The sequence below is a fragment of the Ciconia boyciana genome, chromosome 9 (genome assembly GCF_034638445.1).
Source record: "Ciconia boyciana chromosome 9, ASM3463844v1, whole genome shotgun sequence".
NCBI lineage: Eukaryota > Metazoa > Chordata > Aves > Ciconiiformes > Ciconiidae > Ciconia > Ciconia boyciana.
Genome location: NC_132942.1, coordinates 35,810,827 through 35,953,497, shown reverse-complemented (window position 1 = coordinate 35,953,497; position 142,671 = coordinate 35,810,827). Strand labels below are relative to the sequence as shown.

Genomic DNA, 142,671 nt, shown 5'->3' with positions numbered 1-142,671 from the left:
TCTCTGCATTGTCTGTCCTCAGTACACAAGCAAATAGTCACTGAGACCAAGAAGAGACCAAAGCACCACTTCCTCCAAAGGAGAGGGGAGCCTGTCATGGATAGATACACTAAATAGGAAGAGCACAACATCAAATTGCCTCATTTGGAAGCACCTTCTTGTCTGGAAAAACTGGAGATTAAATTCCAGTTCTGCAATGAGACCCAGGCCAACAGTCTGTTACGTAGAGCTGTAGCTCTTAACAGAAGCAGGTCCCACTTGAGGAAGTCTTAATATTAATAATTATTAATATTGACCAAAACTTTCTAGCTCTTTTTGGTCATTATTAACATGCAGCAAGATAGTTGTTTATACCTCCTTTGCCAATTTTGGGAATAGAGTGGAAGAAAATGTGTGGAAGTGTTTCTGAATATTCACAGAGTAGGAAATCCTGAGCTGGCAGCTAAATTCAGCTTTGCTTTCTTTGCATTTTGGAAATCCATGAGAAGGATAACCAAGCACAAGTGAAGATTTGTGTATTAACAGCTGGAGTTGGATCAAACTCTAAAGGACAAGTAAGGCTAGATCAAGTTGCACCCTAGTGGAGGAGGCTGCTGCCATATGACGGCTGCCGTATGACTACCGCCATATGACTGAGTGTCACATCAGGTGATGTGGGTGCATCCCCCTCTTTTGGGGACACATACAGTCTTCTCAGTGCTCTAATAAACATTTATTAGCAAGTTAAGAGTTTGTTTTATCTTCAGTTTAGTCTTAATGGATTATTTTTGCCCATGTTTCTTCACCCAACCTTGTTCCTAGCCAAATATGTGGATGGACATACAGAATGTCAGCTGTGAAAACCCCTAACCATTTCACTGCTCTCACCTACTGCTCTGGGGAGAAAGGAAAAAATATTCCATGTATTTTTAGCTATGACTAGCAATGTGACAGTGAGAGATACAGCAAAGAAATAGCTGGTAAAGTTGCTTTAAAATAGTAAGGAACTTCTTCAGCAATAACAACTTTCCATCCCCGCTTAGCAGAGTCAGCTGTATAAACTAACATTTTTGAAGCAAGAGCTTGGATTAAGCTCAAGTTTATATTTAGCAGCCAAGTTTCAGCTCTGAGAATGAAAGTTTAACCCTAATATGGGATACTACTAGTCACAGTTAGAAGTAGGTGAATGACTTGAAACAATTAAATGGTGTATTTTGGTTCATATATTGTCTGCAAATGTCTGCACTTATAAAATCTTATTGTGAATCAAAGAAGTTTGGCAAATGTTTTGTAGGAGGAAAAAATAGCTCCGTTACACTCCTCAAAACCTATAGGGAAATGATTAATATATCTGTTAACTTCAACTCTAAGCATACAAATAGTCTTTCAGAATTCAGAGACCCAAGTTATGCCAGAAGTTGAACAGTTATTGTAAATTTTACAGACTCATTGATCAGTGTATCTGACCCTGATCCAAAATACTATTAACAAAGAATCCCTTTGACCATCTAGCACAGTGGATCCTCATCCTTGAAATTTAAGGATGGAGAACTTAAATTCAAAAAGGGACTAGATCTGTATATGGGCAAGAAGACTAAAGTTATACTGGTTGACACTAAGAAAATTTTAACTGGTGTGTTCAGTCTCATAGTTCAAGGCTTGAAGAAGTATCTACCAGAGATAATGGCATCTAACATGAAGCTGTGATAATCACTCTGGGTTGCTGTTGTAGGCTCCTTATGCCACTGTGCATGCACCCCATGAACAGCAGTACCGGTCAGTTCCTGAGCTGCTACTGGATGAAGTACAACTCTGATTTAGTGAAATATGCATATTCATATCCGTAGTTTTATTGCTCATGGAATTGAGATCAATATCTTTCCTGCAGTCTTGGGAGGCTGTATTTTGACAACAGTCCGATTTCAGCAGCAAAGCCCATTCGAGGTTTTGTGCTGTATTTCACTGTCCCTTCATGCTAGCACAAGGATCAATTATTAGGTTTGTACTGTGAACCCACAAGCAGTTGTGTAGGCATAATACTGGGGGAAGCAAGGCAGGAGAACTCTGTAAACTAGTGTCACTACCAGAACACATGAACTACATCCTCAGGATGCACTGGAAGCAGGAGCAAGAGGTTAATGCAACCCAAAAACACTTCAGATGCAGCTATGGCTGAAGCAAGCACACCGTAAAATAGTTGCCTGAAGGTAGAAGAGTCTTTTCTTTCATATTCCTCTCTTTCAGCGTTGTCTCAGCAGACTTTCAGCATTGTAAGTGTGCTAGAATTGTGCCTCTGAATTGTTCATCTTTAAATTGTCACCTGTGTTAAGTCTATTGCTACATTTTGTTACTTTTAGTGCTGTCTTTTTAAAATGAGCTGTAGGATAGTGATCTGATTTTACGTGACTGAAACACAGTAAAATACCACAGCATAAATATTAAACGTTTCCATTTATCTTTTCAGAGTGTTCACACTTAGAATATTCCACTTAACAACCCTTAAAATAGCCACTCCCTTTCAAACAAAGGAGAAATACATGCAAATGAATCACTGTAGCAATTTTTATAACAAACATCAGAACATTACAGGGAGCATTGAACCCAAGCATATACTGAATCGTGGGCTCTTAAAAATAAGTGCCTACTGACCTTATAAGATATAATTGGGCTTTTGAAACACCTTAGGGACTCAGCCAAAACACACTGCAGTGCATTAGCTATTAAAAAAACCCAACTCATTAAACTGGCAAATTGTGTACTAGACCATCAGGTAACTTCATCTGTTTCCAGTTCATGTAGAATCTGGGAACAGGCTCAGGACCCTAATGTGGAAGAAATCTCATGAAATAATGAAATTTCATGAGAAATACTGTCACTAAAGCTAGTGCATCCTTACTGTAGATCAGGCCCTGAGTAATTACTGTGCTTTCTGCCAGTGTTTTGCATTGACTTTAATGTCCTTATCCATTGATATCCACAACTAATACTGCCAGATAGCTCCACAGCTGTGCCAGACAAGGCCCAGTATATAACTTTCTTGTGTTCAGGTTTGTCAACAGTTGACATCTGATGCAGTGGCCCACTTGATAGAGACATACCCCTGAAGGCACATCTCACAGGCATGTAACTGTTGTAGCTGGGAGCTGCAAACCAAAGAAGGAAGCTTAAATTTTTCTTCAAGTTCAATCTATGTATGCTGCCCTGGGTTGAATAATTACTGCTTGGTCATGCTTATTTACTTCCTGTCATACTTGCTGTTTAGTGTTACTGGGCTGATTTTCAAGGAGGCATTGAAAGCTCAGGCACTTTCTAGAAACCACTATTCATATTATGTACAATTCAGTCTGGTGCAAGCATGGGAGGAGGAATTGAAGAGAAGCTTTGTTTTTGGCATGTTACATACTCACTGAGTAAAGGTACCAGACTGCACCTAGTCCGAAGTGGGAGTTTAAAATGAGCTTAAAGATACCAATTCTGGTTTACTGCAGTTGAAAACAGTGGCCATAACAGCTTATCTGAAGAGGAAAACCATGCCTTATTACAACAGGAATTCTCCATCTCATGATTAGGTAGATGGCATCAGTCTCACAGGTGTCACAGCAGAGCTTTCTTTTGATTTGAGCCCTTCATGATGTTGAGGGCCATCAGGGAGTAGACTCTGTGGCTGGCACATTTCTGTGGACTGTTTCAGACGTGGAGAAACCAAGCACTAATACGCAATATTCTGGCAATAAGGAAAGGTGAACATGGAAATAATGTAGGAAATAACATTTTAGATGGACAATATTCAATCTGCCCTGAACAGTTGTTGTGGCTAGGTAGTATCCTATTCTCCAGCTTCAAAGTAAAATTAACTTATCTGGCAGCCCTTCTTAATTTTACACTTTAATCTTACCTTTAATAGAAGCAGATCTGAGGTCTTAATCAAGGAAGCTGTGCACAGGTGACAGCTGGCTAGTATAAGAGCAAAGCAGGTCACTGCCCTCTTCTCTGGGTGGAAATAATTTTCTTCAGCTGTGCTGCAGCAGTAGCAGTCCTTGGCCTTTCCACACTGGTGAGTAAGGGCCTGGAGAAACTTGTGAGCAATATTTATTAATGGATCTTGTAGGTCACTGACAACAGCAGGAAAAAAAACATGTTGGTGATCTATTCTCAATTCTATTTTAAGATGCCACGACTTCTTCAATAGCAGGTACAACAACTTAGCCCTTCAAGGCCAGAGGCAAAGGTCAGTATACAGTATAAACTGAAGGCTGTTTTCCTCAGACTTATATGATACAAATGCTGAACACCACTGTGGAGCAGGTCTAGATGATGACCCATTACATACTCCTTTCACATTTTAATGTGAAAGGAGTATGTCACTGTTGTCACTGTTGCTACCTTCACTTAATAGCCTACTAGGCTGCAAGGCAGCAGGTGTCTTTTCATGAATGTGGATTACGTTATTTCCTGCCTTGTTCAGCCTACCATGTCCTCTGCATTAGCCCTTAAATAAATTTCACTAAGTCTGTCAAACAAGATTTACTATTTATGTAGACTTGTTTTTAACAGCTCATATTTCTTCTTAGTTTTGTGATTTCATCTCTTATTCATGTGTCAAGGATCTAGCCAGCAACAGAAAGCAGTGTCTTGATTTCTCCTTCTCTGCTTATTTAGTAACTCACTTTTCTTCTACAGTCCCTCTATCAAAGTGAATACCACTATTGGAAACCCTTGCCATTATGCCAGCAATTTCTTCCAAATATACTTGAGCTGCTTTTCCACCCAGTTATCACCATATGTACTTGAGTCTATAGCATGGAAAAAAGTTTTAGGAAACTGCTTGCTAACAGAGTGATTGAGCAGATAAATGCCATAAACAGTTTTCATTATTAAAATGTGTTTTTTCAATTAAAATGCACTATCTGAACAGATAGTTAGAATGGTGTACTGTTGGGACATTGAGCGCACTTAATCCAGGTGCAAGGGAAAATAGGTGGTCTTGGACAAGCTTTATTCTCTTCAGTTATTTCCTGCATTACAGGTAGTAAGACAGAAACAAGGACAAGAAAATAATTTACTGTCTATATCCTGCTGAAGTTGCAGATAACTTACCAAATGCAGAGCCAACTGCTCAGCAGCAAAACAGAAACTTAAGAGTTTTTGTTCTTGGCACAAGGCAAAAGATAGCTTTCATGTACGTGTTGTCAGATCAACAAAACTGCTTTTCCTAAAAATGTATTTTGGCATGGAGAACAGCTTAGAATAAGGTAGCAAAAATGGCATGAGTGAGAATACATGGAGCAACCTTAACATAAGTCTGCTAGGAAGTCAGTGCTATAATATGCAATTCTCTGAAAAATGTGGTGATTTTTTTTTTTGCTAAATATATAAGCATATACCTAAATATTCCGCAGCTTTTTGGGAATTAACCAGGAAACCATTTTCTTTTAATCTGCTTTTAGAAAGTGGACATTGGGAAGCTTAGGATGAGTTGGCATGTCAGACAATTAGTGAAATGCTCACTATGAATACCCCTCTTATTTTATAGATGCATAGACTAGGAAGCCAAAAGGTACCGTTCTGACCATCAGTCTGATGGTGCCCTAAATCCTTATGACCAGCAGATGCAGATTAATTGGGGAGGATAAGGGAACATAGTTTGCCAAATTAGCAAAGTCTCCTGTGAATATCCTGGTCCACCTCTGGACATGTATTATATATGGTATAGACAAATATTTAACTTACCCATTGTTCTCTAAAAGGTGTACAAAGAACAAAGCTGCACAATGTGGAGGTTTGTGTGGAGGTGTTCCAAGAACTTCTACCTGTAACTGCAGTTATGGTGAGATCCTTATATGATCACTCACTAGGGAAGGGAACAACGTGATTTTTTTCCCACCCTTGCTACACACTGTGGAAAAGAGAGTCCTAGGAACTCTGCTGGTCTAGTTGGTCCACACTGTCTGACTCCATCAGTGCATTTCCTAGAGACTTTTCTTGAATCCTCTTCCCTTCCTCAGGATGGGTGAATGGACCAGCTGTACTATTTGCAATTAAACATGATCTGGAAAACCTCTCTGGGTTTTCCTTGCTCTTTTTATAATCTTACCTCTTCACAGTATTTTCTGTTTCCCAAAGATGTTGTCTAGTTGAGGTAACAGGAAAACAGTGTTGCCTAAAATTTTGCTAATGGTATTGATCTTCAAGAAACAAAATTCCTCCCTATGTTCTCACTGAGCTTCCAAAATGCTGGAAGGCAAATTTTACTCATAAGTGCTTGTCTTTGAAGATGTCCTTAAAAATTAAGATCTAAAGTCTGTGGGGTGCTCTACAGTGATACATAACAAAAATGACCTTAAAATATAAGCCCATTAGTGTGTCTTAACCATTATTGTTGTAGTGGAGACAACTGGAAAGCAAATGCTTTTTTATTGTGTACTATGTGCATGTGTTAGATCTGAGATGGCGTTCTATTCTCTTTCAGGATAACGGGAACAATGTGTGCTTTGGGTTCCAGCCAGGTGTTTTCCATGGTTAGATCCCCACGTGCATCTGTAAGAGAACATGTAGGAAGGACCAATATCCACAAAAAAAGTGAATGTTTGTGCAAGAATTTGGAATGCTCAGACAACTTCAAAACACATCCTCTTTCTTCTAGCTTTAGTAGAAAATAATGTGCTTTTGAGTGGTTGGCCACCTAGAACATATTCATCTGTTGTGTAATCGAAGATCTCAAAATGAAAAGTACTGTTTCTAAGTTCTCATATCTGTAAGGTGCTGTATATTCTAAGGGAGTAAGTCCCAAATGCACTTTTACTGTGTTTTACTTGCATAGTTACCTAAGGGGAGGGGAGCAAATCTTCTGCCCCATTTTGATCTGCAACCAATTATAAACTCTAACATGGTAAAGTGTCATAGTTTATAGTAATGGGCAGACATGTGGAGATGTGAAAGAAATTAGGTTCATAGGGAACGTGTCTACTATAATGTTTCAGATTAGAAGCCAATAGGTGTTATATGAACTGTTTAGATCACATAGAACAGCCATAATGTTGCAAGACTATTCAAGTAATTCTGTCTTAGAGGCCCCTAGTAATGGTAGGAAGCAGTGTATCTTTATTATACAGAATATGTGGAACTTTGTGGCATCTCCATTCCTGAAGATACTCAGAACTCAACCAGATAAGGCCCTGAGAAACTAGATTCAACTTTGAAATTAGCCCTGCTTTGAGCAGGGGATTGGACCTGGCCAGGAGATGACCTCCTGAGAACCCTTCCAACCTAAATTATTCTATGAATTTAAAGTTTTGTATTCAAAAAGTCTTAATCTCTTTCCCTATAGGGAATCAGTGTAGACTTTCCAGAGTGAGTTTTTCAACTCTTCACTAATTATTTAAAACTGTAGATCATATGCATGAAAGGAAAATACTGCAATAGTCTTTTGCAGAATACCGAGTTTGCAAGAACGCATCCTTACTTGTGTGCACAAATGTCTGATATTTTGTAAGCATAGATTTAGAAGCAGCAGCTGAAAATGCAGTCTCCTGTCCTATTACAACATTGCTAAAAAGAAATCTTACAATGTCTATATGATTCATATCTCAGGTGATATAATGTGATGTCTAGAAAATAGAGATTTTGAACCAGAAGCAATATAATGCCTTTTTGCGTTGCACTGATTCAGCTTCGTTTAAAGAAATACGCATAATTTTAGCCTGCCACAAAAAAAAACTTCATTAAATCAGAAAGTAGAAATAAGGATAGAGAAAGGATGATCAGAGGATTACAAAAGAAGTATCAGCCCTGTGAGTCCATGAATTCCAAGTGATTCAATCAGTATGTGCAATTCATGTTAGTATTTCTCAAATTACAAATATAAATTACATGGCTAGGAAATCTCTTCCAAAGCTAATGGACAAAAAATTGATGCAAAACAAGACGTGAATTATTCTTACTTGACCACACGAACAAATGATGGAAGGAGTATTATGCTGCTTATCTTTGAATCTCAAACTGATTAATCTTTCAAACAAACAGTTGAATTAGTAAAATTCAACAGTGAATTAGTTCAACAGTGAAACAGTGAAATTCAACAGTGAAACAGTGAATTCAACAATTCAACAATTCATTCAGTGAATTCAACAATTCAACAGTGAAACAGTGAATTAGTAAAAGTTACAAGCCGATACCTGTTAGGCCCATGTGGATAATCCTGCTCCCAGCACCCAAAATTGTGAGTGCACTCTTGGAAACAGGCCGGGAACGCAGCCCCTCCAACACCAGTGAACCTGAAGCTAAGATATTAAAGCCTAATAGTAGAAGCTATTGAGTTTCTCATATGGGATGCCAAGCTCCTTCCAGTCCTGATTTTGAAGCTGTTCAGGATTGGGCTTTTGGAGTGCTTGATAATATTTATATTTAGGAATGAATCATCCCATTTGTTTCTCACTGTAATTGTCTATAAAGAAATGTGACCACAGTCATCTTTTTGACCTTACCCTCTTTTATACATTCAGTGATTTACCATTCAGCAGTTGTCACTGGCTCAAGGTGATTTGAGTGCCAACCTTTATCCACTGCAGCCAGCTCACTACAGCCTCGTGTGACACAGATGAATGTTTAAATTACAGCACTTGCTTTCACATATAGTTCTTTCATTCACAATGGCAAGAGTAGATTCCCTATCTGCTGTCACAGCTAGGTGTGATTCAGACAGGCTGAAAAAGAAACATTCCTGTCCAACTTACTTGGAAGGTTTTTTTAGGTAAATTGGTTGGTGACGTCACCCGAGTGTGAATCACTGCAGAGAAGTAACTTCTAGAGCAATAAATGGCTGGTGCCTCTGTGCTGCTGTGCTTGAGTTAACAGCTCTGGTCATTAGAAATAGCTTGCTATTTTTTACAATTAGATTGCTCCCCAGTATCTGCTGATTTCAAAGTAGTTTTTGAGGAAGAAAAGTCACAACGAAGTTTTGATGTTTGTGACACTCAGTGTAAACTGGATTATTTGGTTGCCAGTCCCCTTGACACATACAAAACAGACAATTTTTAAGTCTAGCTGTTTCAACAAGGCTGCCATGTATGCATTTTGGAAGCAGGGTGTATTGCTATTAAGGCCTTAAGCCCAGTAAGAGCCGTTTAGCTTTTCTTTAGGAGAGTTCATGTTGTTTTTATTGATATGATGTTGTGACATTAAGAGATACTTTCTGAATTTGGATATGAAACAGCTAACTTTATTTTTAAAACAATGGAAAAGACTGCAGGAAAAGACTTGTTTTGTGTGAACAAAAAGGACTTTCATCACGCTGCTGTAATAGGTTACAGTAAATTTTCTCTGTTGTAATCAGCAATAGAATTTTGCAGGAATAAACCACCATGTCAAAGGTTTCTAATAATCCTTGCGGTATCCACTCTGTGCCACAGAATCTGCTCTGCAGGTCCAAGTGTGCAGGCAATCTGCCTTTCCAGTAATAAATGACGCACAAAGGAAGAGTTTTATTGAAAGAGTATTTCATATTAGGCAAGAGGGAACTATCAATTTTGACAATTCAGTCTAAGGACAGGAATTTGAAGCCAGAAATCTCTATCTTCATGTTGCCTTCAAAACTAACAGAATCATACGAGTTTCGCAGGTGCACTCTCTTGTAATATAAACAGTTTCCATGGACAAGTGTGGAGTCAGAGATTGCCTAATACACAGCACTATGTTTTCTACCAGTCATTTATCCTACATGCTCATTTACCAATGTGCAAATTAGATCCATGTGTGCCATCTCAGAATTTGGTGTGCTGTGTGCTCTGCTGGTCCTAAAGAGAGATAGATGGGAAGATGCTGTTTTCTGTTGCAAACCCAAAATCCATTCTTACTGTGATCCTGAGCAATGACCTGCATTGTGTAACTGCCCTGTCCAGGTCCTCCATGACTCTAACTGTCCATAGTGTCCATCAATGGCAAACCACTTCGGCAACTTGCATCTCGGGGAGCAGCTGCAAAGTGAAATGTAGTGGTGAATTATACTGAAGTTCATTTAATATTTTCAGAAGTGAAAAATAAAAGGACCTGGCATTCAGCTTTGCATCTGTCCTGTAATTTACAGGTACATGATAGGCAAAGCCAACTTTAATTCCCCTTTAAGAGAATTGAGCAGGTGAATGAAAGACCGACTCAAATTAGGCTACTTTCAAGTCATTGGTTGTCATCCAGCACTAATAGTCACTGTATATGCTTTTATTCCACAATAGCTGCAAAGTGATTCAAGACTGCTTACTCCTCAGTGAAATGTAATGATTTTATTGACAGGAAGGAAGGGATGTGACCCAGCTAGGGCTGACGTGCCAAAGAGAGGTAGTGAAAAAGACATAAAGGGATGTGCCTGTTAAGACTTCCTGATGTTTTCCACTCATAAGATATGATTTTCAGCTGCTAATAATTTTGCCTTAATTTTAAGAAAAATTCCATCTTCACTGTCTACATGAAAGCGGTTAATTTCTTGTTTTGTTTTAATCTTTATAGTCATGTCCAGGTATAAATGTAGGCAATGACAATGTTTGGGCTTTGTGTAAGAAATTCCAGCTGCCTTTTGCTTGAACTACTTTCGTGCTTTTGTGCTTTGGAGCCATGATGACTGAAATGGAGCAGGAGCTTGGGAACAGGGAACATTGGGAGAAGACATGGGTAGTATACTGTCAGGGCAGAATAACATTCTTGGCCATTGGTTTTTAGTTTGATTTTTAAAAGCGTCCTAGCTTTTGAAATACTTTTGTACTCCGTATACTGTGATGTTGAAAGCTGGATGGTTGTGTGTAATACATGCTTTAAAACAATCTTATAATTTGATTGTTTGCAGATAAAATAACTTTTATAATTCTTGGAATTTTTTGCACTGGGGAATGACTGTAAAGGGCTACAACAGCTCCATCATAGCAGACAGCTGTGCTGTGTTGGAGGGATGCCCACCTCTTTTACCTGAAACTTAGATGTCCAGGATATCTGAAATGGTAGAGAAGAGTAAATCAGTGCCTTAAGTAGAGGAAGTTGAATTAGGAGGCTTGAAAAGGAAAGAACTGTACTAACCAGTCTAGGAAAAGAAATATCGATGCTAACAAACTTTGAGTCTGAGATAGGATACAGACGTGGTAAAACTGACATGAAAAGATGTACTGTGACCACTGGTAGAAAATAAAAATCTAGACTTTTTTTTTTTTTTTAAGTTCCTTTGTATGGTATTCCCTTGTATTCAGTCCTGTTAACCAGTGGTTTATCTACTTTCAAAAGAATCTATGCTCTTGTGTTAATGCTGTTTGGGTACACATTACCAAGGCAAATAAAAAATAATTTGTAGACTGTGCTTTGGAAGAAATTGTGCATTAGCTCATTTGTGCTTGCTGGTAGGGTGCCAAAACATCTATAACTTATTTACTGCCTCAGTTTTAATCAGAATTCTAGACTCGTGCATTTACAACATGGGCAACATTTTCACTCTTACCCTGGATGTTCCTTAAACAATTGCAATGTCCATTTTAGGTTCTGAATAAAAAATGAAATACCAATCTGCTATGCTATCAAAAAACCTATAGGTTTTAAGGTTGACCACAAATAACTGAAGCATTTTCAAAGCATCCACATCTTTTTCATGTTCTTTCCTCAAATGGTAATATTCAAATGCTATTATATACAGTTCATTCTCTTGTGTTAATTTGACAACCTCTCCAGCATCATTAGGGAAACAAAGTCCACATGTCCTTTTGAACAAAATTATCTCTCAATTACCATTCCTTATAGATTTTAGCTGTTATATTTGTTTGACAGTGAAGCATGTAAGTATGGGTATAATTAAGAAAGAGTAAATAATACATCAGTGATACCAGCTACAACTTACAAATAAAATTCTCATATTACAGTTCTTGTCAGGACAACCTTTATGAAGAATGTTTTGGATTTGGCTGTAATTTTTTTATTTCTCTACCTCTTGATACAGTGCTGAAACTTTCCAAGAGTTTATGGAATAGATATATAGTTTTGACTAGAAATATTAATGAAAAAGTAACATAAAGATGACAAATTTCAGCCATCACCCACTTCAGTTATAAGTTGTGGTTGCCCATAAACTTGCACAAAAAGTAACAACAGCTGTCAGTTTTATTTGATTTTCTAAGGGAGCAGTTTGAGGTTTCACATCCAAAACTCTTGGGTTTTTTTGTTTAGGCTTTATCTACCATTTACAAATATTTTTCTTTGACTAAATTTTATGGTATTTAATTAAATTTCTCAGAAATAGAGCTTATAACTAAGATCTAGTGAGAACCCTGCTTTCTTATCCAAATCCTGCCTTAAATCCACCTGCACATCAGCCCGTTTCTTGGTGCCTTCTTTTCTTTTGCCTCTTGATGTTTGCTGTTCTTGGTATTGATAAATCTTTCGATAGCCCATACTGTTACGCATGTAACAAGAATCACTGGTATTCTTCTACTTCAGCTGTCTGAAGTACTAGACTATTTTGCAAGGATCTCCTGTTACATTATTAGCAGCGCTGTTTTTAAGATACCTGTTGTGGGCCAGCGAGCGCAGCAGGCACAGCTCAGATTTACATGCAAGATTTCACTAGGGGTGGGAATCTCCTTTTCCCCCTGTTTGGCCAGGGCACAGTTCCCAGTGCATTCTGCGAAGTGTGCGCATTGCTTTCTCCTGCTAAGAACCTAATTTGTTCTGTAAATAGTAAACAGAGCCTGTGGAGGTTTTGGCATGTAGCCTCTCTAATAATGAAAATATGACAAAATAGCTAAAAGGAAGATGCATTTTCACCACAATATCTCCAAGAAGTCAAAAGACTGACATTTAATGATGTTTCACTCATTCCGGAGAAAAAGAACCTGGGACTCACCGGGTGAGTTTAGTAGATAGAGCTCTATCCTCAATTCCCAAAGGGGAAAACTGAAGCAGGATACAGTTACAGAGAAGAACCAAGGTTATAGTCCTATTTTTTGCTTAGGCGATTTTCTTCATTTCTGGATGTAGATTATGCTTTTAATAATTCAATGTTTTTAGTATTTTTTCAGATAATATATCACAATTAAGGATTAAAACCTTCAAATTAAGTTAAACAGCTTCATTCCTTCCATCTAGCCTCTATCCTCCCTAGATAAATATTCCTCTGAGGGAGAAGAAAAAATAGTAAAGCAATTGGATTAGTTATCTCCCACCTAAGCAAAACTTTGGCTACAAATGAAGGATCCAGATCAGAAATAGTAAGGACAATTTCTCTGAATACCACAATAATTTGATAGAGACTTAAATTTCCAACTGTCTTGGATGTGGTGATTTACTTCCAGACACGCCTGGCTTGTGTCAAGACAGTACGCAAACCACTGTAAATTGTAGAGGCAGAGTAGAATTATTAGTAACTTTGATGGCTTACCAAACACTAAAACAAAGTCAGCATTTATCTCAAAGATTTTAAATGAGATTATAATAATGTAATAATCATCACCCTTTAAGGGCTACTCTACAAACACAGATCAAATAAATACATCCATGTTCTGAAGCAGTACCCTGTGCTGCACTTAGTATCCGTGGTCTCTCCAGAGTGATTATATCTGTGATTACCTGTAATCATCTCTGGTTTTGTGTCTCTCTGGAAAATAGAGTTATGAAAAAGTAGAAAACAATTACTTGTTTACTTCCCTGGTTAGTTTAGCCGTAGTTTTAATAGCAATTTCATGAGCACTTGTGTTTTCTGTGTGCCTCTTTCTTTTAAACTAATCTCCGCAATCTTGCAAGATAACAGTAATGGGTACAGAGACTTCAGAAGAACATGCAGCATGGTGCTGGGGATCCCTGTTACAGAAAGTGTGAGGACTTGAGTAACCTTTGTTTGCCTGCTTTCAGCTCTCCGCCTCTTGTCCAGAGACACAGGAATTCATTTTTGTAGCTTTCAGTGGCAGCATGAGCTGAATGCTTTTCCCCTATGGAACTTTTTTCCAGAAATGTGACTGATATGTTGATCAGAGGGAGGAAACTGATTGTCTCTTTCTTAGTAAGTTAAGAATTTACCCTTCAAATTCTACACTTCAGAAATCTGAGCCGAGCTCATTGAAATCAGAGGAATTAAGCACTCTCAAGAGTAAGACCAAATTAGTTTAGTTTGGGAGAGAGCTATGCGTTTGTTCCTCAGACTTTGGGATCTAACTATCTAAATTCCATTCAGGAATTTGCCTAATTCAAAACCAGCATTTTCTGGATCACTGTTACATTATTTATAAGTGTTTTGTTGTTTTTTAAAACAGCTTAGTCTTTTCCTGTTGTTTCCAAGTTTTCATGCTGGCCACACATCTCCCACGGACAGTATGTTAAGGCCCTTCAGACTCAATGTGTCTAGACTTGCAATGCATGAAAATACAATCCACTAACGTGTGTCCCCACCATTGTTTTCTCTAGATGCTTTTGTGTGGAGTGGAGTGGAACTGAGTGGTGCTACTTACTGCTCCCCAGACATGCTCATCATGTGAAAGGGAGAGGGAAGATGGCAGCCAGGAGTGGCATCTGTACCCAAGCTGAAGAGATATTAAAGCCTGGAGAGCCTCACGAAGTACAGGTAACCCCCATTTCTAAGGACTTTGAGGAGTACTGGCTCCTGAGGAAGCAGAACCACTGGATAAAAACAGGTTTGCATTTTTTCCCCTCAAGGTTCAACATGTGTCCCTCAAATATAATGTTGCCATATTCCTCTTGTTTCACTTCAGAGTATTTTCTGGAGTCTCTGCTGGGATGCAATAGGTTGTATTATGTGTCAAGGACAAAATGTCTTTTTAGATGGCAATACCAAACTCCTTACTTCCATAATCTGAAAATTGGATAAAACGCTATTTGAACTTTTCACATTTAAACAAATTATTTTGAAGTCCAATTCTGAATTAACATTTTCCACTTCTGTTTTGGACAGAGTTTGTACTAAAATTGATGTTTGCTAATAACGGCCAGCCTTGTCCAAGTCTGTACCTATTAATTTATTGACTGAGAACTCGCTGGGTACCTAGTTTTGAATATTCTGTTTTACCTTATGCCACTTTTGTCAGAAGCTAAAATATCTTTAAGTGACATGCAGTGACTAAAAACCTACTGTTCTATCTGACCTCACTGAAAGGATATTATCACTTACATGGCTGTCTGCTTAAGAGTATTAGCACTTTCACTGATGACACGAAAAAGCCCAGGTTTTACCCTTTCATTGACGTCAGTAGAAAGGTAAGGCTGGTTTACACAGAAGTAAACCAATAAGGATGTACTGCATTATACAATTACTAAAAGATAATCTCTTTTTTTCATTGGCTTTATTTCTAAGTGACTCATATGGTCCCAGGACAAAATCCACACTGTATTTTAATGACCTCTATTGTTGCCTTTTAAACTTGGAGGAAAATGGATCCCTATAGCTAGCTCATTTCATAACCCTTACCAAGCAGGATTCCCACTAAAGTGGGGAAGAGGTTGGCGTAAGGAGTGTAAAACCAGGTCTTGACAGCCCCATCTTCTACTAATGGAGATGACTGTAGAAATAATTTGTGTTATTTTTACAAGTGCAATGACTTAATTGTTTACTTATTCTGTAGTGTCACTTGCCACTTCAATTACAGCCAAATTGCTTGGTTAAAGTCAAGGAAAATGAAACACTAATTTCCAGGAGCTTAAGGCTATATTTTAGGAAGGAGATAATTTAATTCTAATTTAAAATAAAAAGTTTGTATCTCCTTTTTTCTTCTGTAGCTTTATATTGCATTGTGCTGAGCTTTTCCAGACAGGAAAAGAGGGAAATGTCTGCTTTTATAGAAAAGTGGAGTTAGCTGGAAACTAGATTACAACAAACTGAGGGGTTGTTTTTTCTTCTATTTTAATACCATTTCAGCTCCATGGAAAGTGATAATGGTTGCCTGTGATTCCAGCAGACACTTAGTGACAAGTAGGCACGTTGTAAGTACTGTTAGTAAATGCAGGGTTCCAACCTGGAGCTTCATCCAGTTCTTATCTCTATATTGTAAGAATCTATTCAATCACAGTATCTGATTTACCCTACTAAAGTAGAATTACTGGTACAGTAAATCATATGGAATAGGGAGCTTTTGTCCCATTCTGTCTTTGCAGAGTATTAGTATAGTAATGTCCTGTCTGAGGAGTAGACTCCTAGGTGCTACTATGTTACAAATAATTAGTGAAACTGGTACTTGCACTGTAATAGTAAAAGGAGGGAAATGCTTCAGTAAATAATTAATTGCAGAAGAATTGTTAGGGAAAGCTTGAGTAAAGTTCTAACTGCTTTTTTGGCAATAGTCTACTGTCCACTTGCTTTGGTTTTTTGTAGATCCTCATCTTGGGTAGAAAACTATAGGAAAAGGAACACGAAGTGATAAAACTTTTTTAGAATTTGTTTCTCGGATATTCCTCATGAGACACTAGACATGGCAAATATGCTTTTTAAAACACAGGACAGGTGAAAAAAATCTCTAGGACTTTGATTTCGCACCTATAAATTTGTGGTCTTTACTGTAAGGTAATTATATGTGAGCTAAATAGGAGACAGAAAATATTAAAGGTTAGTTCTACAAAGAGGTAAACTTAATACAGTACACCCTGGGTAAGGGCATAGTGTTAACCCTGGTTAATGTATTTTGCAGTAAGACTGAAGTGCCTTTTCTCCATTGTTTTTGTTTGTTTTGTTTTCTTCTTTTACCTCTGAACGGCTTGTGTACTTTGCCCTACAGTCAGCGGAAAAAAACATTTATAGCAGTGAAAGCAAGGCTCGGAATAGTCATTAAGGTATTTTCACAAGCCCTGGTTACCTTAAATGTTCAGAAGAAAAGACCTTCAGATTTATGGGTCAGACAGGATTGTTTCTAAATAATCCTTATTAGATCTTGTATTACAAAGAGGCAAGAGTACTATACAAGATTAGTCCATATACTGGTAAATATCTGGGAATATAATTTAGTTTGTCAGATACCATCATATTCAGGCAATTCAGTACCAATAACACTTACCTTGTCATATGATACCACAGCAAGAGCAAACTATGGACAGAGCTGACTGAATAAAAATGTAATTTAAACAAAAATCATGCAGATGTTCCTATTAGTTTTCCATGTGTCTGCTATTAGAATATTTCTAGCTCTACAGTTTGTATTAGGAGCTACCAGTATCCTAGTATTTATTAACCATATTAGTCTAATGTCTGAGGTGAAAACATAAATAGTGAGATTCTGTTTTGAGAGAAATCCAGAATTACTCTACAAAATTCATAGTTACTCTGAATTGGTTTTTTAATGGAACTTTCTATTATTTTTTTTAATGGAACTTTCTATTATTTTTTTTAATGGAACTTTCTATTATTTTTTATGGAACTTACTGTCTAGCCCAGAGGTTTAAATGTAGAAGTTAGTCTAAACTGGTAAAACTTTTCTGCTAGATATTTTGACCTGTGAATTATCCTAGCTAAAAATACTGACTTTGCAATGTTAGCATAACTTCGAACCTTTATGTATCACAACACATGTTTTTTTTAAGGGACTCTACCCAAATATGTAAACAGCTACTAGCTGAATTAAAGTTGTGATTTTAGTGTGTCATAGCCTCTTAATTTGAGCCAATTTTAACCCATTGGTTCACAAGCTTCAAATTATTTCTTCCCCAGCTGAAATCCTGTGTTACCTTTGCAGACCAGGCGCTCGCAGTGCTGGTCTGTGGGTCGTTTGGACTTTTGAAGGTTCCATCTTCAGAAAAGTGAATGAACTTGAATATTATAGCTTTATCTGTTGTGGTCATAGTTGTTATCAGTATACCTACTTCTGTATCTTCATGAAAAATGACTCATCTGCTTCACATTGAAAAAGATTATAAAAATTGTAGCTTTTACTGTGCTTCTGGTTTGTATCTTGAAATATGTTACTTTTAGCTATAGTAGCAGGAAAGAGATTGGTACAATCTATGGTAATTGCTATAGTGTTTATATACAGTGCCTGATAGACATTTTTCCCCCCACTTTTAAATTTAGAATTAATTTAGTATTATATTCTTTTGGCAGCATTATCGTAACATCTAGGAGCTCAAGTAGTCAAAGACCAGCTGTGCTGTAAGCTTTATCAATGTGTACAGTTATTATCCATGTCTTAGTAATCCTAGAATCACAATTTAGCGTAAATTGACCATGTGAATTAAGGGGGCAAAAAAAAAAAGTAGAGTAGGGAGAAGAGGGGACAAAAAGTATTTTTGCATAGAAAAACTAATGTTCCATATCTGAGATTAATAAATATACCATGCAATACATCCATTTTTCCCTTCCAGCACTATTTATGCAAGTGTAATTAGATTTCAAAACAACGAAGTAATCTTTGTGACAGAGTATCAGACTACAATTAGCCTGATTCTTCTCCTAGTGAAATTAATGAAAATTTTATCACTGACTTCAGTGGGAACAAAGTTAGGTCTACCCTTAACCTTTGTCACAGCTGTCTACATATGGAAGTGATTAAGCTGCTGAGTAACTGAACATTATTCAATACTCCAGAGTGCAATTCTCTAAGATGTCAGCACTCCTTCGACAGCTAGCTGTTAGAGTAAAGTTTCCAAGTCTAGTGTGTTAATCTGTCTCCTCTGAGATCAAACATTGCACCTTCTATAATAAGAATTACAACATCTTAATGGGCCAGATAGTTATCAAGGATGCTTGGAGTCACTTCTATGGTTTGTGCTGTGTTTATCTCTGTCTTAAGCCCTCACATGCTATTCTAAAAACAACAGAGAAATATTGAGACTGCAAGAAAAAGATGTCAATCTTATAGAAGTTGGTCCCGGTTCATCAGAGCATTTTTCTAACCTAAGCAAGCCATGTCTTCAAAAAACAATGTTGCACCAATGAAAGGAGACGTTAAACCTGGAAGAGTAGGTCAAAACTCTGACTTACTGTAAAAGCTTCAAGAGGCACTCAGTATTTTGAAGGGTTCTTACAGGTGTGTAGACATCCAAGTTAGTATGCCCAATGATCATGATGTTATTGCAAGTCTTCTGAAAACTGGTGCTTTGCCTATAGTTTTAGCTCCTGGAGACAGTATAGAAGTGTGACTTGATTGAAATGCAGAGGTTTTAAAAACAAAAGGCAACTCTTCTCCCCTGTACAATTTGTGTGTGAATGTGTCTTTGTGTATGCATGTGGTATTTAGAATAATTCCATGATCTGGGAGCCTTCGTTCTGATTTTTTTAACATCTTGAGATGGTTAGCCATTCTGTAACTCAGTGACTGGGTGAACAACCTATACCAATAAATTCTTGACTGTTCATCAAATATAGGTGCATGCAAGACTAGGTAAACCTTCATGCAGACCTACATAGATGGTTCACACACACACCCCCCAAAGTAGCAAATATATGTACTGCTAGCCAAAAAAAAAGGTATTTACTCCAATACATGCTTAAAAGTGCAAAAGTAGACAGATGTGTTCAGTCACACATGTACAAATCATGCCTTGGTACTACCATGTACAGATAAGACAACTACCCATGCGTTGGCCAAAAGAGGTATGTACCAATCAACTCATTAAAATATTGGCTTGTTATTCCTTGCTGATAAATACATTATTAATTTGTGTCCCTATGTTTTTCCTAGTTTATTAGAGTGTTCAGCTATGTGTCTGGGCTTCCTTCATGTATAGAACAGATAGGAGAAGAGAGTATGGCTGCAATGATAATCACTTAGTGGGTGATGCTTCTGAGAAAGTTTTTGCAGCTAGAGAATGCTTCCCAGTCACTGATATACTGCTATAGTAAGCAATATGCTGTTGTCAGGGGCAGGAATTTAGTAACAATAGAATAGAGTATACCTTTGAGAAGGTGGGGGAGTTGTTTACATCCACCATATTAGTGAAAAGGTTACAAGAGCTGCTGAGATCTGGCAAGGAAACACAAGTGAACTTTCAAGGCTTCTTGACCCAAAGTAAATATTTGATGCAGAAGCAGACATTCTTTAACAGGACACTCCTGACTGTCTGCCGCAGGGTCTGTGATATTGTAGGTTTGACAAGAGATAATCCCCTCTTAGTATGCAAGATCTGTTCTAAATCTGATTACAAAAGAAGTCAGGATAACAAAGTTTGAGTGATCTGCCCAGTAAGTGATGTTCTATAGCAGTCTTAATTGTAAAATTATCTGTATTGTGAGTGTATATATGTGGATACTCTATGTAAAATGGATCTATATGCCAGACTGGTCACTTCAGACTGGGAGTGCCATTGGTATTTATAAAGTTCCTATAGAAATACCCACGTCATTGGAGCTGCGATAGTGCTGTGTCACTGGGGGAATCACTGCATCATCCTCGTGAATCATGGTAATGGCCAGTGTAATGAACATGAAGTTAGCAGTTGCTCTTTCCTATGGACTACAGAAAACATGCTATACTCAAAGCCACTCAAAAGGGCTGCTGCTTGAGCAAGGAGGCTGGTAAAGCTTCACAGCACTGGTGTTCAAATGGTAATCCTGCAAGGTTATCACTGCGATTTCTTTGCTTATCATTCAAATTTCTTTGCCAATATGAAATGAAAATCCATTTGATACCTGAGGCTCCTGCCTCAGTATCTCATAAGCAATTTTAGAATTATTAGTCTTTGGGTCATTAATATTCTCTGCATTTACTGTGATGATCTCACTTCCTGCAAACAGTAAAAATACTGAGTCGAGAGTTAATTTTAAAAAACCCCATAAATACAGCAGTTAAAAAGGTTGTTTTAATGATGTATATGCTTTGATCACTACTCAGGGAAAAAGAAGTTGTTTAGAATTAAATTCAATTGTTTTTAATTTCAGTGGTTTGAGACAATTTTTATGTAATATACATTATATAAAGAATGTGATAAAGAGTTTATCTTTGCAGAAATACAAATAAAACAAGATGTTAAAGCAGAAGGACATGAGAAATTAATAGTGAATGTTCAGGTATTATAGATTCACCTCCAGTTAGATTTATGAGGGCTTTCATACCTTTTAGTGTTTTTTTTCCCCCACTGCTAATCCCGAAGCTTTTCATCAAAGGTTTTTTGTTACTTCATGAATGACCATGCCTCTTCTAGATCAAAATCTATGAATCTTGCAAGTCCTGTGCAAAAAAATGAATGAATTGGTTTCTCTCATTTAGCAGCTACTAAGGTAAGATTGTCACTGACGTAAAGATTGTGCAGCTGAGTCCTAAGTAAATTATTATTCTTTCTCAGAGCTGTGGTGGACTCATCATAATTTTACAGCCTGTGTTACTGCATAACTGTCCCCAGGGTGCCGAAAGACAAGCCGGCGGGGAAGAAGACCAGCCTGGCTGAAGAGAGGGCTTTGGCTAGAACTCAGGAAAAAGAGGAGAGTCTATGACCTCTGGAAGAAGGGGCAGGCAAGTCAAGAGGACTACAAAGGTGTAGCAAGGCTGTGCAGGGAGAAAATGAGAAGGGCCAAAGCTGAGCTAGAGCTCAATCTAGCTACTGCTGTAAAAGACAACAAAAAATATTTCTTCAAATACATTAGCAGCAAAAGGAGAGCTAAGGAGAATCTCCAGCCCCTAGTAGATGGGGGAGGGAACACAGTGACCAAGGATGAGGAAAAGGCTGAGGTACTTAATGCCTTCTTTGCCTCAGTCTTTAATAGCAGGGCCAATTGTTCTCTGGGTACCCAGCCCCCCGAGTTGGAAGATAGGGACGGGGACCAGAATGGAGCCCCCATAATCCAGGGGGAAATGGCTAGTGACCTGCTGCACCACTTAGACACTCACAAGTCTATGGGGCCTGATGAGATCCACCCGAGAGTACTGAAGGAACTGGCGGAAGTGCTCACCAAGCCACTTTCAATCCTTTATCAGCAGTCCTGGATAACTGAGCAGGTCCCAGTTGACTGGAGATTAGCAAATATGACACCCAGCTTCAAGAAGGGCTGGAAGGAGGACCTGGGGAACTACAGGCCTGTCAGCCTGACCTTGGTGCCGGGAAAGCTGATGGAGGAGATCATCCTGAGTGCCATCATGTGGCATGTAGAGGATGACCAAGGGATCAAGCCCAGCCAGCATGGGTTCTGGAAAGACAGGTCCTGCTTGACCAACCTGATCTCCTTCTACGACAAGGTGACCTGCCTAGTAGATGAGGGAAAGGCTGTGGCTGTTGTCTATCTAGACTTCAGTAAAGCCTTTGACACAGTTTCCCACAGCATTCTCCTGGAGAAACTGGCTGCTCATGGCTTGGACGGGTGTACTCTTTGCTGGGTAAAGAACTGGCTGGTTGGCCGGGCCCAAAGAGTGGTGGTGAATGGAGTTTACTCCAGTTGTCGGCCGGTCACAAGTGGTGTCCCCCAGGGCTCTGTGTTGGGGCCAGTCCTGCTTAATATCTTTATCAATGATCTGGATGAAGGGATCGAGTGCACCCTCAGTAAGTTTGCAGACGACACCAAGCTGGGCAGGACTGTTGATCTGCTTGAGGGTAGGAAGGCTCTACAGAGGGATCTGGACAGGCTGGATCGGTGGGCTGGGGCCAATTGTGTGAGGTTCAACAAGGCTAAGTGCTGGGTCTTGCACTTGGGTCACAACAACCCTGTGCAATGCTACAGGGTTGGGGAAGAGTGGCTGGAGAGCTGCCAGGCAGAGAAGGACCTGGGGGTGTTGGTGGACAGCTGCTTGAATATGAGCCAGCAGTGTGCCCAGGTGGCCAAGAAAGCCAATGGCATCCTGGCTTGTATCAAAAATAGTGTGGCCAGCAGGACTAGGGAAGTGATCGTTCCCCTGTACTTGGCAGTAGTGAGGCCGCACCTCGAATACTGTGTTTGGTTTTGGGCCCCTCACTACAAGAGAGACATTGAGGTGCTGGAGCATGTCCAGAGAAGGGCAATGAAGCTGGTGAAGGGTCTGGAGAACAATTCTTATGAGGAGCAGCTGAGGGAACTGGGGTTGTTTAGTCTGGAGAAAAGGAGGCTCAAGGGGAGACCTTATAATGCTCTACAACTGCCTGAAAGGAGGTTGTAGCGAGGTGGGGGTCCATCTCTTCTCCCAGGTAACAAGTGATAGGACGTTTAGACTGGATATTAGGAAATTTTCTTCACTGAAAGGGTTGTCAAGCACTGGAACAGGCTGCCCAGGGAAGTGGTTGAGTCGCCATCCCTGGAGGTATTTAAAAGACATGTAGATGTGGTGCTTAGGGACATGGTATAGTGGTGGCCTTGATAGTGTTAGGTTTACGGTTGGACTTGATGATCTTAAAGGTCTTTTCCAACCTACACGATTCTGTGATAAGAACCATTCTCATGTTTGGCTGTATTCTCCTTGAGTGCTATCTGATAAGACTCCTGGGTGAATACTGGCAAGTTGTCATTCTCATCCATCACTGTTATCAGCAGCGTAAGTGGATCACTGTACAGCAGCCTGTCATTGTTCCCAGCAAGAACCTAAATCTCATGCTGATACAGTTCAAATTGATGAAAAAAACATTTAAGTAATATGATTAAAGTGTTCGTTATTAATCTTAGTAGAATTTTGCATGAATATTTCCATTCATATTAAAAACTCTGCTATGATCTGCAGTATAGATGTAACATTCAACTCCCTTTTAAAACTAAAAAAAAAATTTGGAAAAATTATAAGGATGTGTAGGACTGAAAGGGTCTAAGATTGTTAAAGTTCTGTGTTGAGCTGCACAGGCTACTTGTAACTTGTGTTATATAAAACTTTTCAGTAAGGTTTTTTATAGATTGCACAAAGCCTAGTGTTACATTAGCAGAACTAATGGAAACAAGAAGAGGAGAGGGGAGTACAATAGTGGACAGCTGGTGCGTTTAAAACAAAAAATTTCTTCCTTTCCCCCTCTGCCAGTTGTGTCTTCAGCTAAAGTGAGGCATAAAAATTAACTCTTATACTACTCCATGCAGTATGTGGACTGTGCTGGTAGATATTCTAAACTTTTGAACTGCTAGCCTATCTAGTTTGGAAGTGGTGCATGACCAAATCAAGCTAAGTAGTCAGTCTTGTCCAGAAGCTGAGAATTTCTGCCATGAACTGGACTACAAAGACAGAGCTAAAATTACTTTCTGTTTATAAATTTCTCTGACAAGTATTGATCACATTTCAATTGACAGTATTTAAAATTAGAGTTTGTCTATAGAGATCTTCAAAGGGGACTTCATTGCATGCACTATTCTCAGCTTTATATATTCCAGAGAAAAATCTAAAGCCGAAAGGTAAAATGTATTATCACTGACAGAAAATAGACTTCAGAATCCCAGATGGCATCTTGCAGGCTTTACTAATACATGGAAGTCCCAGGGCTCTTTCTATAAATATCTAGGACCATATGTTCCTACATCACTGAAACATCAGTAAACTCTTTTTTTCTGTTATATCCCTTTGGAAAAGTGGGACAGTAGCATCATAGTAAGGACATCCAAAAAATCCAAGACACGATAGTGTAGACAATAAGATCTGTACTGTATGTGTACCCAGCTCAACATTTGGCTCAGTATTCTTTCTTAATAGTGCTTGTTATGGACTGATGGATTCTGGGAACAAGTTTAGGAGGACATGAAACAGTGTTTAAAGCACAGATTTGCTTACTGACAGTGCTGCTGCCAGACCCACGTTGCTGCAGGAGTGCCCAAACTGCTTTCTGTGCTCACCATTCCTTCAGAGGGCCCTGTGCAGCACCTTTAGCCCATAATCTGTTTCTGTCCTCATTGGGCCAGAGGCTGGGATTTTCATTCTGACTGTTTTCAGGTAAATTACAGTTGGTTTCCCTGGTATTTTGGGAGAATTATGACTAATTACGTGGTGAAAGATCATGAGATTTAGTCCCATGAAAATAACTATGGAGGAAGTATGAAGGAATGCAGTACTGATGTAAAAAATCTAAATAGAATTATGCTTCAAAGTTAATGCATCAAATCAGAATTAAAGTCTGAGGTAGTTATATTTGAGAAATCACTGTTTTTATAGTCAAGGGTCAAATCCTTCTCCTAATCCAGGACAGTCTTTCTGTACTGAAAAATAGAACTGCATTCTGCAATTGATATCAGAACCTTATTCCTCAAGGGAGGAGTTTAATTGATAAGGCACTGAACAGAATATAATTCCTAGGTTAGTCACAGGCTGCCTGTATGAATTTCAGCAAATGACTCTACCTAGTGTCTTTTCTTCTGTAGGAGGAGATAATAGCATTTTCCCACTGCCCGGAAATGCTGAAGAGCTACCCATTAAGAGTGGCAAGGTGGCATGCAGGGACATAAATCCTAGTGTTGTAAGACAATAATTTATTAGCAGGAAAAAGATTGTTTCCCTGGCCTTATCTTTAAGAATCCTATTGTTTCATATATGTGAAGTTTCCTTAATCCATATTAACAAAATGCCCTGTGTACTCGAATCTTCTGAGCTCTAGTTGAAGAAGTCATACTACAACTTCTGATTGATTGTTCCTTATATTTATACTTACCTCTGCCTGACTTTCTCTGTCAAGCTCTAGTGTTGCATAAATGTTTCTGGCTGGATCAATGAAAAAAAAAAAAAAAAAGCCCTAAGGGTAGCTCCCATTCAAATAGTAACGGACCTCTCTACCCATGATTCCAGGTTCAGTGGCAAAAACATTAATGTAAATGGAAATATTCCAAGTTTCAAAAAAACCCCACAAATAACATTGGAATAGGTCAGTGTCAAGGGCAAAGTGTCCCTCAAAAACACCATTAAATTTTTGCTGGCAGCTACAGAAGACTGCTATTAAGAATAAGTAGGCATAGAAATGAAACGGCCCTGTAGAAATAATCTACTCAGAGCCCTGTTCAGGCACTTTGGGTGGACATTAGGAAGTTCTTGTGCTATTATTCTGCCTCCTTACCTATCCTGAGTAGGAACCAAGAAGCTCATCTCTGGTGTTAGCAGCCCAGAACTTGTTCTTATCAATAGAACTTAATCCTTTTTATCAGTTATTATTTTCAGAGAGGCAACAGGCCTCAGAATGAAACTGGAGACAACATTGCTCTTGCATCTAGCGGTAGTACAGTGTCTGCTCTTAAAGCAGCTGTGGTTGAAGACCGTGTTTTGCCATAATAGGCTTCCTAATTTATATTATCAAAAAATATTGAGATATGGTCTACTAGCTATGGAAGGTTTCTGGGAATCAAGAAATGCTGGGCTTGGAGCTTTGTTTCTGCCAGACTCATTCTACGTATCAGTAGGCAGGCTATTTATGACTCTGAAGTTAACCGGTTTCTATTGACTTTAACTGGATTTATGAATGAACATCTAAATACCCAGCCATCACTACTCTCTGCCTCAGTTATTGTAAAATATAATAATTTATGCCTTCCTCCTGCAATATTGCAGGACTTGTATACATAATTTTCTCAATCTGCTTTGAGATCCTTCGAATACATAATTATATTATTATTCAGACTTCTGACGAGATTGTGGAATTGTGGAGGCTTGCACTAATAGCCGCATTTTATATCAAATAAATTCAAAAGGGTAATATTGAAATTGAAATGAAATAATGAAATTTTTCTAGAACTTTGGGACACATTTCCTTGTTGTTACGTGGTGTAATCTTTCCATCATCACAAGCCAAAGCAAAATCAAATCAGTGAAAGCTTTGTCTGACATCCTTTGGCAGGCTGAAAGTTAACTCATTTTCAGATTGATTTAAATAAGAAATTGAATTAGTGGAGCTAAAAATATTTCTGCAGAACTGCACTGGTGAAAAGCAATAAACACTTTTATGCCAGATAGTCTAAGGGAAGAATGGACAGCAAACTCTGAGAAAATTATAACCAATCTTTTTGCTGTTACCATGGAAATGTAGCTACAAACACTTGTGTTTAGACTGTACAGTCCTCATGAAATACAGCTTGTCAGTTGTTTTTGTAAGACACAAACCCTTTCGACTCCATGGATGCAAAACAGTTCCTAACAAGGAGAAAGGAGAAGGTAAATGTTATAAATGGGATGTGTGCAGTGCCTCATCAGTCCTCAAAATAACATGGCAAACCCATTATGGAGGCCTCATGCTAATTTAAACATCCATTTGTTTATGCTAGCATTAATGTGTTTCTTGGGTGATTTTGTTTAGATTTTGTGCCTCTTAACCCATGTGACTGTATTCCCAAAGTATGTGGATACAGTCATGCGACTCAGTTACCTCGCTGCATTGCTTGGTTTGGTATGAGGAAAGACAGTGCAATCTCTAATCCATGTTTAAAGTAAGATTGTTATTTTAACTGACCTTTTCCTACCCCTTTTGCATCTTCACATGCCTGAGGGATTCCCTTTGGAGTTCCAATAAATAGAACAACAGCAGGCTGTACTCTGTGCATTAGGCAGCCCTGTGTTTCTGTTACTGCTTGAACAATGTGAGCTGAATAGGCAGTTAGGGTTGGAGTAAGAAGCTGGGAAAATGCAGCACTGATTTTAGGTATTTCCAAGAATGTAGGGGTAAGAATGTAAAAGTGTGGAGTTTAGCCTTTCAGGGAGAAAAACAAGACGGTCAGTCCAAAACACAGGCATATAAATTATTTTAAACACCTTCATGTAAATGAAACACACTTTCATCAGTTGTCATTTGAAGATCATGTACCTGAGATCCATTTCCTGATCTCCTAATTAAAATTGGCCTATTGCCATACACATTTCCCTTTTGCTTTCCAATGTGCAACACACAGCAAATCTGCTTTTCATAATGTACCTGTGCACATGGCAGCATTTCTTCAAATGCACAAGAGAAGGCTGAATTTAATGGGATTATTCATAAGCCTAAATTAATCACAGCTTTGCAGTATGAAAGCCAATGTTCCTAATCCAAAGGAATTACCCAGAGTAGATTTAAGATTGCAGGAGAATCGTCTCATCTGGGTTGAATGATCTGAGTTGAATGATTTTGAAAATCAGGATCTCCTGACTTACCTTGGAAATGATCTGAGGATAACTCACATTCAGGAGTTTTGGAAGGAAAATGGCACCTGGAGCTACCTGGGTGTTTTCCACAATTGCAGTTTCCACTGTTGCTAAGGCACAATATCCTAGAGACTGATTCCCCAAATCTTTGACTTGCACAATTAGATGATAATTGCTGACCTGGGATGTGTCTAGCACAGAGCTGTCTACAAATAAGAGGAACTTATCAAAGACATTTATAATTCTTTTACAAAAGCATGACAGCTAGTCTAGGAGCATGAAATTAAGCTCCCTTTCTTGTTAATTGCTGCTAAATAATTAGAGCAGCTACTTTGCTATGGTGATATTTCTGTATTCTTGAATTTGTGTATTTTTCTGTATTTACTCACTGATGGTTCAGTTCAGTTTTGTTACTGCCAATGGTAGTAAGGTGGTAGACATGACACCTCTGCTGAGCCTGCTAGAAGGGAAGAATTTGGGGTGCTTCTGGGACAGTTCTGTACCATATTTTCCATCATACCTATGTGTCTTTCAGAGGCTTGTAATGATTGTACTGATCCCTTGCTGCTGATAACCCTGGGTTACTGGCTGCTAAATCTTCACTTTAAGGTGACTGCAGCATCTGCTGCTGGAAAGGAAATGAAGCGTTGCCAGGAAAAGGTCTTCAAGCAGCCCTGAATGAGAGGTGCCAGGAGAGAAAAGCACAGCTTCTGGGCTCTGAGGAGAGAGCTGCTCTGCTGAGGGACAGATGAAGGAGTATGTAGGCAAATGAGACAGCCACCTCTAGATATCATACTGATCTTGTTCTAGGCAATGCTGTGACCAGTGTTCACTATCACTTATCTGAAGTGACGTTTGTTTTCACGACAGTATGACTGCACAGCATATAGCATGGGACACTCCCTTGTTATTGCAGGCAGTGAGGAGGAAGAGCTTTCAGAAGTTGGGTTTGGGAAAGTCCCCCTTCCCATTTCCAATGGAGGGGCCCATTCAAACAAGCTAACATAGCTACACTAGCTCCTAAATTCTTAGGCACCAGGCATCCTGATCTGCCTGGCATGCCAATGTGATGGGCGTTACTGTTTAAGGCTGAACAGAGATGATGTCAAGCTGACTCATGATGACCAGTGTGTCCTTGTTGAGGGACAGTCTCAGACCCCTGAGAACTCCAGCAATTTGTCACTGAATTGCAGGCCGCTCTGCCTGGCTTCTCTGTGAGCAGAAGGTAGCCCTTCCCAAACTGCTCCGTTTGGACCTTTCTTCTAGTTCTGGAACTTTGCTGGATTACCTTCCTGCTTCCTCTGTACAAGTAATCTCATTGACTGGAGTTGGGAATGTCAGTAGTGGGAGGGGATGTAGCACTTAAGCTTGTATTAAAGGAGCCTGGCAGGGGGATGTAGATTTATCTTAGAATATTCTTCCCTCCTACATTTCTGTTAGGCTGGTGATGCAGCTTTCTGTAATGATTCTGTAGTGACTAATACCTGAAAGCCATAGAAATTTCTCTGAACTCTTGAATGAGGGAAGATGTGCTCCCCTGTTATCATGAGGGAGGCAGAGGATGTTTTTGCTTTTGCATCAGAAGGTGAGATTTATATCAGTTGCTGTGGCAGTACAAAAGTAATAGCAGCCAGGAGAGAGAAGTTAGGAAAGCCTGGTATTTTTCAATCCGTTTACCCAAAACAGAGTTATATGGATGATGTGTTTCACTGTTAAACTGTTCCTGGAACAAAGGAAATCAACCGAATGACAGCTGTATTTTTGACAGATATTAGAGGAGCAGTAGTAGACTAGAAGGCTAGAAAAAATCTGATTTCATCTGAACCTTTCTTTTTGGAGTTTTTTGCTTAATTTGACACACATTTTCAGTGATAGTTTAGTTAAAACAGCCGTCATATAATCTGAGAAACTACCTGTCCAGATTGGTCATTGTTCCTGACTGTTATTCTGACCTTACCCTTTATCTAAAACATAAACAAGGACCTTCTTAAGTGATGGCCACCAGCTGTTTTTCAGGGGAAAAAACTCTTTTCCCAGTTCCATGAAAACACTTAAAATTACTGTCTCAGCCTTGGGTTTGTTTTTAAGTGCCCTTCCCATTATGGTGGTCAGCCTTACATAGCATTTGGAAATGTAAAAATAAGTGAAACATACATTAAGGAGCAGTTTACAGACTTGAATTTTTAATTTCATAATTAAATAATAGGTGTTTTCCATGCTGTTGCATAAAGCATATGGAGAGGTGACCAGGAATGCACCTCTGTGTGCTGTTGTAACACAATGTAGTGACATACATTTAAACAGAGCATTGTAACCTATGTTAGCTTCTTAAAAGGTGAGATTGCTCTGCCTTCCCAATTCATTCCATTATTGCTTTTGAGTTGTCTTGTTCTACTGTTATATTTCCAGGAGTTTTTTCTATATATAAAATGTCATTTGCAAAATGTCTAAGGCAGGAGAATCTACTGCAGAGCCAGACCATTGAAGCCCAAGCCAAGACATTAATTGTTCAGTTCATATAGAATGTGATTAAAAACTTCACAGGCTGGATATTCTGTTTTGGGGGAGCAGACATTTAGCCTTTGTAGTTACTTTTTGGAACATTTGACATTGTTAAATTTTTTTGTATTTTTTTAAAGGAAAGTAATTTTTCCCTAAGTCTTTTTGCTCCCTTTCCCTTCCTCTTTTCTTTCCTACTGATGCAAAATAATATGCACAGTTTGTTGACACAATTCCAAGTTATGGGTTTTAAAAAATTGTTATAGATTTATTTAATCCCTTACCCATATGTATTGACTTTTTAGCTGCACTTTCCAAAATTTTCTATGGCTAGTAGGGACTTAGCCTTTCGAGAATCTTTCATACAGTACCCAATGACTGCAGGTGCACAAAATAAACTTCAAAAAGACCTTTCACTGCACTACAAAAAAACCTAATCCAACCTGTCATTATTGGTGATGCATCGTGTGGGTGTTTCAAAGCATCAGACTGTTTTTCAAGGATAACAATTTGCACATTCTCAGCTGTACTTTATAATCTGCAGATTCAGAAAAAAACTGCTATAAAATAAAACTCTGCATATTGGATTTTGTTCACAAAAGAAGTGAAGATAGGAGTCATCAGGGGCAGCATCGTCTGGTGGTAGGTGCATTGGGATGCAATCTGGTAGAAAGCTTTCTGCCTGGAGTCACAGAAAATCTCAGCATTGCTGAGCTCATTATAAAGTGCCACTCAGAGTGAGTAATGCCAAGGTATTACATTTTTACTGCTTAGGTAACTTAAAATCAGAACTGAAAACCCAATGGAAAATTTTACATCAGATATTACTAAAGGGCATTTTTTTCATATAAAAACAAGAAGGTCCATGATATGACAGCTGCTGTGTTGTGTGCTGTGTTGTGTTCTCCACTACGTATTACTTTGGTTATTCAGAGTTTTATCACTGGAGTGGTGTAGGGAGCTCCAGACTTTCTTTTTGTTGTAACAGCACCTAAACAGCTGTCCAAACCTAGAGCTTATTCCTAGCTCTAAAAGAGACAGTACATCCTTGAGCCTCTAAAAACATTCCTTTGTTTAGTTCACATGCTTGTCTGCATTCTACATGGTCTCAAAATAGATAACTGACTTCTGTTTCCTAAGGCTTAAGGTCTATAATTGTTCAAACACTTCAGTACAAAACAATGGAGAAATACCCAGCTGTATCTTACCTTCTACAGATGAAGAAATAGTCCATGTCCTTGAATCTATCTGGAACAAATGCTCTGAAGATTGGCTTGGAGTCTGTGTGAGGATTTTATACTGTAACTCAGCATTTGGTGTGGAAGGGTCGTTCAAGACAGTGGCACAGCCAGGGACAAAGGATACTCCAAGTTTAAAGACTGCAAATTGGTTTTGATGGCACAGTAATTTATCTAAAACACAGTGGGGTTCAACATGACAAATACTTCTTATAGACACATTTGTTTTCCTGGTGAGCATCTGCCTATCCTGAAAACATTAAATGCATTGTACTTATAGGCATTTTGTATGAGAGTTTGGTGTTTTTTCAGGTGGAAAAGACAGAGCAGCATGTACCTTCCCATCCTTACTGTGTTCAAGCCAATTCTGCATTCACTGCCTGCTTAATAGTTTCTTTTCTTAAACTTACGTCCTGTAAGTTTTTAAATCTTAGGGCTGCCTCAGATACCTACTGTAAATGAGATGCATTAGCAAGAGCAAATTTATAGCACCTGTTCTCTGAGGCATTCAAGGGCCTTACAGTATTTCTTATCAGCCCCGTTTTTTAGGCTCAGAGTTGCCAGCTCTCATGATATTAGTTGTCTTTCCTGATAACCCATCTGCTGGCAGTTTTGATTAGGCTAGTAGTGGAACAACATGTTTTTTTAATTGCACAGAAAACCTTTAAAGTGTGGCCTGAGGCTTTAGGCACAGGTGGTTCTTTCCACTTCTTGGTATTTAAATCCTTCAGCTCAGCAGCTGGAGATGTTTTTTTACAGACTGTATGTATCTTGCATTAGGTCTCTGTCTTGGAAAAGTGTGGAGAAGGCACAGACAGCTCCTTGTTGGTTTTGTTCTTAAACTGTCAGAAAGAGAGCGTAACCTGAGAATTTGTGGTTGAAGAACTTACTAGGGTGTATGTTATGTTTATATGTGCGATGTGTGGAAGGAAGTCAACAGCAAGAACATACGCTGAGTGAGAGAGTCTTCAGGTATCTGTGTGTGTTTCCATGTGTCAGCTAAATCTCCTTGTAACAGGCTTGCCAAAGTTACAGAACTGAAACAAAATACAATGTTTTGTACAAGTAATGGAAATGCAGGGCCCAGATATTGGCGCGCCTCATCTTCTGTAGTCATCTGTACTACTCCAAATGGGGTGGCATACTTCCTCCTGGATTAATCATGTTTCCTTTTGCTTTGCGCTGAGATCAGTTATGGCCCAAGAAACGCAGCAATAGATCAAACATGAGTTGAGGCCTAGGCCTCTCACTGGGGGTTTACTCAGGGGTGGCAAAATATCTAAAACATTCTTTTAACATCTGGTGTGAGTGAAACCCAATTCTCTTGTCTCTCTAGAAAAACTGTGAAGCAGATAACAAATGGATATATTGCTTAGAGGGACTGTGGCCTTGTCGGTCTAACTCAGTGAGTTTCCCTGATGTGAACAATGTCCATTCTCTTCTTTCTATATTTTAATATAGTGTTGCTTAATTTTCCAAAATTTTTCAGAACATGTCTGCTGGAAATACAATACAGCTACAATACAGCAGAGAGGAAACAGTATAGGAGGTTCCTGGAGTGTGTGGCAGATAACTTCGACACAGCTGGTGAGTGAGCCAACTAGGGAACGTGCCCCGCTGGACCTGTTTGTGAACAGAGGAGGACTTGTGGGTGATGTGACAGTTGGAGGCTGTCTTGGGAATAGCAACTACAAAATCATGGAGTTTTCCATTCTTGGAGAAGTAAGGAAGGGGGCTCAGCAGAACTGCTACCTTGGACTTCTGGAGGGCAGACTTTGGTCTATTTATGAGACTGGTTGACAGAGTCCCTTGGGAAGCAGTCCTGAAGGGAAGGGAGTCCAGGAAGGCTGGACATTCTTCAAGAGGGAAATCTTAAAGGTGCAGGAGCAGGCCGTCCCCATGTGCTGAAAGATGACCCGCTGGGGAAGAAGACCAGCCTGGCTGAAAAGAGGGCTTTGGCTTGAACTCAGGATAAAAAGGAGAGTTTATGATCATTGGAAGAAGGGGCAGGTAACTCAAGAGGACTACAAACATGTTGTGAGGTTATGCAGGGAGAAAATTAGAAGGGCCAAAGCCCAACTAGAACTTAATCTGCCTACTGCTGTAAAAGATCATAAAAAATGTTTCTATAAATACATTAGCAACAAAAGGAGGGCTAAAGGAGAATTTCCATCCTTTATTGGACATGGGAGGAAACATAGTGACAAAGGATGAGAAAAAGTCTGAGGTACTTAATGCCTTCTTTGCCTCAGTCTTTAATAGTAAGACCAGTTGTTCTCCAGGTACCCAGCCTCCTGAGATGGAAGACAGGGATGGGCACCAGAATGAAGCCCCCATAATCCAAGGGGAAATGGTTAGCAACCTGCAACACCACTTAGACATTCACAAGTCTATGGGGCCAGATGGGATCCACCTGTAAGAGTACTGAAGGAACTGGCAGAAGTGCTCACCAAGCCACTTTCAATCCTATATCAGCAGTCCTGGCTAACTGAGCAGGTCCCAGTTGACTGGAGATTAGCAAATGTGACAACCATCTACAAGAAGGGCCAGAAGGAGGATCCAGGGAACTACGGGCCTGTTAGTCTGACCTTGGTGCTGGGGAAGGTTATGGAGCAGATTATCCTGAGTGCCATCACGTTGCATGTAGAGGACAACCAGGTGATCAGGCCCAGTCAGCATGGGTTTATGAAAGGCAGGTCCTGCTTGACCAACCTGATCTCCTTCTACGACAAGGTGACCTGCCTAGTGGATGAGGGAAAGGCTGTGGATGTTTCTACCTAGACTTCAGTAAAGCCTTTGACACTGTTTCCCACAGCATTCTCCTGGAGAAACTGGCTGCTCAAGGCTTGGATGGGTATACTCTTCGCTGAGTAAAAAAACTGGCTGGATGGCCAGCCCAGAAAGTTGTGGTGAATGGAGTTTACTCCAGTTGTCGGCCGGTCACAAGTGGTGTCCCCCAGGGCTCTGTGTTGGGGCCAGTCCTGCTTAATATCTTTATCAATGATCTGGATGAAGGGATCGAGTGCACCCTCAGTAAGTTTGCAGACGACACCAAGCTGGGCAGGGGTGTTGATCTGCTGGATGGTAGGAAGGCTCTACAGAGGGATCTGGACAGGCTGGATTGATGGGCCGAGGACAATTGTATGAGGTTCAACAAGGCTAAGTGCTGGGTCCTGCACTTGGGTCGTAACAACCCCATGCAATGCTACAGGGTTGGGGAAGAGTAGCTGGAAAGCTGCCAGGCAGAGAAGGACCTGGGGGTGTTGGTTGACAGCTGCCTAAATATGAGCCAGCAGTGTGCCCAGGTGGCCAAGAAGGCCAATAGTATCCTGGCTTGTATCAGAAATAGACTGAGGCCAGCAGGACTAGGGAAGTGATCGTGCCCCTGTACTTGGCAGTGGTGAGGCCACACCTCAAATACTGTGTTTGGTTTTGGGCCCCTCACTACAAGAAAGACATTGAGGTGCTGGAGCGTGTCCAGAGAAGGGCAACGAAGCTGGTGAAGGGTCTGGAGCACAAGTCTTATGAGGAGGGGCTGAGGGAACTGGGGTTGTTTAGCCTGGAGAAAAGGAGGCTGAGGGGAGACCTTATTGCTCTCTACAACTGCCTGAAAGGAGGTTGTAGCGAGGTGGGGGTCAGTCTCTTCTCCCAGGTAACAAGTGATAGGACAAGAGGAAATGGCCTCAGGTTGCACCAGGGGAGGTTTAGACTGGATATTAGGAAAAATTTCTTCACTGAAAGGGTTATCAAGCATTGGAACAGGCTGCCCAGGGAAGTGGTTGAGTCGCCATCCCTGGAGGTATTTAAAAGACGTGTAGATGTGGTGCTTAGGGACATGGTATAGTGGTGGTCTTGATAGTGTTAGGTTTACGGTTGGGCTTGATGATCTTAAAGGTCTTTTCCAACCTAAACGATTCTATACTTTGAAGTAAATAGTCCGGTTTTTACACTTGTATGTGCATTAAACAGCTGCTAAATAGCTTTTGTATTTGACATTAGAGATAGCTGTCTTTATGCTCAAAACATAACCAGACTCTGCCTTTATGTATATGCCAGTGTAAGTGGGATTTTCTAGACATAGTGGAGAATTTCCATGTGTTTGTAGCTTATGCAATCAGGTAGCATTTGCTAAATGCAAATTGAATGGTGTTGTCAGGATCATATGGTTTCATGCAGGGATCATGCATTCAGGATCACATGCATGGGGAATCCCAAAGGACCTGCTAATTGCCTAGTCAAAAATGTTTGTGTCTCTTCTCATAATGGATAGTAGAGGTCCAGCAATGTTCTGCAGGATTGTTCTGAGGAGTAGCATTAATAAAGCATCTAACTCAATACAACATATTCCCATTAATATGAAAGTGGAGACAGGCCACGTAAGGGTTAATATTTGGAACAGTAGTAATATTTAGAAAATAGCATTAGGAAAGCACTTACATTAAATGTCAGTAATGTAGCACTATGAATTGTAGCACTATGTTTCTCCACCTATTTTTGATTTGTTCTCCCGAGTTTTTGTTACAGATTGGAGCAAATGACAAGTACCCATTAAAACTCATTTAGCCTTCACACTATGAATTCTGCTGCTGCTGTGGTGTGAAGTAACTTTTGCCTCACTTACAAACATATGGAAATGCACAGCAAACCTTTTATAACGTCTACAATACAACGAATATTTCAGTTAAAAGCCACCTTCTGAGACATGACGCAAAACAGCATGACCAATGCAAGCCAAATCAATACATTGAGAAACCATCACGCTGAAGACAACTAAGTATTTCAGACAGAAAAAACTTCTTGTGATTAATCAAGGATCTTATTCTCTGGCTTACACCTCATTTTCATCAGTATAATAAGCCAGAGTTCAGTAGAGTTACTCCTGATTTTATAACAACGTGAGAGGAATATAGTACCAAATAGGTCATATTCTCTGCTGATTTTTGCCCCGCATCATGACTGCTTGACATCTGTGCTGGCTTTAAAATACTTCCTGTTTCAAGCAGGAGCTTTTTGTACCATTTGTACTTGCTGTGTAGGGGAGAGGAAAATTAATTGCAGTCTAAATTAAATCCCTTTGGGATGCATTTAGATGTGACTAAGAGGACTCCTAAAATATGTTAACTAACATACTTTAAAAGTACATTGTGGAAAAAAAGAACATTTTAATATATGTTTGGAGGTAAAGGTGACTTATAGATTGAGTGTCCCTTTATAGGATCACCTCAAGAAAATAGCGTATTATCTTGTCTGTCACCACTCTGGTCTTTGATTCCCATAATGTATTACCTAAGATGGTCTAAAACCACTTATTTTCCTTTGTGGTCCACACACATTCTTCTGCATTGTAAACAGTGTTGACAAGTAAAATATGATGCATCTCATTTTGCTCCTTTTTGACATTCGTAGACCACAAGAAGATACAGAGCTAACTTAATAGACCCTTTTGCTGGGAAGCTGGGCAAATCCATTCAGTTTAACTTTCCAGAATGTTTCCAAAAGATGAGTGACATGCCCTTTGCTTACTGTTTGAAGCATTAGAGCTCGTGTACTGAAAAAGTGATCACAAAGTGCCTCATCAGATACCGCAAGTCCCAGTTATGAGCTATTTCAGAACAATGGACAAGCTCAAGAAGTAGGCCCATGTGAACCAAGTGCAAGGTCCTTCACCTGGGCTGGGGTAACCCCTGGTGTCAGTACAGGCTGGGGGATGAAAGGATTGAGAGGAGCCCTGTGGAGAAGGACTTGGGGGTACTGATGGATGAAAAGCTGGACATGAGCCGACAATGTGCACTCGCAGCCCAGAAGGCCAACCGTACCCTGGGCTGCATCAAAAGAAGCAGGGCCAGCAGGTTGAGGGAGGTGATTCTGCCCCTCTACTCTGCTGTGGTGAGACCCCACCTGGAGTTCTGCATCCAGCTCTGGAGCCCTCTGCACAGGAAAGACATGGACCTGTTGGAGTGGGTCCAGAGGAGGGCCACGAAAATGATCAGAGGGATGGAACACCTCTCCTGTGAGGAAAGGCTGAGGGAGTTGGGGTTGTTCAGCCTGGAGAAGAGAAGGCTCCAGGGAGACCTTATTGCAGCCTTTCAGTACTTAAAGGGGGCTTATAAGAAAGATGGGGACAGACTTTTTAGTAGGGACTCTTGCGATATGACAAGGGGTAATGGTTTTAAACTAAAAGAGGGTAGATTCAGACTAGATAGAAGGAAGACATTTTTTACGATGAGGGTGGTGAAACACTGGAACAGGTTGCCCAGAGAGGTGGTAGATGCCCCATCCCTGGAAACACTCAAGGTCAGGCTGGACGGGGCTTTGAGCAACCTGATCTAGTTGAAGATGTCCCTGCTCATTGCAGGGGGCTTGGACTAGATGACTTTTAAAGGTCCCTTCTAACTCAAACCATTCTATGATTCTATGAATTCCTTCTATTGCAAAACTGAGAATTATCAAGAATTTGGCCCTTATTTACCATTCCATGACACCTTAATGCTCATCTCAAGATAGGTAATTTTCTTTCTATTTTTGACTTATGTCCTGAAGATTTACACTTATTTCCCCATTTTTCTAACAAGCAAAGTCATTTTAACATAAAGACTTAAGTACACTAGCAGCTTAAAACAACAACTTAACAAGGTTAAACTATCTCACCCTATATGAAGGTCCTGAAATCACCTCTACTTCCATATTAAAATACTGTCTCCTTCTGACTTTATGTTTGGCTAAGTAATAACATTTGCTGTTCAAAAATATGTTGGGAAGTTTATCTATAGAACTAATGATAGAACAGTCCATGTTTCTAAAATAGTCTCCTTTTAGCCTGCTTATCTCTTCCCTGACATTTCTTACTGAGCATCAGTGAGCAAGCAGCTTTGTACTGACATCTGAAAGCAAGTCTACAGCAGCAGTGTGCAAAAGGCTATGGAACAAGCAGTCACATGGTTTCTATATTTTCTCTCTTTGTTTACTGTGTTCATAATGCCAAATGGCAAATTAAAAGAATGCCCTAATCCCAAAGAGTAAGGCATGGTATTTCTCCTTCCCACATGGATGGTTGTGATTATCTTTGGGGAGGGAAGGCATTTTATATTTGTTCTTTTGATATTCAGTTCTAGTCTTCTCTCTGGGAGAGCAAACAACGTCTGAATTTTTTTAGTATAAACACTATATAATTTATATAAATTGGATTATTTTAATTAAATGTTTGACTAAATTTACAAAGATTAACACATGTGATCTGTAAAACCTTTGGCTTTGAATGTAGGAGGAGACAAAGGAACGTCCCTTTTTAGAAAGGAGCTGGGGAGGTTGATGTTACCTAGCTATGTTTGCTAAGAACTGCAGAGAAGACATCTTTAGCCAACACTGGCATATTGCCTTTTTTAATCTTTTACTGCTGCGGTTATGGTCGTGGAATTCAATTCTGGATGCTCACCTTCAGCTTTCCCAAATGCCAATTTTTTAAAACATGTTTTATAATATACATGATGTTATTAGAGCTGTAGGAAAACCTCTGTTAGTTGCTACTAATAAAGGGCATGTTTGGATTAAAAATCTATTAAAAAATTAAAATACAGGGGAAAGAAATAAACTGAGGTGTGGACATAAGCTTTCTCTGTCTCTCCTATCTGAATTTCTGTCCCTCATATCCCCCACAGAAAAACGTAATGGCGAGACAAAAGACAGGCTCCTATTGAGATCTCCAGGTCCTACCATTGCTGCTAGTAATTTCTTAGGGACAGAAGTACAGAGTTACAGCTTTCTTTGCCTACAGGTAACAAGGGGTGATGATTTTTTTTTGCATCCTTTTACTTATCTTGGCATGGCCACAGTGCAATTTGCTCACATGTTGTCCAGAGAGAAACAATATGAAGAGATCCAGTGCTTGGGTATTGCTTTATTAGCATTTTCACTGGAGCAGTATTGGGCTTTTTGGTATTTGGATTGGATGTTTGAGTGTTGGATGTTTGAGTCTATCACTTCATCTCAGCTTGTCATCAGTATACATTAATGTAACCAGATCCATGCACGTTTTCTGTCTTCAGAGAAACACCTCCTAATTTGGAAGTTGCAGTGCATACTTCTGATTATAGCCAAATACTTCAGCTATAGATATTTTTTTTTATTGGCCTCACCTCATATTGAAACTCCCTGGGGATGAAACCGACTTTGTTGCTAAGTGTGGCCTGAATTAGTGTCAGGGAAGACAGGTGACTCAGGATAAGTATCCACAGAAGTGTAGCCTACTTGTGGAATAGGCTGTAAGATGTGATTCTGTCATGAACAGGGTTCAGGAAATAAGAGGTATCTATGAAGTTGTCGCCATGAGATAGGTAAGCCCCCACGGTTTTCTTTCAAAGTTTGTAGCTCTTATTAGTCAGCATGTGGGGGCATTTACTGTATTTGGGAGGAGAGAAGGTGTAAAATAAGAAGGTGTAAGAGTAATCCATGTTCTTTAATTTGTAAATTCTTATTTGGTAGGGTGATATTAGGTGATAATGTGGGCTTAGTTTTCAATTAATAATTATTTTATCTTCATTTATTTAATTAGTATTATTTGCTAATTAATTTCTATTTGGACATTCGCATAACAGCTGGTCAAGTACTCCCTATAAGATCAAGGCTACTTAGTTTTTCCATTCAGTGATCTCCAAGCGCAGTGCTTAAGATCTGACACTGATAACAAGCAAGCATATTACAAATACAAAAGAAAAGGCATGTGTAAATACCCATTTTTTATGGACTTGGGCAAAGCGTACATTGGTTGTAATAAGAACTGCAATATGACTTTAAGGACTTAGTATTCAATAGCTAGAATATTTACAGAAATAGATGCATCTGGAAGTAATTTTAAGGAGAAGGTAAATTGGCATCAAAATGCGATTTAATTTATTACTTAAAGAGGTTCCAGTAATATTTTCTGAGTAGCTTTTCAAACAATATAAAAAATGTGTCTATAAATACTTTTTCACATTCATTTAATATCTATTTCAGTGCACAAAACTCGACTCTGCACACACAGTTGGGCAGTTGTACACTCCAAACACACTTTTAGCACATGCAAAACATTTTTAAATCCCCTTTGAAAATATGTGCTGTAATTTTACTCTATGAAAAATAGTACAGTTGTATATGGACCATGTAGTGTGCTCAGAAAATGCTAGGTGAAGAAAACAATACTAAGACTGAAAATAAAGTTCCAGCCCCGGTTACAGAAGCCTGGAAACTGTTTTCAAATATATTGACATTATCAGTATTGACTTTAAGGGTCCTAGCTGGTGGTGCGAAGCACAGCAGCAATAAAATGGCAGTGTTCTGTTCAAAGTCAACTTAAGTACAGACTAATGAGTCACTGAAGCACCTATTAAATGGCAGATGGTGCTTATGACTGGGAAGGAGAATGACCATTTGTTATTCTAGCAGAGGGCAGTTACTGAAGTCAAACCGGTTGTTAGGAATTAAAAGGCAGACTTAGTGGTATTTGTTTTGCTTCGGTTGCAGGCTCCATGATAAGATTGAGCAGGAGCATAATATTTACGTTAAAAGGACTTTGATTTTGTTTTCTTGAATAATTATGATGCCTTCTCCAAAATCTCTCTGTGCCTTATGAGATCCCAAGATAGAGAAGTACACAGTATAAATTGTTTTCAATATGTATTTTAACTGAGTGGCTTCAGTCAACAGTGTTTATACTTACAAATTTAGGATATTGTGTTTGCTTTTCATCATTTACTGTGCAAAGATTATATAGTATAGTAATTGTAGAACTAAAGGTAGGCTAGGTGTGCGTAATTCTTCATTTAAAATGAAGACGCTGACTAAAAACTGGAAAATTATGGCTTTAAGTAGTAAAAAATATATTTAGAGACCCTCAGAGCCTTCTAGGAAGTATTCTCTGGGTCTCTGATAACTCCTCTGTGAACTAACCTCCGTATTATCCTCCTTTTTTGATGGACAACGATCAGGAACTCTTAAGACATGTAAGAAGCAGGAACACTTTGGTGTTTTATGGATTTTATGGATGCATATTGCCCTGTTAGGGACCCCAGCTCATGCAGTAGAATAGAGCATGAACTGTGACTCCTCAGAGTTACCACAGCAACATTTTCAAGTCCAAATTTTCAGGAGTTTTTTTGAAATTATTCTATGAAATGGGTTTTTTTTTAATGCTTATGTGTTTCTGTTGACATTTTTCTTGGAGGAAAAACACTTTCCAAATACTTCTTTTAAGCATTGAAATAATTCTTTTAAGTAAATAAAGACCAGACAAAGCTTTTCTAGTCCATTTTTCACACTGAACTCCTAGTGTTGGTCTGCTTCAAAAATGCTATCAGTATAAAAGTTTATCTGAAAATAAGGCAAAAAAGGAGGCTGCTGAAGACAGATATATTAAAATCAATATATTTTTATCTGATACTAGTGGCTTTCTCTTGTATTTCCTGGATGCCAGCAATAGGGGCCTGGAAGAGCGAAAGCAATTAAAAAGCACATAGCAAGCTAAGATTGAAAGTTTTTTTTTTTTTTTTTATATCCTGCAAAGGTTTCTTGTAAGCAGCACCAGACTACAGTAGTGCAGGTGAGCCAGGTTAGTCTGTTTGGCTCATACCTGGTTTACTGTGGTGTCATTTCATTGACTTTGGTGGGGCTATTATAAAGTGAAAATTAGGGGAGAATAATACCTGTGAAGTCCTGAGTGGGTTTTTATGGTAGCGTAAGGAATACAGTGGGAATGAGCCACCATACTTTTCAGGTACCTGTACATACTCTTTTCTGCTAATGAGATATATGTTTGATAACAACACAAAACCCTGAAAGATAAATTAACTTCTTAATCCAGACAAAACCAAATACAATTTTTTTTTTTTTTCTGGCAATACTAGGATGATATCTTCCCTTTACACCAATGAAACCAATACCAGCCTCATTCAGTGCCATGACTCCCTGAAAGTTAGTCCTGTTATTCTGAAGTTGATCAGTATGCATTAGAGCAGACTTTAGTCCTCCTTTCTCTTCTTTCTAATAAGAATAATTGCTTGTTTATTTGTACAGTGTCCCTAAGTACATTCCTCTAAGATATCTACTTCAGTGAAATACATAGCAAAAATGTTTGCATAGGTTAACAATTTAAACGTACCATTCTATATTTAATCTTCCCTTTATACGTGACATCAATGGCTGGAAACCTGGCTATACTTCAAGGAAATACTTAGACTGTTTCTAGCAGCAGATAGGATAAGCTCTAACTAACGTAGAGGATTAAATCTTGAATAGTGCTGAACATTGACAACTTCACTGAATCCTCTGGAATTCAGAATGTCTTTGTGTCAGGTTTCTAATCACGATTATCTGAACTCATCTCCCTAATCTGGAGCTGCTTTTAATGCTAAGGAATGAGTTCTGAACCAATCTCTAATTCTGCATACGGTTTATGGACTGAGCTACTCAGCTGACCTCAGTACTCGGTACAAGAACCACATACAGTGAAGTTTCTTGTTCTGTAAGAAACTCAAGCTAGAGAGTTATTATAGTTTAAAGATGGTCAGAATAAAACTTGAACAATAGATACCCCTGCACTTTTGAAAAATTTTGCCTCAGGATAAGTTATGGTTCATGCTCATCTGAATAGCCACCATCAACCTTGAATCAGGTCTAGATAAAATCTCAGGGTAATTAAACAGACAGGCATATTACACAGGCGGCTGCTCAGGTGACAGGATTACTGCACTTATAAAGGTCATGTGGAAGAAATTAATCTTATCCCCATCCCTGCAGAAAACATTTGTTTGTAACATCACTGACCATCAGACGACATGGTGAGGCAGAAAACACTTGGACTGATAGGCGTCATATTTCCATGATTTGATTATTGATGTTTTCCACAGATTACATTTTAGGCAAAAAGCATAGAGGAAAACTCTGAATCATGTCACAAATATATCTTAGCCCATTTAATAATATAATGTGATCAGTACTCTTTGGTATGCCTAACTACTTTTTGGTTCTGGTATAGTTGTGTACCAATATAAAATATATTTTTCAAAGATGTGGTCCCTATATATGCTTTATATTAAGAGGACCCACAAAGAAGATAGGACATCCCACATAAATCGTAATTGAAAGTTACCTTCTTTTATTTACTCAATAGCTAGAGTTAACAATTCTGTGCACAGTAACCAGTGAAAGAAAAACATAGGTCATTACTGTTCCTCCTAATGCAGAGAAACATGGGTTTAACCAGATCCTGAATGAGACTCTACATTGTACCTTTTTGTATGATGCCAGTCCAATGAAAAATTAGTCTGTTCAAAACTGTACAGATGACTCATTGTTCAAAAGGAAAAATTTTATGTATGTATATAGTATGTATATTTGCTGTATTGTGAATCACCATGGAGAGGGAAAAAAGAACATGAATAATTATGGGCTGCTCCTATAACTCTTCGTAAGGGTGAAAAGACCTCACAAGAATCTTGTAAGTCTTTCTGTAGTATCCAGAAGATCTGAAGAGCAAAGAAATGGAGACTCTGCTTCTTTGCTACTGATGTCACTACCTAGACGTCAGTATTACAAGAAATGTCAGTGACATTTTTTGTAACAAATATACCTCTATTGGAAAGTGTGGTATCTGAATGAAACAAAGTGACAAAGCACTAACTCACTCCTACAAAATGGGGAGAATGTGTATGGTTCAATATTCTGTCAGCGTGCAGCTGTATGTGCAACAGATTTATCTGAACATTTGTAAGTCTTCATCATTAACCTCCTATGGTGTTATCACCTTGTTTTCATACTTTTCTACGTTAGCGAGTCATTGTCTTTGTCAGTGTACACCCTTTTATATCTAATTACTGAACAAATGCAATAGTAAGTTGACTGTGGATAGATGTATTACAAGGTTACTGGGCTCGGCTCTTCCAGAATCGTAGTCAGATTTCTGTTTATAGTGCAAATTTCTGGAGCAGGTTCATAGTGTGCTTTAGCGTCAAAATCAAATCAAACTTTTTATGATCCAGAAAGAGTATCTATGTGTGCTGGTTTTGGCTGGGATAGAGTTAATTTTCTTTATAGTAGCTAGTATGGGGCGATGTTTTGGATTTGTGCTGGAAACAGTGTTGGTAATACAGGGATGTTTTAGTTTTAGTTGTTGCTAAGTAGTACTTATACTAAATCGAGGACTTTTCAGCCTCCCATGCTCTGCCAGGTGCACAAGAAGCTGGAGGGGGCACAGCCAGGACAGCTGACCCCAAACGACCAAAGGGATATTCCATACCGTATGATGTCATGCTCAGCATATAAAGTGTGGAATGATGGCGTTTTTCTTCCCAAGTAACCGTTAAACATGACGGAGCCCTGATTTCCTGGAGATGGCTGAACACCTGCCTGCCCATGGGAAGTAGTGAATGAATTCCTTGTTTTGCTTTACCTATTAAACTGTCGTTATCTCAACTCACGTATTTTCTCACTTTTACCCCTCCAGTTCTCTCCCCCGTCCCAGTGCGGGGGGAGTGAGCAAGCAGCTGTGTGGGATTTAGTTGCTGGCTGGGGTTAAACCATGACACTATGGTACAAAAGACTCGTTTGGTCCACTGTTATTCTTAGTTATATCACAACATTACGATCCAAATATCCCATTATGATACATTGCTGTGAATCTGTGTCTGTCTGTTCACCTGAAATTTCTGAATGTTTGTATTCATCTGGCCTTTGCTGAGACCTTAGCTTGTTCAGAGAAGCTGGAATTAAAGCTTGCCCCTGCTATTTACCCAGTCCTACCCAGTGTCATTGGCGTGGATCAGTCAGCATTGTATGGCAGTACTGAGAAGCTGCAGCTTTGCCATTTGCTAGTATGGCTGGAAATGGGGTGAGAAGAGAGCTAGGTAACCTGCACAAATAGGATTTTCTACAGAGGTTGCCTCAAGATGCTGTACAATACAGGCAGGCCTCTTTTGCACTGCACCTCGTTTATCTACATGCAGCAGACACCTCATTCGAGTCCTCTGGACTCCACAGTGTTTGAAACTCACTTTGCATAAAAAATTTAAAAGGAAGTAAAGAATGAGGCCCTCTACATTTCATTCTGATCTCTCAGCAGTGTAAGTTCAATTAAATAGAATAACTTTTGATTTAGGCCATGATTCACCCACTTTCTTAAGTAGACATCCAGTTTTAAGCACATGAATAAGGCAATAACTCATAGGAGGATGATGGCTCATATACTCAAAGTCAAGCATGCCTTTAAAAACTTAGCCTAACTGGATGTTTCAACATTGTGAACTGAGATCTTATCCAAGAAATTATGTTAACTTAAATATTTCTATGCCCAGTAACAGAATAATTTATTTTTTTTATTGTTGGAAGGGACATTCCGTATTTAGAATGCAGAGTAGCTGGGATCACAAATTTGTACTTAAAACTAGAAGCTTATTTCCTTATTTTAATGTTAATGGTATAAATATTTGGAAATTTAATGCTGTTTTAGTCTTTGTCAGTGACCGGAGTCCATATCTATTACAATATTCTACTGTTTCTCTTAACAGGGGCTTTTATTGTTTTAATTTATGCTGCATATGGAGTCCTACAATATACAGTCTATGGACTCCTACCATATGTGCCAAAGAAAAGCTCCTAATAGAAGCAATCTGCTTCTATTTTCAGGCATGGAAAAGGAAATGATCAGTAGCTGGACAGTAAATGTTATTTTAGACATCCTGAAAGGCAATGAAAGAAATAACATATCTTAGCTAGAAAATTTTCTTACCCGATTTTAATCTTCTGATTTGCTTAGAAATTTAAAAAAAATTCTTCAAAATATATTAACAGAGTAAGATACAATTAATATGTTAAAATGTTATTAAAATACATATAATTACCCATATGAAATAATAAATTAACTAGGAATATATAACACCTAAACAAGAAATAGGGAGGATTCATTCTTATTCCCCTAGTACCAGTAAATACTTCTTTCAGCCTTATCAGAAGTCATGTAGCAGAAGAATTTAAAGGAAGCCTGATCATTCCCAATACTGCTGAAAAAAAGAAGATATTATTTTCAAATCTTCTGTATATAATAGGATTAAAAAGGGACAACTTTTGCAGGTGACCTATTGTGTAGGTTAGAGATATACCTATAGATTGCATTACACAATACCACTTAGAGTATATAAAACTGCACGTTTGTAATACTACCATACACTATTTTTTCTCAGCTGGTAATAAGTATCCTACTGTGCTAGGCTAATTTATTTCAGGAGAATATTGCCTCGTACAAGCTTGACACATCTCAAGTGGTAAGTATGCTTACATAAATTTACTCTTGGACCCTTAAGTCAAAAGAAAGAGTAAAGGAAAAAACCACTGATTTCTTTCTAAAAGGCCTAATTCTAACCTACCATGGTTTCTGATTTTTTTTTTATTTACAGTTTCAAAGAAAATGTTGTTTCTTTTTAAGACTCGGAGTTTTAACTAAAAAAGCCACATTCATGTTTTAAATGTCAAGCCTTCAGTAGTCTTAAAAGAGATATCTGAAAGGGATAGACTTTTATAAGGAATCTCAGCCAACACATATTCATTAAATAGGAGAGTGAGCTCGCTCTCCTATTATTGGTTGTTGGTGCTGCAGTGAATGGTCATTGTAACGTTGCAGCCACAAACTAGACTGATGATAGTTCTATAGGCACAAGCTAGATAACTGATGTCTGATATTTAAATTTTCAGGGTGAAATAGAAGTTCATTTATATTAGAAAACTGGAAGTATCAATTCTATTAAAACAGAACATTAAAGAAGAAAAATGATTGTAAATATTATTTTTTGAAAATATAAAGATAATTATTAGAGCTGTATGGAAATGCTTATGTTTACTGAAAGGTGAATGGTGAAAGAATGATATATGGAAAAACAATTTTTAATGCCAGCTATGCCTGCTGTCTGGCTCAGCGTCAGAAAATTGGCTTAATTGCATCTCTGGTATAAACTAAATTAAAACCATTGACTAAATTTAATTGACCATTCCCATTATATAAAGCAACAAAATCCAACAGTGGATGAATGTTTTTGATTTCTCCTGTTTTCATGTAAGTACTGGACACTATTTTAATCTATTAGTATTATCCTGATGTCTTCTAAATAAATTATTCTGAGGAAAAAATATTAGTTTACACAAAAAGAAGAGTAATACCACAATGGATTCTGGTACCACAGTTAGTCATTAGAGCAGTAGTTCTGCAAATACAAATGCACATGTTACTTTGAATCTTATTCAAGTAGCATCAAGCACATGTCTAAGTGTCAGCATATCAGGGAAGGAGCAATATTAAAGTTGCTGTTATTAAAGCAGTCTATCAGTTTTAGTTCTAACTGATTCATTCTTTAATACACATCAGCTTGTACAGGAGGGCTCTAATTGTTGAAAGCTGTGATAGAAGAGCTTTGATAAATTCTGCTGTGGGTCTTTAAAATGTGGTTCTCAAATATGGATGGCACCTCTCAGGTGAGGAGTATCCAGGTCTTGTCTTAGCCCTACCTTCCCTTGTGGCTTGAGCTAGGTCAGCCAGGTGGCTGGGGTGCAGGACATGCACTCATTGACAAAAAGGTGGTGTGGAGAGTACGCTGGGGAAGGTCAGCTCTCCAAATCCCCCAGCATATGTTTAATTTCTTAAATTAAAGTTGTTCCTTTGAACTCAATAAAGCTCTTCTGCAGCATAAAGTGTGGCAGGAGCGTATGCCTTTGTAGGACTCTGACCTCCACTCTGGTTTTAATAAAATAAAATGAAAGACTTTTCCGCAGTTTTGTTGTTGTTAATTGCCTCCCAGACATAGAAACATAGTTTTGCATTTACTCATTCAAATATTTGAGATGTTGGAAACAAAAATAATCAGGAAACCTTTACTGGGTTCATTTTCTTAATTTCTCTGTCTGAATGCATCCATCTGTCAAAACATTCTTGAGCAAAACACGTAACATGAGGTACAGGTTTTGAATTCTTTCTGTGCATAGTTTGCTAATTTGTACAAAATCCACTTTAAAATAGAACTAATTTTCCGTTTTGTGCTTTTTCAAGTTACTACATCTTTAATGACAGAGGAAATACAGCTCCTGGCTACAGTTGGGCCTAAGGGAAAACTTAGTGGCTTCATCAGGGTTAGCGTTTAACCCGTTGTATTTGCCAGCAGGGCTGGGCAGGAAACCATTTTCCTACCACATGATTCTTGGAGGCATTCAATTTTTTCTTATTCCCAGCCTCAGGACAAACCCCCAAAGTACTCTCTGTTTTCATTAGGGAAGTGGAGGGGGAGTGAAAAGGAATGTCATCAAGCAATGATTCTGGAAGCTAGAGCAACTGGATCCAGGTCCATCCATATTCCAAGATACACTTGTTCAATTAAATTGGAAAGGGTCTGAACTATGAAAGACAAGTGAAAAAACGTAACATTCACCTTTAAGCTCAGTCCTCCAACCATCCAAGTACCGGGCATTTTAGGATGACTTGCTTTGGAGGCTCAAAAATTCCTGAGATGTACTTGGGTCTCTTCTCCTGTATTGCACAGGTATAGGAATGGTACCTGATGTTTCAGCACAAAAAGAAAAAGCATACGTGGACATAGAGAAGACAAAAAAGCTTCAGATAAGGTGGGATTACATTACACCATAAATTAATCTATTCAGCTTTTTAAGAATTCAACATCTATGATGGCAAACAAAGTTTAAAAAAAAAAAGGAAAAAAAATAAAGCTAATTACTGTAGGCAAAGTCTGACATAGCAAAAGTGTGCTGTGCTGCAAATTTATAGAATCTTTTATTTTTTAAAATAAAATAATCATACTTCTAATAAGAATATAAAAAATGTTACACAGTTAAACTTAGGTCTAAAACAAGTTGTTGTTTCTCCAGGTAAGAGCCAGTAGATGGATATGAAATTAATGGTTCATTTCATAAAGTATTCTTGTCAAAGAGGAAATAAAGAGAGAATTGCTTAAAAAAAAAACCCAAAACCAAAAAACAAACACCTAAATCCAGTTTTCTTCCAAAATCAGTGCAATTATTTTTTTTATTTGTTCTGCTGTAACTCAGAAGAGGATAAGGCTCAGAAGCAAGTTCATATTGGTTCTCTAACTTGCAAATGGACGCTTTCCACAGATGAGAGAGATCCATGATACTGCCAGTCTTAAACTTTATCACACATTCACAAGCCAGGATTCAAAATTATATGAAATTTAAGAAATAACTTTTATTTGAGCCTTTGGGTTCCATCTAGTTTACATTGTCAACTTTTCCCTGATCCCTCCATAGCTAGATCCTTAATTTCTAACAGAAGTGAGATTCCAACATAATCATTCCTCTCCAAAAGGTAGAATGGGTAGAATGTTAAGCAAAATTTCAGCTATCCCTCTGATAAATTTGCAGAATTTACAATTAGAATGATGTGTTATAATTATATCCCTTTCTTTGGAAAATGAATTCTTAGCTCCATTCTGCTCTGTTGAAAGTTCTATGTCCATGTGACATTAAGTTTATTATCTTAATGATTTCTTAACTGATGAACTGTAAGTGCTGAGAACGTTCCAAAATAGGGTTGAATTTATTAGTGATTAATGTAATCTCTCTTTCTTGTTCTAGTACTGGATACCTGATCTGTCTTATTTTTACGGCTCCTGAAATAAAGTAAAATAAATCATCAGTGGAGGAATTGTTTGGCTTTGGTTTTGGTTAGTTTGGAGAACTATCCTGTGCTTGTTCATGTTTTTGCCACAGTGTGATTGTATCTCACAGAAATTGCCCTGCAATTATTTTGTTTTCAAAACGTAGTCCTGATCCTGCAAACATACCATACATTTTCATGAGATGATGTAGACACTCTAACAATGTTAAATTCTATTTTTGTGTTCCCCATAGTATAGCAAGAACACAGTTCCAAACCAACCGCCTTTTAAATATTCATTCAATTTTACACATTCAGTGTACCCTGCTGATGTTAAGCACGTGTTAGAGTTTCCAAAAACAGGGCCTAAATCTGCTGACTCTCCAGAAAAGAGCAGGATTTGTCCTGTGATCTTAATAACATTATTTGCATAAATAGTGCTCAGTTGAATAAGGAATTATAAAGCTGGGTGTACGTTTAGTAATGAAGGTGCTGTGCCTTCTCTGCTGTACAGATAGGGATGGAAGTAAGGAGTATTAGGAATTTCAGCTGGGATTTTTTTTTCTGTTTATCCTTGTGGAAATTACAAAGGATAAGCAAAACACAGGTATTAAAATGCAGTTAGTGTTCTTCATCCATTATTCACCAAGTGACCTTAATAAGCCATTTTCAATGTCATGTAAAATGTTTTAGAGATTTGAATGTTTTGGCAGCTTTTCTCGCAGAAATACAGTTAAATTCAAGGAAGAGCACAGAAAACTGCCTAAACTGTATCACTTTGGTTAACCAAGCTTGGCAAGGATTTATTCCCTAAAATGGATGGGATTTTGCTGGATTATGTTAGTACCAGGTGGAGTTTTAATTAAACCTCTATCCTGCTGTTGGGAAAGAAAGCTTTACAATCAGTGAATTAAAAATAGCCCTTCCTTTGGGGGGGAGAGAGAGGAAGGATGGAGGCGATGCTTTGAGATGCAGGAAGTTTCCCACCAAGCCCGACATGGAAGAACCAACTGCTTGAGCAGCTTAGAGACTTTTCACTCAGTCTTCCTCAGGCACAGCTCCTTGCTGAAGTCAGCAATCCCTGTGCTGCAGTTTCTTCTTGAAGCAGCTCAGAGACAAGAAGTTAGTACAAGTGAATGATTTTTATTCCTCCTCTGATTGCCCTCCCTTTCTCTGCTTCAGCCCGAGAACCCCTGCATTTGGCTGTAGAGTTTGGGAAGGGAACAGTTGGCAGCAGGGGGTGATCAAAAAGTGGACGCTGCATCTGGACCTACAGATCTTCTCTGGCTTGTTTATCCACTCCATCCCCCATCTGCAATTTCAGCATTGAAGTCAGAGGTGGTTTGCTTCATAAACACTCCAGCTCTTCCCTTGAATGAAAATATCACGTTGCTTATAGATTTCATTTCAATGCTTTCCTTTTTGCTCAGTCTTTTATATGACTTCTGCGGGTGCCAACACAGAGTCAGTCTTCCTATGATACCCAAAGTAAAAAATCCTAGAAAACTCAATGTAAAACAAATGTGATTTTATAGACATAATTTTATCTTTGATACTTGCCACCAAACATACCCCATTCAGCATAAAACTGAAAGTTCAGAGTGCCTGAATGTTTCAAAAACTCTTAAAAACAAGCCTACAAAATACTGACATTTATTAATGAGGAGAATATTAAAAATCTTTGTTCAGCCAAGAAAGACCTGAAGTTACCACCCAGAATACTAATTTGCCTTTACAATATTCACAACATCCAAACTCCTGTCAAAATTTGTCTGTGGCTTGTTCTTTTGGGCTTGACATCTGCTCTACATCATACTCCTCAAATGAATACTGTATTAGCAGATATTTAAGCATAGTCATTCAAAAAGAAATGGAAAAGCAGAAAAGCAGGCAAAGTGCTCATGACGGTGGGGCACACTTCAAAGGCTGGAGACCTCCTTACTCATGTTGGCGGGAGGGACAGGTAAGAGCAGTGTAAGCTTAAAGGGCTCACACTCCAAGCCAGCAGAAAAGAGAGAGAAAGTCAACCAGCTCCCAATTTCTCTGCTTAAAATGAAAATGCTGCTTAATCCATCTTACTCTTGAAGGGCAGAATGTTATTTTGGGAGTGAAATAATAAAGATATGTTAGTTAATTATTTACCTTGTAATTAAAAATGAACCAATTACTAACCAAGTCAGGATCTGTAGAATTTAACTAAGAATTTAATTTACAACTCATTTTCTGAAGGCTGAGTATAAAATTGTTCATTAAAAAGCTCTTAACACTTTTTTGGTTTTGAATATGTTTTTGGAATATAACATGCTGTTTTCTAGAACCCTTGAAACCGATCTAAAAAGAGTTGGACATTCTGCTAATGAAATCTCTGGGAAGGTAGAAGGTACATTGGTGCATATTTGCATCCTAAGTCTTGAGGATGCACTTGTTCTTGAGGACTTGGCCATTCAGAGTTTTGCTCTGATACTTGAATAGCTCAGCTTTTGGATAAATGTTGTGCAGACATGCATGGATACTTTAGCTCTCCAGTATCTTGAAAAAATAAACAGTGAATAAGAGACAGATCTGCAGGAGGCATTATTTACTTACTCAGTGCTGTCTACTGCTTTATTTTTGTGCTTATTTCACTTCTATGCTATAACTTAGATTTTTAGTATTCTCTTTTAAATTACTACTTAAGAGAAAAAAAGAAAGAAAACCAGTTCTGCAGGTAATGGCCACATATAGATGCATTCGTTGTGTATTTATGATACATACGAATTGAGTGTCTTTACTTGCACAAGTGAAAGCTTATTATTGGTAATGACAAAAATGTAGAGTGAAAACAGCCTAGTCTTGTAGTTTCTCTTTTGTCTACTTCTGTGCAGTTTATTAGAGACAGTGACTTTAGATCTGGTGCAGAGTATCAAGATAAACACAGAAAATACTTATCATTGATAAAGACTAATGAGTTCTGTGTTTTCTTTGTTTCTCTAACCGGTTTTTCCTTTTTTAATTTAATGGACCAGAACAGTGCTGTGGACTGTGAGTTGTAAACCCTGCATAGAAATGTTAGTTTGTTGAATAAAATCTTTTCATTAGTGTTTTTCAAAATAATGAAAACTTTCCATTGCTCATATCTTTCACCTAACTTGTCTTCCTTGAGATCTCATGTGTCAGACTTCTAACAAGATTTTCCATATGGGACTGGGTAGGAAGGACAGAGATCCAAGAACTCAATGAATAGTCGGAGGGCAGAAGAGTGTACGCAATACTCTATAGCTGAAAAGAGTTCTATTGAAAAAATTACTATAGGGTAAAAATGAGAGGTGGCTGTCAGATTGCATAAGTTTTTTCTTTTTTCTTCATGTGCAGATTAGCTAAAAATCTTCCATTCCTTTTTGCCTTGCAAATGCAACAGTACCCCTGACATTCAAGGAGAGAGTAATTTAATTTGCTATGCTGTCTTAATCAGGGACTCATGTGCAGCAAAATCTGACATTTTTATCTAGACTATATTATGTAAAGCAATGAGCTGGGGGACCAGGTTCATGTTACAACTGTTGACAGCTAATGTTTTTCAGTAAGTCATGCAGCAGCAGAGGAGTGCCACTTACCCGTTCCCACCGTACTGCTGAGCCACTGCTGCAAGGGTGACAATGTGTAACAATGGCGGTTGAAAAGATAAAATTGAAGTTGACATGAAAAGCGTGTGACAAAGAAGCCCTACAACTGAGATACCCATAGCTGAAAAATCTGTGAGAAAGTTGTTCAGCACCTGGCTGACACCCAAAGAGAGTTACCTTATTCTTTTAATTGAAGAGGGTTGGTGAACACTCCTCAATAAATTCCAATGGCAGGCCTGTAATGAAGTGGAGCTGATGCAAGTTGGCACGGTTTTAAAATTCGCCATATCTTCCAGTTCAGTTAAGATTTATTTCTGTTGCTTTATGCTTTTTGCATCCTTGATTTGCAAGAGTAATAAATAGGACACGATCTCTTGCAGTTACCGTTGCGATGTCAAATGCACTAAACTGTTGTGGCCTGAATACCTGTAATAAGACACCTGAATACCTGCGATTATAAATGCAAAGATTGTTCTTGTTGAGCAGTCCAAAGTCAAGCAATGCTGCTGACTTTATAGTGAGCTCAACAAGCTTTGTAGCCAGCCAAGAAACATGCAACAAAATGAAGCATTTTCAACATTAGTCATGTCCAATGCTATTTACAGCTTTTCTAGATCACCACTTCACCTAAAAACGTATGGGAACCCAGGCCTGAGCACAGAAGTTACATGCTCATTTTGATCTAGCCAGCTTAATTAACCTGGCTATATTTCCTACTACCTGGAGCTCCTGAAAGCTCTTTGTTAAGCATAATGCATTACAATAATCCAATTTAGACGTGACAAAAATTACTGTTCTTCTGCCAAGGCATCTACTGAACTGAAAACTGTCATTCCCAAAGTAAGGGTCACAACCTTCAGTGGGACTGCAAGCCTAACAGTAGTGTAATTATTTATGCTAGTGTAATGAGGCTGATGAAAGGGGAACTTACTGCCAGAAACAAGCTGAGGAGATTTTTACGGGTCTGACTAGACTATTCGGAGCAGGAGCACTTGCTCTCCAAATCCTGTCCTTTCTCCAGCCCCTGTTTTGGACCTTAGAGAAGCTTTTTTAGGAGAGTGAGAAAATTAATATTTTCAAATGTATTCTATTTATCTCAGTCTCTGAATCTGCCTAATTTTAGTTCAGATTAATATTTCCTTCAACTTCTGTGATAAATATGGGTAGTATTAGAAAAAAATCTGTAGGCTCCTAATTGGTTTCCAATGATTCATTCTGACAGCACATTTATAAATAGGAAAAAAAGAGGGGGGGGAAGAGAACAAGAGAGAGGAGAGTCTTTAGGACATACACTGCCCATTTTACCCAGCAGCCAGAACATTTTTGTGGTACATAATTAATACTGTTTTGTTGGTGAAGAACTCGGTGTTGAAGTAAATTTCTTAGTGTGCTTCTTACCTTCTAGTGCTAGAATCCTTAGTACATTTTTAAGTTAAACAATGTTGTTCCCCCTTGGATTCTGAACAGTAGGTTAGAGAAATGTTATTTGCAGGTAATCAATGGGCATTTGTTCTCTCTTTTTATCTTTTACTTCTCTGTTCAACATCCATGTCATAGAGCACAGGGACAGTTGACATAATTAACTATTTCAATTTTTAGAAATTAATAACTTCAATAGTATTGGAGTTCAGATGTTTTTTCATGCAAAGAGGGAGTCAAATTGTCCATTATAATGCTAAAGATCATGTGGTAAACTATAAATTAAATTGTGGTCCTGGAATGCACAGACATCACCTTTGACTGTGAGTGCAGATTCAGTGAGGTCTCTGTGATGTACGTGCAATTAAACCTGTACATTGTCTCTGAATAAAATTAAGAGCACTAAAGCAAATTTCACAATAATGTAAGTAAGTATTACCCCACTTTTTTTAGACTACATCTTAGCAATCTTTTATCATACACTGGATTCTTAATCACTGTCAACTCACTGTACTTTCCTTTTCAGTAAAGAACAGTGATGTTACGCAGTGTTGCTATGTAGATCATGCCCTGTTTCTTCTAGTCCTATTTTGAGAAAATACATCTGAGTAAAACTGTATTTTTGGTGATGCTAAGTCTTCCCCTATATTTATGTGACACGACTTTACGCTTTGTGGTTTTGGCAGATGGAGGAATGATTTTCTTCGTGTTTTTCATATAGTGAAGAATTTACAGGAGCTAGTTTAGCAATAGCAAGCAGAGGAGGCTTTGATTTGTTTACCTAACATATGTGTCACATATAAAAGGCAATGTCCTTCCACTGTAGTTGTTAATAACTAGCTGTTCCAAATGGATTTGTGCCAACACAAAATCCACCATCACAATTAGCAGTAATAGGAACTTCAGCTGGCAGCAGCAGTGAAGGCAGTAAATATTAAATGACTGTGTGAAGTGTCCCTCCAAATTAAAACTGATGTACATTGGCAAAAAATAAGAAAACTCACACCACTGTTGCCCCTTATACTCTGTTCTACTCTGGTAATAATGAGAGAAAATACTACTGTCTGGGACTCACTATTTTTCACATGACATAGAATCACTCCATTAATGATAAGAATCTGAGTATCCATACCAATAAAATATCTCAAATTACGAAAACCTATAGATGACTTTCAAATGCCTAAGGATACAAATAACCTTTTGAAAAAGGTCGATTTTTAGAGGCATTTGTCAGTTAGGTGCCTGTTACTAGCTGTTTCTAGCTGGTGTTACACATGTACTTCCAAAAAGTCTGCTTGGAAATTCCACTAAATGACCAGAAATCCACTAAATCCAAGAAATTAATTTTTTTCTGGGTAGAAGGTCTTCCAGGAACTACAAAATCTCTGCAAAGTGGTTGTCATGGTTTAGCCCCAGCTGGCAACTAAGCCCCACACAGCCGCTCGCTCACTCCCCCCACAATGGGATGGGGGAGAGAATCAGAAGAGTAAAAGTGAGAAAACTCGTGGGCTGAGATAAAGACAGTTTAATAGGGAAAGCAAAAGTCACACACGCAAGCAAAGCAAAACAAGGAATTCATTCACTCCTTCCCATGGGCAGGCAGGCGTTCAGCCATCTCCAGGAAAGCAGGGCTCCATCACACGTAGCGGTTACTTGGGAAGACAAATGCCTTCATTCCAAACGTCCCCCCTTCCTTCTTCTTCCCCAGCTTTCTATGCTGAGCATGATGTTATATGGTATGGAATAGCCCTTTGGTCAGTTGGGGTCAGCTGTCCCGGCTGTGTCCCCTCCCAGCTTCTTGTGCACCCCCAGCCTCCTCGCTGGTGGGGTGGGGTGAGAGGCAGAACAGGCCTTGACTCTGTGTAAGCACTGCTCAGCAACAACTAAAACATCCCTGTGTCATCAACACTGTTTCCAGCACAAATCTGAAACATAGCCCCATACTAGCTACTGTGAAGAAAATTAACTCTACCACAACCAAAACAGCACAATGGTAATACTTCTATAGCATAGAATATGATCTTGGTCTAGAGCAGGTTATTGTCAGAGCTACAGTAACAACAAACCCTCCCCCTTTTCATGAACCATGTCCGAATTATGCTAATCCCTGTACAAACAAATGAATGAAAAAATTAGTATAATGAGGATTTGAGTAAGTATTTTATTTTACAATATTAACTGGTAGAATACATTATAGATTAGCCCAAGTTTCTTTAGAGTGATTCACAGTTTATTGTCACAGTGTCCTATATGACATACTTTCAAAATACAAATTATTTTCCACAGAACCTCTAGCAATGTGGTAGAGCACCTCAGAAATATTTTAGGCTTAAGAGTTTTCCAAATCTAACCTTTGAATTCATGAACACAGTAAAACATCTGATTTGTAGGTCAGAATGTGCAAAAAGCACAGCTGTTAACCATGACCTTGAAGAGGCTTTGCAGCTGCAGTTACGTGCAGCATTGAGTGACACATCTTTGTAACATTTTGCACTCTCTGAAATGCCATGTCTTAAACTCTGGGTTTGCATCCTATTCCTTGTATTTATTATGGATGGAATTAAATCTTGCAAGTCAATCAAACATATCAGTCCTCTCCTGGTCATTCTGAAAGTACAGGGCAACCCAAAGATAGAAGCTTTGCAAACATACAGGGAGCATCATGTAGTTTTGTCAGTAACTTTAGCATATGCATGAATAGGTATGTGCCAAATTTATGCACATGATTTTGGACACTCTTGCTGTAGAGTTTTCAGGACTAGAGCAATTGTTTTGGTGTTGACAGTTAAAAGCTGCCATGTAAATAGGCACCCGGTGGCATACGCTGGCAGTGGTTAGACGTTCCAGTGATAATAGTTTTCCAGGGAGCAAGGCTAGTGAAAAAAAAGCCAAATCCAACTAAAATGTATCATCAGGTAAATGCGAGTTTTGGCAGCAGGACAGCATTATTCACTTTAGACTTCACTCAGGACACAAAGTAAACCCTTGTCTTCCTAAGAAATGTGACCTGTTAGCAGCAACATATGCATCTAACCAGTTACATCCACCAGTAGCACATCAGGAGACGCTAATTCTACAGAGCATTACCTATGCAAATCAGACGTGATTTCCCCCAGTACTAACTGTCCCCTGATGAGTGCCCAAGCACTGGGCTAACCCAATGGAGAGTTGTTTGTTCGAGCTCAGGGAAGCTCAATGTAAGGTCAGTTTGCCTGCTGTATGGGAAAGGTCAGCCCCTATAAAATCATGGACAAACAGAGCTCCCAGGCATCTGGAACAATCTCTCTAAAGAACTGGACTCAGGCAGGGACAGTGGAAAGAGACAGAAGGCCTAGGTTTTACTGTTTTTGAGAAGTGAGGTTATGGATTAATTTGAAGAGAATGTATGTATTCCTATGAAGAGGAATTTATAAAGCAAATGCAGTTAAGTCCAAGTCTTTCACTGAGACATGATTGCTTTTTAACTTCATGAATAGCAAATAGGGAAAAATCATGGAAACACATTAGTTATAACACAGTAAAATGAATATGAAAACTTTAACAGCACTGAAGACCACCATACACCACAACTGAAGCCTACAATTCTTTCAAACAGCCTTGCCAGCCTGCTTTGAACTTCTTGAAACCACTGGAAGGTATCTACAGGCTTGTGAGTAGATTAGAAAGTTATACTGCTCCCAGAAAAGAAAAAAAAAAAACAAAATAAAAACCAAACCCCCACATTTGCTTATTGGCTGTAACACAAGACCTTCAAGCCAGGAGAGGACTTAAAAAGTAGAACATTGCAGGCTTCACTTTATCAGTATGGATACAAGATGTCTAACTAAAGGCATTATATAGAGGCCTGTTCCTGCCAGAGCTGACGAGAACCAGGTTGAAGACGAATAATAATATGAAGGGTCAAGGCACGCCTTCCCAATATGAGCTGTTGAAGTAGAGTGTTCATAAAAGCAGGGTTTACTTCTTAAAGAAACTGTTTATTAAAGAAAAGGACACAGGATATTCCCGATTCATCTTGTTCCAGAACTTTATCATGTGTAAATCTGCATAATCTGTGTATAATGGTTTGTACAGTGAAAAAAGGTCAGTATAAAAATACTGCTCTCTCATTCTTTATCTATACTCTGAGAAAAGCACAGTTTATTATAACAGGAAATAATGCTTTATTATAAAATCTGCATGTAAACAAGTAACAAATTAATTGAATAACGGTTAAAGGAAGTGCAAATTAACTTCATAAAACAATATCTGTTCTGTATTTAACTATATATATATATAATTTTTCTCCCATTCTAATGTGGTTCTACTCCCCCCTCCCCACATTTAAGTTTAAAAAGATTTATCATTGCTTGCTTGATACTAAAAAGAGTGTACGAGCCTGCGTACAATTTTAAGTTTTGCTCTGCAAACGAGACAAGTCTATGGTGATACTTATCATCATCCTTTCTTATCTTTGCATCTCTGGTATCCACAGGACAAGAGGATATAACACATATGTACACAGTGAAAATGTGGGCATGTCAAGCCACTTATTTAAAGTTAGTTCATTTACTTGCACACGTTGAAACTTAAACCATTATCAATGTGGCAGACATTGTAGTGTAACTTCCGGACTTGCTTGCGCACCTTAAGGCATTAACGAGAGTCTCAACTGATAAGTCATTCTTGTTACCACCATGAGGATCATCTATACGCTTCTCATAACAGTCAAATGCTTGTTCATCACCCACGTGCAACATCTTGCTGAAAGCTTCTAAAGCACAGATAAGTCATGGCAAGACTTTGATTTTGCTTTGAAAGCCATCTTCTTATTGTTCTTTGCCACAATTCTCCCAAGGAATCGCTTTGCCTTTTTGCCTATGCTTTCTCTTCTTTTTGTGTTGGCCATTCGCCTAGCATTGTCTTCTTTACTGTCTTTGCGAAGTCTAATTTGCCGAACAATACCTTCAAACAGGTCTTTGACATTATGATGAAGAGCAGCTGAGGTCTCGATGAATTTGCAGTCAAACACAACGGCACAGGCCCGTCCCTCTGGATGGAAAGAGAAAAAGGGAGATGAGTGGAGACGGACATTTTCTCTTTATATATACTGGCAGAAAAAAACAAAACAAAAATTGGCTTTAAGTAAGGATACTGCCTTCAATGCCACAAAAGAGCTTTTCTACATGGAGGAAAGTCCAAACTTGCACCCATGGTTTTGCCCCCTTACTCTTCTTGGTTTTGTTGTGGTATGGTCAGAAATCTCATTTGACCAATAGTACTGAATATAAGGCAACAACAGTCCTCTAGGCAGACCATCCCAGTATTGTTTAAGAGCTAAAGCTGATATAGGAGAGGCACTTGGATGCATGCTTGCTGTTTGATAGGAAACAGTGTGAGGTACAGAAAGAAATGTTTTTTTATTTCTTCTGGAAGTTGTTGGGCAATTATGTACCTCCACCTTGCTGTAACAAGTAAGAGTTTTCCACGCTAGCTACAAATGAAGCTGATACAGTCCACAAGGTCAAGTCATTGAACAGATCACTAGAGGTCATGAAGTTGTACACCACTGGATTTGACTAGGACTGCATTCAAAATGCAAGATGTTCAATGTTCCAGACATAAGCACGTAATTCTGGAATATTGCTGCAGTGCAAATTTCCATGTTCAACTTGTGGTAAATAATGGCAAAGTCATAAACCTGAGTAAAGTACTGATGTCACAACTAGGACAGGTCCACCATGCACTGCCACTAGTCTGAAAAAAAGTTATAATCTCCTGATGAACTCCAATCAATTCCCTGTGTAGGCATTTAACATGGGGAACATGGCAAAACCAGACAGCAAGAGATGGTTCATCATCAAGGCACCGATATTTTAAAGTATTCTTTCCGGGGGGGGGGGGGGGGGGACACCCCACACAAACCAAAACCCAAACCCACCAAATGTTTAAAAAAGTGAAATTAATACTGTGGTGTTGGCAGTGGTTACTGTGCTCTAGTTACTGAAATGCTAGCTGGAACTACCTGAGAAAATTCTCGCTGACCACAACCGGAGAATATATACAAAAAGACTTTAAGTTGTGTGAGCCTGGTCCCACCAGCTCAACTCAAATGTGATGGAATCACTTCCAGAAGAGGATTGTACAGGCTGTATGGGATCACCCTTTTCAAAGGCTGCCTGGGTTCTATGACATGGCACTACTGTCCCTTAAAAATCATAGCTCGAGCTATCAAATCTTGAGACTAGCAAGTGCTGCTGCACATATAACATACAGTTAAACCCTTCCAGTTAATACTGACCAAAAATGAATCCTACACAAAACAGTATGCTAAAGCTGCAGCTCTGGCGCATTTTTTTTCTCTTGTACTGCAGGTCAGAGCATTGGTCTGCGCAGTCACGAATCTTTCCCCACCACCATCTCCACTGTTCTCTGTGGTACCAAGTCCCTCAGCATGAACCAGCTGGCTTGATTTCTCTGGTGTGCCTCGAATCATACATTTTTCTACATCAAAACTAGCCCATTTCTATCGGCCATGATCCTCCATAGCCTTTGCTACTAATTTAGACATTACTGTATAAATGAATAGTGTCGCTTACCATCAACTGAGACTTCCCGGGACCTGACCAGGTCGCTTTTATTGCCCACAAGAATAATAGGAATGTCTTCTGTTTGCCTTGCTCTTCTTAGCTGGATTCTTAGCTCAGAAGCCTTTTCAAAACTAACTTTGTCTGTCACTGAATATACAATAATATAGGCATCTCCCATTTTCATACAGTGGTTCTGAAGCCATTGGCTGTCATCCTAAAACAAAAAGCAAGAAATAGATTTATTGCACTGAAAAATCTATTCGACACTGATTAATGATTTAATTATTGTAAGCACCTTAAAGATAGTTTTCTTAGCTTTATTATAAAGAGTCAGTAAAAGCAAGCCAACCTTCCAATATTTTTTAAGATTTAGTTATTTAAAATATATTACAAACCAAAATTCTCTTGTTTCCAGAAATAGCATCAGGTCTGCACTGATCAGATTGTGAATCTCTAATTTTACAGTAATTCCCTGGGCTGCTCATGTAAGCTGCTGCTTATTCAAAGCATTAAGGGATTCGCACTCCAGCCCTATTCAGGTTTTTAAATTGCCTGCCTAGTTACAAGAAATTAATTGCAGGAGAGAACAAAGGCAGTATGAATTCTAAATTTTTAATGCCACTTTTTTAATGCCACTGATCTGATCGAAGAAATAGGCAGACATAGTTGTTCCATTTCTCCTTCTTTCAAGAGTGAACCACTGACCGAGCCGTAACGAAAAAACATCTTAAATCCGTAAGTACCTGCTCCCATATATCAAACACCACGAGAGACGCTTCTTCTCCGTCAACTATAATTGACCTGTCGTATGTATTTCCTGCAGGAAAACAAAGTTCGGAAAAAAGAAGTTACTCGTCTCCGTCCCTGCCGGCAGCCCGGGGGGGGGTGGCCGTAAGGGGATGCCCGGGGGGGTGCGGCCGGCGGCGCTCCGGCAGCGCTAACGCTCTAGCCCGAGCGGCGGCTCCGCGGGGCGAGGAACGGGGGCCCGCCTCCCTCCGCCGGGCTGCTGCCGGGGTGCCCCGCGCCGCCCCGCGCCTCACCGGCCTCGTCCGCGTCCGCGCAGTCCTCCACGCCGCCGAAGATGCGGGCCAGGCTGGTCTTGCCGACGCCGTGCTCGCCCAGCAGGATCACCTTGTAGAGGTTGCTGTCGGAGTCGCTGCCCGAGGAGATGACGGAGTCGGAGGAGTCGGACGCCCAGCTCTCCCGGTGCGCCTCGCCGGGGCTGTACGAAGTGCAGCGCACCAGGCCGGAGAGCTCGCCCTGCGGCAGGGCGGCCCGCAGGTCCCGCTCGTCCACCGGCATGCTTCGCCGGTGCAGGTGCTGGTGCACGGAGAAGGGCATGCTGCCGCGCCGCTTGTCCAGGTAGCGCAGCTTGTCGCCGCGGTTCAGAGTCATGGGGGTGCCGGGCTGCGGCCGGAGGGGAGAGACGAGCTGTCAACACCCGCCGCCCCAGCAGCGCCCCAGCCCCGCCGCCACAGCACGGGCGAGCCGCGCCGCCCGCGGAGCAGCGCTTACCTCAGGGCGCTCTGCGAAGGGAGGCAGTGAGGGATTCCCCGCCGTTAATCGCCCGTGCCGCCGCCGGAGCTCCCTGGGCGAGTGCTGCCGCCAGCCCGCTCCTCGCCCCTATTTATGGCTCCGCCGACCCGGCCCTCCCCGCCGTGACGCGCGGCGCGCGGCGCCCTGCCAGCGCGGCCGTGGGCAGCGCCGTCCGCCCACGGCGGCTCGGCTCGGCTCGGCTCGGCTCGGCTCGGCTCGGCTCGGCTCGGCTCGGCTCGGCGGGGAGCCCGCGCGGGGAGCCCCGCCGGGGGGCGGCAGCGAAGGGAGCGGCGGCGGGGCTCCCCTCCCGCCGGCCGCGGGGCTGCCTTCCCGCAGGCGCGGAGAAGCCGCCGGGGCCGCGGCACGGCCGGGCAGGGCGAGCGCCGTGTCCGGGAGGCGAGGGGTGCACGCGGAGCGTTTCAGCGGGAAATACCGCCACGTGTAGCGAGTGAGAGGCTGTGTGTGCAGTGAGGGTGGCGGGTCTGCCCCACGTCCCTGCTCCTGCCCGGCCCGGGATACCTTTCTTTCCTGATGCTCCCCCGCGTGGAAGGGAAGACAGCATTTGCTACCTATGGCGCTTGTTTCCACTCGCAGCCCTGCGTGAGAGAGCGCGTGTTGTACACAGGCAGGTTTCCTCGGCTTGTCAGGCTTTGTGTCATTGTCCAGGAGTGTCAGTGTAGTCCCGGTGTCTAGTGTTAGGAAAAATATTTGCAAATTTGCAGTATTTGCATTACTTCGTGCTTGCTTTACTTAATGCTTAGGAGCGGGTTATGAGAAAAGCGCCTGTGCTAGGTGTTGCACTTACATCGTAAGCTTTCCAATGTGTCCACATGCAGTGTTAACGGTTTAAGAGGCCAACATAAAACAGAAAGGTCAAATTATTCTCTCGATTTCACCTGAGTGGCGAAGTGAGACAGTGAAAGTCTTATCTCCTAAGTGGCACAGTCATTACCGTGTGATCGGGTGAAGAACCGACTAACCAGATAACTATACTTGCATTCTGAATGGCTCACCCGAGCATCGTGTCTACAGTTTATTGTTTACCTAGCAACCGAAACATGCTAGACATTTTACAGCCAAAATAACTCTGGCTCCTGCTCCCGAAAGATTACAGCCTGATCAGTACGGGAAAATCCCTGTGACTCTGTATAGTTGCCATCAAATTCGTGAAAGTTTAAGGGTTTACAAATCAGCTGCAGAAACGAGGCTAAAGAAGGCAAGAGGTAGGGAGGTGATGGAAATGAGTTTATAGACGTAGGAAATAAAGCCAGGGAAGGTAAAGAATCTGTGGGATTGGGCTATGGGGTTGCATAGCCAATAAAGTACAGCATACCGGCTCAGAAACATCTTTTTTCTTATAACATGTTAAACTTCTCAGGCTACCTATCTGCGACAAAGATAAACATGAAACATACTTTGAAGGGACTGACCACAGGGAATGGATATTTTTTCCTATGAAATTAAGTGAGTGAATATTCTGTTATTTTCAGGAGCTAATTATAATTCTCCAGTCCATGCTCTTGGGGTGGTTTTGGCCCCTTCGCCCTGATAACTGCAGTTTGAAGTGTTAATGTGGTAGTTAGAGATCACCAAGTGCTTGCAGCAAGTTCTCTCTGCCTGTCTCACAAAATAGCAACCAAAATAGCCTTGTCAGTTTAAATAGGCAGAGTTTGGTGGTGAAACGAAGTGAGTGCTTCAGTTAACTGAACTGAATTATAAACCTCTGGTTAGCATTTTAAATCATATTTAAATAAATTACTGTTAGCATTTGAAGTACACCATGGTTACTTAACTTGGATAAACTGGAATCTGCCAAACCATCTTGATTAACCTGTATTTATATACAGTTAATTAGGTACATACACTTCCAGAAATGGTTTGTCTTCAGTTAACTTTTTAAAAATTTGAATGTTTCTGCTTAAAATTCTCACCTGAAAATATTCTGAGTGGGTTTATAAGTCTTTTGGACCAGTCTTTCTTGCATGCCTTTACTGTGTGTCAGGGTCAAACTTTAGAAGTTGACATATAAAGTGGAGGTATTTTTAATTCTTTTCTGTGTGAAAGAAGGGAAACCTGAGAAGCATCAGAATCAAAGATACAGTGCCACTTTTGTGCCACATATAGCACTACTGACTGGAACCAAACTAAAAATGGGAGATTCACTGGCAGGACTTTAAGAATCCATACTTTATTCCAGGCCTTTTGCTGATGAGAATTATGAATATTCTAATGATGTAAATGCAAGATGGACCCTTTGAGACCCCAAAAATAACAGGAAAGGCGTATGTAAAAGTGCTAAATAAAAACTTTGAGAGAACAGTTTTCAGCAGGAAAAGTGACTGAAAATAAAATAATACCTAATAGAAATTATACAAAAAATTCAGGACTCTGTGGTAAATACTTGTTTTGTGCCAACACCCAGGTACAACTAATGAATTAATGGTTATAGAATACCACCACAGTTACAGGATACTACTCGGGATCTGGCACTGGGTTCTGTGAGTTGTCCTTTAACGGAAAATGCGATGGCCTTGGATTTGGTCCCTGGGGCTTCACTTGTTCCTAGAGGGATGAGTACAAATTGCACAGAGGAGCGCTGTGCCAAGGCAGTTAGGACCATCCGCTGCAGGATTTGTGCCTGGAACCAGAGAGAGGGGGAGATCACAGGGGTCATGTAGCTGGTTTATTTCCTTTGATCTTAATAGGTCCAGCTATTTTGTGAAGTTGGAAGGAATTAACAGATAATTCAGGTTAATCACTTGAGAGCATAACGTGCTTCTTCACATAGCATGTAATTCTATTTGCTGTTAATTATTGCTATATATTCATGTATACATTACCGTGACACCTGCTGATTTCAGTGGGGTGCATATGAGACTGCAGGCTTGAAATGCTGATTTTTTTAGTTTCTTTGAAGGATTTTCTGACCATCTCCTTTCTCACCTGCCCTCCACTTCCACTTCAGTGTGACTGTGCTTCTAGCAGATATATTAACTGTAATTTCTTTCTATTTAAAAGAGATTTTAATATCCTGCTTTTCTACTCTTTTTTTCTATTGTTCTAGCTTCTACTGGTCTAGGGTTTGTTTTAATTAAATGAGTGCTTCAGTCTACATACCGTAGACTTGATATTTGTAGTAAGCCTAATATACCATTCCTTACATATTGAAATGGAAACTGGAAATGTTATAATTTTGTTGGATTTTACATAGAGCCAGACCTGGAGTCTATCAATGTTGAAGGTAAAAGTCCACTCCAGCCTGCATGGCAGATTGTAAGGGCACTGAATCAGGGTCATCACAGTAGCAGTGGTACCATCTGCAGTTCTTGAGTCTGAGGTGACTCCTGAGCAATTCAGGTGCCTGTCCCCTGCAATGGCTGTGTCATAGAACCAGCAGCAGAGCTGCAGCCCAGGGGCTGCTGTCTAACCCAGATCCTCGCTGCATGAGGAGATACGGCTTAACAGAAGTAACAAGCAAATTCTGCTGAGGCCAGAAGCACTGGGTCATTTTTGGTCTCAGGGACCCCAGTCAACTACATCCCAATTATCAGGGTGCTCTGGGATCCTGGCGGAGCCACCATAGCCTCCCATTTGTGAATCAACCCAAAAGCTTCACTTTTGCTTGGCTGTCCAGCCTCTGTGGTGTGTGTCCTGTTTCTCATGGAAGAATTTGATCTGACACTTAGAAGGAAAAGAACACTGATGTCCTATATTGTGTGGAGTTGAGCACAAAGCTCTCTAAAAAGGGATTACTTTTTTTTTTCAGTTTCATTTCATCTTTATATGATTTTCATTTTCCTTATTTCATCTGCTTTTCATTTAAGGTGCCTTTCTTTGTATTTTACTGTTGTAGCATATCCGGTTTCTTTTTTTCTGTTATCTCATTCCTTTCTTATTCTCTCTCTCCTTTTTTCCCTTTCAGTTTTCCTCTAGCTTTTGAGAAGTGTCAGTGTTCACTTCTAGCGCACTCTCTTGGCCTGAGTACTTTTCATCATACGGAAAATGTAAAACATGCAGTCCGATCCTGTTTTTCCAGTTATTTATTCCTGGGGTAATAAAGCTTGTGCCTGGAGTTTCTTCATGCTATATTAGGTGCAGAGTGCAGTTCACAGTCTAAATGACAAGCACAGACTTTGCAGGGGGTACAGTGATAACTGAGGATGATAAGCTAACACCTAACCTCCTCCCCTTTGAATTTTCAGATAAAAAATCGGAATTTTGGGGGTTGAATTAACTATATGTGATTCAACCTCATCAGTGTTTGTTTAGGGTCAAATGCCATATTATAAATAGCATTTATATTTTTTACATCAAGTTAATGTTATCACTGAATTCCAGCTTTTGCTTTTGCTGCTGTCTTACATTGGAATTTTTTCACATTTGATTAGGAATAATAGAAATATTTTGAACAGCCCAAAGACTGGATTAGCAGCAGCGAGGTTTGGGAGAAAGTATTGTTCTCAGTGTGGCTCTACACTGGAAGTCGTGGGCTTCTCCTCTCCTTACTTTTCAACTCATCTGCACTGCCTCAAGTCTAATTAATCAGCCATTATGTGGGTGAAGTTATTTCTATACAAACTGCAGAGATATCCACAAAGGTCTGTTCTTGCCAAGTTATATGAAGCATTACTCCTGCAGAAGCATGAGTCTGGCTACCTCCCAAATACCTGGACTAAAAAAGAAATAGCGGCATTTATTATTATTTTAATTACAGAACTGAGAGACTCAGGCCAGTGGGAGAAGAGACAGAGGCAGCAATAGGAAATGTGTTGGGTTTTTTCAACCTAAGTAAGAGAGATAGAGGTACAGGGAAATGAAAAAAAACCCAGATTTTTTCCTTATCCGACAAAAAGTAGGATATAGTGCAAATGTGGTGTCAAGTTTTCCTCACCATCACCCTTAAAATCAGATTAATGTGTGCTGAACAGATATGGGCTAACTGATTCAGTTTGTGGGTTGTATGCAAATACATATTAGACCTTTTCATGTGTAGCATATGGTATATTGCATTATTTTGCAGTTAATATATAGGGATTTAAAAGTAGACTACAGTTTGAACTGTGTGAGTAACTGTAGCAATGGTGGAGCTTTCAGCCTTAGCACTAACTCCTTTGTCGGGAAGCCTGATAAATGTTGCATCCATGCTGAACCTGCATTTGGACATTCCCAAGGGAGGGCAGCATATCCCTTCAGCCGAGGAGCCATGCTTTTTCTGATAATTACTCTTGCATTTAATGACAGGTAATATTTTTGATTGAGTAGTGGTAGCCATGAACTGGGGCTGCAATAACAACATGTGAAAAATATGAGCTTTGGAGTCGATAGAAATTGACATAGCTTAGAAAGCTCACATAGAGTGCCAAGGGGGAAATGCAAGCAGAAACCTAACTAAATCCATTATTATATCTACAAAATTAGTCAGAAGTTGGTTACTCTCACAGTTACTGTGCTTCCTCTCAGCTACAGACCAGAAATTCTAAAAGTCACTGGTAGGCACTGCAAAAGAACGTAGCACTGTTTGCGTTTTTCAGGTAGAAAATGATAAAATAGGTAAATTTTAAGTCCATTGCTTGTAATATAAAGCAAAGACCTCTGTCTTTCTGAAACTCTTGCAAAAGGTGTAAAAAATAATTTGTGATAAGAGTAACTGGAAATGTGGTTCATCTTCCTGCTGCTCGGAATTTCTCACTGCTTTGACTAAGCTCAAAAACTTCTACTACTAGATAACCTTATGACCAACTGAACCAGATGAATCATTGCTCTGAAAAAAAGAAGTTGCACAAGTGGCATATCTAATTTCATTTTTGCCTGTTCAGTTCCCCCACTTCTTTTTCACAGAGTGCACCACACTGTTAGTAAACTATTCTGTTAGAATATACTTGAGAAAAGCATTCTGTCTTAGTCTAATTTCAAATTTGCACTGATTTGTACTTTTTTAGATTCAGGTTTACTTCTTACCAACATGGTAACCACTTGTGCTATACCCGGCTACAAGAGTCAGAGTCTGGATACCTCCTTAGTTTCCTTGGTCACTGCAGAACGGACTCATTAACATGTACTGTATGTGATCAGCTGTTTGCTCCTATTGCATTTCAAGTTTGGAGTAAAATCAGAACATGACCTAAGATATTTCCATAATTATTTTCTTTTATCACCCCTAATTCCTCTTTTTCTGTATTAAACCTGTCATGGCCAATGTGCGTGACATATATCATCCATCCATGAGCGGAATGCTAAATATCCTGTTACAATTCCTGTGGGATGTATACTCCTTAGTGTGGATTTCAGAGGCCCTTTACAAGAAATACCTAGAAGTCTGATACTATGAAAAGGTTTCTGAATTTACAGATTGCAAGAGACACTTGGTTTAAGGAGTGAGCAAAGTAAATGGCCATCTGTCTTTCTTACTAAGAAGTACACAGGGGTAAGGAAGCAAATTGCAAATGTAAGATTTATTGCTTACCAGCAGTAGCTCTGGCAAGAGGAATGAATCTATTTACAATAACAAATTAAAGGAGCTGTATCAGGTCAGACTCAACTTACAGCCACTTTCCAGCAGCTGTCAGTAGCAGATATCTAAAGAAGAACGGACAATAAGAACATGATAAACACAATTAAAACTCCTGCTATACAACGGCCAGGCTTAAAGTATTCCTTTTGTTCAGAGGCCCTTGATGTGTTTTTTCTGCATATTTTTCTAATTGCTTTTTAACCCGTGTAGATTTTCAATATCCTGCAACACCTCTGTTTAGTGTATTGTGAAGCAGAGAATAAGATTTCCCTCATGTCTTCTTCATACATGTAATGATTTTATAGCTTTCTTCAGTAATTACCTCTCTCAGCTGAGGAACCTAGAGTATTCAGTCACTCCTTGCATAAACACGATCCCTACTTGCCCTTCTCTGTATCTTTTCTAATACGTCTTTGCAGAAATTAGGGGACAAGAAGCACACAGATTAGAAACACAGATTATTCAAACTGCATGTGCCCATGGACTTCCACAGTGGACAGTGATGCTTTCTGCTTGCTTTGTTAATCCTGAGAATCCCTAGCATCTCTTTACGCTGTCAACTGAGCACTGAGTAACATTTTCATGGACCTACTGTAACTCTCTTTTATTGAGGAACTAAGGATTTAATAAGCAGGAAATTGGTAGAAAACAGCCTAAAGCTCCCCTTGGTAACCTGCAGAGTCCATTTCTTCCATACGCCTGCAGGACAATGTCTTCAAAAGTTGCCTGTTAGCAGGCATCTTCCACGTAGTACTGCAGAAAAAAGCGCAGAAACTTGCAGAAGGAAAGTGTAATTGTAAGGGAAAATTTCTCTGTAGCAAGAGATTACAGTGAGGGTGCCGGGAGCATAGCAGATATTGCCAGTGACAAGGCGTTGCTTACCTTTCAACACATTACAGAGATAACAAAGGAAAGAAGGTCTGGGGATGTGGGGTCTGAAAATCTGGATAAAGTCATCATATTGTAGATGTTTCTATGAATATGACAGATGAACAAGGAGAAGTCTCCTTGCAGTGAAAACCCCTAAGTAGGAGCAGACCTGTGGTCCTCTGAGGAAATGACCAACACACTTCCAGTCGCAGTCGCATAGATCCATCACTGAGGGAAGGACATAAGACAGAAACACAATTTATAATGTTTGTGGCAACATAAAGTGAAACTTTGACTGTGCTGCCCTCTTCTGTGTACTAGATAAGAAGAAAGGACAAGGATTTTTTAATCTATCTTTTCTTACACGGAGAACTTTAGCTTTCTGTCCAAATGTGCATTTATAATGCTTAGAATCGCTGCACCTTATATAAGGCTCCTGGTGGGGAGTGGTGGTGACCAGGAATAAAACATAGCTGCCCTTTTGCTTTAGGTGATAAAGTGTGATTTTGTTTCCCTTGTGAGGAAAACTCCATTTCCCTTTCATTTCAACAAATGAAAGCGTGAAGCAGGGACAGAAACTCACAGTCACAAGGAAGACTTATGAATTTGAATTAGAAAGGCTTCATACTTCTTTATAACCCAGTGCAGAATTTATGGTGTCTTTTCCTGTGGTGAGTGATGTCATGGAATCGTTCATGTAAAGTGTGTAGGAATTTGGATGTGAGAGATATTATCATCTGTTCCAGGAGAAACTCAGAATTTGTCCAGTTGGAATGTGCTGAGTTTGGCAAATTTCACATTTGCATCATAGCAGTAATAGGCATCTCTGCTTCTTTTAAATGTCTCATTTCCTGCTTTGCCTCTGCTGCTATACAAGATATTCTGATTAAGACCTCCAAAATTCTTATTGTAGAATTATACAGGAATCAAATAAACTTTCTTATTTTCACTTTAAATTGTCAAAGTTCTTTCTGATTTTATTCTTGGGAAAGAATGTAATAATCATTATGATAATCATAATATGCTTCATTATCTACCACTTTCTCTCCAAAAAATGTAAAATGATCAGGATCTAAGCTCATGATAAAGTACAGAGAGCAAGCACAAGCATAGACTGAGGTAATAGAATGATATGAAGTGTGTACCTTATATAAAGAGGGTTATAGACAGTAGACTTGAAAAATATTATTTTATGAAAGCAAATGCAGATCTTAATGTCAAAGCCAGCCCTAACTAGAAAAAGCTGAATCAAAACTCCAGTGCTAAAAGTCTCTCAGTCCTAAAGATAAAACTGCAAAATCTTGACACATATCAAGGACATTCTACACCTCAGCCAGTTACAGTGAAGCAGGTAAGAAATAACTTTATTTCCCTGTTCATCTTATTCCTCCCACAAGCAACTTCCCCACATCTAGTGAATACCAGTGTACTGAAATCTTTGGCGAGGCAGTGGCATGCTGAGCTGCTGATCACATTGGGGAAGTGCCAGGGAGTTATTGCTCAGCTCTCAATCTCTGCATGTCTCATGCTTGAGGGCAGAGTTCCCTGTCAGAGGTTTCTTTGACAGGCACATTACAATGTAAATCTTTGGGCTTCAGGCATTTTAAGTGGACTTTCTTAATTTTACAAATCATCAAAGCTACTTATATTCAAAGAAGGACTCAGTGATCATTCCATTCTCTGGTGGTAATGAAATTCAGCAAATTGGTTGCATTTCATGGCATTTTTCCCGTTTACAGTTTTGGAAATGAGATCAGAATCAGGCCTTGACAGTCTTTTCCCTTCTCTACACTTACCCACAGCAGTAATTAACATGAACCAGGCAGACACTTCCCTGGCATCAGACTCTCACGTCAAAAGCATCAAGTCTGTGATTTCACTGCCTGCTCATGCACCCAGGGCTGTGGGGGTAAATGGTCTTTATTCAACAATTAATGTCAAAAAGAATGTGTTGAATACAGTAAATTGCTTTTCTGCAAAGGCTCTTTCTTTTCACACTCACCCCTTTCCTTCATAATCTTTACCAAAGAAAGGGTTATATATTTGCATTACTCCTCTGCTCAAGCACATCAGCACCACCAGAATCATTCAGATGAATCTACAGCCTTCTAAGGTAACAGCAGCATGTAGCTAGGCAACAAAAAAGAATATAGTATTTTTCAGGAAGGAGGACTTTTCTAGATGATCTCATACAGATGCAGTGCTTTTTTGCCTTATAAGAAGAAAATGGTTCATTGGAGAAATGAGTCTGTAATCCTGTTACTGACAAGTCATATCGATATATAGGCTTCACTTGATTAGCTGTGAAAGAAAATAACAATGCATCGTATACTGTTCCTATTTATTTCTCTCTATCTATTACATATTTGTAAGTTTTTTTACAAAGACTAAAACCCACAAACGATTTTATGGCAGATTTCATTAACCATCATCCTAATTAAAATTGAATGCTTCAAAAATTACCAAGTCAGCTGAAATAAATTGTATCTCAGTTCAGCTGAAACCGTGTCAGCTTTAAAAAAGAGATTTTATGAGTGCAAAAGACATCCTGTTGTATGTACAGTCCATCACTATGCATAGGGACAGAGCTGTTGTGAACGGCAAACACTGATTTTATGCGTGTGAAGGGATTTGGTTAAGTGCAAGCCAAAAAACTGGTGTGATCTAGCAGGTGCAGCGTAGGCATCGATGCCTTGGTGCCCCAGATGAGGGCGATGAACCTGGCAAACAGAAGATGGCGGAGGTGCCAGGCCAGCTTCTGGGTTTTGGGAGGACTCTTTCCAGCCTCGAGAGGCAGCAGGACCTCTGAGATGCTGGATGAAGACATCTTCCCTTGTTTCTCATCCGGGTTTGTGCTGGCCAGGTCTTGGGACAGCCGCCGACCCGTATGAAATTGTAGCACCATCTGCCGGGGTGCCGTTATCAGCCCCTGAGCCACACCGGAATTCACGATCTCAGCTCACGATTTCAGCTATCCCCTCTTTCCCATTTCTCCTCTATTCCCTTTTCTACATCTTGCTAATTTGACAATTTGTCTGTACATGCGAAAACATATTTAACTGGCAGAGCTTTTGAATTTTGTTTCCCAGTCTGGGTGCAGCAGGGCAGCCTGCGTGGCTGGGACAGACTGCGCATGGCAATGGCGGGAGACCTGTGGGCGCCAGGGAAAAAATCTGTCCTGGAGCAGGGCAGTCCCTCTCAAGTTGTCTGTGTCTGTGGGAGCACAGGCTCTGTGCATTGCAGTTTCTGTGCCGAGTAGGTTTTTTTTGGTACAGACCTGAATGTAGCTAATCAGAGACATTACATCACAGTCTTGGCAGCTTTCATGTATGTATTTCCTCTCTTTGGCATGTTGTTTTATTTGTGTATTCCAGAGCCTGTTCTGTGGGATGGCTTCCATTCTTCCCAGCTGGACCAAGGCACGATTCATACCACGTTGTCTCTTTCATCTTGTCATTCTTCATGGCGAAGCAGGAATTGCCCCATTAGGCATGCAAGCCAAAAAAAGACACAATTTATTTGTAGTCTGTGAAAGACTCAAGCAACTTTTAAGAGGATGAAGACTGGATCACAGTAAAACGTCAGAGGAAGGTACACCGTCTTCATAACATCCACAGCAGAGCTCCTGCAGTTTTAAGGATTAGTAGAATATGTTGCAAGTCCTAAACTAGTATGATACATTAACTGATGTGTATACAATTTGCATCTAAGCTATAGTGTTTATTTATTCAGCCATAAAATGCAGAAAACTATTAATTATATGACTTGGTAACTGCATAAGTACATCTCCTGTGGAGTTAAGTGCTTAGACTATAGACGAACTGAAATGTGTACACGCAAATGGCATATGCATTTAAAGTAAGGCAGTTATGATTGAGGTTAAAGCTGATACAATGTTTACTTTTTGTTTGAAAAAATAAATTAACTCTCAATTGTTTTACTAGGAATGGCCCAATATTCTTCTTACCAACAAAAACAAATGTGACAAGACTTCATCACTTCTATGCTAAAAATATAATCCAGCGTATAATTTCAATTAAATCTCTAAGTTTGCAGGATCAGACCCAGAATGGTGAGTTTAAAGGGGAAGAGGAAGAAATTGTTTCAGTAACAGCTCCTGTTTCAAGCTCCTAGTCAATTTTGTCATTAGTAAGAATCATTAATAAAGTAGAATTTGACAGGGTCTTTACATTATTGACTTATGTTTCCAAAAACAATGTCTAAAATGCATTGTTGTGAAAATAAGTCAGTATCAATTTGAAGAGAAACAATTTATGTGACTTGTTCCTAATCATTATTTTCTGTCTACCTCAAAAGTAATTGTGTTTTTTAAAAAGTTGGCTGTAGTGTTAATGAAACTATTTTTCTGATTTTCAGTAATAAAACTAGTTTTGTTCTATTAAAACTGTTAGGAAAAAAATTGGAATCTATTGGCATTTATTGTCTTTCTCTGCAAGCATTTCAGACTACATGGATGATTTATTTGTCACTTCGCAGGGAAAATAAAAAGTATTGCTGCTTAGATACCTTCATAATCCTTAGTCAGAGCATGTGCCAGCTCTTCCATTAGCAAAAGTGTAGAGAAATCAAGCTGCCAGGCATCCTGGGGTTAAGCAAGCTCATGACAATCTACTGAGGTTATTTTGGTCAAAGCCATGTGTGACACATCTGATGGGAACCCAGATGAAACTAATTTGGGTAGATCAGGAAAAAATGTGCTATGATAAACCATCATCTCAAAGTTACAGCAAAATAATGGGGAGGATCACGTCCAGCAGAGAGAGTTTGGCAGTGATGACTTGCCAGTTGCTTGGGTCTTCCTGCTTGGCTCAGCATGGACACAGCTGCTGCCCACACTCTTTGGCCACTGCACTTACGATCTGGCACGGTGTGCATCTCCCTTGGTCAAATTAAAGCATTAGTTTTACGTAAATACTTGTCCTCCTGATCCTCCTGTCTCCTCCTGCTGTTTGTGACTTACCTGCAGTAGGACAGCAAAGGCTTTCTTGTTACCTGCAGCAGCAAGAGGGCAGTAATGGGATGGGCTGCCTAACAGCCCAGCAGGAGAGGGAAGAGGGGAGCCATGCTGTGGCCATGCCTTAGCTACAGGCCCCACATGGGAATCTCCCTTTCAGGCAGCCAGCTTGTAGGGAACAAGGAAACCAGAGGGGTGGGAGATGTCTAGCATATAGTAACAGGACTTATTTCCCCTGCAATTTGGAGGACAAAGCCTCCAGCACCGTAGAAGCTACCTGTTCTCCATGTTGCCACAGACCGAGGCTGGAGGCATCCCCCAGCGAGTGGCAGCACACTGAGGTGTTGTACGCCCCTGCCATTTCCTTCTCTTTCTCTTCCTGTGCCTTCCCAAAGCTCCCAGGCAGCGGTTGCTCCCCATTCCCATGTTATATTTGTTTCACAGACTTGCTGGAAATTAATTTCTGCCCTGTTCTCTCCCTCCAGCCCTGCACTGGGAGCTGAGCTAATGGCAGGAACCAGAGACTGTTTTAACTTCTGTACTAAAAAGGACAGCCTTGGCATCTGAAGCTTGCGAGTGCTGCAACAAGATGCTGAAAAGCAACGAAACTGATGAGACAACTGGCAAGTTACTCAGCGACCCTGAGGAGTGTGTGGAATGAAGCTGGGAGAGCAGGGTTTCCAACCATCCAAACCACCAGGATGTTTTTATCACTGCAGACAGGGCTGCTCCTTTGATCCACAGAAGAAAGCTAAGGAATGGAAATAACCTGCCGCAGGATGCAAAAGCTCTTTACAGGTAGGACATGAAAGAAGAAATGTATGAATTGACAATAAGAAATATGTAAGAAGGTTACAGAATGTGATAGCATGTCTTCTGCAACTACTGAAGTGTGTTGAACAAAATGAGGGTTTGCCACTATTTGTACGTTTTGTAAAAATGTTGTGTATTTTTAGCATTTTGTGGAATGAAAAAAGTTGTATGTGCTTTCTATTAAATGTTGCTGGCAAATGGTTGTGAGACATACCAGCAGACTTAAACAGACAGGTAATAGCCTCCACTTCCCTGGTTCTATTCTCTTTGCTACACTTAACTTTCAATAGTAACATTTGAAAGATTTTGCTATAAACTTTTCTTTTGTTTAGGGAAAAAAGTTGACTGCCACTTGTTCAGTCTGTATTTATGCCAAATAGTGCATTTCGTAAAGGAAGGGAAAGTGGTATAGTTGTCTGCTTGACAGGCTAAAGGGAAATGTTTTTAACAGCTATAAAAAAAAAAACCACATTGTAAAACATGTAGTTTATAAATCAAAGCTCCAGAGGGAGATACTTATCAAAGCACTTTATTGACGTAAACACATCAATCTTAAGCATGGCCAGAAGACTGAAATAATTTTTTTTAACTAACAGTTCCCAGTGTGTGGTACACATCGCTCCACCCAACAAGCACAAGAAATATTGCCATTGAAGTGTGAAGTTCTTCCATGGACAGTTCAGTTGCTGAGCTGCTTCCCTGCCACTCATGAAACCGGGGGATGAAGAGTCTTCAAAAGTTTCAGATTGCTGGTACTAGGCAGCAGACAGTATGGGAGCAGCTGGGAAGAAGTCTGCTTCCTCCCAGGGAGCAGGACTGTGTAGGCAGGCCCAAGTATGCGCAGTGTGGTGGAACCCAAGATGCACAAACTGTGCTGGTCTGCGGGCTCAAACATGCGGCAGGTTACTCTAGTGCACAACACAGCCAGTTGCCCTAGGGAGCTCCTGTTGCAGTGTCTGCAGATTGAGTAGTGAATGCCATTCAGCCACCCCTGGAAGGCTCTGCCCAGAGCCCAGGAATGTGAAACAGATGTCTGCTTCTGGCATTTTTCCTGGACTTGAATGAGGCTGTTTGTATTCAACACAGCTGCTCTAAAGGGTCATAGCTTCTGATGGAATGTGTCCTATTACAAAGCATTCCAGAGGCTAAATTTAGGGGTAGCTTTTTGGAAAAATAAAAGTCTGAAAAGAAATATTTGTAACAAATTAATGTTTTCTTCTACCACCTTATCTCCATACAGCAGGAGCCAGCTAACGATCATTAAAAGGAGGGAACAGAATATTTTTGCTAGAACTGGCAGTATGTTATCATTCAGTGATCTTCAGCAAAGTAACTGCAGTTTGTCCTTACTGTTGCTTCTATCATCTCATAAATATAACATCCCCATCACTTAAAGAAACACACCGGGTCTAAAGTAATAGAATCCTCCATCCCTAAGTAGCAGAAGTCAGACCTTTTCTTTGATATCCCACAACAGAGTCCCTTTACTGAAAAGTCATCCCCCAACTATATACTATAAACAATCTAACCACATACTGTTGCTTCTCTTAAAAGGTAAATGGTGCAAAGCGCACCCCCAGGGTTACTGTGTACAATGTGCTTCATGAGGCAAGTGCCAACATCGCAATAAATTATTTAACAGTATTATTATGTAGTGGTGAAAGCCAAGCAGAGAGATTCAACAAAGCATAATTTACTTATTCCTTCTCTATTTGGAGTGCAGGTTGAAGCAATCTGTTGGCAGCTTAGTCATCCTTCTGTTTTCCCCCTGGCACATATTTGCATTCCTTTCTTCCCCAAAATCTGGGAGGGCAAAATTCATTTTCTATTAGAAAAAAAGCAGGAAACAAAATCAAACCAACCAAGCGTGTTGCCTACAAGCTGCCTGCATACATTGCCATGGTTGAAGTTTCATTTGTGGTGCAAATGTTGGCAATGTCAGAACTAATCAGTCCAGTGATTCAGCAAGACAGGCAGAGAGGAAAGATAGTACTAACAGCTGGGTCATTCTGCACCTTTCCCAATATTAATACTACATAAATATTGTCTTTATTTACAGTTTCATTCATACATCCAAGCAAGTGCTGATCATTGAAAGGATGCTAAGCCAAATAAGGAGATTAATGCTGCTGCAGAGCTGGCTTTCTGTAGAAGCCCTGTGCAAACTGGGTGCCTCACGTCTGAAACGTGAAGATTTGGATTTGTTTCTATCCTATTTTGCTATGTGACTTTAGATGTCACACTTGGATCATCATGGCCTCAAGTTTCCTCAGCTGCTCAACACAGACTAGACTGGACTACTAGGCTGTGGTTTACATAGTGTTCATAAGCTTCACCATTTTTAAAGTAGCATCTGAGACCCTCCAAGAAAAAATACTACTGAAATATAAAGCATTACCATCAAACAGGTGAGCACAATCTACTTTTAAAAAAGTGTATTAGTGACTCTCTGGATAACTGATGACAATGAAGGTAACACTGCATGTGTGCAGGCACCAAAATACCTGATAGGGTTTCTTTAACAGGTTGTTATTTTTCCATGTGGTCCACAATTAGAAACATCTTCTACAAAAGTTCAAATTAATTCTGGAATTCTATGTTAATGAATTTTTCTATTGTCAATTTCTGCCAAAGACAATAGTTTAGTAAATGCCACATTTCTCAGACCAGAAGCATAGGCTAGGTACTATTATTAAATCTCAATATGTTTAAAGCAAAACATGTCATTTAGCTGTCAAACTTTGCCAGGAAAGTCTTTCAGCAGAGGGTAGCTGGACTGTTGGTACTGAAAACTATGAATGACTCTCTCCTATATTGCGGCAGGTGCATGAAAAAACCACCCTATCTCAAAGATACTGTATTTCCTACCACAAGTAATGAGTAATTAAAAATAAATCATGTTTTATACAGGTCTAAAGAGCCCTCCATATGTGGCTAATCCAAGTTAATATAATAAAAACCAAGCAGATGATTTAGAAGTATTTACACTTATTGCTAAAATGTGATACAACTTTGCACACATGAACTTATACAATTTTTGATGTCTGAAGCTAAAATTATATTAGCAGTCCAAAACAGTAATATGAATGTAAAGATTTTAACTGCCAATTAGCTTGGTGTACTTGTAAAGTCCAGTGTGCAAAATCCACTTCTAAAATGCAGTTTATAACTGATTTTGGATAGTGAGAAACCACTTAAAAACAGGTTGAAACAAGTCTTTTTAGAGAAAAATCCTACCTATCCAATGTAAAAGACTAATAAAATGTAAAAGTCAATTTTCATTATATTTTTGTAGCTGCCTGTAAGCTCATTTCCCACATACTATTTTTTGTAGGAGTAATGAAACATTTATTTAAGAAAATCCAAGTGATTTTATTTTGCTCACAGATATATGTATAGTGTAACACTAGCGTCACCACTTATATACAAAATTAGTTTAACATAGCAGAATACCAACGATTTCCTCATGGGGCAATTACGATCGAGCAGACAAACACTGATTCACCACTTCCAGTAAGTGAGAGTTTTCCAAAGCAGCTGCTACACGTTCTTTATCAGCAAGCTGTTTATTAACTGTGCAGAAAAAAACACCACAAGAAACTGGTGAAAACATTGGTATACAATGTCTTTTTTAAAAGCATTTTATGTTGAGACACATAATCACACTGTTGCTATGGTACTCAGGTAGACTAGTAATTCTGCAGATGCTAAGTACACTGCAGAGCTGCAGTCTAAAGTCAAAGCTACCATGTTATCACAAGTTCAACCAGCAAGCTGTTTATAATTCCGCAGCAGGGAGCTACACGTGTAGGTGTAACACGAGAAAAATTTCCCCCCCCAGCCTCTCCCATTTTCCAAGTCCTCCATAACCCAGGCAAATCAATGACTAGTTGAGAGCACAGGTAGCCTGAGGAGATGTTTAAAGTACGGTACAGGACGTATCTAAGTGTCATTATTACACATTCCTGTTCTGTAACATCCCCCAGGAGCTGATGCATGTAAAGTCCCAGATACTAAGCAGCTGCTCTGCAGCTGTGGGAGTCGCTCTCCTCTCTAATTTTCAAAATTTAAAAAAAAAAAAAAAAAAGAAAGAAGACCACACAACAGAGCACTAAAAACCTTACCTGCATGCTCAGAGGCATGTGTTCCTGGTGTTATATGAACATCCAGCTTAAAAAGCATCACAAAAGAAAAAGGGGACAAGTCAACAAAACATTGGAAGCTCAAGTTCAAACTATTTAATAATAAGACAATAACACAAAGAGGGACAAAAAGGACATCCTTGCCAGTTACTGCATATAGAAGAATAAAATAAAGTCTAAAATCACAGAATATTCTGCATTCCCATCTGCTTAAGCCTCCTTCAGACAGCGGGGTGAGGCACCAACCTCTCCTCCTCTCATGCCATAAAGCACTGCAGGTAACTTCCCTCCATAACCCCACTCGCCCTCCACATGACTGTCACAGAACCGTAATTCTGCATCAATGTTTTACTCCACTGCCCTCTCTGGTTCCTGCAGTGTTTCCCCCACCCATAAGATGAAAAAAGCTCTAGTTATTTTTCACTGCAAGTTAGTTAGCTTTTTTTTTTTGGCCCTTTTTTTCTTTTCAAACACAATCCCCCTCTTTTCCTTTCCAGAGCGATTTGACTACTCACCTTAAATCTCTCAGGCAGAGATCTGATCAATTTTACCTTTATGGAGAGGCCGATTAACGTCGCCATGCTGCAGTGAGGAATGGTGGGAGTGAACTCCACTGCCACCGTGCTTTCTGCGTCATTCACCTGTTGAAAACCAAACACTTTCATGTACAAAACTCGCTGCCTTTACCCCAAGCTAGCTGGAGGCATTTTATGTGAAATGCAAGGTGAAGCTGTTTTCTTCACTGACATTTTAAAATACTATGTTTAGCTGCGGTAGGCTGCTATAATAAACCTCTTTGAATGTTAGAAAAAATCAGTTAAGTTAATCAGACGGCGGAGACAGCGCTGCCCTGCAGCACCGCACGCATCTATCGACCGGCAGTCCCGACAGCGGCCCGGGCAGTCCCGACAGCGGCCCGGGCAGTCCCGACAGCGGCCCGGGCAGTCCCGGTCGGGACGGCCGCGCGAGCGGGACGATCAGCGCATCTCAGCGCGGACCTCCCTCACCTTCACTCGCACTTGCTCGACGACATTCAGCTCCTCCAGGGTGAGGGGGTGCTCGGGGTCGTTAATGGAGCGAATGAGATGTTGCCGGGTTAAGGAAAGCGGAGCGGAGCTGCACCGCCCTGCCCTGCGCCGCCGCCCCAGCGGCCCCGGCCCGCCCGCCCCCCGCCTCCCGGCAGGATATCGAAGATCTCCCGGTCGTCGATGGAGTCGGGCAGCTCGTCGTCCTCCTCCCGCGCCGTCACCGGCCGCTCCCCCGAGCGGCGGTAGATGAGAGGGTTGGCGTTCTCCAGCGCCGCCCCGCCGCCCGGGCCCAGGCCCGGGCCCACCATGGCCGCCGCTCAGGCCCTCCCCGTCCCCGCTACCGGGCAGGCGCTGCCGGCGGGGGCACACCGGCGCTGCCGGCGGGGCGGAAGGAGCCCGGACACCGTTCGCTGCCGCACCGGGCGCGGAGGCGGGCACTCGGCGGCGGCGGCGGCGGCGGGCGGGGCCGGGGCGGCTCGGCCGCCTCTTGCCCGCGACAGGATGCGGGCGAGGGGCGGGGCAAGGCTGGCCTGGCGTGATTTGCGGGGAGCGGGTGTCGGGGGGCTCGGGCGGGCTTCAGCGTCGCGTCAGGGCGGTTATGAGGCGGAGGGGGCAGCGGCGCTGAGGGGGCAGCGGCGCTGAGGGGGCAGCGGCGCTGAGGGGGCAGCGGCGCTGAGGGGGCAGCGGCGCTGAGGGGGCAGCGGCGCTGAGGGGGCAGCGGCGCTGAGGGGGCAGCGGCTCGAGTCTCACCCGGCTTTAAACTGAAGCCTACGAGTGAGACACGAATGGCTTCACGGGGGACAGCGACGCTGCAAGGTGTCTGTGAGGCACCTCAGTGCTGTCAAGGACGGGTAAATGAAATTGCGCGTTAAGTACAAAATGTTCTTGGTTAAAATTACTCCATCTTTTAATTAGTTTGAAAAGTCGAACTGTATCTAAAAAAACCTGCAAACTTAAAGAAACTGGAGTGGTAGAGTGTAATGATGACATATTTTGGCTTCGTACACCCCTTTATAATGGGGTTAAGCCACATACTCCTGTGTTAACATACTGTATATTATCTGATTTGTCTTTGCAAAAAATGATCTGTATGGGGTTTGGTTTTTTCATGCCTGCCACGTCAAGTCACGGTCACGGGTGAGAAGATGCGAACGTGCTCCCCAGGCGGAGGGCAGCAGTTTGCCTGGTGGATGACAGAAAGAAAAGAGGATTTGAAAGGAGCTGAGACTTGCTGCTTCAAAAGATGTTGCAGCTGGAAGAAAAGTTGTATATTGTGGTTCTGTTGCTCAGCACTGCCTTACAGAAACAGTGGCTACCTCGTGTGCTTTTGACTGCAGGGAATTGGGCCGGATTGGCTTTGCCCCCAGCGGGACCTGCTCTGAAGATTACTGAGAAGATGACACATCTGCTGATACTTTAAATAAGACAACAAACTACCTGTGAGCAAAGTTTCCATTTATCTCTGCTTTCATCTTTGTTTTGTATTATATTCAGTTAATCTATAGATTGCATTGACATTAAAGTTCACTTAATCTAATCCTTTGTTATCTTAAGGTGGTCTTTCAATTAGTGTATGTTGGTTTGGATAACAAAGTTTGTTGGTAAGCATCATTTTTCTGGCTGTTTAGGAAATACAAACCTGACTAAGCTGACTTACCCTTAGTGGTGAAAGACGTTGTCTGATTTTAAAAGTGGCTTTTGTTTGCTTTGTTTTGGTTTTGGTTTTTTTTTTAATTGGATAAAGAGAGTTCAGTTTGGCAGCACAAGAAGTCCATATTAATTGTATTTCATTGATGGAAAGTGTTCAACTGAAGTAGCCTCATGGAGTCCTGCTTTTTCCAACTCCTTGCTCCCTGCCTCATGTATGTGTGCATGGATGGATGTATACATACACAAACAGGTGCACACACCTATTCCCATATGTTGAAATTTGTCTGCTTCCTAGTCCACAACAAGAATCGATAAAAATCCCAGGGCTGTTCACATTGGACTGGAACAAAAATAACTGCACAGAAAGGATATTCCAGAAAGATTTGAGGGAAGTATAAAAAATAAGAGGCAAGTTATGTTCTACAGTGCATATTTGCACAGTTCCAGATGAATTCATGAGAAATTGGCGCATTTTCCAAAGCTATCGCAACCCAGAGACTCAGGAACTGTGTAAGAAATAGAAAGTAGCTCTGAATTCTCTTGCACTGAAAATCTTGTTTTACCTATCTCATTTGCAACCCTTTTTGTTAAAGAATTGACTGACTCTGACAAACCTGTTTCCCATGCAGGGTGAACTTACATGATCTGTGGAGGAGAAGTTGGCTTCACAGGCTTTATGAGTGTCCACACAGGAGGTAGATTAAGTGAAAGCAGTGCAGAGGAGCCTGAAGGAGTATGTGTGCTTTGCACCTGAATGCTGATGACACCATTCATCCAAGAGATGTGACACAAATCGAAGGTGGAAAGACAAAGACCCATTACGTAGAGGGTGTTTTGCCAGTTGAAGATTGGGCGTTAGTGGAGCAGGCTGGGCTTGTAGAAGCTTGTAGAAGTTGGCTTGGGCCAACTATGAAGAAGGCCTTGAGGCTAATCTGCTTAGGGCCAGTCATCCACACTGAGGGATGTTATGCTTCTACAAACTACAACATTTTTTAGGACTTTTTCAGCCAGGAGGCGAAAACGGTCTGTTGGATTGCCAGCCTATTTCCACTGTAGGAAGCTATTTTATAGAGAAGGTGAGGTCATGGCCCTTTCCCACTTTTTTGAGGGAAGTATATACCCCATAAAGTGTAGGTACATAGACCTTGCTTTCTGACCTCACTGAGGCTGCTCATAGAGAAGAAGCTATAATCTGACCCTCAACTTTAATCTCCCCTTTAATTTTGAAAAGTGCAGGAGGCCTATTTTTATTCAAGAAGAGATAAAGAACTAATTTGGAGGCTGGAGGCCAGTCGCTGCTGGAAAGCACATATAGTGTCAATTATGGTACAGATGTGGTAGCCCTCATTAAAACTTCTGCAAGAATTAACTATTTTGATTTTTTTTTTCTTCTTTTAATTGTTACTTCCTAGTTATTTTTAATCTGCGATCCTGTTTTTTGGTGAGGTTTTTGTTGTTGTTTTGGGGGTTTTTTACAAGAATTTAGGTGTTGACAGCTCTGGAACCTCTTCAGAGCATCCACTGTTTTGTTTCCTTGTAGGATTAACAGCAGATTAACTATGATTGATTAGACCTTTGTTGTTGTTCACAGATGGTGTTGGGTTGTTTTCAGATCATGCATTCTCAGGATCAGGTAATGATCAGGTACAACACACTAAGGGATTGTATTTACACTCTCTATCAAGTACAGCTCTCAAAGTGCTTAGTGCAGTGCATGTTCAAAAGGGAATTTAGCTGCACTCCCTACTCAGAGTGTCCTCAGCAGGGACCTTTGTACCATTCTCTTCCGCATAAAACCAGAAAATAATCTAGAGTCCAAACGGGGGTAAAAAATGGCTCCGCAAGGCCAGATTTCTTTGCTTTGTACCGTGTTTTGTATTATAGCGTTCATCACTTGCAGAGGAGAAGGTGAGATGCAAAATCTGTTATTATTGCTGTTGGGGAAGCAACTGCATTAACAAGTTGCGGTGTAGTGATTTTCAAAAGCAGTACATCTCTTACACTTTTATTAGCAATCTGCAAAAGTATCCTAATACTAAGCTTGATGGAAAAATTACTGGTTTTATGAGATAAAACCATTTCTGAGATGATTTTGTGAAAATAAAACTTTCTATCTTTCTTAAAAGGTAGAAAGCAAAAAGATTTCTGAATTACCTAAACAAAATATTTTTAAGATCTTGTTGGATGATAAATTTAGAACATGTTAATGATTTTGACAGTTTCTGTTTGCTCTGAAATTTGTTTTTAAGCTTTATGCTCTTGCACAGTGAGTAAACTGTGTCTTACCTAGCTCCTGTTGTGATTGGCAGGGCCAGCTATGGGAGTGTTTGGCAGGGGGTGTCTGTCATTGCACAAAAGCGAAATGAAAACTGAACAAAATTGAAAGGAACAAGCTGATATCTTCTAAATTAAACAGTCAGTAAAAAATGCTTCATTGAAATGTCTGTCTGATAATTATGAAGATGCAATTTAATTTTTTTTTTTACCTTATGTGTTACTTAGGACAGACTGGTGCTGAGCCAGAAGTGACTATCGCACTTGGACGGCTCAAAGGGAGGCAAACAAATGTGAAGGGGACAGACAGACTTGTAAACGTTTTCCTTGGCATTCCTTTTGCAAAAGCACCTGTTGGATCCTTGAGGTTTTCCCCACCTGAACCGCCTGAACCCTGGAATGATCTGAGAGATGCAACTTCTTACCCACCACTGTGAGAGCTGTTCAGATCATTTGTATATAGGACCTGCTCATGTTTGTCAGCGTTGTCGTGTTTATTAGAGTACAGAGGTCTGATTTTTGGTAAGGAGCTTGTATTGACTGGTAGTGAATAAGCTGCCAGTACTGAAATATTTCATAAAAACTGTGGGACTAGGAACCACAAAGAATTCCTGGGAAATTCCTGTCTTTGGAAATCACGTTTTCTCATTATACTGTGCTGAAAGTAGTCCAGTAAGTACAAGGATAGAGCTGTGCTTTTACAGGTTGCACCTCTCACTGTATGTAAGTAACACAAAGTTTGAGCACCCTGTGGGAATTCAGGCTGTGGGGCAAAAGAAAGTGTGTTTTCTCTATCATTGTTACATTGTTGCTATTGCAGTTTTATTACTAATTCACACTTCCTTTCTTTTGTGAAGATGTCCTCAAGATCTGTCCATGTTGAAAACAGCTGAAAAAAACTTTAAAGAAAAACACCCTCCATTCCGAACTTCTGAGGACTGTTTGTATCTAAATGTTTACAGCCCTGCTGGTTCAAACAAGAAGGACAAGTTACCTGTACGTAAACCCATTGTACAAACTTGCGTTGTACAAAGTTTGCACCTAATGATAGCTCCTAAGTCACTTAATTGCTTTTGAAAATGTGATGCTGATTAGCAAAAATAATATTATTATGTAAAATTCAAAGTCTCAACCTAAAATTCAGCGCCCATTGAGCTTCGGTGATTCGGAGTTCCTAATTCTCTGATGTTATCTTCCTTTTTCAAATGAAATCTACCAAGCAATGTATAAAAGTGTGTCTCACCCTTTTTTCTCTAAGGTAATGGTGTGGATCCATGGAGGCAATTTTATATTTGGTGGTGCTTCTAGGTATGATGGTTCTGCACTATCAGCCTATGAGAATATTGTGGTAGTAATAATTCAGTACAGACTTGGACTCCTTGGATTCCTCAAGTAAGATGACCTATTTCACTTTTTACAAAATGCTTTCTATCATGTTTAAAGCATGGGTAGTTTTGTTTTCTAAATCAGCTGAACTTAAATGTACATAGTTCGCTGCCATCAGGACTTAAGAACGTTAAGAAATGTCCGTAAATTCCATTTGCATTGTCATTTGATTGTAGCCTGCTATCAAATCATAGTTGGGCTTATTTGGTTCTGGATAGGATGTTTGTTCTTGCCTTTACTTCCATCCATTGGTGTGTAAATCAGAAAATCATATAGTGTAAAGGCCAGGAATCCATCTGTGTATGGGTGAACAGTAGAGGCAAGTAAGTCAGTGGAGCTTAGATCTGACTATAAAGGGCCATAGGTCAGTAGGCTATACAGATCTTTCCTTGGCCAAATATGACACTTTGCACAAAGTGTAAGTTGTTGAGGTTTACGTTATTCTGGTATTAGAAGAACTATCACTCTTCCTGAGAAGTTGGCTTATACTGCTTTTCTTTCAGTACTGGTGATGAACATGCTCGTGGGAACTGGGCATTTTTGGATCAAGTAGCAGCTCTTCAGTGGATCCAAGAAAATATTGAACACTTTGGTGGCGATCCAGGATCTGTCACACTCTTTGGTGTATCTGCAGGATCTTGCTCTGTTTTTGCACATGTAGGCATGCAGTAGATATACTAAAGTCTTAAAAAAAATCTTCAAAAACTCAGTTAGTGTTATGTTTCATGCTTAATCTGATTTTTCAAAGTAAGATTAATGGCACATTGTGCTAAGTCTGGACCCTTCCCCTGTAAGCACATAAAAATGTGTAATTCCCCAATGAATCAGCAGTCTAATAAAGCATAAAGTTATGGGATAAGGACCTTAATGTAGAATAAATACTTTCTGTTCTTCCCTTCTTGGCAGGTTTTATCTCCTTTGTCTAAGGGTCTCTTTCATAAAGCAATATCAGAGAGTGGAATTCTAATCCCCCCTAATAAAGATTTACTTCTTTCAACAGATCTTAAGGTAGGCTCATATTTTGTATTTTAAAGCCTTTATAACCTAAAATAGGGTATTTCTTATATCTGATAATTTGGTTAAAAGAGAAAAGGGGAAAATCTGATTGCATATTATGCAACAAAGATGATCAAATTTATTCTCATGGCATACCTATAAATATATAGATTAGCACTAAGTAAATTTTCATTCAAATAGTCTATTTATTTTCAATCTTACTGTGCTCGTTTGGTGTTGGAAATAGATTGTACAGTTATGTGATTATAATATCTGTGGATCGAGCTAGGTATTTTCAGTTACACACATGCCAAGCTAGGCATATGTCCATTTTCATGCCATTGTAACTTAAACAGTAACTATGAAATTTATTATGGAAAGTTTAATTAGAATCCAGAAGAGGCATTCAGTTTTTATTCAGCTATGGTCTTTTATGGAGGGCCTTTATCTGAAGTAAATTAATTAAAAAAACCAAACAAACAAAAAAAACCCCCAACAACTTTAAAATTAAATTCCTCTCTATAGGTACCTTTTAATTTCTCCTTCTGAAACAGCAGGTAGTAATAATGTAAATCTCTCGTAAGCTGATTTTCTGAATTTTCTTGCCTTATTTGATTTATGTTACAACCTCGTATTATCTCTACAGCAAGGTTTGTTGTAGAACAGTGAATGGAAATATAGCAATAAAGAAAAGTATACCAGAATGATTTCACTTCGTGATCAAACTGTAGTATTTCTAGTCAAATAAAATACTCAAAGACCTATCAAGCCACCTAAATCAGCCCTTAAATAAAACCATTAACAATACTGTGTATAATAATTTTCTGTTTATAAATTCCTTAAAGACCACCTCATAGCTAACAGTTCTTGTCTTTGTTAATAATTTTCAGAAAATTGCAAGTATATTTAAGTGTGAGATGAGCAGTTCGCTCTCACTGATAAACTGCTTAAGGAACCAGGAAGCAAATGATATAGTCTTTAACAGTACGGTAGGTGAAACTTTACTTAGTAACTTTTTTTTTAATGGCACACTTGCAAAACTTTAGCTCAGCCTCTGACTAAAGTTCATTGTTGGCCTGTTCCAAAGTTGATTTTTCCTAATTTTTGTCAAAATACCCCCTAAATATTGAAATAATTTCACATAATTTCTCATTAGAATTTTCAGTGAAGTGTCACAGCACTTGTAAAGTTGTGAGCAAAACTTGAGGGTACGTATATTTTAGTGTCAGAAGCAGCACAGGATCAGGAAACCATTACATTACTCCATACCATGACCCAACCAGACTAGTATTTTATACTCTTGTGGAAAACAGTGAATGTGTGTTACAGTGGTTGTAGATACTCAGATTTCTTAAAGCTCTTTTTTTGCACTTAGAACATTAAATGTGGACATTTTATTATGTGATTTGAAGGAAAAAAAGAAAATACTATTAACAAGTAATTTGATCTTTTTTCTCTTCCTTCAGGAAATCCCATTTCTACCCGTAGTTTTGGATGGAGTATTTCTTCATAAGTTGCCTGAAGAGATATTGGCTGGAAAAGAATTTAATGCAGTCCCGTTTATGATAGGAGTCACCAACAATGAATTTGGCTGGAATATTAGATCTGTAATTTAATGGCTATTCTCTGGGTTTTTGAATGTTAGCGTTAACTGATGCAGGCAACTCTGAGGAGTTATTTGCTGGTAGGACACCTTTTAAGTATGGCCAAAAGGCTTTGCATTGTTGGAAATATATACAAGGTAAACTTTGCTTGCACTATGATTCTGTAGTGACCCAGAACCAGTTGGTCAGAAAACAGTGAGACAGGCTTCACCCTGCAAGTTAAACTACATGGACATCCTTGGAACATCAATTTTATACAGTGTTTTCTTATCCTCATCTTATCCCTCATCCAGTCAGAGAGGAAAAAGAATGCAACAGTCAAGGGCTTATTACTAAAAGAAAAACAAAACCATTCCTTTCCCCCACAACACACAGATGTTACATGCACAGTATTCAGGATTGATACCTAGAATGTTTAAAAATGTGGCATTGATCACTTTAAACAGCTTACCCCATATGTCATTATGAATTCTGACTGCTGGTTATATCGTTGCCCCCGTGTTCCTTGTTACCATGCAGAAAGATCTATCGTTTGAAAATCTCAGCTGGGGACAGAGTATGGGAATAACGTGGGTGTCCCACCCATTCTCAGTGCATAAATTCTTTCTCATATGAATTCCATGGGTAACTCCCCAAAGTGAGCAGTTGCTATACAGTGCACAAAACTGCAGGAGATGGATTTGTGTCCTTTCTCTTCCTTGTCCTCTTTTCTTCATTTCCTAAGTATTCATGTTCATCTATGTAGTACAAAGCATTTGTTCTGAATCTGTGTAGTAACTGTGTGTCTCTGGAAGTGTGCTGGTACTGAGTCCAAGAAGAAAAATGTAACATGAAATCTGTTCTAATTCATTTTGCAGATGGAAGAGTCATTTTATGTAATGCTCTAAAAGAGGAGGAGCATTGTCTTATCTTTACTTCAAAGGGTTCAAACAACTGGACTCGAGACGGAGAGGCTGCCAGTGACTTTTAAGATGTCCCCTACTGTAGGGAAAATAAGCCTTTGAGACAGAAGAAGCTTTTCGCTTCAATTCTGCCCTAATGCTTTCTAGTCTTATAAGTTTCTTAACAATGTGTGTTGATTTTAGGATAAACTACTTAGTATGAGTGGTTTATGCAGAAACCTTCACCAAGGAAACATTTGCTGCAATAAATACAAGCTTTTCAAGACAGCTGCTGCATCATACTGCATTTTTGCATGTGATATGATGCTTTGAAAATAAACACCAGTAGTAAAGATAAAGTAGAATAACATAGTTCCAATGTTAAAAATAGTGGAGAAGTTGAATGGTGCTAATAACATTATTTTTTTCTGTGCAGACATCAAAAATACCAGGTTTGAAGGAAATAGGAGATAAAAAATCAATCACTTCAACTTTAGAGTTTTTACTACCAATGATGGTAAGAACTGTTGCACTAATCTAATTTCAGAAGTGAAATTTCTTTTTAATGCATAGAACAGATTTGTGAAGTTTGGCGTTCTCTAATTTTCTGCTTGAGTCGCAGTGTTACTAAGACTTGGGTCATGTTATGCTTTGGGGAGAGTCCCAGCAAAGCTGACAGGACTACGGTGTATGGGGTTACACAGAAATAGGATTGAGTCAGGTCTGGGATTTGGGGAAATACCTTTTTCCTTCTAGACCTCTCAACCAACATTTTTACCATTTGTATTTGTATGCAGGATTACTGTAATAGTGTTGCTAATCTTACGGTATCTGATGGCTAATCTCCTGGTTGATGGGTGTCAAGGCAGGATTTTTCAATGTTTACATTAAATTAAATGTAACTTTTGAAGTAGTTACTTTGCACTCCTAGTTTTGAAGTGTATCTTTCAAGCAGCAAATTCTAACACTAAAAACGTAAGCTGTGTTTGGAGATCCCATTGGTCTTGCCCTGTATTCTAATAGTAAAGAAATCTTTCAAGGACTCATAGAATTTACTTTTGTTATTCCCATCTCTTTTCCCCTGAAGAAAACAGAAGCCAAAGGTATTTTCAGGAGAAGTTGCTGGATCTTCGTTGATTCCTGTAGAGTTTTAACCCATATAAATCTGTTGCAAATTTGACCTGAGGTGATTTGTTTGGTTTGGTTTTTGGTGTTGGGTTTTTTTTCCCCCCACAAAAAGTCTGAATAGGTTATATTTGCCATCATGGTTTCCCATCAACGTGGGTGCTACCCTGGACCTGTGTGTCTTCGCAGAATCTCTGAAGTTTAAAAGATGACATTTTTAGTTGCTAATTCAGAGAGTAATAATTTTTCTATTTGTTTCTTGTTTCCCCTTTTCCTCTTAGGATGTACCATCAGAGTTTCTGCCTGTGATAGTGGATGAATATCTAGGAAACACAGATGATCCTGCTGAGCTACGGGACCGATTTCTGGACTTGCTAGGGGATGTAGGAATTGTCATGCCATCCATTAAAGCATTGAATTATCACAGGGGTGAGCTAATGAACACCAGTAGGATATTCAAACCTCTTACTACATGCTGGATCAAATGACACAAATCCTGTCGTGTGTAGGCAGCCCTTCTTGAGATTCCCACTGGGAACTTGATGGGGGTGCAGAGTGATGTAGGTCTGCAGGACTGTGTGAACCAAGTGCATGTACTCCTTTATCTTTGTGCTAGTGTCTTGCACTTGTGCTCACAGTCACAGTATGATAACATGATAAATGTTATGCTAAGTGAAGTATACAGGCTTAAAAATTAAAACATGTTAAAGCAACCTGCAATTTGTCATTTGGCCCACTGCTCCTTGGGAAGTCAGCAGCTCTGTAGTCTGGAGATTTTCTGGTATTTAAGTGTAGACAATCCATGCCAAAATACCCAGAACTGGAAAATTATTTGATGTTATTTTGTTTTCTGTAAGTTTTCCTGGGGTAATTTTTTTTTTTTTTGGGGGGGGGGTGTTCTTAATTTTGAATTTAAAAAAAAAAAAACATATTTGAATGTAACATTACATTAAAAATGTGCCCAGTATAAAGCTTTGGGCATATTTAAAGTAATATTTTAAACAGCTGATGTCAGCCATAATTTATGCATCTCTTCTTTAATTCTCTAAATGTTATGTCTTCTAGAGTCTGGAGCTCCTGCCTACTTCTTTGAATATCAGCATCGGCCCACTTCATACTGGGATAGTAAACCAGAGTATGTGAAAGCTGATCATGGAGATGAAGTTGGCTTTGTCTTTGGAGGACCGTACCTGGCTGGTGATATTCAGCTACGTAGTAAGGAATAGAACATTCAATATTAACTTATAAATTACTCTCATAACACTGGCATTATTCTATTCAGTAGTGCTACTTCCATTTTAATCAGACTAAAGTGCATATATTAACAGTGAGATCAAAGTATAACCCTTTCTCCTGTTAGAATTTAACACTAATTTACTGTCTTCTCCATTCTTTATCACGTACAGATTGCTGTTTCTGAAGCACAGTAAGTTACACGTTGTCAACAATTCAGCAAATAGGGCATTTGCTAGAAGACATCACTGTCATTATACAAGCACTGTTCATGAATTTGCCAAATAGCTTTGGCTGATAATAAATTGAAGGAAAGGTCAAATAAACTTGCAGGGGATTAGCGGAGTGCTTGGGAAGCAGGAAATCTAGGCTCTCCTCTTTTCCTGAGGAACTTAAGCTAATATCTCCTTCCTTCCAGGAAATCCCACAGGCTGTCAGGCTCCAGAGAATGGGGGACTTGGTCTCTTTTGCAGATAGTGTTCCAGTTGTGTTGATTAGAGCAAGGCTTGGAACTCCAGTGTTTCATTTTCGGTGTGAAGATCTAATGGTTAGGTTAAAGACTATTTTCTCCCATGATTCAATTAATATTTAAGTATTTTATTCAAAATGGAACTGGTCCATTGAGGAAGGATTAAGGGTGTACTCCCAAAATTGCCTTTGCCTTGTCAGTTTGGGCATTCTCAGAGGGTTCTTGAAGTTCTTGTTCCTTCAGGCAGAATCCCACGTTGCTACAGTCCAAATGAATGTGCCAATCATTGAACAGTTAAATATAAGATGCCACATCCTCAGGAATATTACGCATCCAGCAATTTGCTTTAATTGCATATGCCTAAACCAATAATACTCAGGATGGAGTATTTTCTTTCCCATGAAACAAATTAGGAGCAGTTCTTATTTTAACAAAGAAACACGGAAATTCTACTTAAGTGAATTCACCATTTTTTATGCTTTTATTTTTGTCATTTGCACAGTAGTTCATAGTCTGTTTCAAAGCCTACATAACTGAAAGTATTTCCTTTTACTCCATTGAGCAGTCCAGCTGTGTTGTAAAAGCATTCATTAATCTGTTACTAGAGCCTTTTGATTTTGCTTATATTTTATATACATATTTTTACTTATGTTACCCTACACTAGAAAACACTATACAGTTCTTTTTCTATTTGCCTGAATTTACCAAGAGCATTAAAATAGTGAATATTTTTCTTCATGTATTGAGATGCATTTATAATTAATAACACACTGTAACTAAAATTATTTTCACCTACCTGATACAGTGAGCACATGTGTAACTATATTTAAATGAATATTCTTGAATTGTTGAGACATGGAATGGCATCATCTTGTATTAGAATGAAGAAATCATTGCCTAGTCATGCTCTGAATAATAGGGAGAATTTCAGTCCCACAAAGCTAGAATGAGATCTATGAAACTAAAACATGTGGCCCATTCCTTGAGTTGTAATGGGACTCAGGAGACATGGGTTCTTTTTTTGGTTCTGCTTCTGGTTTCCTGAAAAGCTACAGGCAAATCACCTTATTTCCTTGTACCCCAATTCCCTGATTTCTAGAATAAGGGTAATTATGCTAATCTCATTCACAGACAGTGTGGAAATCTTCTCTTGATGATTGCTCTATTACTAACATATTGCAGGTATGGTGCCTCTGTTGTAACCACGAAGTTGTTACAACATACTCACAGATGGAAATGGTGCTTCTGTAGTAGCGATGTTTGGATTTCTGCTACATGTAATAATTATTTTGTATTTTGTCTCTCAGGTGAAGTTACAGAGGAAGAAAAGAACCTTAGTAGAACTCTAATGAAGTACTGGGCTAACTTTGCTCGAAATGGGTAAGAATTGTGAGATTCATTACACACATTACTGGTTTGTACTGACTCCAAAGTGAATTAGCTGTTTTGTTGATTCAGTCTTAACTGTTGTGATTGAATTCCCCTGAACTGACTGAAAAGGGCATTCACTCTTTCTTGTTGTTTACAGAAATCCTAATGGGGAAGGTTTGGTTGACTGGCCATCTTATAACCTAAGTGAAGAATACTTACAGATAAATCTAAAACAAAAGAAAGCCAGAAAGTTGAAGGAAAAGAAGGTAGACTTCTGGAGAAAGGTGATGTTTGAAAAGACAAATAACAAAAGAACAGAAAACAAGAAGGTTAATTCAGAGTTATAATTTACAATCTAAACATGCACATAATAGGCAAACTATTAGGACAGTAAAAGAAATTACTTAAAATAATTTTCAGGATAAAATTATGTTTCCCTTCTTTTCACCTTTACTTCACAGTTGTCATACTTCGAATTATTCACTGCAATAATTCCAACTGATCTATTTCCCCTTTGTGATCCTTTACTTCTTCCTGGATTCGTGTCTACAACAGCAGCCTCACTTATTAAATATAGGTACCAGATTTCCCCACTGCTCAGGTTTTTCTGTCGCTGCCCCATGACTGAAGAGAGAATGTAGCAGCAACATTGTTTTAATAAAGTGAAATCAATAAAGACTTGATCTGCAAGTAAAACTGTCTTTTGATGTCAAGTGTATTAGTGATGGTACAGAAGTTTTTGTCTGATTTAGATACAGAAATGTCCTCTGTGGAAAAAAAAATTGACCCCAAAAATGTTCTGCTTTGTAAGTCAGTTTTACAACAGTATATTTCTGACTGTTGTGATACATAATTGGTACCAGTAGTGCTGGAATTAAGACTTCTGTCAAATGTTAGAAAAGGGAGAAACAGTCTCTACTACCCACACTTTTTTTTTCTTTTAAATTTAGCAATAACTCCCTTAGAAGGATCAATGTTGGTAACGTTAGTTTCACACTTTCTGTCTTTTCCATGGTGCTTTACATTGTGCTCCAGGCTGTTCTCTGTGCCATCAGTCAGTTCCAGATTCTATGCACAGGGTCACAAGCCTTCGTTACTAGCACTGGAGAGGGATTCGTTTACCAGAATTATTCCAGTGCCCTTACTGGCTGATACGCACTTGGACTGCCAAGAACAAGTCTTGAACATCTCATTTCAGTGTTGTCAATAACAGTGTTGTTATAAACATTATTTCAGTGTTGTTCTCTGCTAGGTCTTGTTTGTTTCCTATATCTGACTCCTAGGCTGCTCCAGCTATCCCAACCGTATTCCTGACCTTACTGCTACCTCACAGCAGCATTATGCAGCTCCATAGATCCTACGGGGCACTAGGCATCTGTTCCCCCCTTCTTTCATCTCCCCTCTGTATCTCTGGAAGAATTTAAGATTGTTCATAGCTAATGATGTCCTACAGCAACTAACTGGCCATCCCTTATTTCTGAATTACTTAATTGGAAGAAATAGGGTGGGGTTTCCTACCTCTTTCTGCCCAAATTCTGTTGCGAGTCAGAACTCAGGAGGTAGGATTAGACTGTTAGCACAACTGCTGTTTTGGTAAGTGGGAATTCCTGCTAAGCATCTGTCCCTTCTCCTTTGTTTTAGCTAACGTGTTTTGCGAGGGGAATATAATCTCAAAATAGTCTTGATAGATTTTCATTGCACATACAATTCCCCGAGGTCCTGTACCACTCCCTTTAAAAGGAGATAACAGGCAGCATTGTATGTATATGCACAGAATATATGCTTATGTTGTAAGTGTACACAGAGAAGTGCAGTGGAACTGACTTCTTATGCACAGGCACAGTGCTAAAAATAAATCACAGTGGAAAATGTCAAAAGATTTTACTCCTATCTACTTAGGGGTGAGTGCTCTGATACTGTGTCCCATCCCAGAGACATGCCGATGTGAGATTACCACATGATAAAGAGACAGAGTGTTAAAGCTGTCCAGGCACTAGCTTCATATACTCTAGCTCTAAGTTTTATACCCTGCAGCTTCACTGAATACTCACCAGGGGCTGAGTAAAAAACCAAACTGACCCTGTTTTAAATGCAGACTTCTAAACATCTCTACCATACATACTTGAGGCAAAATGTAATTGTGAGCTCTTATGCAATTATGCGCCTATAAATGTGATATTTGTCTCTCTTGATTTCAATAGCTGAAAAAGAAAGGTAGCAGTGCATTAAAGTATAAAGAGGCAAATGTCATCATACGTCAGGATTTGTTTTGATTGATCCCTGACTTATGTGTTAATCACTGATTGAGGGTAAGCTGCAAAATGTTCCCTCTTAAAATTAAATGCCAAACAGGATGCAAGAATTCCACTTCCCAGGTATGTAGCACTGTTTCCAGGTTCCACAAGCTTAGTCTATGTCACTGGAGTAAGAGTTTCCACATTTGCAGAGCATATAGGTCATGCTTGTAGATCTATACAAAGTATCTACAGGCAAAGCTGTAGGGATCTAAAATCCCATTTGTTTATTATCTTATTGTAAGTAAGATTGACAGAGTTTGCAGAAACCGCTTTGCGCTGGTAATATTTGCAGAATGGCTGCTTCTCTGGGACTGTGGATGGGATATGGGCTGAGACATTTTGCAGAATAGGTACTTGAGAGAGAAGTAGTGAGTAGAACAAAGATTGAGGAGGCTTGGAAGGCTTGGAAAATAGAATAGTAAATGAAGGGAAAAAATAAAGGGAAAGCAAATGGGAAAGGACAGAGTTTAGTAAAATCCGTAAAGATCAGAAGATAGAAAAGAAATTGTTTATGGAGATAGTTTGTTAGAGCAAAAGCAAAGAGCAGCAAGCAGAGTACACAGCATTTGGCTTTGTAGCAAAGGACTCCTGTAGTTCGCCGGTCACAAGTGAGTTGAGGCATGCATGCCCATCAGGATGGAAGCCGAGTCACAAGCAGGGATTGTTGTAGTTCCACCTCACATGGAAACAGTTCTCCCATACCAGGAACCAAAGCAGTCCAAGGTAAGTGGAGACAGTGAGAGCGTTTGCAACAGTATTCAAACAGGCAAACAGGAGTGCAGAGTTTACTACTACACAGTACTCCTGCCCTTGGCTTCTAGGAAACCTTTATCACACAGATAAAGTTAGAAGATAGCTTACGCTAAACTCCATCACTTGTACCCCAGGCAGCTGTTTCCATTCATTGCATTTGACAGTGCATACATCTATCAATACAGTATAGACTGTACATTCATAACAGTGCAGACTAATCCCCCATCAGTTTTATTGACCTGTGGTGTCATGAACTTCACTCTTAAAAAACAAGAAAAAAGTCTCCCAGAGAACATCTAGACAGCTATAAAAATTCTGCAATGAAGTTATTGTATTGAGCTTCTAAGTATCCTTAGAAGCTCAAATTTACAGTGTTATCCCATTTGCCAATGTATACCGTGCACTAACCATACACTCAGAAGCAGCTGACGTGTATGCGAGCAGAGCATTGGCATTGTTAACAGCGTAGTTGCTGCAGCACAGAGCTCAGTACAGAGGGCAGGAGTCTCCTGATGAACAGAGCAAATGCTTAAGCTATTCAATATACACGGAATGTGTACATCTGAAGCTACCTGCCAACAGTTTGCTCTCTAAGCAGTCCAGGTTAAAGTTGACCGGGAGTTACCTACAAGGGCTGTAAATCACAACTGTGCAGATATACTTAGGAAGATTTGGAGTAAAGTATGCAAGCATAGCCACAGTACACAGGACTACTAGGTGCATAATATATGTGCTAAACTAATTTAATGACTGTGGGTCTTTACAGCACACTTAGCTGAAAACAAAGGTGCAAGCAGTAAATTAATCTACAGAAATGCTGTCTCTGACAACTGAGAATTCTCATGATATAAAATTGCAAAGCAGCCTTTCTGGGGCAAGGGCTACTGAGCCTTGCCAAAAAAAAAAGAAAAGGCAGAGCCCAAAGCTTACATAAAACTAACACAACCTCTGAGTTAACGTGGGCAGAAAATATCTTTTATTTCTATTCAGCTATCTCTTCCCTCTTTTTCATATCATGCTCCAATGATAGATGTGAGTTCATGCAGAAGCCATAAATCCTCCTGATTTTTCAGAGGCATTAAGTGTATAGTTACCACCCAAATCCTTTAATATCGTTCCCATACTACAAAAGTTGAGAAATCATCTCTTGAGTGTTGCAAAACTCATGTATTGTGTTGGACACCAAACAAACATCCCTGAACATGCAGGACTGAGTGACAGGTGGAGTATCCACCCTGCAGGAAAAGCTAAGATATTTCTAGTATTGTTTTTGTCAAAAAATATCCTTTTGTGAGAATAAAAATCCCTCCACTTTTACTTCAGCAAAAGCATATTTTTCAGGCGTATTGTTTTGGATTTTGCTCTTTGTGGCTATATTGTGTGTTCCTTACCATGAGATATTAATACCAAAATGAAGTAAGCAGGTGTAATGAAGTAAAAGTGTAGTTCCCTTACTGGTGTCTTCACTGTGCAGCGTGAGGAAATCCTAAATTCATTGTGAAAGATGGTAGTGTTACAGCAGCAGGACAGATCTCCTGGTGCAATGGAAGACTGTTTTCAACACATTTTAAAGCAAATAGTTGATGCCTGAGGCTTTGTGAATAAGATTTATAAGGAGCGCTAGGGAGCCAGTATGAAACTTGAGGGGCCACTCTGCAAGGCAGGAGGTCTCCCTGTTCCCACACCGAGCTGAGCTGCCGTGCACTGCCCTCGCAGGAGCGCCTTACAGGCAGGGCAGTTGCTCTGGCTGCCCACAGCGCGGTTGGCTCACAGCTCCAGTATTGCTTTTCTTTATCGGTGTTCGCCTTGCGCAACAGTTACACTTAACAGAGTATAAAAGGCAACACACTGAGGAAGTAAATATGTGACTAGCTTGCAAAATGGCAACTGGAAAGGACACATCACTGCTCTCCTTGATTCTCACCGTCGGGGTCACAGCGCTTGTAGCTACTGGTAAGCTTCAGAAGGGTTTTTACCTACTGCCTTCTCTAAGGAAACAGAGCACATGTGCAGCTTGCTCACCTAGGGGCACCCCAGCTTTATCGGAGGACCTGGGCACCCAACCTTGCTGCATAGAAATTAAGTCTGAATAGCAAATAATTCTTCATTTCTTTTTGTGATCTGTTTTCAGTCATTTGTCTTATTTGCCTTTTTTGCAAATAGAGAAATCAAATTCCTGTCCCAAAAGCTTGTCTGCCGAGGCAGAGCAGACCACTGTGCCGCATTTGTAATTTGGTATTGAGAACTTTCACACCGATCTTAAAATAAATCTTACCTAAATGTTAACAGTATTTGTGTATGCCAGACTATTTTCAAGTATGTCAGAAGCTTTTTCTTTTGGCTGTACATACTAGCAAGGGTCCGGAATACATTTTGTGTGTTCATAGATCTTTTCTTAAAAAGGAAATGCCTTTTCTTAATGACAGCAATCTATTGGACTTTTAACTAACAACCTGGATCAAAAAGTATTAAGATCTATATGCAATTACTAATGTGTGTGCATAGTAAGACAATACATATGATATACCTGAGGGAGATTGTACGTACAAGCCAGTCAGAATGAAGGCTGAAATAATGTCAGCTATACTGATTAGAGTTTGTTGAAGCCTTATGTATGAAAATGAATTGTTTAAGCAAACAAAAGGTGTATATTCAAGTAGCTAAAGCTCTTAGAAATCGGGCAATTACTTACAAATAGAGCAATTATGTGATTTTGTGCTCACATCCCCCAGGACAAAAAGCAGAGCAACCAGAAGTGGTGACCAAATATGGGAGAGTCCAAGGGTACCAATTCAAAGTAGACGCAGCTGAGAGGAGTGTAAATATCTTTTTGGGACTTCCTTTTGCTAAGCCTCCAGTTGGACCACTGAGGTTTTCTGAACCCCAGCCACCTGAGCCATGGAAAGGTGTCAGAGATGCCACTTCCTACCCACCAATGTAAGACAATGACAAGACCATTGATCTTTTTAATAATTTTATATTACATGCAATTCCAGGACACTGATGTACAGGGCAATCAAAAGCCACAAAGATAAATTCCTTGGTGCCATCCCGTTACCACCTGCAACTGTGACAATGAATGCATTTCTAAAGACATCTTTATAAGCTGCTCTTTTTATTAAAAACTCTTATCTAATGGGCATCAGTGATGAACTAATATGGACCAGCACTTTGCCAGTACTGTTCTGTTTTGGGAGCATTTGGCCATTACTTAGCAATGTTTATAAACTGTGTAGCTTTAGAGCAGAAACAGAAAGAAGCTGAGGAAATGTTGGAATAAAATACCAGAAGAAAAAAATGCCAAGTGAGTCACACGCTTAATAGGACACATAAGAAATGCAGACCAGTTCTAGTCTGTATTGTAAATGTCTTACTCCATTTGTACTACTGCCCTTGTTTAGTGCCTCAAGCCTAATACCTACCATTACAATATAAAAAGCTATTGAAGATGTAAAATAATTAATTTGCCTTTTCATTGAAGTAATTTATAGCCTGATGTATTTGCAGGTATATTTCTGTAATATTTTGAAATATGCAAAATTATATCTGCATGTCACTGTGTACTGCTGTAGACTGTGGCTCCTTTTTACGGATCTCCTTAATGCCAGGTCAAAGGAAGAAAATATATTAAAAGTGGGAAAAAAAATTTATGTTTTCTGTTGCCAACAATCTGGAAATGTACTGGAGATTGGTTTCTGGTTTGCACTTTATTGTGGAAGTACAAAAAAGCTATACTTCATAGCTTTGAGGTTTTAGTTATTTCTGTTGCTTGTTATTTTTTCATTTATTCAGGTGTCTACAGGATAAAGTACAAGGACAGTTTTTTTCGGACTTTATTACTAATAGAAAAGAAAAAGTTCTTCTCCAAGTGTCTGAAGATTGCTTATACCTAAATGTGTATACACCCATTTCTACAGAAAAACAGGAGAAGCTGCCTGTAAGCAAAATCACTATAAAACGTCTAGCAAAATTATTTTACAGCAAACCTACAACCTGTACTATGTGCAGACTTACATGTGCAGTTTCGTGATGATGATCAAGTTACATGCTTTGCCCCAGTAAATATTTGCTGAGGTTTAAAAGATACACAAAATCCTATTTTACAAATAAAATTTTATTGACATTTTAACTAGTTAATGTTTGATTTCCTCTAAATAATCTGTGATAAATCACGGGGCACTGGTATAATGTAAATATTTAATAAAATCAATGCCATTTTGTAAGACTGCAGGCCTCATATTCGAAAGATTTCTACCACTTGTGAAATGTAATCTGAAAGAGTCAGGAGTCAAACAGCACAAAATATTGTGGTTTGGTTTATGTTTAGTTTTTATCACTGGGAGCTCTTATCTGTGCTGGGTTGTTTCTCGTTTTCTTTCCAGGTCTTTGTATGGATCCATGGAGGTGGATTAGTTTTTGGAGCAGCTTCATCATATGATGGTTCAGCATTAGCGGCCTTTGACAATGTGGTGGTTGTAACAATTCAGTACAGATTAGGTATTGTTGGATATTTTAGGTAAGATACTTTATCCCAGTTTTTGCTAAGTGATTTCCAAAATTATGTGTGCAAAGCCTTTGTGAATAGACGTGCAGAATATTTGCTTATGGAAAGAAACTATATGTTTCTTAATTACATATGCAACAGTTGGGAACAATTTATGAGTCCCAAGTCAGCTTCCAAGTCTGTTCTTGTTTGATTGCTACTCTAATCTCAATGCTTTCTGAGCCATTTATTTTTAGTTGTGTAGAGAAGCCCTGTGTAGAGAATGGCAGCTGATGTCTTATACTGCAGATTATATTTTTATCTGCCTTTTTTCTTGCATTGAGCATTTAAACAAATCTGTTCTTTCTCTGCAGCACTGGCGATACGCATGCCCGAGGTAACTGGGGGTATTTGGATCAAGTTGCAGCTCTTCAGTGGGTTCAGGAAAATATCATACATTTTGGAGGAGATCCAGGATCTGTCACTATCGCTGGAGAATCTGCAGGAGGAATCAGTGTTTCTGCTCTTGTAAGTTCACAGTAATATTGAATTTTAACTACTTAGGGGAAAAAACACTGTTCATTTTTAGTACCTGCATGAAAAGTCAGTGAGAGAAAAGGGATGGTTTTATAGCAAATGACACATCACCTTGGTCTATAATACAATGGGATATGAGTACAGCTTCTGATTGATTAAAATGTTCTTTTCATACCCAAATCTTGTACTTCAGACCAAAATGTTATTTCTCATCTACTAAATTAAATTCTGGGGGTTTTTTTGCAGTGCCAAAACCCCCAAAATTTATCCTTGTGAGAAAAGTCCTTTCAGAGGATGTATTGCCCATTTCCTGTTTGCTTTGACAGTAACCTGTGCCAAGTAACCGAGGCCAATAGTCATGATAGTTGAACTAGACATGCATTTTGTGACCCAGTGATGATGTAAAATTTTTACATCAATACTGAGCACATTAGCTAAGAGGTTCTTCTTCTCCAGTCTCTAACAATTTGGTACAGATCACACAGTGAAACCAGGGTTCAGTGATACATGTGATAAAAAGCTCTTGCCCTCTGGCCAATAGTTCTTTATTCCCCTTCTGCAGCACAGCCAGACTATCTTGGACACAATTATATTTGATCACTATCTGGCTTGCAGTGTAGCTCCATGAAATCTTGGAAGCAAGGTGCTATGGGAGGGGAAAAGGCAGGCACAAACTGCTTATCCCTGATAGTGCTGCCAAAGCCCTTTGCATAGCTGAACTATGATTAGAGGCTACAGAATAACAGTCTTATGACATTTGTTTTCAAAATGTTTTAAATGGCAATTCCTGATATTGAAATTCTAAGTCAGTTGTCAGAACATAATGCTTGTCATGCTTGTAATGCTTGTTCTTGCTTTTTTACAGGTCTTATCTCCCCTGGCGAAGGGCTTGTTCCATAAGGCCATTTCAGAGAGTGGTACTGCAGTCAGGGTTTTGTTCACTGACCAGCCTGAAGAGGAAGCACAAGTGAGTATTTTGTAGTAATTTTAATTATTTTTCCAGATAGTTTTGCATATCTTAAACTGTTTATTCCAAAATGTAGAAACAGATTTTTTTTCTTGTGAAACTACAACCACAGTCATTAAAGACAGTATTTCTGTGTGCAAATAATACACGTTTAATGATGCTTTGCTTTTCAAATATCCAAATATCCACATATGTCTGAATGAAAACAAAAGACTAAGGAAGCAAAGAGAGAAGGCAGGGAAGAAGTGTGAAATGTAAAAGAATAATGTAACATGTACTGTCTTCAAGAAAAGTTGAGCTATAATTTTTGGCTGGCAAGTGGCACCAGATTCTGAATACTCTTCTCTTCCCCTCCTGTTTGATGCCTGTTGTGTGCAAATAAACAAGACTTTATTCAATTTGTTTATATTTGAAAAGAAGAGCTGACTTCAACACAACTTTTTTTTCAACTACAAGAAACAACTTCCGGGAACCTAGATTTGATAATCTGAGATATATAAGGGACAACATTATAATGAGCTCTGTCTCTCTAGTGACAGCTGTTACTCCACCCAAAAAGACATCATCAAGAATGGTATAACGTGCTCTTTGTTACCATCTACACGGTTGTATGCTGACTGTGCATCACGCTAACTCCTTCATGTCATCCTGCCTTCTCAGCCCAGCATGTTATTTACCAGAATGACTACCTTGGTCTATTTCTGTATCAAAATATTTTGGAGGAGTGTGTTTTGTTCTTCTGCTCAGCCCACAGTGTGAAGGGTTATGAGGGCTTCCTAGTCTCTACCTCTGCAGCTGGAATAGGTCTGGCTTCAATGATCCTTGTGCAGAAGTTTAGACTCCCCCATGCTGGACTCTCAGTGGGAAGTGCATGAAAAAGAGAGTGTTTGTTTTTATTGATTGCAGAGAATTGCTACTGCCTCTGGCTGTGAAAAATTCAGCTCAGCTGCAATAGTTGAATGCTTAAGAGAAAAAACAGAAGAAGAGATACTACAGATAACGCTAAAAATGGTAGGTGAAATTAAACTTCTTGCATTTAAATGACATTTCAAATTTTATCATAACAGAGTATGCTATTTGTGTTGTAATATTAGGAGAACTTGAAGTGAATGTAACATCTGACTTTCTTGGCCTTTTCAGGATTTGACAACACTGCAGCTATGTTACACCTCACCTGAAAAATGTGAACAGGTTACTTCCCTTTCATTCTGCGTGGACTTTCAGCTACTTGTGTTTTGCTGTCGTGCTCTACCAGAGGAAGGAAAAGAGCATATGAAATGTCACAGTGTCTCCTGGAGAACCTGAAAATTAACTAATATAATATATTATGTCCTACTTAAAATTTCTTATCACAGTGCTGGCTTTCATGTTCCTTTGCAGTTTCAACACAGTTTTTCCACTACTGCTCCACACATCCATAATAGGATTGAACTAAGAAGACATGTAAATTGGACATCATCACCTATGTTTCACAAACATTAAAAATATAATGCCAATCTTCACAGAATCTTCTGCCTAGTGCAGAAAATCTGTCAGAGAAAATTTAGAGATGGCTTGAATACTATTACTTCTTATATTTTCACTTGACACTTAATTTGTTTTGCTTTGGAACTATAGTAAAAATCTGAAAATTTTTTCTAGAAGAAAAATTTGTGTATTAATGAAGCTTTTTTCTTTTTTTTTTTCCTCCAGCCTTCCCTGTTCATCAGTGCATCTGCAGATGGTGTATTTTTTCCGAAGAGTCCCAGGCAATTACTATCTGAAAAAATGATCAATGCTGTCCCATATATAATAGGAGTAAATAACTGTGAATTCGGATGGGTACTTCCTATGGTAAGAGACTTATAATGCCATTATTTATATATCATTTTGTTAATATAAGATTTTCTAATAAATATGATTCTCTGTATCATGCAGACAATGAAATTTCCTGCTTACGCAGATGGTCTGGATGAAGATGTTGCACGTCGAGTTTTACAGAGCTCCTTAGCATTATCACTTAAGGTAAGAGACCATTTTCAGAATAACCCAGTGCTGTTTCTTCACTGGTCTGGTTCTATATTTGTACTCCTGGAGAGGTACATTTTAGAGGCAAACTTTTCTCTGTTTGACAGCTTCCTACCATGGGGCAGTAATGGGCAGCAGACATGGTATATTCCTGTTGCCACTAGCGACTGAAAATACACTTTAAATTTCTATCCTAAATGCCCCTCTTTTTTAAAAGGAGTTCTGTGGAAATCCAGGAGTGATTCAGGTACCTAAACATAGTTCTCTTGTGACATTTTAGATACCCTAGGTTATCCAAGACACACATGGTACCAGCAGGTATGACACAAGACCTATAGAACACTGTTCTGAAGCAGTAGCTGGAGCCTACAAAGGATAACCTGACATGTTTAAAACGACACTGAGCGCCCTATGTTTAGCTATCTTGAGTTTTTTCTTCCCTGTAATTTACAAACCTCTTAGCCTTCTGGTTCCTTTGTTCTCTCCTGAAACTACTAAATGTAGAAAAATACAGATTAATAAGTAAGAATTAAGGACTTTATAAACATGGCCAGTACTTGCAATAGATCATTCAGTGTCACAGACATCCATCATGAACTTGGAAAGGCAGAGCCCAGGCTTGTTCTGAAAGGCAGTAAATTATGGCCATCTACAACAATAAATGAATTTTATGAAATCCAATAGGATTTCTTTTCTCTTATGAGGGTTATTTCCACAGAAGGGAGAACAGGCTACCATATCTATTTATCAGCATCACTGACTGATGTTTATCTAAAGATGTGTGATCTTTAGATCTTGCAAACCTCTTTTCCCTGAGAACATCTGTATCCGGTAGCTGTGCAACTCCCAGTTCTGAGCTCTGAGCCACACTCTGGCACAGCTGAGGATTTTCTCTGAAAGAAGGTAATATTTGAGGTTTAGGCAGGGACATGCAGATGGCACACTCAATTAGTGCTGTTACTCTTTATAATATTAATCGTCATTATAAGAAGTATTTTTGTTGTTCATTTCAGGATGTTACTTCTGAAGTTGTTGATCAAGTATACAATGAATACATAGGGAATGCAGAAAACCGTGCTCAGGTGCGAGATGGCCTTCTTGATGCAATAGGAGACCCTTTGTTTGTTCTTTCAGCCATTGAAGTGGCTAGATACCATAGAGGTGAGTGTCTAATTCAGATCTATTAGAAGAAATGTAGAATTCCGTGCTGGGGTGTGTCTACGGACAGTATGCATCGGACTTCATTATCCAAAGAACTGATAGTGTTTTCATTTTATCAAGATAGCTGGTAATGAAAGTTTATCATCTTAGGTGGCAGGTATTTTCAGCTCTCAGTCTAACACTCTTCTGTATATTTTCTACTAGATGCTGGCAACCCAGTCTACTTTTATGAATTTCAACATCGACCAAGTTCAGCGACAGGTGTTGTACCAGAGTTTGTAAAAGCAGATCATACAGATGAGATTGCCTTTGTCTTTGGAAAGCCATTCCTAGCCGGTGATGTATCCATGCTTACTAAAGTATTCCTTTTAAAACATCATTATTATTAATTTTACTTACTGGAAGGCTTTTAGAACAGACTTTCTCTCTTAGAAACATTGAAATCAACATAAGCATTTTCTGTCTTTAGTAGTAGTTACTTTTCATTAAATTGTTCATCTGCAGTTCATCTAGAGCTCTGCTCAGGTGAAACTCCCATAGCTCAGAGTAACGAGTAGAACTGATTACAGTCTATTGGAATTGATATAGCTGCTACTTTTCCAATTATTTAGTTTTTAATGTTGACATTTCATCTCTCATTTTGCAGGGTATGCTACAGAAGAAGAAAATAAACTTAGCAGAACTGTTATGAGATACTGGGCTAACTTTGCTAGAAATGGGTGAGAATCACAATGCTAATTACAGCTCAAGTTTCGTCTGTGCTGCCTGAAACATAACAGCAATACTTACATGGTGGTTCCTAAAAATTGGCAGAATTTAAGATAAATATTGAAGCAAATTATTTATATTCTTAATGATTGCAAGAAAAACCTTTTAAATTAACCTGCAGACAAAAAAAAAAAAATCCAGTAGCTATTACTCCGTCTGCAATGGAGTTTTAGATCGAAAAGTAATGGCAATTATTAAATGTTTGCTGTTCCACTGATGAGCATTTCAATAAAAAACATCCAGCTATTCAGGTACTAGAATCACATATGAGCTCATGTTAGTTTTCTGAAATGCTCTCAGCCTGAGCAGCCAGAGCACAATTGATAGGCAAATGGAAAGCTAACTTTTCATTATATTATTTCCAGAAATCCCAACGGAGAAGGCTTGGTCCATTGGCCTCAGTATGATCTGGATGAAAGATACCTGGAAATAGACCTAACGCAAAAGGCAGCAAAGAAATTGAAAGAACGCAAAATGGAGTTTTGGACACAGCTTACACAACAAATGATGAATGAAAGGAGAGAACACACAGATTTATAAGAGTTGTGGAGGGCATAGTTTGCTTTTAAAACCTGAAGTAAAGTCAAACAGAATTAGTTTGTCAGGATGCAGAGTTTCATAATCACCTTCTAACTCACTATTATGTAATCTGTTGTCATGATCACAGTGAAAGGAGAGAATCAAGGGAAATTTGGAATGTTTGTGGGACTGAAAATCACTATTCAATGAAGCAAACAGAAAAAAACAACAATCTTTCAGGCTCAAAAAGACCATGGTATCTACTCAGTGGATATCAAAACTGAATAATGGTCCTGTGAGAATGGGGAATGAGGGGGAAATTGGCAAATATATTGAAATCTGTAAGAAATTATCTATACAGAATATATAAGTGCCAGAATATGTTATATGCTTATTCCCCTCTTCTTTCAGAAGAGAATGGCCAGTTGTCGTTCTTACAGCCTCTTTCCACTTTCTTTAACTGGAAATAGCTTGTAGGGAGCAGAACATCCATCAAAAAACATCTGGGAGATGGGCTTGACCTCTCACAAATGAGGACAGAAAATCTCTACTTGTTTTCTTGTTTTGTAAACTGTTATAAATAAATGTTGCTTTTGATTTTTTGGAACTTCCTTTTCTTTCACTTAACTGATTCAGGCTAATTCCAAGAGGCTAAATCACACCCAAGAAGCCAGAAATGTGCCCAGTTTCTTTCTTCAAGCTAAAGGGTCTCAGATATGAATTTTCCAGCTTTCTTGGCAGGACCTGAGTCTCAAGGCTGTAGGGTTTTCACAGACTATTCTATGGTGTGATTATCTGTTCCTCCACCCTTCCTGGCAAAGAATTCACAATTCACTGGCTGGAGGGAGGAAGCACTGCTGGCAGGACAGACACCCACTGAGACAGAGGGGATAGCAAAGTATTATGCTGTTCACTGCATGCTGTTAGCTCAACACTGTCCATGGGCCCGCAAAGGGAAGACCTGCTGATGTGAAAAGCATGCACCCTCAGAATTCCTCCTTTCAAGGGCACTAGCAGCTGTGGCCACATTTTTGGCATATCTGGAATGCGTCAGGGCACACAAGTAGTGGAGTGGCTTTTTTGCAAAGTTATATGACAAGCAAGATACGCCTGCCAGGCACAAAGGAACACACAATGTAAGCATCCAAGAATCTGTAAGAACTCTACTCATAACAACAAACAAACAGCAATAAGTTAGCTCTACATACCCCCTTAACTGGTGTCAAGCTCACCCTCTCATCTCCTGCAGCATCCCACAGTCTATGGCTGCTCTTCCTGGAAGGGGCTGTCACAGTTACACATTGGCAACCCAAGTTCCTGCCTGCAGGGGTTGATTTCTTGAGGATATCTTCTTCTTCCTCCTCACCTCTGGGTTCACCTGGGCTTGCTTTTACACATTGGTGGACCTTGAGCAGTGTGATCTATACTGAGCATCTGCCTGGCTATCCTCTTTTGTGCATTTTTTCTGTAACTTCCAAAAAGCACTAGTTGTTACTGTTACTTGCAAAAAGCCATCATTAAGTAACAGCTAATTGTGGCAACAGTGTTCAACCATACTGCTAGTTCTGTCACATATTCCTTAATGCAGCATATGGGGCACACTGGGCATTTTATTCCTTCCCCTGTTTTCATGTGAAGTAGCCTTTAAGTCCGTTACTGGTTTGTTTGTTGAATTAGTGTTTCCGTCCTTGTAGGTTCACAAAAATCATTATCTTAAGACAGAAAAAATCCCATGTGTTTGTGAATGCAAAATCATAGGTATAACTTCTGCGGAAAAGTGAGGCCCATTATTTTATTACGCACATATGATACCAAAGTAGTTTCTGACTGTGCAAGAAGTGGCATTCTGTCCATCTGTCTACTTTAAAACCCCAAATATAAAGAATGGTATGCTTTCAAACAGTTGAGAAAGGAATAATACTAGGGCCACAACGTATAGGTTACCTTTAAGTAGCAGATTCCTACATTATGCTCCAAACCGCATTTTATTTTATATCTTTAATATTAATGGTCACTTGGTATAGATACCCAGTTTGGCTCAAGGTACGTATACATTAAATGCAAATGTATGCACTGTGCACCTATATTCGAATAAATTATTAGCAGTATATTTAGTTGATAATATTCAGCAAGAACTGCTGCTGCTGTTCTGTTTTTCACATTCCGTCAATAGAACACTTAACCTTTTTAAAAAATGTATCAGTTATGCATAATTTCTATAATTGCCTTTCTAAGTCTGTGACCAAGTACGTTTGTTATGTGCCATTCCTGCTTCTCAGGTCATCTCTCCTCTGGGAAAGGGTTTGTGCCATAGGGCTATCTCAGAGAGCGGAGTTGTAGACAGAACTCTGATAACTGACCGTCCTGAAAAACAAGCTAAAGTAAGTAATTTAAAAATGTATATTGTTCCACATGTTAGTATTTTAATGGTATTCAATATTATTACTGACCTTTTAATATTGTAGCTTTCCACACGTTGATGCTTCCTGTGAAAAAAATCCATTTGCACACCCATTTATGATACTGCTTTGTTCAAACTTGCAAATACTCGGTATCGTGCATGCTGTTGTAACTTATTTATGTCACAACGTTTACATGAAACATGACTCTGGTCTTCAGCTGTGATGGAAGGAATTGGAGTTCTGCAAAATCACTTAGCATTCCCAGCACAGTGTAACTGATGACTGTTCACTGTGACTCAGTTGCTGAAGAAAGTACTGCCCACAGAGGAGTAAGTAGCATAGTTAATATAAGAAAATTGTCAGTCTTCTTACACTGATTGCAGAGAATTGCAACCAGGCTGGCTGTTAAAAACCTGATTCAGCTGCAGTGGTTCAGTGCTTCAGAGAAAAAACAGCAAAAGAGATTGTAAACGTAACTCTAAAAGTGGTAGCTAGTGCTGTACTTTGTTTTATAAGACAGAATAAACCCTTCTCTAGGACTAAGGTAACTTGAAGCAAAACCATTGTATGACACTTGCTTGGCTTTTGCAGGACTTCACAACAGTGCACTTGAACAATAATGCTGCACCTGAAGAATCTGAACAGGAACATTCCCCGCCCTCCTTGTGGTCTGTTCTTAGGCGTTTCAGGGTAGAGGTGCATTCATCACAGGAATGTAAACAATTAATGTTGGGGTTTTTTTCCCCTGGGAATGACTATGAACCAGGCTCACAAATACCAGACAGGAGAGTTAAAATTGCAAAAATGGAACTGGCCAGCTTTGCACAGTTCTTTGTGTCATCAGCAAGGCGTTTCCTAGCAGCTGGCTGATTTTTTAATACAGTGTGCAAGAAGGAAGGAATGCATATTGGAGGAAGTAATACAGCAACCTTTCTAGGAAGTACAGTCATTTGAGAAAGCTCTTCTTTTTGCAAAACTGACCTTTTGTTAGTAGCTGTTTTACCTGTTGCCATAACCAGTTTTTCTGTATCACTGTGCTGGCTTTTCAGTTCTTCTGCAATGTTGCCACATGAGCTTATTTTGACCCTGTTACTCATTCAACCCTAAGAAGCTGGAGTTAGAAACTGGTTAACAAGTCACTGTCCATTCAGTATTAAATTCTTGTGTGGTACTAAAATTATGTAAGAGAAACTCAGAACAAGGCCTGAAACTTAGTTACCTTTGACACTATGTATTGTAACTAAAAATAGGTCACTTGGGTGATTTCTTAAGGTCAATACTAAGAAAGCTGAATTATCTTTCCAAGCAAAACCAACACGTAAATAACAAAGGGGTATTTTTTTCTCCAGCATTCTCTCTTTATTGATGCAGTTGTGGACAGTATATTTTTCCCTAAAAACCCATCACTGCTACTAGCTGAAAAAAGGATTGATGCAGTCCTGTTCATGATAGGAGTAACGAACCATGAATTTGGATTTCTGCTTCCAACTGTAAGATGCATATAATGCCTTTTATTTATATGTTGATTTATTAACTATTCAGGAGCATAGGAGCTCACAGAAAACATTCTTTTTACTCTGCAGGTGCTGAAATATCCTCCTTTTGCAAAAGGATTGGACAAAAATGTAGCATTAAAGAGCACAGAGTCTTTCACAGTAAGAGGCAATTTTAATGTGCTAATTGACTTTTATCTAGTGAGTGTCGGTACCTCAGACCTGCACTTGTCCCTGCTTTGTTTCCCCCTTCATTTTCTTGGATACGGACGCTGCAGAACTCCCCCATGTACTGTGATGTCCTTGAACTAAGTGCGAGATGCAGGGGGGGGCATTAGGTTGCAGTTCAGGCTCTGCAGAGAGTCCATCCGTTCAGGGTCCCTGCGGCTGGTCCCCAAGCTCCAGGAGACGCTACATGTATCTGAGGAGAATAACCTATGCCAGAAGGGAATAGAGCCGTGAGCTTGAGATAATCCTGTGAAAACTCACAAGATTATTCAGATTTTGTTTTCTTTATGTGAGTGATTTCCACATTTGGAAAACAGCAGGCATTGCTGACTGGTATTAACACCTGAGCAGGTATCAAGGTAATTCCCCTTTGAGCTCCTGCAAACCTCTTGCTTCCAAGTGGAGCTTTAACAGGTAACACTGAAGGACCTAGGCTCTGCGTTTTGGTTACGTGTTTTATTTGTCTATCAGACAGTCCAGTGTACTTTTATGAATTTCAGCATCAGCCAAGTTCAACTAAATGTTCAAACTCAAACTTTGTAAAAGCAGATCGTGCCGATTACATTGGCCTTGTACTTGGAAAGCCCTTCTTGGCAGGTATCTGGGTTTGCCAAATAATTTGTTTGCTCATCATTTGTACTTGAGCACTGCTAAGATAAAAACATTTCTAGCAAAATAAGAAATTTTAGTATTCTTGTGAGTACTGGACTCATGACCTTCCACGATCTTCTTTATCTGGAATCAGTTCTGGGATGCATATTCATGCAAAGCTCCTGCGACGTCGGAATGACGTCCTACATCGGTTTCGAAACAGAAAGGCGCCAAATGCGCTGTGCAGCACCGTTCGCCTCGCCCTTTCACCGCCATTTCCTTGTCTCCCGCAGGCAACGCCGCAGGCGAGGAACTCGCACTTAGCCGAGCAACTGTGAAGTGCTGGACGAGCTCTGTTCGGAAGGGGTACGTTCTCACACGCCTGCCTAGACACGGCACCAAGACCGAATCACCTCTCTTTTTAATGGTGGTAAACGAGACCGCGGCGCCCTGCGGGGCCGCTCAAGCCGCACAGGACGTGGTTCGGGGGCGGCCGCGCCGTGAGGCGCGGGGCGGGGAGCAGGCTCCGGCGGGGAGCGGGCTGCGGAGCGAGGCCGCCCCACGCCTCTCCCGCCTCTCCCGCCTCACGGCCGCCGCGCCCCGGGCGGGGGACAGCTGGGGCGCGCCCAAGCCCCGCCCGACTCCCCCCCGAGCATGCGCACACGCGCGTCCCCGCCAGCGGGCGGTGCCGGGGCGTCGCGGTCGCTGGAGGGGGCGAGCGATCCGGCGGCGCGTGTCCGCTGGCGGCCGCCGTAGCGAGGCGGGCGGGGCGGCGCGACTATGGCGGCGGGGCCGCCCGTGCTGCTGGGGCTCCGCGACGCCGCCATGGTGGGGCCGTGCCGAGGAGGCGGGCAGGCCCCCGCCTGGGCCATCAACAAGCTGGGCGGCTCCGCGGTAGGGCCGGGACCGGACGGGGCGGGGGGAGGATGGCGGCGGAGGGGCGCTGCCCCGAGGGGGCTCGCAGCCTGGAGGCCGGTCGAGGCGCCGGGCGCCCTCGCAGCGTCCCCAGCCGTGCCTTGTGCTGTTCGTCTTCCAGGACTGGGTGCCCTCCGTGCGCCCGGGCGCGCCCTGCTGCGGGGTGTGCGGGAGGGCGCTGGCGCACCTGGTGCAGGTGTACTGCCCGCTGGAGGGGTCCCCCTTCCACCGCGTCGCCAACGTCTTCGCCTGCGCCGGGCAGGGCTGCTGGGGAGCGGCCCGCAGGTGAGCGCGCCGTGGGCCTCCCGGGCCCGCGCAGCTCGGCTGCGACTGATAAATGCGGCTTCGGCTCCAGCGTTCTGCTCCTTACGTGTCTTTTCTTCTTGTTACGCGGCATGTTACAGCTGGAAGGTACTGCGCTCCCAGTATTTGCAGGCACAAGAGAAGGAGACGCAAGATTGCAGCCTCAAACAGGTACTGCTAGCAAACTGCCTTCTTGGGTTCTGTCCTTTGTTTCAGTGTGCTGTATGAAGTGTGGTTTTGAGGAGGTTTTAAAATAAAAACGCAGTTGAGTTTCGCACTTGTATATACTTGCTTAAGACACCGTAACCTTTCTCGAGAAGCTATGCTATATGCTGGTGTTGAGTCACGTATGTGGTCAGGCGGAGAGGTCATGGTTGTGGAGTTTTTGACACTGTGAGTGCTACACGTTATTTACTAGAAGATTGACTTCTTGTTTGTGATCTACGTTAGGCTTGTTTTAAAGTGGAGATTGCAGTCCAACTGGGTGGTCAAAACTGATATTTAATACTTTGATTACTTGAGCTACCTAAACATTATTTTTTTACTTTAAATGATTGGGCTATACTGTTTAGGTTTGGATCTTTAAGATGTTTTATTTATTTTCTAATTTAAATAGATTTTTGAAAATTTTATCATCAGTTTTAATTAATCTGACTCAATTATTGTTAATATACTTCTGGTATTTTTGCTTGTGAAGAAAAACTGCATGTTGGCTTGAGAAGACCTGAAGAGGAGAATGGCTGTCAAACTAATGATGACGGGCAGAAAGTGTTTATTCAGCTGGTGCATTTGCAATATGAAATTTTGGTCTGTGGTAAATGATCTTATACTTTGATAAAATGATGGTATTATCATCATCATCGTTGTTATTGTTATTATTATTATTTTCCTCTGTATTCTGCCCTTTGAGCTTACCTGTGGTACAGTAACTGTGCTTCACACAAACATACCCAAACGAGCTGTCAGTGGTCATGCCAGCAGCCAAGGTATGGCAACATGATGTACAAAGGCCATTCAAAAAGCCAATGAATTCTTGTCCCGTTTCTCCAGCGTGAGGTGTTTCTTGCTATAACTGAGCTGCTGTGAAAAGTAAATGTGGGTATGCTGGTAACTACCACTGTGAGGAAAACAGGCAAAATAACACTAAGCATTAAGTCAATGTTTTAGGTTTCTCATGTGTTATGAGACTGTATTTGAAGTGTGTTAAGGTGGCTGATCTTGACAATGTTCTTTTACCTTTTTTTTGTTTTATTTTTTTCTTCTCAGAAACAAGAATTGAACTTTGCTGCAAAGGATTGGTGTGATGAAGCAGATGACTGGGGAGTCTGTGATGGAGCAGAATCTCCTGCGTGTGCCTCCCTTCAGCTGCTTGGCTTAAATGAAGCGGTGAGCAGCTCCTTGTCCAGAGAGGTGGAGTGTGCATCCCAGTTCCAACAGCTTCGCTTGTCTGAAGCTACGGATGGGTCAGGTTCCCTGAATACACATCCTCCAGTCAGTGAGGGAATGGTAATGGCAACGTCTAGTTCAGCTCCTGTGTTCCAGCCCTTTTACATTAATGTTGTGGATGAGGAAGACTACACTGGTTTCCTTGATACAGATCATGCAGATAAGCTATTGAAGGAGTATCAGCAGAGAGAGGGTGTTGATTTGGAACAGTTGATGTCAGAAAGGTGAGAACAGGTCTGGATTTCATGCTGAAACTGAAGGGATTACGTAGTTTCCTGTATGCTGACTAATAATCTAAATCTGACTCTCACTAAATCTGAATGGTTTTTGTTCGTAACTGGGTCCTTGTGCTAACCCCAGTTGACAGCTAAGCACCACGCAGCCATTCGCTCACCCTCCCCCCCCCCCCCGCCTCCGGGTGGCACAGGGGAGAGAATCGGGGGGGGGGGAAGTAAAACCCATGGGTTGAGATAGAGGTGGTTTAATAGGGCAGCAAAGGAAGAGAAAATAATAATAATGATGACGATAAAGGAATATACAAAACAAGTAATACACAATGCAGTTGCTTACCACCTGCTGACCCGATGCCCAGCCTGTCCCCAGGCAGCGATCCCTGCCCCCCAGCCAACTCCCCCAGTTTCTATACTGAGCATGATGTCATATGGTATGGAATAGCCCTTTGGCCAGTTGGGGTCAGCTGTCCTGACTGTGCCCCCTCCCAGCTTCTTGTGCACCTGGCAGAGCATGGGAAGATGAAAAATCCTTGACCAGTGTAAGCACAACTTAGCAACTAAAACATCAGTGGGCTATCAACACTATTCTCATCCTAAATCCAAAACACAGCACTATACCTGCTACTAGGAAGAAAATTAACTCTATCCCAGATGAAACCAGGATAGCCCTTCAGGAATCATTGGTGTGTAGTAATTTGCTGGAAGAACATAACAATGCACCCGGTTCTGTCAAATTTTGAGTTATTCAGAGCTGCATCTATTTCTAAGTGACTGAGCAGTTGGAATGTCCTTGGGCTCCAGGTAGACCAGTGGACCATCAGTCTCTGAAACTGAACCAATGTGGTTTAAACAATATCTTATGCTAAATGGCATGAGTTTATATTGTGACATTTGACTTTTTTTTTTCTTTACAAGGCTAAAGCTTTTCTTGTATTCCAGTGGCATTTTTAAGAGTTTAATTATTTAGGGATTTTGACTAGAGACTGGGATGATGGTAAGACTCCCAAAGATTTTGTAAAGGTTGTCTGAAAAACAATTTTTGAATGTAGTTACTGAAAATATTTTCAGTATTAACTTAGGTGATCACAGTGAGTGCTTATCTCCAGACCATTTCTCTTTTGATTATATTAACACCTACAGTGACTTTTCATGAATTGTGGACAACGTTTAATTTTTTGATAACTAAAGCTACTGTCAATTGCAGAATCTATATAGAACGCTTTTTAGTAGTGGTGTTCCTGTTGAGTTTTGTTGACCTTTATAGAATCGTAGAACTTCCATTACACTTAATTCAAAATTCAAAAAGACAACATTGTAATTTAAAAACTAGAAAAACTTCTGAGAAGTTACTAAAGGAATGATATTTTTAAGGAATAAGCAGGTATCTGGTGGATTTGAATCTCATGTGGTAGTTTGAAACACTGTTGCCACCAGAAACCGAAGAACTAGAAGCAAAATGTTCACTTGCAACCTCTAACAGGAATTGCCTCTTAATTTAATGTGTAGAGGTTTTTTTCAGTGTACTTAGTATAATTTAATAATGTATAGTAACCATTGCTTATTTAAAGCATGCATATCGTACTGAAAACCTTATTGAAAATTTTGTTTCTTTTCTTGTTTTCTTATAGTTTTGCAGGTGAAGGTGATAATGAAAAATATGAGAAGACTGAAGTCAAAAGCAGGGACCACACATTCCATAAATTTATGAAAAGAATATCTGTGTGTCATGAACAGATTCTAAGGTATGTTGATCATCTGGTTGCAACAGGGAGATTAAGAGCATACACATGGATCACTAATACATCAGAATAAACCATTTCATTGGGAATAGATGTATATTTTTGTTTCTTAATAAAAAAAATGGCTGAGGGCTGTTACCATGCCTGTGTGGTCAGACTTAAGTCCCTGGTTGGGCTTTTTTATACAACGTATAAGTAGATGAGAAGCAAAGCAGGATTGGAGACCCCAGATCTGGCTATGGGAGACTTTCTTCAACATAAGACCTGATGAGAACAGACCCAGTCTGTCTTTGAAGACTCACTGAAATCCAGGCATAGAGGTTTTCAAGAGACAGTTTTAAGGTGGAAGTATAATACACAGTGGTATGCTGTTGTGATAGATTTCCAAGGCTATCTGCTCCTCTGAAATTTTGTAACCTTATTGTAATTGCTTATGTCTCAGTCCTTGAGATGTTACTGAAGTAAGAAGTTACTCATTTTAAAGCCTGAGTTCTGCAGGTTATTGTGATTACCTCTGGGAACCCTGCAGTCTTCAGTTCTTGTAAATCTGTTGCTTTTCATAGAACAAAAGCAGGTTTCACCTCAGAACACCTACTTTCCTGAAAGAGGAGTTAATTCTGAATGAAAGTATAACAAAAAGTTCAAATCATAAATTATTCATAGTACCAGATAATACACGTGGTTTTAATGGATCATACCAAGTGTTAGTTTTTAACTTCTTTGTTTCAGAGAGTCCAATGCAGCCTGTCTGGTCAAGCTGTCTCAGTGTAGTGATAGGACCTTTGTTTATCAAGTTTCCAGACCAGATGGAACTAACTGGTACCTTTTTGATCAGGAGGTAAAGTCTGAGGGGCTGGTTACACAGATAAGAAACATTAGAAACTTCGTTAATTATCTATCAAAGATTATACAGAAAATGCACTAATGCAGAGTGCAAGTAACACTTTCAAACAACTTTTTTTCACTGGATCTGTCACTTTGCAGTATTACGCTCATTGAGTTTTCCATTATTCTAAAGCACCACCTCTGGTGATCCCTATGACTACCACTAGTTATAATCTTTATGTAGCCCTCCCTTTGCCCTTCCTGGGTATTGCGAGGATGCCTATTAGACCCCCATTTCTCCTGGGCTGCCAGATCTCCGTTGAGCTTTCAGCACAGCACAGAATCCCCTGCTTGGCATTCAGTGGAAAGCGTCTTCGATCTTGGTTTCCTATTAGTTGTGGAGCTATGGTAGCTCTTATAAATAAAACATTGGTTCTGTGGCATAACTACAGTGCTTTTGAGACCTATTTTATGTTGAATATCTTCAACTGCCACTGGTTAGGATTCCATTTTTCAGGAAAGTGTAGTTTGCTTAATTTAATGAGTTAGGTACAGCATATTTTGGAGGTGTCAATTCAAAGCATTTGTCTCCTTTAAATCCAGCTCTTTCCTTAAGACTTTCCAAGTGTTGACCTTCCAAGTATTTCCCCCTCCCCATCCTTATTCTTTGTTTAATAACTCATCTGAAGCTTAGGCAACAATTCTGGCTTATAACAATGCTTTTTACTTCGAGCAAGTTCAGAGGTTTCAGAGAGTCCTGAACACTGTTGCCAACATGTAAGTTTTCATGTGAAATTTAGATACAAAAAAAATAATTACTTTTTTCCTTTCTTTTCTTAGATACTCTTGGGGCGGCCAGCCTTTATTCATAACGTGTCCTCCAGCCAACATTGACAAAGGCATTCCAGCCTGCAGTAACTGTGGAAGCAACAGAATATTTGAATTTCAACTCATGCCAGCGCTGGTTAGCATGCTCGAGAGTGATTCAGGTGTTGACCTTTGACTTAGCTGAATGAATACTAGAAACAGTCACCTTCTTGGTAACATTTAGTGAACTGCAATTGGGGTTTTTTCTTGCTAACCACACACACGGATGTGCTTAACTGCAGTGATCATCTTAGATAGAATCCACTCTTGTTTCCATTACAGATTTCACTAAGCAAAACATATAACTCTGGTTTATGGAGACTCTATGATTGCAACTTTATTTGCTCACTAGTGAACTTTAATAACAGCAATATAGATAATTCCATGACCTTGGGAGTAGTTTGCCTTTATTGCCTCTTAAATGAGCCCTTGGAAAATAATAAATATTGTCAGATAAGACTGCAGACACTTAAGAAGCTCTCTGAAAATTCTGAGTCAGCTTGCTTTAAAATCTTTAAAATTAGAAAATGCTATGTATGTAGGAGATTGAATATGAACAATATTTTCTGAATTGGCAAAGATTGAAGTATAGCAATAAGCAATAGCTCCTGATTATATCATTTTTCATACCTTTACGTTACATACTTTTATTGCTTTGTTTTTAGATCTGGCAGTGGAATTTGGAACTGTTATAGTTTACACATGTGAGAGAAGCTGTTGGCCAACAAATCATCAAACCCCTCTTGAAGAATTTATTTTTGTACAAGAAGACCCAGATCAGAGATTATTTAAATAAATTGTATTTCTCCGCATAGATGGAAAGTCTGTTGGGTTTTTTTTACTACAGGTGAAAGTGTGTAATTATGCAACAGAATTTTCCTCAGATGTGGTGAAAAATGAAATTCATTTGATGACATTGTGCTTATTTCCAAGAATAACTGATTGAAGTATATATTAGCATGCCTCTAAAACGTGGCGACAGAAAACTTGCATACTTCGGTTACGCATGGAAATTTAAGTGTAGAGATTGTTTCATGATTCTAGTTACACTGAATATTTGGGGAGGAAAGTAAAGGAGAAAGGTTGTCTTATTGCAGTTAATTATATTGTTAGCATTCATCAGCCAAACAGGATCCAGTTTTTAGAAACTATTAGCAGTGAAGAACTTAATGTAGGCTTGATTTTAAAAAGCACATCTGCTTTGTTTTAACCACGGATTGGAAATTCACTGGGCAGTGTCTGAAAAGGCCTTGCTGTCACTACAGTCTTCCTGTGATGAAGCTTTTCTGTATGTTTTTCCAGTGAAGGATAAGTTACATTTGCATGGCTAAATGAGCTCTGACAGTCACACTGCTTTGGATGGGGAAAAGGTGGAGGTTTTTGTTAGCGCTTTTGTTCTTGCAGGGACAGAATTATGGGGTAGGTACAGCACCTGCCTTGTTACCACAGCCTACTGCTCGCAGGCTCATCGTGCTGCTTTAAAACAGTCTAAATTCTTCTGGGGAGTTCCCTGTTGGTTTAGGCTAAATTGCAGTATTTTAATTGACTTAATGGAGGAGTAATTTAAGTAAGTGTCCTTAAAGCTTTTTGTACAGCTTTAAAAAAACAAGGAGGGGGCTAAAATGATGGAACGTGTGTGGAAAACGACTTTTTTTAAGGAAGACTTGTAGCTTACCATGTCAGCTTCTAGAGGTGAGTCAGTTAACTTAGGCTAACATACATACATACGTAAAAATCTTATGTTACTCCTTGAACACTGCCAGTGCTTCCCACGAGTGCTCGGCCTACTCGTTTCCCCAGCTATGGCAGGTAGCCGAGAGCGCACGGTTTGTGGGCCGAGCCCTGGCTGCAGCAGACAGGCGAGGGCCGCCTTTCCCACGAGGCAGTGCCCCCGGTGCCGGGACGGAGGCAGCCCCCAGCCGAGGCGGCCTGCGGCAGCGGGCGGCGGCGGGAGCGGGGCTCGAACGGGGGGCTCGCTGCGCCCCGTCCCGCCCGAGCGCCGGCCCCGCCGCAGCCTTCCTGGGCGGTGCGCGGGAGAGGGCCGAGGCCCTCCCCGCCGGCAGGCGGCGCTGCGGGCGAGGTGGGCGGCCGCCGCTCTGGTCTCGCCCGGGCTCGCTGTCCGGAGTGCGGCCCGGCTGAGGAGAGGCGCGCGGAGTCGCTCCCTCTGCCCGCCGCCGTTGTTCGCCCGCCGTCATGTCCGTGCCGGTGTCGGGCCCCTTGCGCAGCGAGCTGGCGGAGGCCGTGGCCCAGGCGCGGCTCTTGGTGGTGGGAGCCGGCGGCATCGGCTGCGAGCTCCTCAAGGACCTGGTGCTCACCGGCTTCAGCAACATCGACGTGGTGCGGGCCGGGGCCGCGGCCGGGGCAGAGGCCGGGGCGGATGAGGGGCCCGCCGGCGGCGGCGCAGCCAAGGCCGGGGCGGGGGGGGGCGAGGGGGGCAGGGAGCAGGGCGGGGGCCTGAGGGGGGCCGGGGCGGCGGGCGCGGGGGCGCCGGGGCGGCGCGGCCCCTCCCGCCAGCCGCATTGTCTGCGTGTTTTCAAACTGCTCCCGGCCCGCCAAAGCTGCCGGGCGAGGCTGCCGCGCCGCGCCACCCCTGCCGCCGGGGGACGGGCTCCACCACAAAGGGGCTGCGGCCTGCGGGCGCCATCCACGCCGCCGCCTCGGACGGGGCCGCCCCGAGCGGCGGTGCCGCTGCGCTCGGGCTCCCCGCCGGAGCGATCGCCAGGACGGGGGAGAGGGCGGTCTTCCCGCCGGAGGTCGGGCCGCCTTCCCCGGGCAGCGGCGGGTCCGGCCATCGCTCGGCGGAGGAGCGGCTGCGCCTCTCTGGGAGCCCGTAGATGGAATCTCCTGGGAAACAGCGGTGTGCCATGTTTGCTGCCCAGCGATTGATTGCTCGTTAAAGTCCGAGTTGTGCCAAATGCCGCCTTTCCCAATACTGTGGGTAATGCTCCAGTGACGGATTGCAGCGAAAAGCAAAATACGTGGGAGGTGAACTGTATTTTTAGATACCGAGTTGTAAAACTGTCAGTCTTAGAAGTCCGGTCACGATAGCTTCCTGCGGGGCTGTTGCTTTCGGTTTTGCTTCCTGATAGTAATCTCTGAATGTGTATAGGAAGGGCAGAATTGAGAGGGTGGTAATGAAAGCGGGATGGAGAGAAATACTATTAGCAAAACTCTAATTACCTAGTTTCCAGACCTTTATTAATTTCTTATTGTAGTTATGAAAAGTATATGGTTTTAAGAAATCACGGGAGTACAAATCCAGCTAGAGCGCAGGTCGGTTTCCTTGAGTACGTTTTTACTTGTGTGTGCCTGCCCAGGAGTCACATCTGAGAGTTTTCTATGACAAGCTGTAAGCAGTTTGTTTTTACAGTCAGGCTTGTTGAGCAAAGCATATTAGAAACAGCTTTTATCTAAAACTATATCAGCTTGTAGAAGAGTACGGCTACTGGTTTGCCTTGTTATTCATGCAACTCAGGCCCTTCTTCTGAAATACTTTTTAGAACTTGAAGGATATGCTTAAGTGTAATTCCAAATTGTCCCTTTGATTTGAGTCTGCCACCAAGAGCCTATCAAATTTTAACATTGTACCGGTGAAGTAAACATATGCAGGGGAGTGGAAGCCTGCATTTTCTGCACTGTTTTTTTCCCCTCTTTTTTTCTACCTTACTATGTCATTTGTGTACTCCTGCAGTCCGTTATAATAGAAAGAATTTAGTGTCTCCTGACTTTCCAGTTAGTCATTAAGCATAAATCTCATTAGGGTATGCTTATTGTTTCACTTATTATAGGTTTCTTTTTTTTTGTATTGTCTTTCAAGGCCGACTTGGTTGGACTCCATTAACTTAAGTACATGTTGGATCAGGGCCATCTTCATTTAAAAATATCATTGGCAGTGTTTTATGCAAGACAGTAGCATTTTGATAACATACGGAGTGGGTGAGCAAAAGACAAGGCGAGAGCTAAAAAAGAATTGTTACGCAAAGAGGAAATTTGCTATTAGGAGAATAAAGTGCTTTTGTCAACGTTTGGGATGTTGTTGAGGGTTTTCCTTGGTTATTAAGTACTAACAAACTTGAACACCTGAAAATGCTTTTTATTTTTATGAATAAGTTATGAAATATTTTTTAAAACAATACTAAAAGAAAAATCTAGTAGTTTTGAATACCAGAGAACTCACAAATATGTGATTTCATTAAGTATACTTTCTTGAGAGGTAGTGCTGTTGTCCTCATGAATGAAGAACAAAATCAAATTACTCAAAATCCAAGTCTGAATTAAGAACACGGGTATATATTCTTAGGAAGTTCTGAGGCCTTTCCTTCTAACTTACAAAAATGGGAGCAGTATAAAAGTTACTAAAATAAGAGAACTGTTAAATTCTGATTATTCTTAGCTAGAGTGAAGCTTCTGTTGACATCTAATGGTCTCAAGTATTCTCTTTGGAGAAAAACTTCCTTTGCTTCTTTTGGTCTTGGTAGTACTGTTTTCAGTTGTAGCTTATGTCACTTGTTATCCTTTCCAGTTAAAATACTAAAAGCTTTCTGAGTAGTGGAAGTTTTAACAGAATTATGCACTTCATCATTTTCACTTGAGGTTCTCGGGCTTTTTGCCTTTGGACTAAGCAAGCTTTCTGAGAGTGTCTTATGAGAAAGGAAAGGAGATAGAAATGTGTTTTCAGGCAAATACCATTTTCATGAAAAGATACAAGACCATGGGTAGTTACTAGGATACTATGGGTAATAAAGATTGCCATTCTCTGCTTTATAATACATTTCTAAAACATTGTATATTGTCTGTTTGCTCTATATCCACAGGTGCTTTTATTTAGTGTTTAAATAAAACTCTTTAGCTTTTACAGTTCTTAGTATATTGAAACTTAATCCTTAAATTAAAAATATTCCCTTCAGAAAACAGGAAGTTTAATCTTGGAGCCTGGATCTCGCATGCAAAGGATCTTCAGTGAGAAATGTGTGGCATACTTTTTTCCTTATTCAAGTTTGGCTAATAAAATTAAAAGTGTATGAGAACACCCTCAGTAGGTCATGTTTAAACTTCACGCTGCACAGTCAGCCTGATAGTACTCTCCATATAGCTGAAAGCGTTACTATGTTGAGTATGTCAGCATTATCTATGTGAATATGGGAGGAATATCTCTGAGGCTCACAAAAATTGTCTCCCCTCCCCTCCTAGTTAAAAATGTTAGGGACAGGAGAGGACTTTCTAAAAAGAGTGGTTGATCAGAGAAACTGTTTAAATAAAGGAGAAGTAGCGGCAACAAAGGTAGGAATAAATCTTGTCAAAGTTCTAATTAAATCTTCTTAATTCTTGTGGTGGGGGTAAAGACATTTGAAATTATGATGTTCATGTGCATATATTAATAATAGAAATGTGGCTGTTAGGGGAATTACAGTCATGGCATCCTTTGATGTTGTACATCACAGGTGTTCTGTGGTATATGTTTTTAAACATTCTGATTGCGTGATTAGATTTTTTTTTTGTAAGTAGACTTCATAATTTTTTAATATGCACTTAAGCAGTTAGTCCTGGTGACAAACAGTAAAAGGTTTTGCCCTGCAGTGTATGAATTAGATGACAATGCAGCCCTCAGTTTACTGATTCAGTTGCTCAAAGCCATGTCCAAATATAAAGTAGGAGTACTAATTAGTTTGCTGAGTAGCCAGCACTTGGACCTTGGACCTTGGGGATGCATGGTACGGAGCCAGCGTTTAGGGTGGTTAGTCCCATGTAGAGTCTGACCGATTTCTGCAGTATCTCCTCTTGAGTTTGTATGCTGTGCTCCTGATGAATTCTCAGGAATCTTTATCCTATGGTAAATAGGACAATCAGTCACTGACTTTCTACTAACTACTGTGCATACATATCTCAAAACTCAAGTGCGTTTTCAGTAGGGACTCTTTCTTCAGAAAGTTTGTTGTCATGTAGCCCTTAATTTTTGACATACAGTTCCATTGTTAGTAATGATTTAAAATGTATGGATTCCTGAAGATGGTTAGGTGATCACTTGTGCCTCTACAGTTGCTATAGTACAGATGTAACACCTGTATGCAGGTCTGAAAAGGGATCTGTAAAGCTTATGTATTTTGGTCAATCACATTTGCTTCAAACTCTGTTAATGATTTTGTTCCTTCTATTTCTGTAAAAGTGAAATGGCTCTCTTGTGTGTTTATAGATTGATTTGGATACTATTGATGTCAGCAATCTCAACAGGCAGTTTTTGTTTCAAAAGAAACATGTTGGAAGATCAAAATCACAGGTGAGGAAAAAGTCAAAGCTCTAGTCTTGCTTACTCAGCATTATTTTATGGACAGTGTTAGAAACATGCCACAATTTTGTTCCTACTGTGAAGAGGTAAGTGTTGGTTGGTTGATCATGGCTATCCACAACATTTCATTATAAAAGTATTTAAATCTCTTAAGGTAGTCAACTTACTCGATACTCAACTGGTATCGAGTCTATCTTTAGAAGGAAGGAAGAAATAATAAGTGGTTTTTTTGTTTTTGTTTTTTTTTTATTTCTAGGTTGCCAAGGAAAGCGTGTTACAGTTTTATCCAGAAGCTAATATTATAGCTTACCATGATAGCATCATGAAGTATGTTTGTTTTTAAGCTCTAATTACATGTTTTGATTTGCAAGTACTGTGTTATTTAAATGCTATAATGGTGTGCTTTAAGATATTTTGCAAAGCTACTGCAGTAAGAAGAAATAGCTGCAAATAAGAGACTACCACACACCTGAGTGGGAGTGTGGATTTTGCATGAGTTTTCGTAAGCCCTGGTAGTAAGCTATAGTCATTTGCTTGTGTCTATTTTTCATTTTATTAGCAACATTTACTATGTAAGTTTCTACACTGTAAGGATGCCCTGATGTCTTGAGCAATAATTAGATTAAAATAAATGTGAATGTTGAGTCTGTGATTTAAAAAATGAAGTCCTTTGTGTGTGTATAGGTAACTGAGTATTGTTTATATATGCCCAAAACTGTTAAAATTTAGTCTTTATGATCCATAACCAACGAGTACAAGATTATGTAGATTTTCATTAGCTGTTTCCCATGTTTTAATTTATATTTGTCCAGTTTCTTAAAAATTTATATTCTGTAATATTCAGGTTTGAACTCTGATGTTGCTATTAGCCACTGAAACACTGACTCATTGCATCCTTCTCCTGAAACTGTAAAACCGTTAATCCTGTTTCCTCTTTACTCTCTCTTCTTTGCCACCTTCTTCTTTAAATCAGAAAAATGCAATGTAAAGATACTAAAGTGTCAAGATTTTAAAATCCCATGTCTTGGCTCCTAAGGGTATGGAGGCATGATCAAAACCAATTGAGCTATCACAGTATAATGAATTATCAACAGTCTGATGAGCTATGGAAATTACAGTGTGCACGTTTTAGCCTCAGCTGATGGTTTTTAAGGTCAGTTACCCACAGCTCAGCCAATTTACTCATTAGGTCAGAGCAGTATAATCACTTTTTCGTTGTCTGCCTGTTTCATTGGTCAAATTAGTACTAATTGCAATAGCTTCCTTCCAGCAGCATAAAATTCATGCTTTCACCCAGCTTTAAAATGGTCAGAAGACAAATGGGGCAGTTAAAAGCTAGCAGTAAATTTATAATATGTGTGATTTATCACACAAACATCAGTCCACCCTTTGCACGTGTATAGTTTCTGTTGTGGCATAATTACCAACAATTTTGATATGCCATTTTGAGTATTGTTTTTCTTTTCTGTAGCCCTGACTATAACGTAGAGTTCTTCCGCCAGTTTACGTTGGTTATGAATGCTCTGGATAACAGAGGTGAAGTTTTCACTATGATTTTATATTGGAGATGAAAATACTGTTGCTTGTTCATAGAAACAGAACTTTAATGTGTTCTACTCTTAGTACTTCTGCAATGTCAGTTAAATAACAAGTATTCTCTTAACCCATCTGTAGTTTAACTAATGCTTGTGTGCTTTACTAGAAACTTGAAAGTGTAGTTAGTGCTTTTACAGGTGTTTTGAAAGCAAACATTAACTGCTATGTTGCTGCTTTATGGGAACTAATGAGTATTGTGTGTATGTGGGTCACTTTATTCAGGAGTTTGCTATATTTAATAGTGTCAATATATTTTGTGTTAATTGGAAAATTGACTTTGTGAAAAAGGTGTAGTGCTCTATAATGAAATAAGGCAGATTAAAGATAAATGTTTGCATAGGAGGCTAGTTTGAATTTGGAGAAGTAAAACTTTTTTTTCTAATTCAAATTTTTCTGTAAAAACTCTTGATTTACAGCTGCCCGTAACCATGTGAACAGGATGTGTCTGGCTGCTGATGTTCCTCTTATAGAGAGTGGAACTGCAGGCTACCTTGGACAAGTAACAGTTATTAAAAAGGTTAGGTTGTGTATTATTCTTGTCCCTTTAAGTTTAAATCATTGGCTATTTTAGACAACAGGGAGTTGGGTGTTTTGAGATACAGTTACAGTTCATCTGGTAATAGCATATACTATCAGTAGTCTTCACAGTGTGACAAGAAAATATTTCACTTTTCACCAGGGAGTGACAGAATGTTATGAATGTCATCCTAAACCAACTCAGAAGACTTTTCCAGGCTGCACAATCCGAAATACGCCATCGGAACCTATCCATTGCATTGTGTGGGCTAAGTATTTGTTCAAGTAAGTGATTTTTTTTAAAAAGAAGAAAATAGGTACTGTGCTTCACTCTTCTGGTTTCTAAACCTACAGGCAGAGAAATAAAGTGGACACACACTTTTGGGGGTTTTTTTTGCGGTTTGGTTTTTTTTTTTTTTTTTTTAAAATGAGTGTGGATTATAGTGAAAACCTCCAGTTCTTTGACCTGGGTTTTGGGGTGGTTTTTTGGGGGTGGGTGTTTTTTCTTTTTTCTTTTAATGTAAAGATGGAAGGTTGGTTAGTACTTAGGCCTTGCTCTAATATGACAGAAAATCTGTCAGAGTACTTTGGCACAGCAGTGTAGGTTGAGGTTACTTTATTCTTCACCTCTGTGTGGAGTTAATACATTTTTCTGGTTTAATGCATGTATTACCAGATGTAAAGCTTGCTGAGATCATGGAGGGGTTATAAGCAATGCATTCAGTACTGCAGTATAAATATAAGGCTAGGTGAACTATTGAGCGAGTTATGCAGAACTGTTTTGCAAAATTCATTTTTGCATTGGACATTTTGTGTTGTCAGCGTTAAGTCCACATGTGATGAATCCCAACAATTTAAAAAGCAATGTATGAACTGGCACTCTGATAGCAAGTATTCTAAAGTGGATATATATCTGTTAGCAAATATTTCAGTCCTTAACCAGATACGATGAAATTCTAGTGTTGTGTTGTTGTTCTTAATTATTATATAGCCAGTTATTTGGAGAAGAAGATGCTGATCAAGAAGTCTCTCCTGACAGAGCTGATCCTGAAGCTGCCTGTGAGTGTGATACAAGCTGGTAGCTTAACCCTGTTACTGAAATGTTCTATTTCAGAGATTATGACTTGTTTCTGTACGTTTCTTAAGGTTAGAGAGTTCAGCTCCATTTTCTTTTTAAGAGGATTCCATTTACTGTACTGTTGGACAACAAGAGTTTGGAGTGTGTTAACAGTAGTTTCTCTTACAGACCTTCATGTACACCGTGCATAATTTAGTTCCCTTGTACTGCCACTTATTAGGTATTTGAAACAATTCCACTGTTTTTTAGTTAACTTGATGCGTAGTGCATACCAGAGGTTTTTGCATGGAGAATGTGAAAAAAATACTCCAAAATTACAACAGTTTAATAGTTCCACCTGTCAGAACTGTGGCCCTTGTGGGCAGCCTAAAACATTATTAAAATGATTACTTCAGCTGTTGTGAAAACTTTTTAATACAGTCTAAGATGGGTCAGTGGCATTCACTAGTTGTTCTCAGATTGTGTTCCTCACAGCTGTTCTACCCACACTATTGATACACTTGGTAATTGTAAAGTTCCAGTTAACACATCCAGGTATAAGATACGTGATTTAGATGAATGAGCTTGTATCTGTTTGGAGACTCCTGTTCCCTCTGCAGTAGACGGTCTTCCCCATGTGCACAGAAACTTGAAGTGAAAAGTGAGCTTGAAGTGCAAATTAAATATAACTGATCTTCACAGGGTGGCCTTTTTTTCCCCTGTGTATTTGGATTTGATGGAGTGCTTCTGTCCCTGTAGCTGGGAGGTTTGTCTTTTGAACTGAAGACTGAGAACTGAGTGATGTTTGTGGTCACTCTGCATTTTCCACTCCTAGCTGGGGGATTGCAAGGAAATACAGGGATTGTGTTTGAACACTTTTAGCCTGAAACACTTCAAGGTTAATCTACACAGGAAATATGCCCATTTTCAGTGATGTTTTTGTAGCTATTCAGTATTTTCCTGTAAGGACAAGTAACCATAGTTACTGTGAAGGTGAATAAGCATCATTGTTGCTTCTTTTGGATCCTTTGATAGATGAATGGACTTGGGAGAGGGAACTTAGAGGATCCTCCAACTCTTCAGATTCTCTGAACATCAGCTAGTGATCACCTGACAGGTTGTTCCTACAGGAAGTGCAGAATGAAATAGCTGAGTGGCATATAAACTCACTTAAAACAACAGCTTGGAAGTGGAATACCTGGAAGGTAGCAGATACGATGCCACTTACTTAAAGATACCAGGGCAGTTATAGGAAGGCCTGAGCTGTAGCCTCATGTCTGTAGTGAGCAAACTGTCCGTAATGATAATGTTGTTTAGAATCAGTGGACGTACATGGTATATCAGGGAAGAGTCAATGCAGCGTTTGTGCAGGGAAGTGCATTGCATAGCTCTGCAGGTCCTTTGAAGGAATCGGTCAGCCTGTGGACAAGCATATCTGGTTTATGCTGTTTTGAATCTGCAGGGGGCACTCAAAAACTTTTTGTGAGGAACCTGAAGGAGCTAAGCAGCCATGGGGAGAAAAAAGGATTAAGATCCTGAAGTGGATAAGCTACTGCTTAAATGATAGAGATAAATGGAGACTAGAGGAGTGTCTCAGATTGGGGATGGGACCAGAGCTATTCAGCACACATGATTAAGCAAGGTCAGTCAGAATAATAAAGGTGAGGACTAACTGCAAAAAGTCGTAGAAAGCTTCACAATACAGAATGACTGGGCAATGAGACATTAGGTAGATTTGGTGCAGATAAATATGAAATGATGCCTTGGTGAAAGGAGGGAAACATTCACAAATTTACATACAAAGTGATGGTGTCTGAGTTGATTTTTCTCATTCAGTCAACATGTTAATAGATAGTTTTATGAAAACATCAACCTGCTGCTTATTAGGAATCACGATAGCAATTGCTGGATGTGACTGGGAAAGAAACACAAAATTAATAGCCTTTGTGTGCGTGGAATTTTTTTGCATAGGAATAACCAGAGGTAGGAAGACGATTTTTTTGTGTGTGTGTGTTGAAGTTCTAACCAAACTAAGACTATTCAGCCAAGAAAAGAGACTACTAAAAGGGGATGGTTAGAGATTTATGAAATTGCAACATCATGTGGAGAAAATTCATAGGAAACAATTGTTCACTGTTTCTGCCAATAAAGGAATTAGGTGACATCAAGTTAAATTAGTGAGTTGCAGTTGCAGAAGCAAACAGGAGTAGTCACACTGTGTCTAATTCAGCTTTTGTTAGGCGCAGTAAAGCCATTTTATGGTCCTTGCATAATTTTGGTTATTGACTCTAGGGGAAATATTTGGATGTGATTTTCCTTTTTTTGAATTAAAATATTGGTTAACACTTTATTAATAGGGGAGCCAGCAGAAGCAGAAGCCAGAGCACGAGCATCCAATGAAGATGGTGAGATTAAACGTGTTTCAACTAAGGAATGGGCTAAATCAACTGGATACGATCCAGTTAAACTTTTTACTAAGGTATCTTCTTTACCCCAATAAATGTATTTATTTGAAGTGTATGAGGTGCTTTAAGTCAAAACCCAGTTTGGACACTTAATGCTAGCCATCAATTACCCAATTATGTTATGACTTCCACCAATTTTGCTGTAGCGTTGGTCTTTTACAACCCTTGCTTGTTTTACGGCATTCCATCTGCGTCTGTACAGATGGCTTCAGCAGCTTGTCCATACTGTACAGAAAAATCTTCATTCAAATTACTTTTAATATGGAAAGCTGAACTTGAATTCTGTAGGAGTTTAGTGGGTGTAATCAGAACCAATCTGAGGACCTAAAAGTTATCAGTCATCTTCTGTGTATAATTAGGCTCTGGCATAAGAAAATACAAACTGGTTTAGGAGTTTTCCTTCCAAATAGTTGCTGAAAGTTGATAAATAGAGGAAATGAGTATAGAACGTAATATTGATAGGTAGTAATAACTTTACTTTGGAAGTGCATTGGCATGTAGGTAAGAATATCTCAGGGAGAGTATACAAAGAGCTGTAGTGATGGCTTCAGTAGGCACGTGAACCCACTGTTTGGCCTATTGTTTCTAGATTTTTACTTCCCCCACAAATTAATCAGAGCTGTGTCTGCTTTATGCAATAAGTGTTAGAGAATGGGGAATAAGAAGTTTTTTGACTCTATTTTTCCTGTGGAGTTTGATTTTTATTTGTGGTTGAAAATATTTTCAAGGAGACAATCAAAACTTCAAATCTAATGCTGATTTTTCAATTTCACAGCAGATGTGAAAATAAAGTATGTCTTTTTTTCCCCTTTCATTTTAATGGGGTTTGTTTGTTTGTTTGTTTGTTTTTCTAATGTTTCCTAGCTTTTCAAAGATGATATTAGATATCTGCTGACAATGGATAAGCTGTGGAGAAAAAGAAAGCCTCCAGTGCCACTGGACTGGGCTGAGGTACAAAATCAAGGTAATTGTCCCTCCTCCCACTGTATATTTGTAAGTCATACCTGCTGCTTGTTAGTGCATCTCTGTTACGTATATTTTCGCACTGTCACAGTTGAGTACTGATAACGAACGTATTAATTCTTTGCAATTCCTGGAGGTCTTAAATTTATATAGAAAACGTTTTTTCTAAAACTGTTGCAATTGTTATTTTAGATACTCAGTATTGGCTGTAGAAAATGCACATTTCACAAAACTACTGTCATCTTATTCTAGGAGACCTTACCATAAGCATTGATACATTTATCCCTGAATGCTGCGTTTTGCTGTAATTTGTGCACGTCTAGGCGATTGGTATAAGTATAGCTATAGTTGCAGTTTTAAATGCAGATTTGTTGTAAAATGTTTGGGCTACTGTAGTTTAAGGATATTGTTCTTCAATTTAGAAAATATTTGATTTTGCTGAGATTGGAAAATTCTTAGGTCTTTGAGAGAACTTCTGTGGGATTTGTAAGTATTCCTGATCTTAATTTTTTTTTTCTTTTCCCAAAGAGAAAAACATATCTGACCAACAAAATGAATCTTCTGCAGTCCTGAAGGATCAGCAGGTTCTCGATGTCAAGAGCTATGCGCACTTATTTTCCAAGAGTGTTGAAACCCTGAGGCTTCACCTGGCTGAGAAGGGTGATGGAGCAGAGCTTATATGGGATAAGGTTGGTTTACCAAATACATAAGAACCAGTTATACTCTACATATGTAGTACAAATATTAATTGGACTCATTCAGTTTCATTCCAAGATAGTACTACTTAGAACAAAAATGTCTGGCACCTCACTGAAAGCACTTTCCATATGTAAACAAATATATACTTTAAACACTCTGTATTTTGTAACTCACTGAGTGTAAGGATTTACTATTGTGATGTAAAATAACTTAATTCACCAACTTAAAAAAGCACAAATTCAGAAGTATTTGTCATATTTTGATATTTGAAAATATTTTAATAATGCAACTTGATTTTGTCCTTTGCTCTAGCTTTCTCTAAAACATGCTCTTATACAGTAGTTTGTAGCTAAGAGTTCTACTGAGTTGTACATGGTAATTAGCTCTGACGATAGGTATGTGATATATTACAAGTTTTGCTGAAGAAAAACAAGAAAAAAATTTTCTCTTTTAGCACCAGAGATGGTGTAATCTTCCTGCAGTCAGTTGTCATTTGGCATAAGAAAAAAAAAAGTAGTCTGTAAATATAGGGGGGACAAAATATTACTATTTTGTAGTAGTATTACAAATAGTATTGTAATAGTATTACAACAGATAGTAAAAATACTTCTTCTTTCTGAAACACCATTTTTTTTAAACTGAGCATAAAACATTGTAAGATTTTGGATTTAGACATCATTTTGAACATATAAGGCATTTGATTAATATTAATACACTAATTCACTAATAAAATACTAAGTACAATTTCTAAACACTTGTATTTAAAGTATTACTGCTATGTCTAAACATACCATCTGAAAGAGGAAGTATATTGACTTTGAAATGGAATATTGTACAGACTTTTTTTTAAACTTTCTGTTTTTAAGATTTTAGGACCCATGTGTTGCAAACTTTTTCCAATGAGTAATCTGATTTAAAAATACTTTTTGCATTAACTTCTTGTCAGGATGACCCTTCTGCAATGGATTTTGTCACTTCTGCTGCGAACCTCAGGATGCATGTTTTCAGTATGAATATGAAGAGCAGATTTGATATCAAGTGTAAGGATAAAATATAACATTTTGTTTAAATCATTTAAGCTTCTCATTTTCATTTACTGTTAAAAATCTGCATACTCTTGCTTATTTTGCAGCAATGGCAGGAAATATTATCCCAGCTATAGCTACTACTAATGCAGTAATAGCTGGTCTGATAGTGCTGGAAGGTTTGAAGATTTTATCAGGAAAAATAGATCAGTGTAGAACGGTAAGTGGGAATAAGATACTTTTACTTTCTTGTTATTTATTATTTGTTTAAAAGTCACATTTAACCTGCTTTGACTGTTGTGTAGTTTTACTGTCTCTCACTTGTTGCTTCAGTAGATTCTGAATGTGCTGGGAACTTTCAGCCACAATTAAAAGAGAAGTGGAAGTCTCAAGGATTATTAAATTCCTCTGATTTAATGAAAATTGGCTGCTGGACAGGAGAGAGAAGCAGACTGACATCACTTGAAACATGGTTGTTTCATGTTACACATCGATTTGGGAATAGCTGGTCAGTCAGCACAGGTGTCATTGCGGACTGGCCGTAATACGCACTTTCTCCTGTTCAGCAAGCATGTCAAAGAGGATTAGGGAACAGGACAACCTGTGAGACTAAAAGAATAAATCTGTAGGAAAACAGGTTTTATGACTGCTGTTACTTACAGAATAACTTGTTTTATTTTTTTCTGTCCTCAAGATTTTTCTGAACAAGCAGCCAAATCCCAGAAAGAAGCTATTGGTTCCTTGTGCTTTGGATCCACCAAATCCTAACTGTTATGTCTGTGCAAGTAAGCCAGAAGTGACTGTGAAACTTAATGTACACAAAGTTACTGTGTTAACACTCCAGGATAAGGTAAATCTTGAATATTAGCTACAGCTGTCATTTTGATTCTAATACTGTCCATTATTAAAGTTAGGTTTTTGTTCAGTGTATTTTGACTGAACATCAGCTGTTCATATTTGCTCTACATTTTGTATTTCTCTCAGCTACAAGAAGACCTAGATTAGCCAGTGTGCTTCTTGCTCGTGTGCTTGTATGTCTTGGGAAAGAATGTTTGTGGTTTGTAACTTTTTGGTGGTTTTAAAGCCTATTCATACTGAACAGCAAAAAACTGAATTTGTATTTCAGTTGAATAGTTCAGTGGCCACATTACAGTTGCATAGTCAAAACTGATTTGTAATTCTGTCATTTTATGAAGTATTCTAAATACATTTTTAGTGTATCTGAACCTGTAGGTTTCAGACAGCACAAGTGTAATTATTTTGTTCGTGGAAGTTTAAAAAAAAGAAAAGTATAGGCTTTCAGCAGATCCCTGAAAATGAGCCAGGGTAAGAAAATCAACATAACTCAACGTTCATTCTTATATAAGTGTTTTTAAGTCAGATATTGATTAAATAATCGTATTCATCTTTTCAGATAGTGAAAGAAAAATTTGCTATGGTAGCACCAGATGTACAAATAGATGATGGAAAAGGAACTATTCTTATCTCTTCAGAAGAAGGAGAAACAGAAGGTACGCATATTGAAGCTTTTTAGATAAGAGTAGATAAAAACTAGGAAGAAACCAAGATACACAGAATGGAAGTATAACAAATGTTTTCGTGTTCATCCTGTAGACTAATATTTGAAGAGAACTGGATTTGCAAGTATTTAAGTGGTGAGAGCACTAGCAAGAATAGCTAGTGGTGTTGTCTACAAGCCTGCATGTCCAGTTCAGCTTTCCTATATAAAGTACTTTTCACCTGGAGTGTCAGGATTCCTTTCAAGAATAGGTATTCAGCTATAAAAGTGCAACAGTTGTTTTCCTCTGTTTGCAAGTTGTGTTCATTTTCTTGTTCTTAGATTGTGGTCTTTTTATGATGCTTGTAGGCATTATTATAATACAAATATTATCTCCAAAATGTTCCTAAATGTAATAATAGTGAAGTGCTTGAACATGATGCACGAGGGGTAAATAAGTCAAACATAAGTAGTTTTAACTCCTAATAGGCTTAAATGTCAGCTTTTACTTCACATGTAGCTAACAAATGTTACTCTTATGTTTCTACATAAAACTTCTGGAGTACTTGTTTCATCATATTTATTCAGGTGTAAAGGATCTTTATATAAATAGCTGTATACACTGCAGTTTTTCACTATTTTTCTAGCAAATAACCACAGGAAATTATCAGACTTTGGAATTCGAAATGGCACTCGACTACAAGCAGATGATTTCCTCCAGGACTATACACTGTTAATCAATGTGCTTCATAGGTAAGGATTCTGAAATTATTATTTTTGTGTATGTATGTAGAACAGTTCCACAGGGGATTTCCCACTCAGAATTTTAAATTCATGAATAAAGCTCAAAAGATTAAGCTGCGGAAAGAAAATATAGAGGTAAAAGAGGAACTGTTATTTTTTATGAATTTATAGAGTTTAGGTGTTTTTCCAGTTACCGTTGTAAAAAAAAAAAAGTTTGAGTAATTTGTCATTACACAACTTAAAATAGAGTACAAAACCAAATTTACTTTTGGGGTAGCCAGCAAGCAAGAAACTGCCATCTAAAAAACAAAATAAAAAAAGGCAAAAAACCCCCCAGCCTGCTGGGGTAGTAGATCCTCTGCTTAACTACCTGTTTTCAGACACTGCAATGCAAATAGAAGTCCCTTTGAAATAACTGGTGTGTGTATTTAACCCTGGATAAGTAATATACATATTATACACGGTAAATTAACACACTGCACTTTCAGTGAGAATAGGAATGTGACATTGAGGAAGAAGGGTAAGCTCAGGTAACGATTTTTCTCATTCCAAAGCATTTTAAGTCATGGCACTGGGTGGAACAGTGTTTGTGAATAGAGAAAGCATAAATTGTAAAGGAGGACTGAACAGGTTTTCCTGGTTTTTAATGTTTTTCTCATTTAGTCATAGTTGCAGGGTGCTCTAATACTTGAATGACATACTTTGTGAAAAAGACAGTTTTTTATTTTCACCTGGTTGTTTAAAAGCATATGGATTTTTCTGCAGTGAAGACCTAGAAAAAGATGTAGAATTTGAAGTTGTTGGTGATACCCCTGAAAAAGTTGGCCCTAAGCCATCAGAACCAACATCCAAGAACATTACCAATGGTAGTGATGATGGAGCGCAACCCTCAACATCAACAGGTAAATAACAGTAGTCAATATTAAATACAACAAAATACTCTTTCAGTAGTGCAGTCCAATTAAAATAGGTGTCTTCAGTTTTATGACTTGACTTTGCCAACATGACATAAAAGGCATTTAAGTTGCCTCCGTATATAAATATAATATTAAATAGAAAAATGCACATTTACAATTGTTACAAAATGCACATTTAAGATTGTTACAAAGGTTTACAGTAAATACACCTTGAAATTATATACTTAATTCACGAGGGCTTTGTGGGGTGTCAGCTTAAGTGCATTGTTTGCACAGTGATTTAAATAAAGTTAGACCCATTCTGCCTGATGGTCACACTATTGCTTGACAAAAAAGAATCAACCAAATTTGTCACTGTCTCCCTACAGATTAAAAATTAATTTGTGGATGTCTTTGATCATGTTTTATTTTTTTAATTTAAGATGATGTATTTATTATCTGCTTACAAAATAATTATTTTTCACCTGTCAAGCAAAGCATGGCAAGAAAATAGTATTTGCTATCCAGGAAGAAGTACTATTACCTTCCTAATGTAGGGTGTTTCTGTGAACATACTCAAAATAGTTTAACTCAAATGAATATGGGATGCTTAAGCACTGAAAGCTAACGTACTGGAAACGTCATACTGTTTTATAGGGATAGCATATGAATCCATATACTTGTGACATGAAAGTTAGATACCTGTAGTTCTGTCTTACACTTTTGGTTGGTGTTCCTTTGCCTGTCAGATGGTGCTATTTAAGATACGTGCACAAGTATGTAGTCACTTCCACTTGTCTCTTGTTTCAGGGGAGATTAAATGTTAAGAGTATTGCTACAATTGATCTCAAATTATATCTTAAAAAACTAGCATAAAATTAGTTTTTACAGTGAATTTGTACTTCAAAACAAACAAAATCCACTAGATGTCTTTAAAGTTCATGTTTGGTTCTATTTTCCCTTCTTTATACTATCCGTTGTTATCCTTTAGCTCTTTAAGTCTGCCTACCCTTCCACTCCTCCCTCTCTTTGTGTGTTCTCTCTCTCTCTCTCAGGGGGCATGGCTTCTAGTGGGAGTTCTGTTGAATGCACTAGTGAAAGAGAGGCTGGCCTACAGCTCAGTGTGTATAAAAGTTATTTTCTCAAGGACTGCTGCAGATTGCATGTAAATAGAAGAATTACATGCTAAAAAAATCGTGCTAACTAATGCATTTCCTGTATTTTTGGGTTATTTCAATATTTTCCATATCTCTAGTGAAGAGGGAATAACCATGTGAAAAGCCCATTTTATACCAATTTTAGAGAAATTCAAAATACTCTTGCAGCTGAATGACAAAGAATGTGGATAAAGAATGTTCCACGATGTATTTGTTGTATTAGAGACATTCTTATTTTTATATATGAAACTTGGTTTGAGAGTAGACTATCTTTACAGTATCCATTTGAATTAAAAACGTGTATTTTGCAGCTCCAGATCAGGACGATCTATTGATTGTTGATTCTGAAGATGAAGGTACTTCAAGCAATGTTGATGATGATATGGAAAACAAAAGCCGCAAGAGAAAACTAGAAGATAAAGAGTGCGTTAGTACAAAGAGATCGCGTACTGAGCAAACAGAAGAGCAAGATGAAATTATAGCATTAGACTGAACATGCAAATACCCCTTGACAAAATGATTCAGATAATGTAATACAGTAACAGCATATTATGTTGGGATGTGAAAAATGTCCAGAACTAGACTAATTTTAAGGCCTTTATTCCAAGTGAATACCAAACCACTGGCTTAAATAATTTGTGTCCGTTTCTCTTGATGATAAAGCTCTCATCTCAATAGACTCATTTCAGAAGTTTTTCCATATTAATTCCATATATTAAATGTAGTAAAAACATAGTTTATAAATACTTAAAGATAAGTATTTGCTTAAACAGTCATGGAAGAAGCATGTTATTTTTGTGTAAATACCTTTTAGGTATAATTCAATAGGACAAAAAAAAAATACTCTTGTTTAGTTAAAGGGTCATCATTGTATGCCCAGATTTTGAGTAACTACATTTTTATTTTTTGCTTGAAGAAAAATATTTTTAGCCTAGTCCTAAACATTTTTCACACCCTGAACAAGTAAAGAAGAAAATTCAAAGCAAATTAGTGCCATGTTTTAACAGTGTTCTTAAACTTCAACTGGCACTATGTACATTACTGTAAAACTGTTAATTTACTCAAGTTTTTCAGCTCGTACTGCCTGGTATGTCAATGTAAGAAGCAAATTTTTGTGTATTGTTACAGTTTCAGGTTATTTATATTTGATGTTTTGTAAACTCAGATACTACTACTATACTGTACATCTGATGGACCAAATAAATGACATCTGAAATACTTGCTATATTTGCTTGCACAGTCCAAGTTTATGCTGACTTATGGGATTTTACAATGTATAGCCTTCAAAAATTACTGTATTATTTTCATTTTTCTAAACATAACCTAGTAGTACAGAACTTAAGCTTCACTTGTTTGAGGTGAAAGGGGAATTTTTTAATAAAACTTTTGTGAATGTTTTTTTTTCTTGGACAATCAATTATTGGCCTCTTCAGTTGGAGCATTTGCACCACCACACGCATGCTTTCACCACCTCATGCCTTCAGAAAGAAGAAGGCACTGGTCTTTTATACGTTACACTTTGTGCACAGGACAAAAAGGGCAATGTTTTAGAATCAGTATCTTTAAGTCTACTGCATTCATTTAACTATTTTGGTAGCTTTCAGAACTATCAGTGTTGATCCTTAGAAGACATTAATCAGCCATTTCTGTCACCGTACTGAAATTATGTTCTAACTTTGTGTTAGTGAACCAAAACTGCTTCTATTCATAGATAAGTGTGCAGAGTTAGTCTTACAGAGCAGAGACATGGAGCAGACAAGATTTATTCTGTTACAGTTTGCAAACTGACTAAATAAGATGTTAACTGTGTAGAAGGAGAATGTAAAAAAAAAAAAAAAAACCCAAAACCAGCACCTTTTTAGGTTTTAGTTCCTGCACCTAGTTCTGTCTAGTACAAAGGCCAGCTCTTCATCAGTGTTAAACGGCCAATGCGGTACAAAACTACGATTCTATGATGCAATTAATGTTTTATTTCTTCTTTTAGGTAGTAATAGTCATAGTCATATGCAGTGGCTTGCTTGGAGGCATGATACTCCACTGTGAAATTAAATCCTTTTGAGTTAGTTGCTTCTTGACCAGCATGAGTGAAGACTGAGAGGTAAAGATGCAAATAAGAGGCATTACAGAAAGGATTTTCAGTGCTACACTAGGAAGCTTTTCTAGTTCTTGCCATAAACAGTTGAAGCACGAGAATTTAATAGGTCTGATTACATCTTCCAAAAATTAAGGCTGACATTTGCTTTTTAAGCTTTACTAAAAAATAAAAGTATTGGTTTATTAAATCAGTTGTCCAATAGTCTATTATCTGTGTAAGAAGATGTGCTTCTCATTGTGACATGACAAAGGTTTATCTAAGCTGGTGGCATGTGTAATGGATGGTGGGATCCTATCTCGCTCACTACCCAAGAAATTTCCCTGCTTGCACTGGTCAGTACTCAGGAATTTGGCTTTCGAACTCTTGATTATTTTAACAGTAGAGAATGTAATTCTGGTAACTTTATTGCATTAGTTTTACTGAAGTTGAGAGTGTTCATGACTTAGAAGTTGAGCGGTATATTAGCTGAATCGAAACACAACAACAGATTTGGGGGTAAAAAAGAAGGGGGGGGGGCTGTTCAGTCTCACTAGCTTCTACTCCTTATGTTATTAGTGTTAACAGCATAAGATGACAGTACTGAAATGATTTCTTAAAGTTTTGGGATGCTGCTGTCCAAGAAGATTGACGTAATAGCTTCTCGGGGCAGTAGACAACTCTGTCAATAAGGCCACACTGCAAAAATGCTCAGAATTAACCAGGCATTGTGTCTTAGCTGGGGGGGTACCACTGCAGGATACTGGTTAGGTTAAGGTTTAGAGAAGCATTAAGTAATTTTAACGATGCATCATCATTTGGTTTGCAGCATGAAAGGTAATCTAGAATTCAACTACCTAAGCAATTACATCTTGATGTATTTAGGAGATGTAATTGTGCTGCTTTTGTCTGGGTAGTAAGTAGTTGGCAAAAAACACTCCCAGATCCTTCCTGTAAAACACTTTAAACTGAATGATATTTAATATATTTTCTTTACATAGGCTGCTTCTGTAGAACATATGACAGGCTGTTCATATAGTGTCAGCTGTTCTGTTCGGTTCTTGTTAAGTTTGGCAATACTGAATGAACCACTAAAAATGCAAACTGCTTCTGTGCTAAATGAAAAACTGCCTTTCAGAACTGATGGAGTATGAATGTCCTTAATTGGCTACTAGTCACCAACACTGTATTAATGTAGAATTTTCCAACTTAAACTTTGTCTTGCCCTTGAGAGCAAATTATAAATTGAAGCATTTATTAAGCTTTCAAGTAATTAAAAAAAAAAAGCAAGCCACTTTTCAACTGACAATTTGTTCAAGTCCTAATAGCAGTAATATTGATATGGAAGTAAGTGTAGTTGGAACACACAAGGTTTAAATGTTAAAATGGAGGAGAAATTCTTCCCAGTGCCTTAGCTTGGCAACCCTGATGTCGGGTCTGTCGTCACAATTTTTGAGCAAGGCTCATTAAATCAATCTACAAATTGCTATTTGCAGTGATACAAATTGGCTCTTCTGTCACACAGCATTCTCGAGTTGTTTGTTTACACTGATGCAAATTTCTGTAACACAGATAAGCTTTTCTGGCTGCTTTTCATAGTAACAATTCATTCTTGATGCTTGTATTTTTTATTTACTTAGTGAATTTGAGTGCCATGTATGAAAAAGACAAGAAAAATAGTGGAATATTTTAGTGTAGTTGAATGCAGCTGGGAGTGTATCTGGTATCTGTCTTTGTATGCTATTAGTTCAATATCCTTTTTCTGCAGTGGAGCATGGAAAGGAATATTGACCATCATTGACATACAACAGTTAACTAGAGATTCATTAAGCTGCTCTGACTTACGGTGAAGAAATTTGTAACGACTTTCCCACAATCTTATTGTTAAAAAAAAAAAAAGGCAGAAGTGCAACCTATCTGATTCTCAAAGCATCTAGAGAATCACCCTGAAGGGGCAATTAATAACCATTCAGGAGAAAGAACTGTGGGGGCCATGATGGCACTTGTACCAGCTCATTCCCTAAAGAGCAACTTTAACCTGTAGATAACCATGTAATGTTTGTAGTAGTTCTATGTGACATTTTAATTTTACTTTATGAAACCATTTCATTGTTGAACCACAGAGAGAGATGCATGCTTTCCTGGCCTGTTGACTCTTGACAGCTGGCAAGCAGATTGATGTGCCATTTCAAGTTCTGACCTTTACGACAAAGACTTCTTGCCAATCATTTATGAGATCCCAGAGGATAAAACAGGCTTGTGTTCAGTTCGTATATACCATTGATATTACCCACTTCAAACCTTATCTCTACTGCCCCAAAATTGTAAATTTGGATTAGAAAACTGAATAAACACTGAATTAAAGAAAATAAATTTGTTTTTTCCCCGTGTTCTGTTTCTGTGCCTATAGGTAGAGGTATTTTCTTTCTTCTCTTTGCAGCTATAAGGA

The 142,671-nt window shown here is 39.5% G+C and overlaps 6 protein-coding genes and 1 long non-coding RNA gene across 14 annotated transcripts; 5 read left to right on the top strand and 2 right to left on the bottom strand.

Annotated features, from left to right (window-relative positions):
- Nucleotides 1–59,260: 59,260 nt before the first annotated feature.
- Nucleotides 59,261–63,488, bottom strand: RRAD (RRAD, Ras related glycolysis inhibitor and calcium channel regulator). Its single transcript, XM_072872705.1, has 5 exons — nt 63,370–63,488; nt 62,895–63,261; nt 62,598–62,671; nt 61,864–62,068; nt 59,261–60,316 (listed from the first exon to the last, which is right to left on the bottom strand). Exons 2-5 carry the CDS (start codon nt 63,247–63,249, stop codon nt 60,039–60,041), a joined length of 912 nt encoding a protein of 303 aa, XP_072728806.1. The 5' UTR covers nt 63,250–63,261; nt 63,370–63,488; the 3' UTR covers nt 59,261–60,038.
- A 10,513-nt stretch (nt 63,489–74,001) lies between these two features.
- Nucleotides 74,002–78,193, top strand: LOC140656687 (uncharacterized). The gene is made up of 4 exons (XR_012044134.1): nt 74,002–74,362; nt 74,716–74,843; nt 76,232–76,544; nt 77,156–78,193. It is a non-coding gene; the product is annotated as an uncharacterized lncRNA (long non-coding RNA).
- CIAO2B (cytosolic iron-sulfur assembly component 2B) lies at nt 78,185–82,200 on the bottom strand. Of its 2 annotated transcripts, none has more exons than XM_072872707.1 (5): nt 81,890–82,200; nt 81,709–81,788; nt 81,253–81,342; nt 80,684–80,729; nt 78,185–80,132 (listed from the first exon to the last, which is right to left on the bottom strand). In XM_072872707.1, the coding sequence occupies exons 1-5, from the start codon at nt 82,035–82,037 to the stop codon at nt 80,035–80,037; spliced, it is 462 nt and encodes a 153-aa protein (XP_072728808.1). In that variant the 5' UTR covers nt 82,038–82,200; the 3' UTR covers nt 78,185–80,034. The 2 variants fall into 2 exon arrangements, with proteins under 2 accessions (XP_072728808.1, XP_072728807.1); XM_072872706.1 differs by having other exon boundaries at nt 81,217–81,342; nt 81,890–82,191.
- A 1,843-nt stretch (nt 82,201–84,043) lies between these two features.
- Nucleotides 84,044–100,597, top strand: LOC140656706 (fatty acyl-CoA hydrolase precursor, medium chain-like). Of its 2 annotated transcripts, XM_072872760.1 has the most exons (15): nt 84,044–84,455; nt 84,971–85,012; nt 85,882–86,086; nt 86,511–86,649; nt 86,912–87,045; nt 87,543–87,696; nt 87,946–88,047; nt 88,926–89,024; nt 89,502–89,642; nt 90,957–91,037; nt 91,927–92,074; nt 92,711–92,860; nt 94,655–94,727; nt 94,876–95,002; nt 100,501–100,597. In XM_072872760.1, the coding sequence occupies exons 1-15, from the start codon at nt 84,347–84,349 to the stop codon at nt 100,528–100,530; spliced, it is 1,734 nt and encodes a 577-aa protein (XP_072728861.1). In that variant the 5' UTR covers nt 84,044–84,346; the 3' UTR covers nt 100,531–100,597. The 2 variants fall into 2 exon arrangements, with proteins under 2 accessions (XP_072728861.1, XP_072728860.1); XM_072872759.1 differs by lacking the exon at nt 100,501–100,597 and having other exon boundaries at nt 94,876–95,313.
- On the top strand, nt 100,581–108,681 carry LOC140656707 (fatty acyl-CoA hydrolase precursor, medium chain). Of its 2 annotated transcripts, XM_072872761.1 has the most exons (13): nt 100,581–100,705; nt 101,561–101,705; nt 102,151–102,284; nt 102,626–102,779; nt 103,654–103,755; nt 104,662–104,766; nt 104,896–104,946; nt 105,448–105,588; nt 105,673–105,759; nt 106,776–106,923; nt 107,128–107,259; nt 107,570–107,642; nt 108,057–108,681. In XM_072872761.1, coding segments are annotated over exons 1-13 (1,449 nt in total). In that variant the 5' UTR covers nt 100,581–100,703; the 3' UTR covers nt 108,232–108,681. The 2 variants fall into 2 exon arrangements, with proteins under 2 accessions (XP_072728862.1, XP_072728863.1); XM_072872762.1 differs by lacking the exon at nt 104,896–104,946.
- Nucleotides 108,682–113,619: 4,938 nt separating this feature from the next.
- PDCD2L (programmed cell death 2 like) lies at nt 113,620–120,058 on the top strand. Of its 2 annotated transcripts, none has more exons than XM_072872764.1 (7): nt 113,620–113,818; nt 114,244–114,313; nt 114,840–114,949; nt 115,409–115,812; nt 117,450–117,563; nt 119,226–119,374; nt 119,918–120,058. In XM_072872764.1, the coding sequence occupies exons 1-7, from the start codon at nt 113,705–113,707 to the stop codon at nt 120,046–120,048; spliced, it is 1,092 nt and encodes a 363-aa protein (XP_072728865.1). In that variant the 5' UTR covers nt 113,620–113,704; the 3' UTR covers nt 120,049–120,058. The 2 variants fall into 2 exon arrangements, with proteins under 2 accessions (XP_072728865.1, XP_072728864.1); XM_072872763.1 differs by lacking the exon at nt 114,840–114,949 and adding an exon at nt 113,961–114,124 and having other exon boundaries at nt 113,623–113,818.
- Nucleotides 120,059–121,353: 1,295 nt separating this feature from the next.
- UBA2 (ubiquitin like modifier activating enzyme 2) lies at nt 121,354–139,548 on the top strand. 4 transcript variants are annotated; one of them, XM_072872505.1, is made up of 17 exons: nt 121,354–121,589; nt 125,443–125,526; nt 125,792–125,862; nt 127,007–127,071; nt 127,548–127,648; nt 127,811–127,932; nt 128,639–128,706; nt 131,062–131,183; nt 132,034–132,133; nt 132,661–132,821; nt 133,778–133,871; nt 133,964–134,076; nt 134,551–134,706; nt 135,271–135,367; nt 136,002–136,107; nt 136,864–137,000; nt 138,463–139,548. In XM_072872505.1, exons 1-17 carry the CDS (start codon nt 121,446–121,448, stop codon nt 138,642–138,644), a joined length of 1,923 nt encoding a protein of 640 aa, XP_072728606.1. In that variant the 5' UTR covers nt 121,354–121,445; the 3' UTR covers nt 138,645–139,548. The 4 variants fall into 4 exon arrangements, with proteins under 4 accessions (XP_072728606.1, XP_072728607.1, XP_072728609.1 ...); XM_072872506.1 differs by lacking the exon at nt 121,354–121,589 and adding an exon at nt 121,734–122,190; XM_072872508.1 differs by lacking the exon at nt 121,354–121,589 and adding an exon at nt 122,144–122,186.
- Nucleotides 139,549–142,671: the final 3,123 nt, after the last annotated feature.

Bases quoted from the DNA above. Each gene is read 5' to 3' on its own strand.
- RRAD (XM_072872705.1), bottom strand. From the start codon at position 63,249: ATGACTCTGAACCGCGGCGACAAGCTGCGCTACCTGGACAAGCGGCGC. The intron at 62,672-62,894 runs GTGAGGCGCGGG...GTTTTCCTGCAG, and splicing joins CGCGGACGCGGACGAGGCCG to GAAATACATACGACAGGTCA. The intron at 60,317-61,863 runs GTAAGCGACACT...CTTTCCATCCAG, and splicing joins CCGGGAAGTCTCAGTTGATG to AGGGACGGGCCTGTGCCGTT.
- PDCD2L (XM_072872763.1), top strand. From the start codon at position 113,705: ATGGCGGCGGGGCCGCCCGTGCTGCTGGGGCTCCGCGACGCCGCCATG. The intron at 113,819-113,960 runs GTAGGGCCGGGA...TTCGTCTTCCAG, and splicing joins ACAAGCTGGGCGGCTCCGCG to GACTGGGTGCCCTCCGTGCG. The intron at 117,564-119,225 runs GTATGTTGATCA...TTCTTTTCTTAG, and splicing joins TGTCATGAACAGATTCTAAG to ATACTCTTGGGGCGGCCAGC.
- LOC140656707 (XM_072872761.1), top strand. The intron at 102,285-102,625 runs GTAAGATACTTT...CTTTCTCTGCAG, and splicing joins GGTATTGTTGGATATTTTAG to CACTGGCGATACGCATGCCC. The intron at 106,924-107,127 runs GTGAGTGTCTAA...ATTTTCTACTAG, and splicing joins AGTGGCTAGATACCATAGAG to ATGCTGGCAACCCAGTCTAC.
- UBA2 (XM_072872505.1), top strand. From the start codon at position 121,446: ATGTCCGTGCCGGTGTCGGGCCCCTTGCGCAGCGAGCTGGCGGAGGCC. The intron at 128,707-131,061 runs GTGAGTGTGATA...CTTTATTAATAG, and splicing joins AGCTGATCCTGAAGCTGCCT to GGGAGCCAGCAGAAGCAGAA. The intron at 137,001-138,462 runs GTAAATAACAGT...TGTATTTTGCAG, and splicing joins GCAACCCTCAACATCAACAG to CTCCAGATCAGGACGATCTA.
- CIAO2B (XM_072872706.1), bottom strand. From the start codon at position 82,037: ATGGTGGGCCCGGGCCTGGGCCCGGGCGGCGGGGCGGCGCTGGAGAAC. The intron at 81,789-81,889 runs ATATCCTGCCGG...TAACCCGGCAAC, and splicing joins CGACGACCGGGAGATCTTCG to ATCTCATTCGCTCCATTAAC. The intron at 81,343-81,708 runs GTGAGGGAGGTC...GGTTTTCAACAG, and splicing joins TCGAGCAAGTGCGAGTGAAG to GTGAATGACGCAGAAAGCAC.
- LOC140656706 (XM_072872759.1), top strand. From the start codon at position 84,347: ATGCTTCTACAAACTACAACATTTTTTAGGACTTTTTCAGCCAGGAGG. The intron at 84,456-84,970 runs GTGAGGTCATGG...TGTTGTTCACAG, and splicing joins GAAGCTATTTTATAGAGAAG to ATGGTGTTGGGTTGTTTTCA. The intron at 88,048-88,925 runs GTAGGCTCATAT...AATAATTTTCAG, and splicing joins TTCTTTCAACAGATCTTAAG to AAAATTGCAAGTATATTTAA.